The 121,155-nt window shown below is 38.1% G+C and overlaps 3 protein-coding genes across 6 annotated transcripts; 1 reads left to right on the top strand and 2 right to left on the bottom strand.

Moving 5' to 3' along the window:
• Positions 1–3,187: 3,187 nt before the first annotated feature.
• LOC148841196 (uncharacterized) lies at positions 3,188–64,396 on the top strand. The gene is made up of 27 exons (XM_088913594.1): positions 3,188–3,454; positions 8,037–8,131; positions 12,422–12,511; positions 14,661–14,717; positions 21,114–21,233; positions 22,597–22,752; positions 26,006–26,122; positions 27,252–27,374; positions 29,046–29,165; positions 31,989–32,111; positions 33,250–33,375; positions 33,867–35,602; positions 38,537–38,627; positions 39,462–39,544; positions 39,943–40,030; positions 40,443–40,528; positions 41,067–41,184; positions 41,821–41,906; positions 46,810–46,906; positions 47,444–47,526; positions 48,402–48,492; positions 48,589–48,671; positions 48,739–48,829; positions 53,704–53,786; positions 60,097–60,214; positions 61,140–61,613; positions 62,906–64,396. The coding sequence occupies exons 1-27, from the start codon at positions 3,342–3,344 to the stop codon at positions 62,908–62,910; spliced, it is 4,653 nt and encodes a 1,550-aa protein (XP_088769720.1). The 5' UTR covers positions 3,188–3,341; the 3' UTR covers positions 62,911–64,396.
• Positions 64,397–68,688: 4,292 nt separating this feature from the next.
• On the bottom strand, positions 68,689–76,849 carry hopx (HOP homeobox). Of its 2 annotated transcripts, XM_088924365.1 has the most exons (3): positions 76,806–76,849; positions 76,270–76,536; positions 68,689–71,520 (listed from the first exon to the last, which is right to left on the bottom strand). In XM_088924365.1, exons 2-3 carry the CDS (start codon positions 76,432–76,434, stop codon positions 71,443–71,445), a joined length of 243 nt encoding a protein of 80 aa, XP_088780491.1. In that variant the 5' UTR covers positions 76,435–76,536; positions 76,806–76,849; the 3' UTR covers positions 68,689–71,442. The 2 variants fall into 2 exon arrangements, with proteins under 2 accessions (XP_088780491.1, XP_088780499.1); XM_088924373.1 differs by having other exon boundaries at positions 76,270–76,826.
• A 9,953-nt stretch (positions 76,850–86,802) lies between these two features.
• On the bottom strand, positions 86,803–120,624 carry sec24b (SEC24 homolog B, COPII coat complex component). 3 transcript variants are annotated; one of them, XM_088912127.1, is made up of 24 exons: positions 120,255–120,624; positions 112,872–113,537; positions 112,222–112,383; positions 109,337–109,441; positions 105,742–105,822; positions 105,010–105,191; positions 104,131–104,312; positions 103,313–103,415; positions 102,521–102,647; positions 102,080–102,189; positions 101,558–101,670; positions 101,267–101,385; positions 99,435–99,490; positions 98,850–99,056; positions 97,650–97,773; positions 97,124–97,282; positions 96,538–96,711; positions 96,186–96,296; positions 94,866–95,041; positions 93,460–93,597; positions 92,639–92,743; positions 92,282–92,374; positions 88,804–88,907; positions 86,803–87,733 (listed from the first exon to the last, which is right to left on the bottom strand). In XM_088912127.1, exons 1-24 carry the CDS (start codon positions 120,346–120,348, stop codon positions 87,619–87,621), a joined length of 3,606 nt encoding a protein of 1,201 aa, XP_088768253.1. In that variant the 5' UTR covers positions 120,349–120,624; the 3' UTR covers positions 86,803–87,618. The 3 variants fall into 3 exon arrangements, with proteins under 3 accessions (XP_088768253.1, XP_088768261.1, XP_088768270.1); XM_088912135.1 differs by lacking the exon at positions 109,337–109,441 and having other exon boundaries at positions 112,213–112,383; XM_088912144.1 differs by lacking the exon at positions 109,337–109,441.
• Positions 120,625–121,155: the final 531 nt, after the last annotated feature.

The raw sequence follows: 121,155 nt of genomic DNA, 5'->3' as shown, positions 1-121,155 counted from the left end.
CTTACTCAAATTTACACTGGTTTGGATTTAAGAAGGCTATGAGTGTTAGTGTCACTATCATTATGTATCTGTTTCTGTCATTTTGGAGGAAGACAGTTTTCATGACTACCCTGCTATCTCTTCCAGTTATATAGGTCATTTAAACACAGCTTGGCAGTTTGAATGTGGAAGATGCATATTGAAGATACATTTTAACTTTGTCATCTTATAACCTGAGAAAAGTTTTAATTAAGAAAATGCCTGAGATTAAATATTGTAATTGGTTTTATACTTCTTCTTGTGCACTTGTGTGTTTTTCCCCTGGTGCATGTGTCCTCCCTGCAGTGTGTGGCAGCCGCAGTGTGGGGAGCTCAGAAAGCAGACCTTACTGTCCTCACCACTCTATGCCTCTTATCAGTGACTGATTGTTATTAACTGTGTCTGTGTGTTACTGACAGTCTCCCTCTGGGACTCTGTTGTACTCAGGGTCCCAGCAGCATTTTCTTCCTGGAGTGTTCAGGTTTTAATGGTAATGTTGTTTTATGATGTTATAATGATTTTTTAGATTACTTAATTGATTAATTCAGTCAATCAGATATCAACATAATATTCTCTTGGTTTTATATAGAGCTTTTTATCCTGAAGGACCCCAAAGCATGTGTAGGAGGGGATTCACTATATCTCCCACTGAAGTGGAGCCCCCCGAGTGCACACTCTGTGGCAACAGCTCCATTACACAGGTGGCCAGATGGAGAATGTGCTTCACAAATGAAATTAAGTGGGAAATTGTAGGTCAGCAGGTCAGACTGCACAAGCCCAGTGTCCCTGTCACCATTCTGGACTGTTGATTTGGAAATTCTGGTTCAGTGGGCAGAGCACCACCTAGTGGTCCACAAACACCAACAAACAGGTTTCACTCATCTCAGAACAGACCAGGTCCAGCCTTGCTGACAGGTCCAGGCTAGAAGGTAACTTCATGTTTAAATGATTTTTACAATATGTTTTACTACTCTAAAAAGTTGGTTTGACTTTTGAGACTGGGTAATTTATTCTACATTTTAAGTTGTCAGGACAGTAATACATTTTAATTAATGCAGTAATTGATGGGGGGGAGGGTCAACTGGAACCAAACAAAACCAGGGTTTTTTGTAGGGTTACACTGCAATACAGCAGTTCTTAGTGGGACACCTCGGCAGCACTTGGCAGCACACACTGACAAAGGACTGAGTGCCTGGGCACTGGCTGTGAACCGCTGTCAACTTCTAGACAGAGAAGGCTCTCCAGGATCTAGCTGAAGAGCGAACTTCTGTGACACAGGGACTTCTACAGTGACCAGGACAGGGGGTGAGAGACTGACCAGTCAGTGCAGCAAGCCCGTCTGCAGGCCAGAGTGCTTCAGAGATTCCTGGGGACCTGAGGGGATGTCTGTCAGGAAGCAGGATTTGTCACCTCTGACACTGACACCAGTGTCAGATTTCCCATTGGGCACTGTAGGCACAGTGCCTAGGGCCAATGAAATTTTTAGGGCCTATGAAGGAGGGAAACACTAGTGACTAACGAAAAATGAGCTGCAACAATATGCGATCAACTCTAGGTGCTCCAAATCAATAATCATACGCTATCTAGCGGCTGTTCTAGAAACTACAAGTATTGAAGTGATGGTCCCTCGACTCGATCCACCAATCACGTGGTTTAGCATAGTTCAAAGTGCATCATGTCAATCGACGTAAGTCAACTGGCGTTTACCCCTTTTTTTGCACATTTCGGAGTGAAAGTTCCTAGGGCCTACGAACACCAAAATCCAGCCCTGACTGTCCCTAGTGCATAGGCTGCAGAGGATGAAAAGCTGGAAAAAATATTTACATAAATTTCAAAATATACTGAATAACTGCCTACTACGGTAATGTGTAGAACATGTAGCATTAAAACCTACTATGCACCCTACAATGCACAGAGAGAATGAGGAGAAACATTATCTGAGAAGTGATTTCAACTCTCAAAACAACGGTTTGTTGTTAGCAACGCTTCTGAGCCTCCGGCGGAAGAAACAAACATTGAAAAACTATTCAATATCATCTAGAAATGAACTTTATCAATGGTTGTTTAAAAAATGAATCTGGAAACAGTATTGGGAAAAGGCTGAAGTATTGGGAAAAGGAAAGTTGCAAAGAGTCAATCATCTGTAACGTAGAGCCTTGTGTTAGTGAAATGAAATAATGAGTTCTTCTAAAAAATAAGCTCGTTTACCCCGAGTCTGCCTCACAGTCCCTGAAGTCTGAGTGAGCCGTGAGTCCCGCGGCGGAGCGGGTGTCCGCGCTGCGTGTGACCTGAGAGCTGTCTGGGTGACAGCACCGCTCAGGAATGTAAACACTGCAGGGGAATGGCTCCCTCTAGCGGCGCAAGCCTCTGCCTTGACTCCGCTCCCTTCCCTTTACACTAGTATTTCACAGATAGCGAGCCTCAGCCAGCCAGCCAGCACTATGAACAAACCTCACTCACCTCATAGCCCCGACAGATAAGAGCTGAAGCTGACGTGTTAGGAAAGCACATATGAAACGCACAACAAAGTATTTCCAAACAGACTGGGAGCTTCCTACACAACAACAACAACAATACCAATAATCATAAACATTGTCACAAAAGTTACTTCTTGTAAAAAATCTATTTAAAATGACTCAGGAGAGGGATGGAGTCCCGAGGGCTTCAGGAATCCGGCCTCCAGTTACGGGACACTCATGCGGCGAACCAAGGGCCGAGTGCAGGAGTGAGTGAGGCCTTGGGGCAGAGAGGGCAGGAAGGTTGGAGCTGCCGGGGGCAGTGGGCAGGGGGAGTCTGCGGTAGGTCGAGGGAATGTAAACAGCCCGCTGGAGGCAAAGCATTTCCGTCCGAGTCTGCGGCAGAGGAAGCCAGCCCGAGGAGTCCTGTTCTAATCAGATCTGGAGGCTCCAGTTTCCGCAGCGACTGGGGCTGCAGACTGTCCCGCAGCGAGAGCGGGTAAGGAGGCACTGGGCTGTTTGCAGCAACCGCACTGACACTGACAGCTTCTCCTCATACAGACGACCGGTGCACCCCAGTGCACCAGGCAGCCCTTCTGTGGGGTTACAGTCATCACGAAGGAAGTGTAGGATATCGGTGGGGGGAAACGCAGGGACGTGTGTGCTGTGCCCGTAAGGCTGCCGAAGAGGGGATGAGGAAACACAACCGAAGCGCAAAAGGTGTTCTGTTCTGCTCTCCCAAATCGTGTCTGATGGTCGATGGCAAGTCTTCGTTCAGCTGGGACCTCGACTAGAATGACAGCGGGACGGTGATCTGACACAGAGAACAGCACAGGGGCAAGAGAGGACAGGGGCTCCGGCTGCGCTATGCATGCCCTGCGGTGTCTGTGTCTGTGCGTGCTGCTGTCCCGAGCGGACTGTCGAGTCCTGCCCAGTGCGCGGAGGAGAGGACAGAGACCGTACTCTCCGCTGCTGCTCAGGTGAGATAGGCACACTCAGTCGCTCAGCTGTGGTACAGCTCGGCTGCACTGCAGAGGGTCTGTTTTCTGTTAGAAGCAGTAAGTGGCAACACAGTGGGTGCAGAAACAGCCGACTTCATTTACACGGCGTCTGAAATACCCCAGAAAGAAAGGCAATGAAAAAAAACTTTTAAGGGAATTTAAAAAATGCACACTTAATGTGTTTAAAATATCCCGAATGCTTTCTACATGACAACTAACAATTCACGTCTTTACTTTTGAGCGAGTTGCTCAAGGAATAAGCGAATTTGAAAGTCCACATGTCGATTTTCGTTAATCATTTTTTTCCTACACATCACGAAATACTTTTTATTAGTCTAAAGTTGTACATACGATTAGAAGGAATATGAGTGATTTCGTAAGTGATGTGGAATAGAGGTCAGGTTTCTGGCTTTTAGGTTGTGGATTTAATTGTATGTACCTTACAATGAAGATATTACAGTATGTCCTCGGGTACGTCACTCATATTAATTTTAGTAAAATGCACTATGGTACAAATGAGCACAAACGTAAGTTACTTTAAATACAAGTATGTTGTGTTACAGTAAATGTATTATGTATTGTGTTACGTCCTTAATCTGCCTTAAAGCAATTTTCCCATCTGGGACAACAAAGGAAGTACTGTATGTAAGGCAAGTTAACAGCGAAATGATTTTCTGTACCAAACTCTAAAAGGGTGATTTTGGGTGAGAAGTCTTGTGACTCCAGTGGCACCTGAAGTTTAACCTGGAAACCTGTTTGCATTTATTGTTGTCGACTGGATGTTAGCTATATTGTTTTTCCTTTTTTCTGTTGATTTTTTTTGTCTTTAGAGATGTCTTCCAAAGTGCTTTATTAAGTATATTTTACTGTATTAGTAATAATGCAATTAATCCAGCATTGAAAAAGAAGATGTGAAAGACGAGTGTGATATTTGTCCACAATACATTTATCAATATTAATAACTTACAGCGAAATGGTTTAAATGGAAATACATAACACTGACCTAAAAAATGTGAATTTTTCTCAGAAAGGCTTTGGGGTGCTGATTCTCTACAATCCACTGTCATTTTATTGTTAGTAGTTCAAGTAGGTATCTGTGTCAGCATGTGTAGGCTGCAAAGGAAACGTAAACGTTTATTCCATACTGAAAAAAGAAGAAAAGAAACACAACGGCCGTGGAGCCTTTTTTGGGTTTGACACCTGAAGAAGGCTCTATAGCCGGAAGTTTGATTTTTCTTTTCTTCTCTTTTCTGCATGGAATAAACTTTTACTTGTATAATTTTATTATTATGCTGCTTCATGTTTAAAATCAGAATTGGAAAGGAAAATTGAAAAACTTACAGAGAGCCCTAAGGCAGGGCCAGCACTGGAGTAATGATGTTGCTCTTCACTGTGCTGTGGAATAACCAGCAGATGGGTTCTGGACAAGCTACAGATGTGCTGATGCATAATGGAGCAGGCTCCTAAAAAAGAATGAGAGAACTCCCATGTCTTACACTGCTGATAAAAGTCTCCTTGGTAATTTCAAGATTTTTGTCTTGAAATTCAGAATCTTATCTAAGTGATGACATACAGGTACATGTGTTGTTAGAAATTTAACAACTCTAGATGTTTCTGATGATCTGAGAAGAAAACTCTCCTTAAGTTCTCCACAAGTTATCTTAATTCTAAATCCAAACCTAACCTATACTATGAAAGTATTGTAATGCTGTTACCACCTGTATAATTCACCACTTATAGTGAATATACAATAATGTTGCTGTGGAATCAGTCCAGAGAAGAGCAACACTAACATACACTAACAGGCTGAAGATTTTTAGTCTTGAACAGAGTGGACAATGAGGGGACATAATAAAATTACTCAGAATTCTCAAAGGCAAAGACAAAGTCAGCAAAGTGGTTCTTCTGCATGGCTAAAAACAAGAGACCCTCATACCTCATACCCTACAGTGTTTGTGTTATGTATTCGGATTGTATGTTTAATCATGTTATCTTCTTCTTTTCATTAGACTTTCACAAAGATCTAATTATATTTTATTATAACGATTATATTATGTTGTTACAGACTAGGGAGGGTCAAATAGACAAATAGAGCGAGGGGAATAAAATAATTAAAAGAAATTGGAATATTAAAGGTATAACTGAGTGATAAGTTTAATCTGAGGCTCAAGAGTTCTGGTGATAAAGTAATAAATCAAAGGCAGAAGTAAACATTTATTAACAGCTACACAACTAAATGATACAAAATGTTATGCACATTAGCCATTACTCTATTTACAAAAGAGGCCTGCATTCTACAGACACAGAAAACCCGGAAGCTAACACTGTAACCTGACCAAATAAAAGTATACAACCGAGCACTAAATCTTCCTTTCTTAAACATTAATGCCTAAAAGTGATTGGGAATTCTATCTCCCTTTTCTACAGATGCATCACCAAATGAGAGAATGTCTTTAACCTGAGGATTCCACAATAAAGGAAATCAGAATTTCCTAATAATAAATAGAACAGCAAGCTCTCTAAACAAGTTTCAAATTATTATCCAAGACTGATCAGATCAAGGTCCTCTCACCTCGCACAAACGTACAGCAAGAGACAGGTGATGGTATTTCTTCTGTCTATTTCTTGTCTCCTCCCTGTCTTTTTTTATGTTCCAGGACTTCTTTTAGATATAGCTGTCAGGCTGATAACATAACAGTTTCTTTGATTTCCACTTGACTGACAGATAGATACACAAAAGAATACCTTGGCCTGTGAAAAGCTTAGAAAAATGACTAATGGAAAAAAGATGGAAATGTAACATGGAAATATGAATATTTTTTGTACATCACAGATGATATTGATGAATTGTATTTCTGTGTAGACTGTGTGTGAGAGAAAGCCCAGAAAGATGATCCGTTTCAGCATCCCTGTAAATCTCCTCCAAAATTTTAGCAATACTTAGAAGTCTTTTCTTTGTTTGCTAATTTGGATCCTGTATGCCATTTCCTTTGTTTTTCCAAGCAATGGAAGTGAAAAGGTGCCACAAAAGGTGTTACTTTTTTGCTGTGGGCACTGATGTGCGCTCTCTCTGTTGAAGTGCATCTGGGCCGGTTGCACACATCTATAGCTCATTGTTGGATTAAGCTACAGACAACATCAAGATATCATTGGTCAGCTGTATATACAGTAGTACCTCCACTAAAACTTTAATGGTTAGATTTCACTGAGTGAAAGCTAGTTCATCCATTGGAGCAGCAACACAAACAGCTATTTTATCACAGCTTTCGTCAAACTTGCTAGGACTGTGGTCACAGAAAATATAGCTCAACATCAGGATTGTGCATTTTGAAAATTCAGTTTCAATTACAGTTTCACAGTAAGAATGCAGGGTTTTTGATATTTCATCAAGTCTTTGTTTTTTTAATATTTTCACTGTAAAAAGGCAAACACACAGTATCTGTTCATTATGTTGATAACATCGTGTATACTGCCCCATCAGGAAAATGGTTTTATATGTAAGGATCACCTTACCAGATTAGAATTTGTAATACACAGTCTTGAAGTAGAGGTTGTATTGTTTCTTGTGATATATGGTTTTCTGCTGCTCTTTGATTTGGCTGAGAAGACTTAATGAAAGTGAATTCTTGCATTCAGTGCTGTCTCAATAATATGTACATTTTTTAAATTCAAGTTTTTCTGCTGTAAAAAACAAATTCAGCAGATGGAATTAGAGGACATGGGAAATCACTTGCCGTGTGATGCTTTGTGATACTTTGTGTAGTGATTATAAAATACATTTGTATGATGATGTAATACATGAGACAGAATTAGAGGTTATTTACAAGCGGGAAAATATCATCAGTCCCTGGTCAACTACCAATAGGCTGGACGGGCTTTTCTTATGCTCTTATTTAATCTGTAATCAAATTGCATTTTATCAGTACTGTCTATTGCAATATTCCAATTTATTTGGGAAAAACTGAAATCTCTCACTTATAGTATATAGTGTCACCTTTGCTATATACTGTATTTTCTAGTTAGCATCAAACAGTGAGCTACATAGGCCCATATCTGCATTAGGTGGTCTCTGCTTACACTTCCAGGTTACAGATTATTTTTGAGGTGTAGTCTCACCCATTTTGTCCTTTTTGATTTTAATTAATAACATGACTTCTTCACACTGTCTACCTGTAGTCTTGCACTCAGCTGTTGTTGGTTCAAATTGCTCCTGAAGAGACGTAAAACAATGATGAAAATAAACTTTTGTAATTCTTTCAATCCTACAGATGACCAGACATAAGTTCCTGAAGTAATAGTTTAAAAAAGAATTGAGAAAAAAACAAACTAAAAGGGTTTACAAATAATACAATCAGGAAAAAAACCCTCTGCTTAAATTTTAAATGACCATGTTTCAGTCTTCTGTCAGACATTTTATTTCCTTCACAAATGTACATAGGCTGCGTTTAGTGTGTTTACCTCCTGTCTACTTCCCTCTCAGTATCATTCCAATGCCTGCCTTGGTCCCCAATGTCTCTTGCCACCCTCACTCCCACACTCATCTCTCTATTTCTCTCTTCAGGCATCGCTCAGGGCCCCACGTGTGTCACTCTGGAGGGAGCACTGTGTGCTGTCCTGGGTGGGCACCATCGACTGTGAGTGGCCTCTGTGTGAAACGTAAGTAATATTGTCTTCTCTCAATCCTGTCTGTCCATAGTGACAATAAAATCAAGCAGCAATGAGGTGCAAAAGCAGGGTACACAGGCAGTATGGGAGAAAACTGACAAACCAGGGCTGGGCCAAAACCCCTTCATAAGTGCAATGATAACTCATTGAACAGAAGGAAGCTGGCACAAGGTTTAACTGTCACGATCGCTACTCCCCCTCTTAAGGGCGCTCCAGCCCTTCCTCATTTTCCCCCATTGTTTACATCTGTTCCTTTGCCCAGCCCCTCTTTAGTTCCACCTTTAAAGCCAGACGCAGGCGTTTGCCCGAGGCTTCTCATTGAATCCTGCTTCGTGAGAGCCCTGGGTCCTGCCGCGTCTGGCTCCATTATGGTTTTAGTTTCCTGTTCCTGGTTCTGGTTTGGTTCTGGTTTTAACTTCAGATGGATCCCTTGGTCTTGGACTCTACCTCCCGTTTTGGATTCCCCCTCTGGATATACCCTTAAATTGTTCGCCTTGGATTCACTCCCCCTGGACACCTGCACTCCTCGGACACGCCCCCCCCGTCTCTTGACCCTTCTCCTGCATGACTATTTTCCCTATTGTATCCTCACATTCCGGATCGTGTCGTCCGCATAGGGCTTGGAAAGAACTCTTCCTGACATTAACGAAACTTGTGACCTATTGAGTTTTTCACACTAGGGATCAACAAACTAAAGGAAATTTTAAAATATGACGGAACTGCTCTGTAAGGAGGGATATGCTATCCTGCATCACCAGTCAGATGAGGGAGTGAAAAATAATTACAGAAATTGATTTGTATGACAACACAAATGGGACTTGGCAGTTTGACTATGCTCAGCTAGAGTAGATACCTGCAGCAAACAGGTCTGTGATGGAACCTAAGAACATCAGAGTGTCAGTTACTGAGAGTAGGCCCTTTGGCCCATCTAATCTACTGGACTGGTGTTGGCTATAGTCTTCATGATAAAAGCTAGATACTGTATAATCAGAAAAGTATCATATTCCTCTAAAAAATTCTTAAATGTTTTAAAACTTAATTTAAGAAGTATAGAGTTTTGAATTGCTATCTTAGTAGTGTAAGCACCTCTTTAACTATAGTTCTTGGATAGCAGAAGAATGAGTGTCAGTCTCCCAGGTCTCCCCTTGGCTTGCAAGCGTCTGTGCCAGAGTCTGTGGAGAGATCTGCTTGGGCTCTCCTGCTGTACTTCTGGACTGGATCTGCTGTTAACGCTTCTTTGCTGAACTAGATGGGTTAAACCGCCGGGGATGGTTGTGTGGTAGTGTTTTAACTCACATCATTGATGTCTCTGGTCTGTTTGTTATCAGCTTTCTCAGTCCTCTTTGGCAGTCTTGATCTTTCTCGCTCACCGTACAACTGAACAACCTCAATTGTGCATTCCAGGCAGTTATCTCATTTGTAAACCCTAAATCCATCTATTTAAAATGAGGATTTATATAATCACTGCAATACCCATTAAAATATTAAGTTTGAATCAATTATATGCTATATGGAAGTTATTAACTGAAGTTTTGGAGGGATAACAACTCATACAGCTGCACCTAATCACCATCATTACAAAATGAGCTATTTGTACTGAACTGAAATGCCTCCCTTTGCATTAATCTCAAGCATCCCTCCTCCTCCCCACCCCACCTTGCAGCACTCCTTCTGAGTGGGGTTCAAGCCTCCTCTTTCTATGGCCAGGAAGCTACCCATTAACCAGGTGGGTATAACCAAGCTTATTTCACCAGGTATTCCAAACATTCACAAAGATAATAAGTAGAAAATGACCAAACTTTCCAAATACATGAACATACCAATGCATCTGCTGGCTGTGACTTGGTTTCTCCAAGCAGTGGTGTACAAATAGCTTTGTGAACGTTCATAAAAAACCACAAATGGTTCCACACAGAAGAGGTTTTTTCAGTAGCTAAGGAATCCAAAGATCTCATCCAGACAGATACTTAAGGAAGCCGGGGTATCTGCTTCAACAATATGGCTAACAATATTGCCTCTGTTTTCAGTTTTAAATGCATTTCCATGTAGTTTCCACTTGTGTCCTTCATACGTCAGTGTAGTTTCTAAATAAGTCCACTGGATTCATTTTTGGCAACGCTTTTAAGGATTAGGAATACTTGGACCTGGATCCTTTAGCTTGTCAGTGTACTGAATGTTTCAGTAGGTACAGTATATGGTGGTTGGTTCCGTGGTGCATCACATCATCGCTTTTTTATTTTTTCAAATAATCTGTTGCCGGACTGCACTACTCTGTAAAACTACCAGGTGGTGCAGCGAATCCTTAAAGTACCGCAGCTACATGTGGTTATCTGATGGATCAGTACAGTATTAAATGTTTATTAACCAATTTGTGCTTTTCTGCTCTAATCATAATGTATGCATACTAGCAACAAACAATGATTACTTTTTTGAAACAGGATATTGTTATGTAACTACTACACATCCAAATGAGATACAGGATGTCACAATACTGTATAACACTAATAGGATTATCTTTTTTAAATACAGTATATAGAATTATTAGTGATTGTATATAAATAGTAATTAGAAAACATTGTTTTATTTTAGATTTTAATGATAAAATATATTATACATAGCAACTTTAAAAACATATTTGAAAGCAAATAAACAAGTAAAAAACAAAAAATATTTAAATAAAAGTTTGAGTAGTAATTTGTATGACTTTGCATTATAGCTAATAAAAGTCTGCACTATTTTTAGATTAATATATTTAGTTTTTTAATATTGCAATTTGCCAATACATTGTTGAGCTATGATTTAAATGATCTCCTGCAAATCAGTGGTACAAATAATTGCATCTAGATGAAGGCAGTCTGCAAGTTTGATGCTTCTTTTGTTAAAGAATTCTAGGAATTATTTAACATGTAGGAAGTCAGGAAATGTTTTGTCCTTGTCTTCGCCTCACACCAAATTACAGTACAGTACTGTACATGTTTTGAGGGCGAAATGTCCATTTTAAATAGCTCCTATAAAATAAGAAACATATTTTATTAATTTAAAAATATCACTAACAAAATTTAAAAATATTGAACATATTTGCCTTTTGTCTTTGTTCCCTCATGTCAGAGATAGTAGTCAAAATATATAAAAAGGTGGGGCCTGCTTAACTATGGAAACCTATTAGCTCCACACAGGTAAAAGAAATGCATTTAAATGTGATAACATTACATTTAATTATTACAAAAAGTATTTTATTTAAATGAGATAACATTGCATTTAAATGCAATAATTATTGTGTTTAAATGGTATAACTGAGTTTAAATGAGATCATTTAAATGTAATAATTAATGCGGAAATAATTTTGCCGCAGCATATTACAAAGTTCCATTTACATTAACAAAAATATATCCTCACACTCTCCTTTGAGCAAATTAATTAGTATAAAGGAGCATGTTTACTGTCTTTTGTAAACATCAAGTATGGCACACTGTCATTGAGCATTCCTGTAATTTTCACATTTTTGTAAAAAGCAAAAAAGACAGGGCTTTACAAACTTAATTTGTTTTTTATGTGAAACTGCAGAAACATGTATATAGGTTGTTGCCTAATGTTCAAATATGGAAAAGAATACATTTATTGTGACTTAACAGTAAGACATACTTACTGTTGGTGGACAGCTGTTCTACATTTAAGCATAAAAAAGCTTTCAGCCTATGCTTATATCAAATACATGACAGTGGATTGTAACAGCAAATGGTAATAAATACAGTATGTCATGTGAAGAGAGAAGAAACTGACGGTATTCTGTGTTGTTTTTCACAGTCAAGAATGTAATGAAATACAGGAATGCAACCCTCACAATCCAGCATTTTCAAGAGCCAACATCTCTTATTTAAGTTAACAATGGTAAATTTACTTGCTAATTTGGCACCATGTGTTCTTGTGTTCTTATTGAATTATAAAGTGTAAGGTTCATAATTACTTGGTTCAGTTTTGTCCCCCTTTTTACAGATAGTGGGTTGGTATAGTGGCAGTTTTGCAGTCAGTGGGTATTACTGCTGTCCTGAGTGACATTTACACTGTCTTTTTAAAGGTCTATGAATAACACCTTTGGATTGATTGAACTTTATTCAAACAAGTGTGTCAAGCAGTTTTACATGCAGTAACTTAAACAGAGAAGTACCGGATACATTCTGATGAGGTTTAGTAAATGAAATTAGCACATATGGAGCATTAAAAAACAGAAAAGGGGAAAATAGCTGTACCCTCTGATAATAAACATTCTTACTTTCCCTCCAGCGGTGTGTGCACTGGGCTGTGGCAGTGGGCTCTGCGTGGCACCAAATGTTTGTCTCTGTCATGGAGGGAAGAAGGAACTCACATGTGAAGGTATGTTGAGGTATACAGACATTGACCTTTAAAGCAGTAGACATAGAGAGTTCACGAGGAATGACGGCAGCCAAAAGCTTGGGAGAAATTAGAATCGTTTATTGGGATGTGGAGATTTGGCGTAACCCACTTGGCTGAGGGCCAATCTCCCGGCCGTTAAACAGGGAGGATAGGACCCCCATGCGAACAATTGAGCAGCTGCAAAGGTGGAGAGGGGGAGGAGGAGGGATTCAGAAAATGAACGAGGAAGAGGAGAGGGTGACGTTTGATATATATGGAGACCGGTTGCTTACGTAGGGATTAGAGGGGACTATGGAGGAGCTGAGAAGGGGAAAGGGGATGCTACTTACTTTTTGAGTTCCAAACTGAGCACTAGCTGAGATTATCAGACTGTAAGAAACAATAGGCACAAACTGAGGCCCAGGGGCGTCCTGTTGTTTGTGCTTGGAATTATCATCAGTCTCTGTAATTCAGGGACTTTATCTGGTGGAAAAACTGAGTGTTTTATCTCAGTGCAGAGCCTCTGTGCTGTCAGACCTGTACCCGTGGGATGGTCCTGAAGGCTGTCAACAACAGCCAGAGCTCTGAAACCAGCAGACTTGTCCTTCACTGGGGCCTCCTTCCATGTTCTGTACCAGAGAATGTTATAATGGAGGATGGTTAAACATAACGAGTGCTATTATCTTCCCAAAACATCTGTTTGCGCTAAAGAATTTCGGAAATGATCAGAGAGATTATCTCTGATCCCTTACAAATCCCCCAGCTGTCTGAATAAGACGCAGGTAGTGACGACATTGTTGCAGTGGCTTTGAAGATTGTGAAAACTCCGGTTCCATTTATAGTCTGATGCAAAAATCTGTTTTCTACACCAGCAGCATTCTCACCAATGAGACTATGTTATGGACACCGTTATCACCTGGGATTAGCAGCTCCTGTTTAACTCTGATGTTAGAAAATGAGTTCAGTTCATGTGACTGTATTAGCCTATACTAAACATAAAGAACAGAATACACAGTGTGAATTTTGCATACCGTTAAATCTATTTTTGAGCTATTTCCACTACTTTTGGACAAGAATTCTAACCTGTTTTTGTACTTGGTTGTATCTTCAGCACTATAACCAGCTTTCTGGTCATATTTCCTTTAAGAACTGAAACCCCAAAACAAAACAATGATCTGTGTTTGTCTGTCTGATGTCTGATCAGATTCTGTGATCAGTAAGCTATCAGTAGCCACATGAGTAAGATGGATTGAATTAGTAGAGTCTCTCATGTGCAAGTATTTTCTTGGCTCCTGTCAGGGAGCAAGAAGCATATGTAACCAGTCACCAGTGATCATCACACATCTGCAATTGCACTGAAGTAGAAACCAAATGATTTTCTGTCAGTTGAAACCTGTCTTATGTTCTTGTGTATACTGTATAAAGGTGAAATTGACCTAGTACATGTCTCTCTGGAGATGGTTGCTGAGTTCACTGTTCTGAGACAAGGTTTCTCTCCAATATTTCTGTAAACAGTTTACATACTGGTGCAGTACAGGAGTTAGGATATTGCAGGAACATGCCAAGAAGTGGAAGAAGTGTAAACTGTGATGAACTGGGCTGGCATCTGTGCAGTAGTCAATGAGTGTGACAGAGGAGCAGCTGCTGAATCTGCAAGAGCTCTTCTAGCTAGTAAGTTGCTAGAGTATGGTGAGAGATGTTTGCTGGCAGCTGGTTTGGCTATGTGGCTGGAAGAGGGAATTATATCTGGTCAGCTGAGGAGAAGCAGAGGGCAGGAGAGGGAATGGAGCAGTGGATATGAACAAAGATGGCAAGCAGACAGAAGGATTGAAGCAGAGTAGTCACATTGTAAAAATAAAGAATACAATGGAAATCAGCAGAGATTTGATGAGAAGGACACTTTGCAGTATAAGTGATTTCCAGTCTACAGTATGTAGAGCTAGAGCTTGTTAAAGATGATGAGGAGGACAAGTACTGAGAAAGGATGAACTATGCGCAGGGCTTCATATCAGCTCTGGCTCAAACAGAGACAGCCAAAGAATATGTTTATTAAATAGAATTAATTTCCATACAGCTGTCTGTTGTTGAGATAAACACAGGGCACATACTGCATAAGTCTCATATGTGTCCCTCTGTGTCATCATTCCAGGTGAAGGCCTTGCAGGGGACTTCATGTCTGATGACCTTGCAGACAGCTCCCAGGAGGGTGAGTAACACATCATGCTGCACAACAGGAAAGTGCACTTGAAAACATGAACAGGAAGTGTCACGGAGCGTTTTTCAGGACGGCACAATCCAGAAGGGAGTGAAATAAACACAGGGAAAGAAGACTAGGATCGGGGCTGGTAGAAGAACAGGGGGGCGTGTCGGCGGTGCGCTGGTGCTCGGGGGGGCGTGGTCCACGCGACAATCCAGAAGGAGTCAGTAGGGAGATCCAGAATAAGCAAAAGTTCAGAGCCGGGTAATCCATCCAAGACAGACAAAACGAAAGTTAAAAGCCGGAGCGGGATCCAGCAAAAGGTCGGGGGAATAAAGGGGTAACGGGGCCAGGCGCTCCAAGCCCCGGACCCAGATGGTCAGGACGCCGTTGTAAAGCCTATGCCATCGAGCCTCTCCTGGACTCGCTGGTAGGCGCGCTTCCGGGGGTCCATCTTCCAAAGCTGAGCCTGGATTGGTAGGAGCGTCTGGCTTTTAAAGGAAAAGGCTGAGACAGGAGGCAGGTCCAAAAAATCAAGACAAGCCAGAAAGAGCAGGAGCGCCCTTAAGAGGAGGGACTTACGATCGTGACAGGAAGGACTTCTTTACCCATACAGTTGTGGCAGCCTGGAAAACAGGCTGCCTCCCATGTTGCTGAAGGTGGTACCCTGTTGTTTTTCAATGAATCACTGGATGGGACCCTCAAGTCAGTTAGCTACTAGCAACCAATCAAGCTCAATGGGATCCTTTTTGCATGTTAACATGCAAATGTTCTTAAATAGTATTTATAATAGTCTTTCTTTCACACAGCCCTGCTCATCCCAGAGCATCGAACAGTTTTATAGTGGGAGTGGACTCCCTTTCTAGATCTCCGAAGTGCTGCCTCCTCTTGGGTAACACTAAGGCATTGCATAGCTCAGCTGATAAGGCAGACAGAGTAATTACCTAACTAAGTACACCACATACACAAATCACAGGTAGCCCAGACTGAGACTTTAGGCAGGTCAATGGGTCACAATCTCTTCCTTTTGCAAGAATGCCACCATTTGGGGGTGCTTTTGAATTGCTGCAATGGAAAGAACATGTCCCTTCCCTTACTGGTGCACCAGCACCAGTGAACTCTGCAGTCTAGACATTCTCAGTGAAACCCAGACCTGTACACTGCTTAGGGGTTTATAGCAACTCAACGCAAAAAAGAAAAAAATGAACGTCATCCCTCATTTTTCTGTCTCCTCCTTTGTTGATCTGTCCTATTATGACAATTCAGCTTTATCCATACACTGTATTTAGATGCATTTTAATGTTGTAACAAAGTGCGGTTAATTGAACACCTTGTGAAGCAAAGAGACTCCAGGCTTGTCAGCATCATGTCACCCGTTTCCAGGATAGGGCTGTGATTCAGTATGCACACACAATGACAGTTTGTGACTACAGTTAACTTATTACAGGCACCAGCTCCCCTTATTTAGGTTTGCAATGATAAATTTACAAGCGAAATTGGCAGTGCAGCCTCTCCACAACATCAACATCTTTCACAGTGATTCAAGTGCTGAGCACCTAGCCTGAAAAATCCTCGGTGTGCTTTACAACACTCTTTCTATGAGCAGTGATTTACTGCAAATAACGCGAAGGACTCTGTGGCTGCTGCTGCCAGATTGCTTGCCATCTGACATAGTCTAAACATTGGAGCCCCCAACCCTGCCTGGCCCCCCCAGCACCCAGGGAGGAGTATTTATAGAGCCTGGGCCTGCTGCCACTGCAGCCCCCAGAGGGTTCGCTTATTCAAACTATTAATCACAAAGCAAAAATCCACACAACATACCATCAAACCACCATCCTGCCCCAGGAGAGTATTTTCAGGCAGAAAGGAAAACAGAAACATCCCCCACCAGTTTGTGAAGTAGAGACAGCTAGAAAGAGAAGGAGAGAGAAGATGGAGAGGGAAAGAGTGGGGTAGGAGAGGGAGAGAGAAAGAACAAAAGAGATAGGCAATAGAGCAAAGGACAAGAAGAGATGAGAACACCTCATTCACAGATGGTAGAAACAGAGACATTTAAAGTGACAAAGACAGGGCAAAAACACAGAATAGATCATTGAAAGAAAGAGTCAGAGATGATGATGACAGCACAATGGAGGCTTGTTAAAGTATAATTTACAGGAAAGCACAGTAAAAAATCACCTTGACTTGTTAACCTTTCGTGAAGATATCACTGCTCTGGAATCCGTCCAAAGAAGAGCAACCAGATACATTCCAGGGCCTTAGGGAATGTCCTACACTGACAGGCTGAAAGAGCTGAATGTTTTTAGACTTATACAGAGAAGACTACAAGGAAACCTGAAACAATTATTCAAAATCCCTAAAGGCACCGACAAAGTCAAGCCAGCAGATTACTTCCGAATAAACAGTGAAACACGAACCAGAGGACACAAGTGGAAACTATGGGGAACTGCATTTAAAACTGTGAACAGGAGGACATTTTTGCAGTTTTGTGGGATGCTCCAACAAGCTGCCAGGCTATATGGTTGAAACCTGTAGCCTGTTTTTTTTAATCAAACAGCTGGATGATATTCTTGACCTATCTACTTACTATTGACAGGGCCAGAACAAAAGACTGGCTGCATTTGTTAAATAAGGTCTTTCCTCATCTCTTTATGCTCTTATGCTGTGATGATCAGAGTACAGTACTAGGCTGTGGGGCACAAGGCAGTGAGACTGCAATAAGATGTCAGGGTTCTGGAAGCCATTAGCAGCACAACAGGATTAGCAAGCCAAGTCCCACTGACAAGAAACTCTAATAATATGGGATCCTTGGATCAATTAGCCACTAACTACCAAACAGGCTAGATGGGCCAAATGGTCTCCTCTCATTATAATGTTTAAAGGAGTGTATGGATCCATCCCTGCAGCTGCCTCAATTTTATAGCACATTGAAAGCAACTGTCCTGCTACCTGACACAGGGACAGAGCTGAGGTCATTCTTTCCTCCAGTTTTCCTGGAAAACAGCTCAGCTCCATTTTACTGTATGAACATGGCTATGTGAAATATATTTGTTGTACAATTTGTGTTCAGTTGCATACATTTATTTTAGAAACATTAAAAAAATGTTGGACTTTTGGATTATGTACACGAATGCAGGATTAGGAGCAGGAGCCCTCTTAATGAATTCTATGGTTTCTGGGATTTTGGAATAGAACTGTGATGGCTTTTTCCACTTGATGCTTTTATTCAACCAACATTATTCTTTATCACACAGCGTAGTGAACTGAGTCATTTTCCCTTCAGCTCTAAGACGTGGAGCAAATGTCTAGGGCCGCAGTCAGTTGAGCTGAGGCTGGCTATTATAGGTCTGTTGTTTGGCTGGCCTGGACTGATGTCTTCATTAAAATGATCATAATTGCAACACAGAAACAGAGCTGCACTGATTACATTCCCCCACAGCAGCTAGTTAAAAAAGCTCTCCGGGTAGGAAGTGAAATCCCAATTGACTGGCAGTACTAAGACAGTGCTGAGAGACGTTGGAATAATGTGAACAATTAGGGATGAGGACAGAAGAACATGAGGTTCACAATCATGAAAGGCCATTAAGCCATTTGGAAAACTGTTGTGTATTGTGATGATGTGATGGCAAAAACTAAAACACTTTATTCAGCAAATGTTTTTTTTGGTGCTGTGTGCAACAATTTGCTGCTGTTTAAGCAAACAATTAACTGCGTTTGTGTGTATAATGATGTAAGTTGGATGATGTCTTTGTGTATTGCTGATTATTAGTAGTTGTGTCTTTCTCTACAATATAAGAATGTAAGAGAGGTTACAAACAAGAGCATGCCCTTTCATCCATCTGGCTTTTTTAATAGTAGTTAATTGATCTGAAGGAAACCAGGTTATCAGCTTCAATGACTTATATAAGACTTATTTGACTTGGTATAATTACTTTATTTATCTCACCCTTATTGTGTTATTTCTCCTGTTTGTGTAGACAACCCCTGTCTTAAGCAACTGTTCGACAATTGAATAGCTTCTGAATAACATTTCTTGTTTTCTTACGTGCAATTGATTAGATATAATCGGGCCCTGGGGTTTTATTAATTTTGAGTGCCCCCACCTGTTACAAAGGTGACACTGTGAGTAGTGGGAGTGATGAACCCTATGCGGAGGCTTTGTGAACGAGGCATTGTTATTGACTCTAATCGCTTGGAGATTCAGGCGAAGGGAAAGAGTACTTTACCGAAAGAGATTTCAGTGAAGAGCCAAGTACGTGTTCCAGAAATCGTAGTCAGTAGAGAAGCCTTAGTCCAAAAAGCAGGAAGAGTACGTAAGTAATTGGAGAACCAGCGAAGAACCAGAGACATAATCCAGGAACCATGGTCAAAAGGTAAGCCTTAGTCCAAAAACCAGGAAAACATGCACAAGGAAGGTACATGCACGAAACAGGAAGCGAAGGTCATTAGGTAACGCCCAATACTGAGCAAGGTAGCTATTGTGAGCTGGGCTCAAGTACTCTAGTGAGTGGAGGTGTGGTGGTAAACGAGAGGTCTGATTCGTTATCTAATCCTACGTGATCTACGCCTTCTTCTGTAGAAGCTTGCAAGCAAGGTACCCTCTGCTGGCGGGGAGCCAATATCGTAACACCAACACTTTTCCCTCCTCTGTGCTAATACTATCCACTACAGAACTCATTCCTTCCACTGCCAGAGGCATGTTGTTGACTTCTTCCTTCATGAACAGCTAAGTGAAATACAGTAAAAGCTCTGTATTCACAAGAGTTAGGTACATTGAAGGCTCTGTAACTGGCAAACCTGTGAGTGCAGGACATGATGTCTTTTGGAGAAAATAGGGTATGGTTCCAATGCGCACAAAACAAGCATTTCCATACTTATATTTTGGATATCATTGTTTACTATTTTAAAAATAGCATTAGTATTTGTTGGCAATTCTTAATGAAAATGAATACAGGATACTTAAAAAAAATTGTTTTTCAAGTTATTGCATGTGCAAACAAATGCATTAGATCACTCTTTATGATATTTTAGCATACCTTCTATTACAGTTTGTTTTTTTAATTCTTAGCAGTCTTTACATTTTCTTTAATTTTTCTGTCTTGTTTTTATTACTATTATAAATGCAGCACTACCATACTATAATAAAGTTCATTACTTACAGATCAGTAATAAAAGACAAGAAAATAAAGTACACTCACTCTCTTCCAATTAAAAACAACTCACTTTCCTGTTCCTACAGTTTGACTAATTCTCTTCTGATTTCTTTTGTTATCCTTTTCTGTGAGACATGCATGAACTGAGATAATTTAGGGAACCACGGAGGTTTGTTTGTTATTTAAAAGATAAATAAGATAAAGTGTTCCCTTTGCCATGAAATTTGTCCTAATTGATTTGTTAAACTATTTGGGATACTGAATTTTAGCTTTTGGCTTCTACACTTTTGGGATAAATCTGTTCTGGGCTCTAAGCAGAATCTACCGTATTTAAATTGTTTCCATTATTTCTCTACTAATTTAATGTCTACCTTATCCCATTTTATTTAACTTTAACTGTATAGTATTTCATTCCTTCTACGTCTGCTTTCCAGAAATTGTAAACTTTTGGTTTGGATTCAATTTGTACAGTTTTATATTGTACTTCAGAGCCCACAATAATATACGTTCCCTCGTGGTTCTCTCACCTGTTTGCCTCTGTCTTGATTGTTTAAAAGACAAGATATATACAAGCTTTTCCTCTTGTAGGTGTTCTAGCAAACAGGTTAAGAAGTTATTTCAGTTTCTGTAGTTTCTATAAAACTTTCCCAGTCTATTTTGGGGAAGTTGAAGTCTCCCATGCAATTTACTTCTTTAGAATAAAAATATATTTTTAAGTTCATTACATAGTGCTGGCATTTGATTAACATTTGTATTTGGTGGTATAGCATACTCCTATCACTATATATTTGGAATGCAAAGAGTCTGACCCACATAAACTTGGAGACCCCTTATTCCACTGCCTTAGGCTACTAGACTCAAGTACTCATTTGCATAGTACTACACTTCCCTGACATGTTTTTCCTGTTTCTGCAGAACAGTGTGTAAGCCCTTATGAGAATGGTGGTTATATTCTTCCCCTTCATTTTAAGCTAGCCATATGTCAGTGATTCCAATAACATCACAATTGCCTACTAATGTGGTAGCTTCTATTTTATCTAATTTGTTTCTGATTCTCCTAGTGTTTTGGTATAAACACTTAATTACCTGATCATTTATTTTGTCTTTCCCATTGTTTCTCCTTTGTTCTTTGCTCCTTGTGTGACTTTTCATTTTTCTCTGGTTTCTTCGTCTTTCTCTTCCCCTGTAATCCTGTCACAGAATCCTTCTCAGAAAACAATCTCTGTGTGACTGACCATCTTGTGTTGTCCAGGAAGTCACACCTCCTGCCTGTCTGCAGGATGTGAGCACAGCTGTGTTCTGATTGGAGGATTCCCTATTTGCAGCTGTTCTCATGGATACAGCCTGGCAAAGGATGGGCGGAGCTGCCAGGGTGAGTCTCGTCAGAATGTCATTCTGTCTGCAGAATTTTCCTCTGCGTCTCTGTTTCCCCACTTCTCTGCATATTCCTCTGGGTCTGCTGGGTGGCAACAAAAGCCAACAGGTGTCTGGTACTACACAGTCTACTCAAAAAACCCGTGTTCTATACTGTGTACTTCGTTCTATATTGTCAAAGTAGCATGTCTCTACAAAACACTGCCATGGTGATGTTTTTGCAGTTTGCTTACCGAGTAAATAAAAGTAATAGAAAAGAAAAGTTGGGTTGCCAGTATAGGACCTGACACTACAGAGCTTCTGAAACTAGTCAAATCAGACCAGCTCGCCTCAATTCCTCTCTGTGTGTCTCTGTTTCAGAGTTCTGTGCCCATAAGGGCAACTGATCCAGCTGATTTAATAATAATAATAATAATAATAATAATAATAATAATAGTTGCTTACAGTTATGTAGCGCTTTTCTGGACACTCCACTCAAAGCACTTTACAAGTAATGGGGACTCCCCTCCACCACCACCAATGTGCAGCATCCACCTGGATGATGCGACGGCAGCCATAGTGCACCAGAACACTCACCCCACATCAGCTATCAGTGGGGAGGAGAGCAGAGTAATGAAGCCAATTCATAGATGAGGATTATTAGGAGGACATGATTGGTAAGGGCCAATGGGAAATTTGACCATGACGCCAGGGTTACACCCCTACTCTTTTCAAGAAATGCCCTGGGATTTTTAATGACCACAGAGAGTCAGGACCTCAGTTTTACGTCACATCCGAAGGACGGCGCCTGCTTACAGTATAGTGTCCCCATCACTATACTGGGGCATTAGGACCCACATGGACCGCAGGGTGAGCACCCCCTAACACCTCTTCCAGCAGCAACCTTAGTTTTTCCCAGGAGGTCTCCCATCCAGGTACTGACCAGACTCACACCTGCTGCCAGTTGTGAGTTGCAGAGTGATATGGCTGCTGGCAGATTTAAGAAGAAAACTAATATACCATATTATAAATATGTTTAAAATGTTCATAAAGTCCCTTTTAATGGAGTAACATTAGGGATTAAGTTTAGCTGATATTGTGGACTGGACTTTTAAATCCACCTCAAACAATTTAGACATATCTGTTGATCCTGGGGATGACTTGTTTTTCAAAGAATTATATACTGTATTGACTGTTTAAAACAACAATAGGAACATAATAATAAAAACTGCAGTTATGCTGGCTTTTCCAGATTATGTTTGGCAGTTTCATGTTCTCACCTGTTACATTGAGCATTGAACAGCGTTGCAGATACTATATTAACTTGGTAGGTTGTAGTTCACCCCCACTTCTTATTCAACTGCATGTCTCTCCTGTCTCAGATGTGGATGAGTGTTCCCGGTTTGGAGGGGCATCTCTGTGTCAGCAGGTCTGCAGGAACACCATGGGCTCCTTCCGCTGCCACTGTTACCATGGCTACCAGCTGTCTGCGAATGGGCGCTCGTGTGTGACTGTTGCAGTTACCACCAGTCAGGAGGGTGAGTAGGATGCAGTCATACATATTTTACTACAAATTGCCTCTAACCTTAACCGTGTACAGAGACACGCCCACAGTGAAACCTACAAATAAACCCACAAAATATTACACTGAAACTAAAACACACACTAACACAAGTGTGCAGCTGTAGCCTTCTTTCCACTCCCTCATACTCTGATAACATGGTTAGAGTTTCTTGTTAGTGGATATGTGCTTCTATATCCTATTGTGCTGCCAATGACTTCCAGACTCCTGACATCTTATTGGTGACTCACTAGTATGTGCTCCTAATGTTATCTTAATCATTTGGAATGTCATCTGCTGTTTCTGCAGAATTTACCAAGCTTCCTAATTTTGAATCATCTACAAACTAGTTTACCAACTATTCAAGAATCTAGAACATTGATATACAGTAGATTAAGACACAGTGATCTTAGTATAGATACTTGTGGTACCCCACTTAGTATATCACCCAAATTTGAACCTTTTACAACTAGTATTCTTGGTCTTCTAGCCATTTACCAGTTCTCAATCCAAAAATGTATATCTTTAAAAAATGACCTTTCAAGAATATTCATTGCCAGCCCTTACAGAATTCCTAACTGCTGAGGTTTGTTACTCACAATTTAGACAAATCATCTGATTGGTCAGATCACAAAACTTAATTCTAGTGTAGCTTGTACTGTATTTTTTGGTTACAGTAGGATTGAATATGAGCCAAAGAAGCAGCAAGTAATTGTCAGGACATGGCAAACTATACCTAGTCAATATCCACAATGTCCGGCCACAGCCATATTCAATCACATTAGGCATCTCCTGCAAAGCTTGGGTATAACAATCTATCCCCAGCCAGCAATCACAGTCTCAAACTTTTTCGGCTGAATGGTCAAATTCCACATCTTTGTTCAACCACAGAAAGGCAGAGAAATCGTGTGAAGTTAAATCCTTTAAAGATGGAGGTTCTGTTGCTGGGATCAGCAGTGGTAGTTGAGAAACTGGGTGGGAGTTTCTAGTGAAAGTAAATTAAATTACTCTTATGTTATTTTCTAGGATCTGCAACAGTTTTTAAACTTGCTTTATCAGACAGAGGACTGAACTCTTAAGTATTATGCTTGACAAGGGTAACCCTCTAAACTCAGGCCTACCAATGGTCCTCTTAATCTGCTACATACATAACACTTAACATGGCAAGCTATACAAATACAAGAACAAGATACAAAACATTGCAGAATACCGTTTTTTGCACTACTGTACATTACTATAATGTTATGAAAAAGCTACACTGGCTACTGGCTGGAGAAAAAATAGATCGCTCATATTGCCAGCAAGATGATTAAATGCAATAGGTTAACGTCTAGTTTAAGTTCCAGAAAATACCTTTTGGCTACACATATTTCTTCCTTTCTTAGGCTATAGCAGCTCATTAATGCCAAAATTAAGTTAAATTGAAAATTTCAGCTTTTTCAAAGAGCTTTTCTCATCTTTAGGCAAAAGTCTGGATGTTCTTAATTATTTAATATCATAATTGTTTAAGATGATAATTGTCGTAAAGTGTAACTGATTTTATATTAGAACTACAATCTCTACACATTGCATTGTATTTTATTCTATTTCTAATGGAAAGGTTGTTGCATTTTTTATTTTTGTGCTTGCACAGCACTCTAATATAATAACAGGGCAGTGTCATTTTAGAAAATGAACAAATAAGAGTATTAATGTTCAAACCAGGAGACAATAAGCACTTATAAGACAATAATATAATTTGAGGAGGGCATTGATGCTATATAAATTATTAAATAATTTAGTAGTACATCCAGAAATAAACCCAGGGACCCCGTGCTGCAAGGCAGCAATGCTAACCAGAATGCCACTGTGCTGCCCATGTTGGTATTTTTTGTGTGTTAAATTGAACAAGTAAATGTTTATTCTATGATGAAAAGAGAAGAAAAGAAACACAACGTTTTGGCTGTGGAGCCTTCTTCAGGTGTGAGAAAGAGAGGAAAGTCAGCAGCAGATTAGGTGGTCTACAATATGAGATGATGGGGCGGTCAGAAGAAAGGGTACCAGTGGAGGGATCATCCTCTAGGATAATGTGCAGGTTTTGACTTCACACTTCTCTTCCCCTCTCTTGACTTCACACCACCTGAGTGCCCACTCTGCCTCTCTCCTGCTCCCGCCTCCTCTCCACTTCCGGCTCTGCATGTCCCTGATTCTCAGTGGCCTTAACAGACATTGTAATGACGATATTGGAGATGCTGTTATTACTATTTAGCATAGGAGTAGCATGTTTTTTCAAGTGATTGTCTTTCCCTGCCCATGCAGATTATGTGTGTTTATGTGTTTCTTTCACTTATGTTCAGTATTTATCATGCTTTTAACTTTTTTTATCCATGTGCACTTGTTAAGCTCTTTTCAAGACTACACAGATGCTTTCTCTGAGTAGGTATCATCTTCAATAAAGTGCCTAAATAAACTTCTGGAATGTCACTGCTCATTTGTTATGGCTAAATTGTGACTATTGCTGCAATTTAATATTGTTTGTGTTATCATATTTTTAAAATAGTGATATATGTTAATTAATAATAGGCAATCATAGAAGTAGAGGTCAAATAATACTTGAATATTTAGTCAAATGTGTTTAGTTAAACTAATCATCCTGTTTACAGCTGAGTATAAATAATCTATAAAAGGTAAATAATAAAATACTGCCACAGGTCAAGGAGTACTGAGCAAGATCAAGTGCTTCTTTCATTTTCAACAACTAGTTACAGTACAATTGGAATGATTTCATAGAGCTCAATGCATTAAATCCAGCCATCCCCACTAAATCCCTAACATTGCCCTCCTTAATGTACTCATAAGTGGATATACATTTTTGTAAGGGAAAGTAAAACTGATTTAAAAAGCTATCTAAACTGAAGAAAGGAGACAATCTTTAGACCCTAATGAAAATCTAAAGAAGCAAGAGGAAGAAACTAAAGATGTTTGAAGAAAAAAGTTTAAAAATCTAAAAGTTCTTTTAGAACAGCTACTCAGTTCATTCACTACCTAATAAGTAGTATGGGATTGCTTTTAGAAAACAAATTTTTAAGAATTTGTTTTAGAGCTGGTACATTTCCAACTTGACTTTTAACAGTCTCAATCAAATCCCAGTTTAATCATTCTCTCTTTCCAGGAAGCTACCAATAGTGTGCTGGATCTGTCTGTGCAGCCTGACAATGTGATAACCGACCTGTTCTGTGTCTTGGACACAGGCTGTGGGCAGTATGGCTGTGAGCTGAAATGTAATGAGGGAGGATGCGAGCTGGTGTCTCGGGTCTGTCCTGTGGGCTTCTCTATGACCGAGACCGCCAGTGGAGTCACTTGCACAGGTAGACATTTCTTCACTACAGATCTACTCTAACACACCTGTACAAACTCTGCCTTCTCAGGATCAGGAGCAAGTAGAAAGTAATAGAAGTAAAAAGCAAGAACAGAAAAAACACGATGTTTCAATTGTGGAGCCATCTAATACATACCCAAAGATTGTTCTATAGCCAAAACATTGTTTTTTCTTCTTTAATGCAAATACAGTGAATCAGTCATATTTGACTGTAAAGAGAACTTTTCCCTGGTGATATCTGCTTTACAATACTTCATGAGTACGAGTCCCAGAATGGATATGAGTTCCCTGTAGAGAAGACCTTGGAACATCGTAAGAAACAAAGGAGATCATCAGAATTGGTGTTGCAAGGGACTTCTGTCAAAAAGAAGAATTGCAATATGATTTGAAACTCATATTACATATACCGTAATGTTACATATTACAGTTGTTCATTTGTTTCACATTTTTGAGATTCAGATTTAAAGAGCCTTATTGTCATATCGGATTAATTACAATGCTGCCAAAGCAACAAATAATTGAGTAGTTTGGTTAGATCCTATTGAATGCAATAGAGAGATAAATATGTAAGTATTTGGCATGACTTCCCTGGCTGAGGGAATGTCAGTCTATCTGAGATGATAAGCTGCCCAAAGTGGGTTGGAAGTTTGCTGTAAGGGTGTATTTGGGAATGTAGGAGGTGCAAGAGAGATACACGAAGGGAAGATCTGGGTGGGAGCCTGGTATATTGTATGTAGGCAAGTGAAAGTGTGCAAGATTAGGATCTAACCTTCCTCCGGAACTTCTGTTATAAACTCCATTTAATAAAAACATTTACAGACATTTACAATAAAATCCCATTTTATCTTTGTCAGAGCTCTGGCTGTAAATTTTCAATCAGCAGGAGTCATGTGATGGAGACAAAAGAAGACCTGTGAGGAGACCAAGCTTTCTTTGTTGAACTCTTTCTGTTACTGTGTGTTCTGTCCATTTGTCTGAGCAAAATGTGATGTGATTGTATGGCTGGCCTTCGGCATGTTTGTCTGGGCCGATTTTGTTTCTGGATCACTTTTCATCCTAGGGAGGCTGTGTAGGACAATGCCAATCTCACATCTCACTGATGGCATCTGCCTTTCCAGATATTGATGAATGTTCTGAAAGCTGGTCGCCATGCCAACAGCAGTGCTTGAACACTGCAGGAAGCTACCAGTGCTCCTGCCGACCTGGGTTCTACCTTCATCGCAATGGCCGTACTTGTAGAGGTATGGAATGCCCTCCTGGGCAACAAGGTTTTCAACCCAAACCTATCAGCCTCAATATTAAGCACAGTGTATTGAGCTTTCCTTGTGTAAAGTATTCAAAATCCTCATAGTCACTGACAAAGACAACCCAAAAGACTTCTTCAAAATTAACAGTGAAACACAAACCAGTGGGCCCAAGTTAAATCAAAGAGGAAGTGCATTGAAAACTGAGCTAAGGGTAGCTTGTTCCATACTCCCACAACTCTTTGGATAAGTCACCCTTTACACAGGGGGGTTGAGGGAGTATGGAACAAGCTACCCAACCATGTGATTGAAACTAGTACTTTGGTTTCATTCAAGAAACAGCATAAGAGTTATATGTTGGAAACTATCTCTGAACCACAGAAAAAAAGATTAGATAGCACCAGCAAACTGTGATTAGGTTGCTGTTGACCACTTCATGTCTGCCACAGATGTGCTGCCTTCTTTGGGCCAAATTCTTATTTTACTTAAGGTCAGCTCCATAGTTTTTTTGTTTACAGCCACTTTGCTAATTATGTAATTTTTGAACTGAAATCTGTGGCAATTTGAATGTGTAACTGATAGCTGTTGCTTACTTTTTAGCTTTGTTTTCTCTATACCCTACTGTAAATTGTATTGTAAGTATTGCCTTTGGTAGAATAAGTATCAAATCTGAGTAATTCCTTTGTGATTCCTGAGGGTTTATACACACGGTCCAGAAGACTGTGTGTGATGCTGTTATAGACACTTCTCCTTTATCCATCCAAGAAGTTAATGTTTTTATTCCTGGTGAGGGTCACTGTAACCCAGAGCCTGTCCTAAAAACATGGGGCTCAAGGTGTGACCACATCCTGGTGGAGACACCAGTCCATGAGAGGGCACGCACACGCACACAGACAATTTAGAAAAATATGTTGATCTAGAGAACATGTTTCTGTAGTAGTAAGGAACTGGATCATCTGGAAAAGACACACATGAACATGGGAATAACATGCAAATGCTACACAATAACTTAACAACTCCTACAGCAATGCTTATTAATAAACCACAGAATTAAGTGTTCCTGTGGATTCTCAGTGTGGCCCCTCTCTGTGGTCTTAGCCACAGAATAACCTATTGATCTTTGCATGCTGGAATGCAGGGAAGAAGAGACTTTACGATAAGCAGCATCTCTCAGGACAGTGACACAACACACGGCAATGCTTCTTGTGGTGCCTGGATGTTTAGTGGATAGTCATTGGCATATCTGAATGGTGGTCCTAATATAATTTGTTATATCTTGGTAAAAGTCAAGTAAACGACCTGCCAGATTGTTTCATGTATTTACAGTACTTAGATATTGTATGTATAAATACATATCTTCTTTGTCATTTGAATCTGTGTGCAGAATGCTTTTTATTCTGTAGAGTGAGTCCTAATTGCCAAGAAATGCTAATGCAATTTACTGTTACATTTAATAAATTGTGTCAGCAAATTCACACAACTCCTACACACCTCACACCAGTAGAGAATCCGACCCAAGGGCTTTAAAGTACTAACAGCAACTTTTGAACATCATGATTCATTTGATTGAATGTTTTTCCTAGTTGCTTTGGCAGGATTGCAAACTTTATGAATCACTGAGCACTTTCTCTTTTGTCTGTCTCTTTATCTGTCAACTTATCTGTACAGATGTAGATGAATGCTCCAGCTCTACTCGGTGTCATCAGCGCTGCATCAACACTGTTGGCAGCTTCCACTGTGCCTGTCGCCGTGGATACCGCTACAGCACCCAGAGACACACCTGTACAGGTAAAAAAAGCCTACAAAGGTCTCAGGAATGCATTTTCTCCTTTTGTGTTTTTGAATATATAAGTTCAAATGTTTATTTGTATGTGTGCCTATTAAAATAAGAGGTGTCCACAATATGAATAGCTAGAAGAACATTTGAAGAATGGTAATAAAGAAAAGGAGGCCATTAAACCATTTTAGCTTGTTTTATAATTAGTAACTATTAGATCTGTATTACAGATCACATTCTGACATAACACTAGCTTAAACCTCGAACGAGGACAGCATGGTTTTTTAGCACTGTGCCTCACAGCACTAGTTCTTTGGGTTCAATTTCAGGACCTACGGTGCTATCTGCATGGAATTTGTATGTTCTCCCTGTGCTTGTCTGGGTTTCCTCTGGATGGTCTGGTTTCTTCCCGCAGTCCAAAGACATACTGGTAGGTTAGTTGGCTTGTGGGAAAACTGGCCCTGGCATGAGTTTGTGCAATGCTGCGTGTGCCCTGCAATGGACTGGCATCCAATTGGTGGCGTGTCCCACCTTGTACCCTTTGCTTGCTGGGATAGGCTCCAGCTCCCCCATGACCCTGTATTGGATGCAGCAGTTAGAAAATTGAGAGATGGATGGACTGGATGGACTACTTTAAACCAATGGGATGAGAGCAAGATGAGCAGCAATTCACAAATTCCAGGTGGTACATCTCCTTCCACCAGAATGTTGGAAGAGTGTTGTTATGAATGTTGTTGAGAATGTTGTTACCAGAGACCCTTTTGCTGAGCATGCATTATGCAGGGATTCTAACAGGTCTTCACAGTAACCAAAATGGCTCCCGGACTGTAGCAGACCTTCAATACTTCACCCTGTCCTTTAAAATGCTCACATATTAATGTGACCCCTGGGGACTGCACACTATCTGAAATTGGTTCGCTTAGACACATCCTCAGGTGTTATTTCTATCCTTCTGGCTGCTGATGAAGTGTCAATCTGTGTGGTGTTTTGATGAGTCGAATTTACTGAAACAATTAAAAATTGGAACAGGAAACTGAGGGAATATTTGAAGTGTACATGGAAACATTCAATCAGAATAATGGCTAAAGGAATATAGAATAGAATATACAGTTTTATGACCAAAATAACAAAACATGCAAAATAAACCAATTCAGGAGCAAATGTAAATGAATCAAACTGTCGTTGTACAAATGGCTGGGCAAACACTTGGGGATTACACAAGATATTAATCAAAACCATTAAACTACACTTGACTAGAATACATGTTATAAAACACGTGCTTATAATACTCATTCAGTTATTTCAACATTCACACGCAAGAGAGAGAAGTGAATATTAAATTACTTACTTGAATTAATCTTCATAAAACACTGGTTTGGAAAAATAATTTAATTCCCCAGTGTGAACGAGGCTGCAAATCCAGTTGCAGCCGTTCAATCCTTGTCCGCTGGTTTTGTGCCAGATGAAGTCCTGAATGCCAAAGGATGTCCAGTGGGAAACTCTGCTTAGTACTTTGCTGAAGATGACTCCTCAAATGGAGCGTGCATGAAATCGGACTCGGCTCCAGCTGTTAGTGAGACTCAGATAGCATGAAACATAGAAGAATCCTACAGACGGTACGAGGAAACAATAAAAAAGACAAACAAAATATTCAGCTATAAAGTAAAGTGTAATGAATTCAGAACACGATATATCATTTTAAAATTGTATTTATAGTAGTTTGGCCTCATTTAGAATACTGTGTACAATTTTGGTTGCCATGTTACAAAACAGATATAGGTTCTCTGGAACCAGTCCAGAGAGGAGCAATGAGATGCATTCCAGGACTTTAGAGAATGTCTTATATTGACAGGCTGATAGATCTGAACTTTTTTGGTCTTCTAAAGAGAGGACATTAGGAGGACTTAAGACAAGTACTCAGAATTCTCAAAGGCATTGACAAAATGAACCCAGAGCACTTTAAAATGAACATTCATGAAAAATAACCAGAGGACACGGGGAAACCATGTGAAAGTTCATTTAAAGCTAGAAAAGGTGGCACTTCTCTATCCAATGGGTTGTGGGAGTCAGGAACTATACAGCTATGTGGTTGAGGACAATACCTCATTCAAATAATGGCTTCATCAGGTCCTTGGACCATTTAACTACAACTAATTGGGCTAGACTGGGCAAATGGCTTCCCGTCATGTGTAACCTTTCTTATGTTAGTTATGTTATAGTCTTCATATAGTCTTATTGTGTCTGTATAATTACAGATGCCATTCTGTAATGTAAGAGTAAACTTGAATTTAGTCATTTGGCAACATACAGTAGTATAACTGTAGTACATATTGTTAAAATACTGTATATAGTTATAAAGTGAAAGCACAATCCAACCAGATGCCCAGATACCTGTAATCCATGACTATCCCCAACTTTGTTTTATTTTTAGTAAGATTAATATATCATTATTCATATAATAATGGTATATTATATACAAAATAAGTGACACTTATAAAGAGAGAAATTATATTACTTTTTGAATAATGAACTAAGTGTTACTGTAATGGGTCATTACAGATTATAAAGTAGATCCAGTCGAGTTTAAGATGTTATCATTGAACCTGTCATTGACCTGTTAAACACACAACTGGCACTAATGTTCATTGTTTGAATTAATCATGTTTTTCACTTGTCACATGGCTTTTGATAGTCAGAAGGACACAACATTCTCATTCTTGTGCTGTGCATTGTCCATGTGGATGTGATTGCAGCATTCGCCAATGGGGTGGGCGTACAGTAAATGATGTCGGCAGAGCTTTGTAAGCGTGCCCTGACCACCTCTCCGCTTGCAGATATCGACGAGTGCCAGAGGCTGCCCCCGCCCTGCCAGCACCAGTGTCTCAACGTCGTTGGCTCATTCCGCTGCAGCTGTGCGGAGGGCTTCCGCCTGCTGTCTGGCGGGCTGCACTGTGAGGGTGAGCTGTCCCTCTTCCACCTCAACAGCTTTCCTCTCACGTCTGCTGGACTGCAGTCACTCCTTGCCGTTTATTCGGCTGGGTTATTTTGTAAACGTTTACTCAGTCTTTACTGGCTCTAGAATTTTGCGTTGTGTGTTGGAAGGGCATGGCAGAGTGAGAGGAAAAACTATTAAATGGCAGGAGGTGATTTATGAAACCTTGCTCTACTAATAAAAATAAGTCATGGCATTCAGTTAATTATACACCGTATCTTGTTGTAATAAAAATACTTCACAAAATTCTTAAGCAGGCTGATACATCTGGAAGTAATTAATTGTTTAATTAATTGTTTTAAATTGACACTATTTTAAGTTTGTGTTTCTTTGGTATTTTAGATAGCTTCCCCTTTTTACCAAGATGGGCATAATGACAAAGCAACATAAAAATATTTAAGATCAAGTACAGGCCACCAGCTTGGTATATGTAATGCAAATTTTGCATCTTGCACATGTCTACATTAGATTAGATGATACATGTGTCTGCCCAGTTTTGAATCATGTTTTTATACTTGCTACTTCTCCTCTGTTGGCAGCTCTCCTGTTTTCATATAAATATAAAATTTTATATAAATGTTACGGAGAGTCAGCCCAGCGGCCCTGAGGATAAACCTCATTTATGCCGCTTGTATCTGCGATCTCACTCTTTCCGTCATTACCCACAGCTCATGACCATAGGTGAGGACAGGGACGTAGCTCAACCAGTAAACCGAGAGTTTTGTCTTCAAACTCAGCTCCCACTTCACCACCACTGTGCCCGCAAAACAGGATTTTTAAACATTTCTGCATTTTTAATTTCCGCTCCATGAGCTCCTAATCTGAGGAAAACTGAATTCTCCAGTTATTATTCTATTCTATAACTTATAGCACCCTCTTATTGTTAATGCTGAGGGTTGAAACACATTGATTGTCAGTTGTTTATGAGAACTGTTTGGACGCTGTTATTATGTAATAATAGTAATAATATTTATAGGAAACTCATGTATTCTGTTGTCATTTTGAGTTCAATGGGTACGTTTGTGTTTGCTGCTATTCATTGTAACTGATAGCATGCCATTCTTTTTCCAGAGGTGAATTGTGGTATAATTTTGTTGTTCTAGATGTGGATGAATGTACCTTGATTCAGACCAGCCTATGTGATCACATCTGCATCAACACACCTGGGAGTTTTCACTGCAGTTGTTATGAAGGCTACATCCTCAGTGAGGACACAAAGTCCTGCACAGGTAGAAAGTCCAAACTATTAGCATGAAGAGAAAAAGTGGTGGTATCACTGCAACCACAGTTCTGCATTATTGTTATTACTACTACTAAATAACAAATGCCCTTATGCAGGGTTAGCATCTCAACATCCTAATGAGTGACAGACCAGGTTTGTTGTCCTAGTACAGATCCCTGTGGTACTGTACTTCCCTAATTATATCACCCTACTTTGAACCTTTACCCTTTATCTGCGCTCTTTGTTTCTTATTAATTAACAAGTTCTCAGTCCAGTTGCCCACATTTCCCTGAATGCCTTCTGCCTGTAATCCTCTGGTTTAGTTCTAACTTAGATTTATTGATCTATAATTACTTGGGTTGTTTTTTTCACCTTTCCTATAGATGGGCGCTAGACTAACTATTCTGCAGTCCACGGATACTATCCCTGACTTAAGAGACTGTGGGAAGAATTCTCAGTGGAAGGTACTTTGTCTCATTACTGTGCTTTTTGTTTCAGGTCTGCCAGACCCTGTGGGCTCTACAACTATTCAGGAAATACCTAGGCTACTCCTAAAAAAGATTGGTACATCAGCTCCTGAAAGCACAGAGCCTTTGCTAAAATACTCTACCTCAACTTTTCCAGCAACCAAACCCTCTTCATTAATGTCGTATTCAGCTCCTTCCAGTGTACAGACAATGACTTCAAACTTAACATTTTCACAATATCAGCCCTCTGTTAGAACCTTTAAAGACATTCCTAATACAAAGCATGTGCACTTGATAGATTTCACCCCAGAAATGACACTTACTACACTGCAGTCCTTCAGTGTCTCAACACATGGAATGTCATTACCTCATTCTACAGCCTCTCCCACAAGCGAGGCCTATGCAAACTCAAAATCTCTTCTACAAACCCATCCACTATTTCTGTTCTATTCATATATAGCTTCTATATTTCCTCCTATTTCAAACAATCACCATAGAGCTCTGCACTCCACAGAGGCCTCAGACAATATTCTTCCCACATTGCACACTCTCCCTAAAAACTTTTCCTTTCCTGAGGTGCCTCCAGTTACCTCTACATATGTTGTATCTGCTGTGCCATCCACCCTTCAGGTCACACCAGTGCCCTCTTTCACTTTATACACTCCAACCCCTCTCTCTCCTCCCATTGTAACTCCCAAATCATATACCCACCATGAGGACACTGTCAATCCAGTCATACCACCTATGACCTCTCCACTCACACAACCTAGCCTTTTGGCCTTTGTTCCCTCGCATATTCTTTCTAGAGTCCCTTCTCATTCACCAATTACCTCTGCATCTCCTCTCTTCATGATGACTACATCAACTTCCCCTGTCTTTAACTTGCCACCACCCAATGTCCCTTTAAAAAGGTTTACTCCAGATTTCCAACTATACCCCACTTCATGTCCTCTGTACATATATAAAGAAGACATAAATGCTTTTACTCACCTGTCTTATACCCCACTAAAAGAATCTATTTCAGCCCCCTCAAATTTCCTTCCCCATACAGAAAAGAATCTGGCTCAGACATTATTAAACAACCTTGATCAAAGCGATCCTCACCCCAGACACTTCTCCAGCCCAGAAGACTTTAGTGCAATGCACCCCACTCCGCCACTGACTTCACACGACTTCCTCACTCAAAGCCACACAGAATTTGCCTTGCTCTCCGAATGGCTACAATCTGCATGGTCTGTCTCCACAATTCTCTCAATACAGCCTTATCCAGCAACAGCAGTGCCTGTCACAACTCAAACCCTAAGCTACTTCACTCTACAGACTGAGGCACAGCAGATAACTCCATCGACCTCAACCACACAGTGCTCATACTCACAGAGCAGCTCACTCCAGTCCTTTGTATCCATCCCACTCCAGCCTAGTTCACAGAACTCAATTCCATTCATAGGAGGTGACTATGATGCAGAACCTCATATCCATCCATCTGCAGCCACAGGGGAGCAACTAATGAGGGCTGCACCTTTAGACCCCCCTCCTACAGATGTTGCTGCTCCTGCCCTCACCCTTTCCAGCACAGGGGCTCCACTCACACCTCCACTACCTTCACTGTCCCTTTCTCCAGCGCTTACCACACCCCTTGGCTCTGGGATAGCCCTGATCCCTGCTCCCCTCCCAATACTGACTGCAGTACTCTGCCTCCATCAGGGGACACAGTACAGTGAAGGCAGCAGCTGGGTGGACGCAGACTGCAACAACTGCACCTGTCTGGTAGGACACCTTTTCTTATTGTCTCCAGCTGTCTTGACTTACACTTTTCTGCAATGAGCTATATTCTCTGAATGGAATACTCAGAAGTTACCGCAATTCCATGCTGAAAAGTACAAATAAATAAGAAGTTTTATTTATCTTATTTATCAGGGGAGAGAGCAGGAATAGGGGCAAAGGGTTACTGGAATTATAGTGTATTCAATCAACCCAAAGCATAAAGATATTTACTGTACAATAACGGTATTAAAAATAGGGTTTTGCATTTTCTTGTTGGAACTATAGAACACCTTTCATGTCTTTCTGAAGCTGAGAATGTAACCTAATTAAATCTCTCCTGTAGACAAACCATTTAATGTTTGTACAGTAACAAGTTATTTTTATCAATTTTGAAGATAATTGTTGGGACGCAAGAAGACACAGTTAAATAGGTTAGATTGAATGTCCATCTGGAATGCAGAACAAACTCAGTGTCTTTTCTGCTATGAATTAAAGTGACTTTCAGGGACCTTTCATCATCCAAGCACAGCACAGGCTGTATTACCATAAAGGAAAGGACAGGGACGAAACATATACAGTATTTGAAAACAGAATGTAAAATGGCATATAGGAATAGTTTAAATATGAACAGAGAATGCATAATCGGATGACCAGATGTCTGAGAATGTCACGAGTTGTTTTGATTAGTTAAACATCTTACTGCCAGACTCAATCAGAAGGAGTGCTGCCTGCCTTCTTTTGATAATGGAATTGCTTCTAGCTGAATTCTGCAGTATGCAATACCACGATTCTAAGAGAGGGGTCAAATAATGATGGTGTTTTGTTTGGAAGGACACAAGAGACACTATTTGCTGTCTGAGAAAGCAGAATCATGAGCAAGTATTTTCAGAATCACCTGGAAAGCTATGTAATACACTCATTTCTTGATAAAAAGCAATACTATATGTACATACTGTACATATCTACTTTTGTTAGACAAGTGAACTTACACACTGATACAAACGCAAAGCATGTTGCTTGTTCTTCTGTATTTATTTTTTTGTCCTCTTGGATGTTACCTACAAAAGCACATTGCTGCCATCAAGGAAAAAAAATATATATTTATAAATATAATAAATATTATATATTATAATATATATATATAAACATGAAAAAATATTTCATGTGGTATCTCTTACTAACCAGAAAATGATATCTTAATCACAAGATAGTACATTATCTTGTAACTATGAGATAGTAAATTATCTACTAATTCAGAAATTTCAATGACCATTTACGTGTATGAACAAACATTATGAATGAACTTGAAACCATCGATAGCTCAGCTGGTGTCAGTGTTTGTGACAATATGCAGAATGTGCACTGACTTATTTCCGTAATGAAATGTTACAATTTGTACCTAATGTAAACACAATCATTATAACCATAAGGATACTTATACTTATCCTTAAACGAGAAAGAGTATATCTTGCAATTGATTCCACTGCCTAAAACTGAAAGTCAACTAATGGTTATGTGACAGTGTTGCTAGCTTGTAATTAGCACATTACTGTACATGGTAATGTGCATTCTTGTAGATAAGTTACTATCTTGTAATAATGAGATCATGTTCTTGTAATTACAAGATACCACATGAAATATTTTTTTCTTTGATAGCTGCAATGTGCTTCCGTAGTTGTCTTAGGCAAGCATGATGAAATTACATTTTTTTAGAAATTACAACACCCAAGAATTAAGTACACTGATCCCTTCCCATACTAGTGACCACTATAGAAAACTGTTAGTTTTTGTTTATTCATGATATAGTCATTTCTACCAGTTCTTCATTTAAACAGCAGATTTTCGCTTTTAAGAGATGGACTCTCATTGATGTTTTTTTCCAAGAAATTGAGGTTTTTACTTTTTTTATTTTATATATATTTTGAGTGCTTACAGTACAGTGTAGGATAGGACATAATGCTTATGCATTTGCTAAATACTGTGATGTAACTGCTGTTAATGTTTATGCATTGGCTAATGACTAATGAAGCATGTAAGTCATATAATTAATGAGGAATTTTATTGTTTTCATAATAAGACACCAATGTACAGTCTTAATGTCACTAAACATCAAAACTGCTATACAGTCGCTTAAGACTATACAGGAATTGTAAGGATATTATAATAGTTATGATGTAGAATAATATTTTAAATGTATAGTTGTAAAAATAATATTGATTCATGACATTTAACATTTTAATGAAAAAAAAGTTTTATTCTGATTATGTGCTCGATGAACACACATTATCAATATCTCCAAACAGATTGATTCATTTCATATGGTTCATGTGTACTACAAAGATCATACAATTTTTTTATCCACATAACTGCTTCATAATGCAGAATTACAAAAAAGACGTGTTGGTAAATTCTTCTTGTTGTAGCATAAACAGTACATACTGTAAACTAGCCATTTATTATGCCAAACTATTTAATATATCAAAAAACTACCTACACTCAACAGGTTTATACCCATTTATGAACATTTTTGTAGCGAATCCGAGATGTTTTGTAGAGCACAAATTTTGGAACCAATTGTGCTCATATAACAAGGGATGAGTATATAGGTAATAGTGCAAAATATAATTAAAGACTGATTTGTTCTCAGAGAGAAGCTGTCCTTAGGATTGAACTGTCTTCTGGTCTAAACTGTTCTCAGGGCTGAAGTACTCTTGAGGCTGAGTTTACATTTGGATTCAGTACTTGCTGACCTTTTTCCAGCCTCACTGAATGACACTTTATACTTTATTCCTTTTCACTCTCAATAGGGATTCTGTTAATGAGATGAAGTATATTCAGTAATTCATCAAGTAAATCATAAAATACCTTAAAACTGAGCTTGTCCATAAAAAAATGGTGAAAAGAAGACAAACTCTCCTTTGTCCTTGTGTTTGGCAGAAAGGCTCTGTGATTTGCCATGATGTGACTTGCACAGTTTCCTGTACACATCCAGCCTGGGACCCTGACCAGTGTTGCCCCACCTGCAAGCGTGAGTCCCTAACAGACTACTGACTGGGGGACAGGGACATACCAAGACACAGACTGATAAAGCCAGAGAAAACATATGGCTCGCTAGGGACCAAAGGAGTAATTCAGACTGGCAGAGAACGTAGTGATTGATGAACTACAGATAGAGTGTTGACCAGATTATCTGAAGACCAATTGTCTTTCCAGGGACTGAGAAAGGGGGTGATGCAGAGCTGAACGACAGTATGATTGTAGTAAATCATGTTTATGGACTTTGGCATTGAAAAACCTAGTCAATAGTGATGAAGTATATACAGATGCTCAGTAATATTAGGTATTATGTAATTTCCTTTTATAAAGTATGTTCAACATAATTGGAGCATAGTAGTTCAGGTGGGTAGCTGCGTCAGCATACGTAGGCTGCAAAGGAACAAGTAATAGGTTTATTCCATGCTGCAATAAACCCATGTTTCAGCATGGAATAAACCTATTACTTGTTCCATAATTGGAGCATAATACAATATCTAATAAAAGATACATGTAAAAACATTTTACATAATAATTTCTAACCAATACATGGTGTTATTGATCAGCAGTTCAGAAGGAGTTCAAATTCTAATGTTGCACTCCTGCTCCTCCACATATACTGTACATACTGCCTGGCTGACCTTCCAGGAGTGGTTTAGAGTCAACTGTGCTGATAAAGTCTGAGCTCTCAAGACAAATTATATTTGAATGATATGTTAATATATATTAATAATATTTTTGATGCTCATGATCATGTATGTTTATTTTTCTTACTTAACTCACTTCACTTACTTCTTTTTCTCTTGGTGTCTGTTTTTCTGTGGTTCAGGTTGCCTGTACCAAGGTCTAGTTCTGGAGGACGAACATACTTTCTCTCCTGAAAATGATAGCTGCACACTATGTCTCTGTCTGGTAGGTGTGGGCGTCTCAGTGTACATATTTGTGTAAATATGTGTAGAGAGTATGGATTTGTGCTTTTGTTTCTGTTTGTATCAATTTATTTAAGACATCATAGCTCTATTTTATATATATGCTGAAGGAACAGCTGTCCCACTTTCAGATGGAACTTTTATTACATTTTTAAAAAATTGTATTTTAATGTCATTTAAGAAATTTGCATCACATTTAAGGTATTTTCAAACACTTAGAAATTCTGTAATAAAAAATCTGTCAGTCCCTTGGAACTATTCTTGCATGAGGACAGCTGTATTAATGTTTTACAAGTGTCCATCGCATCTCTTGTTAAATGTCATAATGTGGGTATCTACAGGTAAGTTCTGAATATTAGTGATGATGTTTTTTTTCTACAGGCAGGCAATGTGACATGTTTATCTCCAGTCTGTCCTCCTGTCAGCTGTGCCCAGCCTGTGCTCTCTGAGTGCTGCCCACTTTGCCCAGGTCTGCACTGTTATATTGTATTTAAATAGGGTTTGCTATCATCATCAAAGTTGCTTAAGCAGCATAATAAAAGTTGACTAAACAACAGTCCATAATTTTGTCTGCAAATTTAAAAAAACCATGGGGCAGTGGAATTAAGGAATATTGCCTTGGAAGATTAAGGATTATTGATTATGGATTATACAATTGTGTATAGGTTCTGTATCCCATTGTTCTTTGTGGACTGCAATAAGGAATGTATGAGGCATTTACAGTAGTTCCGTGCCAGTCTTCCCTCTTGCGGTATGATCACAGCATAAAAACACAGAACAAATTCACACAACAAATAACTCTTTATTGCATATTACCACTCAGTAGCAGTCTTAGTATTCTGTGAGATTTCATACTGTTTTACAGTCTGTCTGTATTTCAGTCCAGTGCATGTACCTCGGCCAGGAGTACCCAGAAGGTTCAGAGTTCTCTTCACCTGGTGACAGCTGTGCCACTTGTGTCTGCCTGGTACGCTCTCTGACTCTGTCCATCCCTTGGCCAGCCCATCTATTTGACTCTATGCACGTGTACTTTCTTTTCTACTATATCTATGTTGTCTTCAAGCCTCACCTTGTCTTTGCGACTCTCATCTGTTGGCTAGATGACCTTATTTCACTGTGAGTATGTCTGTTTGTTTCACTATTCCATACCTATCTTTTTAATAAATATGATTTAATAACTATTTAACAACTTTTACTAATTTCATCTGGCTGGTGCTTTTATTTAAATTAGATTTACATTTGTAAAGCTGGGTATTTTACTGGAGCAATATGGGTGACATTCCTTACTCAAGGGTACAACAGCAGCTTTTCACCTGGGATTTGAACCCACAACCTTCCAGTTAAAAAAAAGTCCACTGCTTTAAGGCACCAGTGTGCAGCAGGTTTTATGGTTCAGGCTTCCTATTATAGCGGTCTTCAGTTTTTCTTCTCATGCTTGGTGTTGCATGTTGTTATGTGAGTCGTCTCGGCCTGCTATCCCATTGTTTCTGTCTGCTTCTATCCAGAATGGACGGGTTGACTGTTTCTACCCCCCCTGTCCAACACTGGACTGTCCTTTAGAAGACTGGCTGCGGGAAGGAGGGAATTGCTGCCCCACCTGTGCTCAGACACAGAAGAGAGAAGGTGAGAGAGAGGGAAGCAGAGCTGAGGGAAAAAAGACGTGAAAAACACACAAACAGGAGCTGCAGTGTACAGTAGTGGTTAATGCTTCAGCTTTGTGTCTGGAAAGTTGTGTATTCCATTCTTGGGTGTGGCAATTTAAGCTGTTGTACCCTTTAGAAAGCAAATGCCATGCTGTATAAATGGCTGTTTTCCATTTTGTCATTCACAATGATAACTTTTTCTCAATAGCCAAATCTGGACAAATGAATGCTTATTATAGCATACCCTATTGCTTGGCCATACATGCAAATTAACAGCTTCCAGGAAGTCTCATGAGAGGATTTTACTTACTCTATGAGCAGGGAGTAGTAACAATTGAGATTCACTCTGAGACAAATTAATGAGAAAAATAAAAATTTATGTGGCTCTATAAAAATACATAAACAGGTATATTGTACTTCTTCCTGGTATACAAAGTAACTTGTATTCATTTTATGGCCACTGAGTTCTCATTTGTAAGCAATGTAGATGGTTACATATTTTTATTCTTATTGAAGTGAACCACAATAGGAGAGAGTAACAGGGAAACTACAGATCATCTAGAGACAAACTGGATGTATGATTGCAAGGAACAGTGATGCTCTATTTCCTCAGCAGGCTGTTCTGTGGATGACAATGGGTTAGAGTTTCCAGTGGGACAGATCTGGTCTCCTGGAGACCCCTGTGAGACCTGTGTGTGTCAGGTAAGTAAAGAGACGGTGGGTCTGAGTGTGCAGGAATTACATGGAACTAATAATAATTGACCTGATCCAGATTGAAGCAACATGAGAAATAAGGAAACAAGGAGCAATGTCAATAAAGTGACAAATATTTATAGGGTCGGTATTTGACAAAGACCAATTCAACCAATACATAGAGGTAATTAAAGTGGAACTGCAGTCACAGTTTCTCAGCCCAATTATTAGATATCGGTAACAAAATGAACAAAGTGGGGGAATTTGCAAGACTTATAACCGGCCTTTCCTGTTCAACAGTCACTGTAATGACTCATGTAATGCGATGTACTTGCAAATAAGTACAGATTATACAGCAGACACTTCATTGCAGAAATGTTCCAATGTGATCTGCATGCAGAGTTAACAAGTAAGTAGTATTTGTCAGCAAAACTGTCTCAAAGTCAAGCGCAGCATTAAAAGAGATGTATTCATAAGCCTGCTTGTTTACAGTGCTGTGCATACCTTGAAATTTCATCTAGTAATGTAAATTGGAGGTTTTACACATTGAACATTTGAACATTTTACTTTCATGGTGGTGTTGAAATGCATTCATCAATGCTGATTCTTTCTAACCCTTAAACATAAAGATAATGTTCAATTTCCCTTTAATAATGAAGCATTTCCAGACATTTAGTCATAGTGAACAAATTCACATTTAAGAAAATAAAATGCAATCAGTTCTTTCTGAAACAACTCCATACAAGTACTTATTCTGATGATCTCCATCAAAGGGTTATTCCAGTTTACTGAGCTGTCTAATGAAATCCGTGATATAGTTCCCAAAAAAATCCAAATTGGGAAAGTTTGCTTTGTAATCCATATGTGATACTGTCCAAATGCAATAACTCATTCTGTATTGAAATCCCACTGAGAAATACGCTGCCAAAGTTTCCTTAATATTTCTTCAATTTCTGGAATGCCTAGTATCTTCTGATTCTTGGTCCAACCTGAGTATAATTAAACATTAAACTTAATTATTTCCTTATATATACAAATTTATATAAAAACATTTAAAGAATTTTTCTTAATGTCTCTTGTAGGTGATTAGTATAAGAGTAATGCACCTCCATTATAGTTACTTATAAAACTTTTCCAAGACTGGTTAGAAGAATTCACAATTATGCTGTTAATTATATAATTATATCAGCTAAGTAACTAAAGCCAGCGTCACACTACACAACTTTTCCTAGAATTTTCAATTGTAGCCTTCATTTACATAATCGTAAGAAAGTCACAGCGAGTTGTAGAGAGTCAGTTGTGTAGTGTGACATCTCCAGTGACTCACTCATAGCGCTCTTAACAGCCCCTACGACTCTCTGCAACTCGCTACGAAAAAATCAAACTACAGAAACAGCAGCAACTACCTGCTTATTCTCCATGTTGTTTGTTTGCTTGTTTGCTTGTTTGTTTGTTTGTTGTTTGTTCGTGCCGTGCCCCTCTTCTCATTCTGGTGTGCTCCACATTGATTGGCTGCCAAAATGAGGCGACTTCGTGGTACAGTACTTTCGTGGCGCAATACAAGATTTGGAACCGTAATGAAAAGTCATGTAACTAGTCACCCCCTGTGATTCCTAGTCATATAATTTGACACCCTCTAGGACAGAAAAGGCAGCGAGATCCAGCAACTGCAGTCGTTAAATTTGACATGCTCTCTGACTAGAAGTCGTGTCGAGTCATGTAGTGTGACGCCGGCATAAGAGCACAGAAGTAGCTAAAATTCAGAAAACACTGGCTCCTCCAGAAGTTTGATCTCGACACCGCTGATACAAATCTTTACCAAACGAAAGGTAATACAATCACAACATAATGACCTGGTGGGCAGGGAATGATACTAGAAAAAACAAAAAGAATGCTACTAACGAGCTGTAAGGAACTTCTTTAATGAATTGATACTGGAGCTTTACAGGTTCTGTCCCAGAACACTGAAACAGATGTTTTGGCTGAACTCTTAAGATGAACTCCCTGCCAGTCCTCAAGAGTTATTTTGCAGAAAAAACTCTTGCAAAAAAGCTGACAAATTCTCTTAATGAGTCAGCAAAATATACCAATCATTTGCTTCGAACACCAGCTCATTAAAGAAATACAGTATTAACCAACCTTAACTCCCAAGAGAAGAGCATATTAATTAGCAAATAGTCAAGCCTACAACAGGACAGTTATATCTTGCCAAACATATTGTTACAGCTTTAGGTGACTGAGAAGTGTTTCTTAGATTTTAGATAGTTTGTGACACTGGGAAGAGTAAACACTTCTAACTTCAAATCCGAGAGGGTGTTTACTGAGGTCTGGGGGGGTCCCTTGAGCAGAAACAATTGTAAAGTTTACCTTAGTACACCTAGGTAAATTGTGGATTAATGATTGTCAAGGAGCAGTACAGACACACAATATACGGTAAGAAAAACAGAGCACACAAAAGGAAGAGAAGAAGCAGAGAAGAAAGGAATCCAGAGGAATTGGGAGTTGAAGCTTGTGCCAGGCAAGAGTCCCTATGTCATGATCATCCAAATCAAACCTGACTGGAGCTAAGTATTTAAAACTTGTTAGAGAGCGTGCTATTCTGTGTTTTTAAGGAACCTGGGTTTCCTTGGTAAAAAATACCTCAGTTAGAAACATCTTTCCTGCTTAGGGTGCATTTTATGGATAGGGATATAGGCTCCCATTTATTTTGTGGCATCTGGGTTGCAGAAAGAGAGATTTAACTGCACGTTGCATTGTATTTAGTTAGAAGGCAGCTCATCTCTTGTGTGGCCTCTGTAAGCACATTAAGAGTTTAGTGCTTAGTAGCAGTCTGGGGTTTTCTGGGTGACCAGAATGTCACTCTGAAATGCCTTTTTTGTAAATACTGTACATAAAGTAACTTGTGTGTTGAATGTTGTGTGTAGTGTAGTTTGTGTTTTGTCCTGGATTGTTACTCCTCTCAACAAAGCTGTGCTAGAGAACAAAGAATTTACGTGCCTCTAAAGGACAAACCACAAACTAAACAACATAAACATACAACATACAGTTAGTTACACTATTTACAAAGAAGGCAGTTCAAAGGCCTACACTACAACCAGACCAATTAAAAAAACCCAGACTGCTACCAGGTATTCTAATACTATATAACACCTAACAGGCCCAAACATATACTGTACATAAACCTGCCTTTTGCACCAAAGAGGGTGGATTGGTAGCACTGTGGCTAAGGATCTGTGCCTGTGCCTGTTGCTGGTTCAAATCCCATGGCTGGCAGAGGAATCCTACTCCGTTGGGCTCCTGAGTAAGGCCCTTAACTCCAGCTGCTCCAGGGGCTCTGTACAATGGCTGTCCATGTACTCTGACCCCATGCTTCTCTCTCCCTGTCTGCGTCTCATGGAGAGCAAGCTGGGGTGCGCAAAAAGATGAATTCCTAATGCGATAAATTAATATGACTAATAAAGTGATCTTATCTTAAACAGAATTCTACCTTAAGTTAAACCTCTCTTGCTATAAACCTGGATACTACAAAATGCATTCACAAACCAGGAGAAGCCATTTTTAACCTAGGGATTCTCTATACAGGAAATCAGGATTTCTTTAAAAGAACAGAATGTCAAGCTCTCTTAACAAGATTCAAAAACATAACTCAAATCTGGACTTAAAAGCTTTTTGGAATGAGGACCTTCTGCCTGACACTGTCTCCTCTCCTCTTCTCTTGTGTCTTGCTGTATGTCCTCTCATATTAATCCTTCCCTCTCTCCATTCCTTCTTTTCTCTGTATACCTGACTGTTTTTATCCCCTGTTCCTCAGCTGTTGATGATTCTTAATCATTTACTGAGAAACTAGTTAATAAAGGTAAACCAGGCAATTCCTATGATCAGTGTGTCTCAGATCCAAGTCGACCCTTCATTTCCTTTCTTTCTTTGAAGCTCCTGAGAACTACAATATTAACATCAACCTCAACAGCCACTTCCAATAATCCTAACAATATGTATGTGGCAATTACTACAATAAAGTTGTAACAACAGAGGTAATAAGGATACCTATATGAATTAGTGTACAGGTTCTGTCTAGAACCAGCAGTGGGTTTTGAGTCGGGCCTAGACAGGAGAAGTGGAAGTGCTGGAACAGTAGGTTGCATGCACTAAACCTACAGATAGCCCTTTCAGTTCTTCGACTGGGAGGAATGAATATTTGCAGTTATTCAATTAGCAGACACGTTTATCCCAAACTTACTTAACTTACAATCAATGTTTATTGTGTGTTTATTATATCATATACTTACTTTCTGTAATGTAAGAATTACTTTTTTCTGTGAAACATTAAAAAAAAGTTTTGAAAATCTAAATCCACCACATCATATGTCCTGTAAACTATGTTGCTTGTTCAAATAACACTTAAAGTATAATTGAATTATATATAATTGTTTATGCCATAAAGTGTGCGCATTCTTCAAGGAGAGTCTCTCAATCCAAGAAAGTTAATGGCAGATATTTCTGTACTGTGGTCTTTTTCAATTCACATAGCTTGAACTGTGAGAAACTTGATCATCATTTACCTTTTACAATTCTGAATGTTTTGTTACTATCACATCATTTATTCTTAAAGAACATGGATAGGGACCAGTTGTTTATTCTTTACCATATTTCCAGGCAGTCATCAAACAAACCAAGTGGAAGACCATGAACACATTGTGACTTATTATTCACTGCATAATAACTCCATAAGTAATCGTGCGTTGTTTTAATTAAATTAAAAACATAGACACTTTACAAAATGTTACCTGTCCAACTTACAACTCTGCAACTGAAACAGGATATCATAGACCAGCCACTGAGGGCCGGGGAGAGTGTGAATGAGGGGAACACAGAGGGCCTGGACAAGAGTTGTGAGACATTCTGTGTGCTGCAGGCTGCTGGCAAGGTGGTGTGTCACTGGACGGAATGCATCGAGAGCTGTTCTCATCCAATCAGGGTCCCAGGACAGTGCTGCCCTGACTGCTCCATGGGTAAGAACTCCACAATATACTAAGCACTTTATCAATAAGTAATAACTAATAAAGCAGATTTAGAAGATAAAATTCTATATATATATAGGCAATATGGTGCTACTCATACCTGAAAATTTAGTGTATTTTGTGATGTGAATTGGAGGCTTTACAAGTTACCATGTACTTTCTACTTTGTGATTTGAAAAGCACTCATGAATGCCAATTCTTTATAACCCCAAAATGTATATATAACATTGCAGTTCCTTAAACATTCATGTTCAGCCTGACACTTGATACCATTTTAACACAGGAAGCTGTGTTCTTATAATAATAATAATCATTTTGTTGTGTGCTTCATTGGGTCACAGTTAATAGTTCAATTAAAGTATAAGCATTTTTATGTATCAGTAGTATACACCTTTTTTCTATGTTCTTACAGTTTCTCAGTAAGGTTTCTGATCTGCATCTAATAGACTGGAGCTATGGCATGGGTTTATTATGCTGTACATCCAGTAATGCTGATGCAGAGAAAATTAACTTTAGTGTCATTTTTAGGATGCAGCTACAGAGGTGTGGTGTATGAGATCAACGAGAGCTTTCTTTCACAATCAAACCCCTGTCTCACCTGCATCTGTCTGGTTAGTCTCAGCATTTCCTGGACTGTATAGAATTCTATTTTAACAAAATTTTAAAAAAATGATGATGCCATAGATATTTTTTTTTAATGTTGGATGTCAAAACCAGCACAGTGGTGCTGTGATTAGCATTGCTGCCTCATTGCACACTGAGCCAAATGTTCAATTCCTGACCTAGGGTGCTATCTAGGGGCGTTGCGGTGGCTCTGTGGCTAATGATCTGCGTCTTTGACTAGAAGGTTGCCAGTTCGTATCCCGCGGCTGGCGGGGGAAACCTACTCCATTGGGCCCCTGAGCAAGGCCCTTAACCCCAGCTACTCCAGGGGCGGTGTATAAATGGCTGACCCTGCACTCTTACCCCAAGCTCCTTTCCCTGTCTGTGTGTCTCATGGAGAGCAAGTTGGGGTATGTGAAAAGGCAAATATGAGAAATATGTATAGTAAAAATTGTATATGGCCAATAATGTGCTTGCTTGCCATGATAGGCTCTAGCTTACCCACGACCCTGAACTGGATGAGGTGGTTAGAAAAAGGATGGAATGAGCAGTCCAAAAATCTTAATATGAAGAAATTGCTTTCCTGTTTCCAGACAATCAATTAATTGAATTATTAAAATGACAAATTATGTAGGTCATACACTTCTTGTCATGAAAAGTTTAATTTTCTCTGAACTCTTATCAATCAAATTGACATTTTTTTTAATTTAGCCCTTTACACTAAGGCTTTCTATAATAAAGGTAACACTCGGTTATTTATTTTTTAATGTCTGTTGTTGTACAGTACTTTTACTAAGATTCTCCCCTCTTGAATGAGATCTTTATTTTTTTTAATAATGACACTATGTACTGGGCTATTAACTCTGTATCTCCCTGCTCTCAGGCTGGTTCTGTAGCCTGCTCTCCAGTGCACTGCCAGCCCAATTGCACCTACCCATTCCACCAGGAGGGTCAATGCTGCCCTTTGTGCCAGGGTAAGTCACAGTCCACGTCAAGGGTACATTGATGGGAGTCAGGCAATCAAGTCTGTCTGTACTCTGACACGGTTTATCACCTCTTGCCTGTTCCAGACTGCAACTATGAGGGACGGAAGGTGGGGAATGGGCAGACATTTTCCTTGGAGAACCAGCCCTGCATCCACTGCATCTGTCAGGTGAGACATTTGATTTGTTTATGTCCTAGTTTGATATAAAACTGAGGGTGTGTTATATCTCCCTCAGTTTGGAGAAGTGACCTGTGAAGAGGTGAGCTGTACTGTTACCTGCTCTCACCCCTATCCCCTACTGGGAGAGTGCTGTCCTACTTGCACAGGTAAGAAAATATCATATAATCATCACCAGAGCACATGAGAACCTTACTCATAGGGCTCCATCATTGCACATATTCACACATGCATCAAATATTCAATACTTTATGTTAAGATAGTTAAAGTTAATAATATGATACATAGTTCTGATTAAGTGTTTGTGAACCATTTTGTCCATATTCGTGTGTATTTTGAATCTTCATGAAAGTCTTAATAACAGACAGAGGTAATCTCACTAATCATATAACATGCAGACAAAATGAACAAAGTGATCCAACAGTAACTCTCATGCGAATAAGTGTGTGAACCCTTTTATTCAATAACTGGTGGTACCTCCTTGAGCAGCAGTGACGACAACTAGCAGTTTCCTGTACTTCCTCATTTGCCCGTTTTGTTTTCACATTTGGCGTCTGCACTTACCAGAGACAGAGCTGACCGTGTTATTCTCTGTGGTGCCTCTTTTTCTTTCACCTGCTTGAGGAAATCCAAGCTCCAGTGCTTCTGACACAGTAAGTCATGGAACTCTGATTTGAAACTGAAGGTGTTACTTTCGTGTCACAGACTCACTGGTCTGATCACACCGACTTCCATCTCTTCCTATCCCTCTCCTGCAGTCTGCTCCCAACCTTTTGAGAAGCAGAATTTGCCTTCAGTCCTGCATTTCTTCAAAAAGTGCGTCCTTTTCCAAGCAAATCTAATCTTTTAGGGTTGATTCTGACTTAGAGGCTTGCAGTCATAATCCCACAGGTAGTGGCTTTGCACCATTGGCTCCTCAGTCTGATCTCCAGGAAACAAGCCACTTGCCCTGTCCACTCAAGTCGTTAAGGTCGCTCTCCACCTCACCCTCTATGCCCATCCTTTCTTTCTCGTGTCCTTCCCATTGTTCACAGAGAATGAGATGAGTAAAGGAGGATAAAAGACAATAGTAGTTCAGGTGGGTAGCTGCAAAGGAGCAAGTAATAGGTTTATTCCATGCTGAAAAGAGAAGAAAAAAAACAATGTTGTGTTTTATTTCTTCTCTTTTCAGCATGGAATATTTTTTACTTGTTATTACTTGTTCCTTAAAAGACAATATTCAGTGTTACAGTATTCTGGATTTGCTCTCACCTGATACAAACCTTACTGTTCAACAATGTGTGGCTGCTTTCCCTTCTAAGAAGAAATTAGGAAAACAAAATCCTAATATTAGGGACTTCCCACATCCCCAGAGCCCTCTGAAGGAGTGTGGAGTCCACTTTCATTTTGCCAACTGAAAGAAGAACTTCAGAGTCTTTTCTCCATGTTTCAGGGAAAACAGCAGACTCGCCAGAGTCACCATGATATCTTCCATTCTATTCCGGTTCCACCTTATATCATGCCTTCAATGCATCCATGACCCTGGGACACCAGCTCATTGTCCTCTCCTCTACTTCTTCCTCACAGTCTGCAGTCCCCACCTGGTCTCTGTTCTATTTTATATTTTCTTCTCTTTCAGCCCTCATTACATTATTGGATTTGCAAACCACTGCGCCTTTAGCCCCAGAAATATATGTTGTTTTTGTATCTTTCCTTTCCAAAGTCCTCTCTCTCCTCTGTCCCCATTGGAGCCCTCCAAACAACTTCAGACTGCATCAAGTCTAGCCTATTAGTTCACAGCCCGTAGCTCAGACCGTCTTCCTTAGTGCTCTAGATGACTCTAAAGAGGTTCATAGATGGAATCATCACACTCTGCATTGTTACCCTCAGCTTGGGCTGCTGCCCACATGTTGAATCATTGTGCAGTTCTCTCCTGCTCCACAGAAGCCTGTCTGGCTGCTGATGCATCCTTTCTCCCCCCCCACCATTTTCCATTACGAGCTTTCTCAGTAGCCCTCTACAGACAGTAAAGCCACCAGCACATTTACTGGTTAAACATGCCTCATCATTTATGTCTTTCCACTTCATAACTTCCCTGCTCCCAGCACTAATAAATCTCTAGTTCCGCCTTTACTCAGTATGACACAATTATTGACCATGCTATACCTGATCCAAGCCGTAGGATGAAATACTTAGTGACACTGTGACAACCGTGACCACAAATGCATTTCTAAAACCTCAAGCACCTTTTAGAATGCACCATAAAGATAATTATTAGATTAGTCTAATTTCACAGTCCATCTCTCTTTCAACTGCCACACCAGTCCAAAGGTTTACTACACAAGGGGAAGCCTAAGACATAATATTTTGTATCTCCTTGCTACAAGCCAAGCTTGGCTGCATTAAGATTCTCATCTTTTCCCTTTGCTTTTACATTACATGAGTTCTTAAACTTTCTCATTCACATAAATAGTCTCACATACATAGACATAGTCTCTTATCTTCTCCACCTCACTTCCCATGTAACATCCCTGCATTAGCATGTCAAACTGGATGCCAACTCAGATAGAATTAAGGCTGTAGCTCCTGCCCCTTGGTGATTTTTTATGGTGATTTATCTATGTCTCCTGATCTTTAACTTCTCATCAGTACTGTGCTGTTCATAGACTTTCTTTACAAAGGAATCTGTCTTGTGGCCCTGTGGCCTCATGAAGCTGAGAATCTTGGATTTCTCTGTTGAGCTTTGTGAAAAGAACCCTATTGCTAAAGGTGCTCGTCTGTGGGCTTACTTTTCTTTTTCATCCACTCAGTAATATTTCTTTTTCTGTATGGTGTGGTGGTTAACTGTCTAGGAAACAGTTCTATACACAATGACTTGTTGGTATCTGAGACAGACTTAGTCAGGTGAGATGTACTGTACTTAGCTATTACAACTACCAAAAATGCAAGATGGGCTGAATGTCCTTTTCTTAAGTTCTCCTCTTTATATTCTTATGACACACAAATAAGGCCAGTTAGCTGCTCCATTAACTGCTGAGGAAAAGGAACAGTATGACAGAACTCCCTTTGCCAAGTGGTCTTAATGGAACCTAGTGGATAATTAAAGCCAGATTGAGAAGTACAGTTACAAATGTGCATGTTTATTTACTGTAAGCTCACAAACAGTGCACATTTAAACAGTGTAGGAAAGCAAATTCAAGCACCACAGGTAAGATTCACTCTGTAACATCCATTTCCTAACAAGGTCTGTGTTTAGACTATTAAGTCTGGAATGGCCAGTCTCAGATATGGGTCAAAGTAAAAGTGTGTCTGTTCTGACCTCTGCAAAAAAATCTGAACTTCTTTTTGCCCAGGGTCTTCCTTTTATCTGAGACACTCCATCCCATTTCACGGGCAATGTAATTACCTTCTAATCTCAAACATAAGCTGTAAAAAGTTCACATTACAATCCATAAACATTTTTCAAGAACCTTATTATAATTTTGTGGGAGGGTGTAAGGCATTATAGGGGAAATGAATATGACACTGGTGTGAAAGATGGATAAGTCCAGCAGCTTCCCTCCAAACCACAAGATGGCACAGTGGTACAAGACTTCACTGAAAGAAGACAAGTGACCAGACAGTATTGTGCTTCTAATCTAGCTGCAGTCTAGTTCTTCTCTAGCTTTTTCAGGTCACATAGAGGATAGAAGTAAAAGCTCAATAATATGGACAAAAACAGCATGTCCAGTTATTCACAAGCTCTTCCCTTTTCTTTCTATTGTCTGAATGCTGCTGTTATTTTTTGTGGAAAATATATTCATTGGAAAAGGTAAGTGCATTTATTAACATATATAAGGAAAATAAACTATTAACAATTATCCTGACTGCACATACTCTACATTATCTAAACTGTTCTACTTTTAAGATTTTTATCCATGTAATGAAGATATTTACAATTATAAATCACACTAAGCACAACTTCAGAGGCATTAAAAATATTTCCATGGGCAATCTTCAAATGGACACAATTCATGTAAGTTATGTAGCAATTCATACAGAATTACCGAATACCTAAAACATATGTAGACAAATAAGGATACAATAATACAATAATCATGTAAACAATTACGTATACAATAATCACTCTTACCATTTCACCATTCTTGCCATTAGTTGAAGCATTTAATTATTTAAATCTGTTGTAACATCCCAGTGGCTGGGATATCTGAGCCATTGTTACAGGTGTAAGCACTTAAACCACCAATAACTTACAACAGTCAAATCGTTCTTTGCTCCTTTACACTGTAAAGGGTTTTGCTCTCAAAATAAAATGTGAATCGAGACATTGCTCTTATTTTAACTCTACAGTTGTATTTTTCCTTTATAAAAGCTGAGCGGAGCTCCCTCTTGTTCTCAGTTTCTTTGCTAAACCTCTAGCTCCCAGTGGCAGACCTGGACTTTCTCAGTCCTTTGAGCCAGTCTTTACTTCATAAAGGCTCTGTAGAGTGATAGCTTAATTTTTCATGCTTTATATGACAGGACTGACCTTTCACCCTAATCTAGTAGACAGCGGAGGACTATAAGTTTCAATGAGTTGCTGGCTCATTTGACAAAACAGTGAAGAAGCAAGATCAATCTCTGTCTTCACTACCCTCCCTCACATAGTGGTTTTTCATAGGTTGAAATGATCATATTTTTTATTATCGTACTTTTTTTAAATCAACAGTGTTTAGCTTGGTACTGTCATGAGTGTAACTTTTTTTTAATATTCACTGCCCTTTTATACTCAGAACAGTAATGGGTGAAAAAGAATGTATTGAAATGTTTTAAAAGCGCTTAGGACTTTTTAGCAAAATGCTACATATTTATTCCAACATAGCACAGTGTTTTATTCCATAAAGCAGAAGCAGTTAAAATACTTCTTATGTTTTTGTTATCTGCATCAGTTATTCCACGAACAGAGATCAACTTCTATCCTTGATAAATAATTCTGAATATCGGGCATGCTTGGAATAATTTTATAAGGTTTTTCTTTCTTTCTAACTGTCCATGATATTTTCAGTGTGTCTGTACGAGGGTCAGGTCCTGGAGGATGGAGGCTATTACATCTCTGAGACAGAGCCTTGCACTGTGTGCCTCTGTGCTGTAGGTACTACATAATCTGTCTCTGTACTGCAGATATTAAGTATGGATTTACTACCGTATGAGTTAAACAGCTGTAAATTTCAGTGACAGTCCATAAATAGACTTCCATAGTCAGATATATAGTTTTAAGTATTAAATTATTCATTAGAATAATGATCTAGAAGCTTTTACCAAAGCTGAAGACATAATACACAACGGTACTTACAGGGTGACTGTGGCATGAATAAACAGGAACTTGTCAAGTTTTAAAAAAGGGTCAAATTGACAGCACAAAGATGTAAAGGATAAAATTCAAAGTATAAAGGAATAAAGGAATATTCATTTTGTGTTTATTTTTTTCAAAAATTATAAGAAGCTAAAAGATCAAAATCACCTCAAATATCACATTTAGAGCAGGGGCGTCATTTTGCAAATGGTTTTGGGAGGTCAAGAAAGCATTTAGATTCTCCCTCTTAGAAATGTAATTCCACCAAAACTACGCTGAAATGGCAATGGATAAACCTAGCGACGTAAAAGATGTCATCTTGCATTTATTTTTACAAAATTGCCATTTAAAACATCAAATTCAAGATTTTTTTTTTCAAAAGCTTTTACAGATGCCATTAGAAGGAGATTTTTCAGGCAAAGATTTATTAAGACCATAATTGTAAAATGTTGTGTTGATTTCAAATGACTCATTCCAGCCTATACAAAGACACTATAGTCTATTTTCTTATAAGGTTTAAAATCTAGAGAATAAAACTACTGTGCTACTTTTTAAATTGAATAAATGTTTATCTGCACGATAACCACAGATAATGTTTTGTGAGATGAACTGATAAGACTTTAGCCTCAGATTGGTGTTGCATAGTTCCATATCTGAAAGACTGAAAGTCACTAGACTATCATTATAATGTAGCAGAGACCAGAAGTACTGGCTGAGGAGGATTTATTTTCCACCATCAATTTTTTTCCTGGTGTTTTTTTTTTTGCCTCCTCAGGAACAATCCGAATCAACAGTTTTGCAGGTACGCAGTCAGCATAACAATATTTTAACAATATCTGTAGCAGGATGTTAGAAAAAAAAAGTGTTCTAGATGTGAAAGCTTATTTGTGTATCACAAGTCCTTTCTTTTATCTTGCGTGCAGTGCACATGAGTGATAATCAGTCTCATACAATATGCTGATTGCCTGGAGCAAACCAGGTTGTAAATGTCCTGGCTGGAGTGCATCCAGTTATCATGGTTCATGTGGAAACAAATGAGATAGGAAAGAACAGGCTGATGATTCTGCAAGACAAAATTAAGGATTCAGCTTGTAAACTAAGGACATAAGTCTACAGTGGTCTTCTCTACAGATGTAGCACACAGACAGGGAGCCAATAAGAATATTAACATTTGGTATTTGGCTTAAGGATTGGTGCAGAGAAGAGAGGGATTAGATCTATGAGGCATTGGGGATCCCTCTGTAACAAATGAGACCTGTACTGTAGTGTGCTACATCGCCCCAGAAATAGAGGGGTACCATATATGAGGAAGCACATGCATCAAGAATTTGAGGAGTATTTGAATTGGGGAGCAAGGAGTTCACAACTGGCTAATTGTGTTGGGAACATAAAAGCCCTGGGTAATATTAAGAAAATACTAATAGCACATACATTCTTTAATGCTTGCACCTCAATGCTAGAAACACAATCAAATGTAAGCTATCAAGGCAATTATATTATGAGGAAACTTTAATGTTATAGACATTGCTGAAACATGGCCAGGAGTGGTTGATATGGATAAACGATAGGTGGTATAGGACTCCATCCATCTGTCTTCAAGCACCCTGTGCTTAGTTCTGTACAGGGTCATGGTTATCTGGAGCCCAACTCAGCAGAAAACATGTGCAAGTGAGGAGATTGTCTGGATGGCTCACAGGGCTCCATGCACAGGCAGGAATTTAGGGACGCCAATTGACCTCAACCGTACGTGTTTGTAGTATGAGAGAAAACCAGAGAAATTGGCAAAAACGTCTACATCTAAAATAAGATTTTATCATGTTTGTAAAGCAGGTTTTATTATTTTCATAAAGCACACTATGAAGGAAAGTGGTAAGATTGGAATAGGAGGGAATATAGGCTGAAAACAAATTAATCCTTAAAACAATTATGTTCAAGTACACCTACATGGTTTCATCTTTTAAAAAATCAGAAAATAGATTTCATATGAGAGGACTCAAGACTGAAAGATATAAAAAAGTATATTGAGCTACTGAGGTTATACTACAATGAGTGGCAAAAGAAAACGTACTCCAAATAAGACAAAAATCATACATAAACAATAATACCAGCTTGTGCTGTTGTAGTACCTAAAATGTACTAATGATATCTGATCTTTACTATATAATAAGAATTCTGAATGTATATTTTACGGATATCTTTACAAGTAAGTGATCTTTACTAACTGGAATTCTTTGACCAATCAGCAAAGTCAGTAAATAAAAGGTCCATGGTGGATTTTGAGAAAACTTTTGATATGGTCCCTAATACAAGTTTTCAAAGTAGAAGCAACAGAAATCTGAGATAATGTATGCAAATTGATTACAAACTGCTTAGTGAACAGGAAATAGTGTATCATCTTAAGGGGCTTAACCTCTTTTGGTTGGGTAGTGTGATACCGCTGGAGTGTGTGGTCATCAAACCAGTCGTGTTAAAGGTGAGTATTAAGACAAACCTCACCACAATTGAGGAATATATTTAAACAGGATAACTTTATCTTTCAAGTCCATGTGGCTTTGCTTTTCCTTTCTCAGTCAACACAGTTCAGCAATCATGGTTTGGCAGCTTCCACTACAGTTCACAGTGTTTCCAATTCGGAGGAGTATATCTCTCAACTTGTATTGTGTGGAACTAGGAATACTCCTGTGTCCTGTTCCAGGTATTACATCACGCTACCATTTTGTATGTGGTTTCTTTTCATGGCCATCTTGGTACTGTCAGAAGCATAAAAGAATCCATGACATGCATAGGAAAATACCACCCATTGAGTATACTACCCCTAGCAGCATTACAATAGATATGAGAGATGGTATGCTGCAGGGATCTGTAGGCCCATTGCCTTTTCTTATCAGTTTCAATACTTAGATTATAATAAGATAACATACTACAAATGAGAGGAGGCCACTCAACCCATCTAGTTTTGGGAGTGTCTTGCTATTTGACGTAAATATCTCAGCCAACAATTTCTTGAAGGAAGCCAGGTTATTGGCTTCAACAACATGGCTTAATAGCTTGTTTCAGACTCCCACACAACTTTGTGTATAATTGTGCCTCCTCTTCTCTTTTTTAAGTGCATGTAGTTTCCAATTGTTTCTTCTGGTTTCACTGCTGATTCTAAATAAGTCCATTGTGTTTACTTTTTGATTCCTTTGATGATTTTGAATATTTACAGTAAATAAGTTTCTCTCATATTTTTCTCTGTAAACTGAGAAAGTGACAGTTTATTGCTTCTACATGTTTTCTAAACATGAATGTAACGTACTGACAATTAGCTATTGTTTTCATATGCAGTTTCTTCAAACTCAGAGTCATGTGTGTGTATTATTATTTAAGAGTATGCACTTGTCTACAATAAACTTGATTGACCACGTTTGCCTACTAATCAATTATGTTTGAATACACAAGCACTCAGGGACAATTTAGAGACACAAATTCACCTATCCAGCATGTCTTTCAAAAAGGTGACGGCACCTAAAGTAATTTATGTTCTTCAGCATTAGACACATATACAGTAGACACGAGTAGAAACTGCTACTGTATATCACATTTCTGTTGAGAAGCTCAACAGTTCACAAGCTAGCTGAGTCAGTATTCAGTCAAATAAGAAATGTTTTAAGCCACCTCATCAAACAAGAAAATAAGAATTAAGGACTCTGGATAATTTGCTTTTCTGGGGTTAACAAGCAAGTTTAATAGAAAGGGGATTGACTTGGCAGTATAGTTTACATTGTAATATCTAATAGACTATACAGACCCCATTATACACAGTAATCTTAGGTAGAGTACAACACATATAATAAATACACATTAACATAATAAAAATTAAGTTAAATTGAATTATAAATAAAAGTAATAAAGTTTAACTATTAAGTTATTTTAACTAAATAGTTAAGTATTAACTATTATCTTTAAGACCCGATACTCTGATAGAACCGAGAAACTGTGGAAATAAGTTGTACATGGAATGAGGATCATACAGTATGTGGTTGTCCACATGCCTATTTATGAGACAGGGCTCCTCTGTTGTTTTGCAGTCATGGTTGCTCCCACACAGAATCTCCTGAGAAGGTGCACAGCTGTGCAGCCACCAAAGCCCATGACTGCATGAAGTGGTAATGTGTTTTTTTCAGATATGGTCAAGCAGAAGGTGAATGTGGATAGGTTTTCAACAGAATGTAGGCAGATTCTATATAGACGTAGTAAAGTCTGTGTTTATCAATGTAACCTTTTTAGACAGAATCATTTTAAAATAGTGACTCTGCATCTAGAGGCATAGAAAACAAAGGGTTTCATTCTTTATCATTACATTAACATGCCAGTTTGCACTTTCCATGTCCCCAAAGCAATTGTACAAGTGTCTCTTAAATTCTCAAACCCTTTCACTTGGGAGCCCCACTGGCAAGCTTGTGCCTCTCACAGTACCCTGCCAAATGACGCCCCTGGTTTAAAGTCTAAATTAGAAGCTAACGTCTTCAGAATTAACATACTGTACACAGTGCCTTGCAAAATAATTCACTGCTTCTAATGATGTCTCATTTTGCTGAATTACAAATATACTGTATATACATTATATACATATATACATATACAAGTAAATAGTTTTCATCAAAACATGAATTCTCAAACTAAAAGCTTTCATGGGTGAAATAAGATAAACAGCAAAGCAAAAACTGCAAAAACATCTAAAATATATTAATTGTATAAATATTCACCAACACAAATCAAAACGTTTGGAAGCCTTTTGGGTGGCTACCAACATTGCACACTACGATAATGCAATTCTTATCCAACTTTATCAGGTTTTGTAAGATGCCTGGGGATTGGTGATGGAATGATTTTCTGTTGATGCCTGCATTTTGTTTGGGCCACTCAAAGATATGCTTGTTAAGCCACTCCAATGTAGTTTTAGCCTTGTGTTGAAAGGTGAATTCCCAATCCAGTGTAAAGCCTGTTGAAGATGGGTTTTCCCTGTTATAAAGTACCTGTACTTTGTTCCATCTATTTTCCCCTCAATCTTTACAAGCTTCCCAAACCCGGCTGATGAGAACACTCCATAACAATGCTGGCACCACCATGCTTGACAGGTGGGATGGTGTTCACTTGGTAAAGCACTGTGTTGGGATTGTACCAGACACATCCTTTGCATTTAGACCAGAGACTTCTAAAGTTCTCATGTCACTGCAAAACCTTTTGCCACATATTTGCAGTATCACATAAATGCTCTGTTGAAAACTCCATTCAGGATTTAAGAAAGGCGTAACTCTGCAATACAAGCCAGCTTTGTGGAATGACTCAACAGTTTCTCATCTCAGCCTTTGAATTCTGTCGCTCATTCCACACTGACTAGCTGCTCAGTCGGGATGGACAGGTAATGGTAATGATAATCTAGGTAATGTCATAGTGGTATGATACAACTTCCACTCTTTAATAATTGATTTCATGATGTTCAAAAGGATAATTAGTGTTTCTGAAATTTTTTAAACTCATTTCCTGATCTGTGCCTTTCTGTGCAACTTTATTTCAGAGTTGTTTTTAAAGTTAATTGGTTAAAAAACATCATGATTAAATCTTTGCTTGAAATAGAGACCTTACATGGATAGGTGTATTTATTCTGAATTCAGGTGAATCACTATTGTGGAATACTGATAGAGGCCGTTCAAGAAAACGTGACTTGTCAAAATAATTTTGTGCACTTGAACTAATTTAGGTTTGCTATAGCATGGGGGTGAAATGCTTGTTTAGAAAATTGAATGCTTGTGCAAACAATATATTTTATGTTTTTTTTTATTTAGCTTTGCAGTTAGCGATGACATTTAACTTATCTTGCCCATTAAAGTATTCACTTTGATCATTCACATTTTGATGAAAAATGCTCGCTTTAAAAACTGTCTATACATTTTCTACTTCAACAAAATAAGACATGATTGGAAGAGGGAAAATACTATTTTAATGACTATGTCCATCTATATCCAACATCAGATCAATACAGTTAGATGCGTATATTGTGCTGTCTTGATGACTTTGTTGGAGCTAGTGGTGTCTGACAATGCTGACCCTTCCCCAACCCAGACAGGGAGTGTGAGCTGTGAGTGGAGAGGAGGTTCCTGCCCAGACCTGCCCTGTGCTGGGCTGCTGCTGCACCTCCCAGGACAGTGTTGCCCCATTTGCACGGGACAGCTCTTTGCAGGTCTGTTAGTATAAATTCATTTAAATTACATTATTATAATTAGAAAAGCATTCATATATCTTTCTCTGACTCTGATTCTGTTGTCCCGTGTGCATCATGAATTCCATTTCCCTTCAATTTGTACCATCGATTTAATCTGTTAATCAATAAAAATGTGCATCCCAATATAGACCAGTGCTGACAGACAAAATTGAAAGAAACATTGCCACCTTACCAGCCTTTGTGAATTAACATTTTCACAGGAATTATGGGTTCTATAAATATATTTATTGAAAATACATTCATTTTCTTTAGAGCCTTCATACGTAAAATTATCCTATATCCATCTGGATAGCTCAGAAAACACCAAAGCAAAGGTGTTGAGAACTGCAAATATCAACCTCTATGATAATTGTTTCTATTTCCTAACACACTTAAATAGTCACTTCAATGGCTATAACAATACTATTTAAAATACAAGTAATAGGTTTATTCCATGCTGAAAAAAAGAAGAAAGAAAACACATTTCGGCCATGGAGCCTTCTTGGGGTTTGTTCTTTCTTCTTTTTTTCAGCATGGAATAAACCTATCACTTGTTCCTTTTCAGCCTTCGCATGCTGACGCAGCTATCCACCTGAACTATTTAAAATACATCAATGACTACATTTGTATTTTAAAAAATTGCATATATTTTCACTTTTTTATGTTGTTTACAGTAGATAATTTGAATAGCCCTTACAGTACTTGCCAAATTGTATCGAGAATATTTGATCAGACCCTGCAGATGCTACTCATTAATTACAATTTTTAGGACTCCAATACAGATTTTGTACCAGTATTGGCTTGCATATCCACGAACCTTGAATGTGAACTTTACCCATGAAATATGTGAGTGACATGCATGCAGTATGTTACCTTTTTTTAACTGTGTGTTTTCCATTTTCAGACAATAAATACTCTACAGACATGACTCAGGACTCTGTGTTCCCCACGTCCTCAACTCAGCCTAAGATTTCAACCTCCCACAAACTGCTCTGTCTCCCTGGAATCAGTGGAACACCTTTAGATGACACACTGACTGGCCACACTGACCATGGCTCCACAGCATCACCAACAGGGTATTCCACTGTTCAGCTGGTTACTCCCTCTGCACAGAACACTGGCTTCCCATTGAAACCTGTTTTCCATACAGTCTCAAATTCTCACCCTGCTCACAATGCCTCACCTTCATCTACAGTACGTTTTACAATTCAGTCTTTACCTCCTACACTGGATAGCCCTTCTCTGCAGGCCACCCCCCTACTACCATCATCAACCACTAGTGTGGAAACAGGACCTGCTGTCAGACAGACAGTACAGAAGTCAGCAGGCAGTGAGGGAGCAGCGATAAAGGGCAAAGCTCTTCAAGAGCAGATACTAGGTAAGTTAATATTATTTTTTGTGCCTCTTAATGTAAACGCCTTTTGTGTACTGTATATCTTGTTGTTCTTCTCTGGACTGATTTCACAGCAGCAATATCTTTTTTGACCAAAATTGTACACACTAGGATCTGAATGCAGCCTTTTACATAACACCACATGATTTGAATTCTACACTTTTGAACTATATAACCTAAATTTTGTTTGCCTTTTGTATCACTTTTCCACATTGTCTTGAAGAGATAACAAATGTCAACAAAATACCCCAACAAGTTATATATTTTTACTACCTGTCTGCAAAACCCTACACTTGTCTACATTAAATGCCAGGAGTTTGGTATTTTTGAGAAATGTGAAAAGGGACATTTGTCAAAAAGTGCTGGTCTAAGGCTATCATCCCTAAGTTACAAAAAAGAAAAAATTGCAGACCAGTCTGCTTGTTGAATCTTAATATGGAGTTTAAGCTTTAAAGTTTTGACTTTAAGAACAAAATTGGTTTTGGGGTAATAGTCAACCCAGGTCAAACTTGTTTAGTGCCAAAAAGGAGGATAATGGACATTTATCTTTACTAGTGAGGCTGTATTCGGTGATCATACCTGCCTGGTGGTAGGAAGAGATAGATAGGTGTTACATTAAGTAGAAAAACTATGAAAGGTAAATAAAATAACATGTGTTACAAACATGGATGGATCATGAATACATGGATCTGCTTTTCCATGTAACATGAAAGCTAAAACATATGTTTCTATAACATCTTGGAGCAGTAGTTAAACAATTCAGACTACTTACCTGCTTTGTAAGAAAACTCCTGTTCCTGACAAGGCAAAAGAAATATCCTCATAAAGCAAGCAGAAAAATTCCAGGAATCATTTCAATTTAATTTTTAACCACAACTGAGAAAAAATCACAAATCTAAACTGGTTTAAACATGATCAAAACATACTCTTCTATCATGCTGTTATTTCCTGTCAGTGCTACTCTAAGTGTACTGCATGTCTGCTGAAGTGGAATAAGCAGGCATATCATAAGAGAGGCCATCCTGGTATGAGAAACTACAGGAAAGTGTACTGTATGTCGAACACTGAGAGCAGGAGGCACTTCTTTGCATAAAGAGTTCTGAGAGCCTGGAAAAAGACAGTAGGTAGCAGGGATTCTTTCAAGAAATTAGTGGATGAGAGCCTTGCATAAATTATCTGCTAAATATCAAGTGAGCCAGATGAGCTAAGTGGCCTCCTCTAGTTTGTAATCGCCTTTGCTCATGTACATTCCACTGTGTTTTCCTTTTCTCCTGCAGATTAAACATTGCTGCTTCAAAACCATGGAAGAAGAGTCTGCTGCATCCCTTCAATACATTCTGTGGTCTAATAATGAGAGAAAGCTGTCAGTGAGAGTATTCACCACAAAAAATGGAAATTTATCATTTTAAACAAGAATATTCTTTTAACAACTATAATTTTAAAGAAATTGAAGAAAGAGAAAAGGGAAAGCTGTAGAGATTTCGAAATGTTTTGTGTTTTTAAAAAACAGTTGCTTTTCCGTTACCTGTTACTTCCAGTGCCTACTGGCCACTAACGTATTCATCTTTCTCATGATTGTGAGAAAGTTCAGTGTAGAAGCCTGTTAGATTTAGAGCTCAAACAAAAGGTTTTACTATTTTTAGTGAAAGGGTATTTATCTACAGTATATCAGAAATTTGAACTATGAACTATGTAACTATGAAATTTAGTTGATTTTCCACCTGCCTTCCAATTTGTTGAGGAGCCCATTCTGCAACTCAAAAAGTGGGTGAAAAGGGTAGAAACCTGTAAGGGATCAAAACATTAAATGTTTTGTGCTTTATTTTACATTTCATTGACTAAAGGTTTAGTTTAAATGTTTGAAAAGCTACGAGCAAATCAATTTTTAAACTGAATAGTGTAAAATAGTGTGTATAAAACCAAAGAATAAACAGCAATGTTGACACACAAATTAAAAAGGAAACACTTTTCTATAACATTATAGTTGTTTCCCTGTCAGCTTTTAGAATTTTAGGTTGTTTCCTAGAGAGAGAACCTTTACCTTGAAATACAAATGAAATCATTAAAACAAAGTCAGTTATCTGTTTTGTGTAAGCAGTTGTCAGCATGCTGAGGTTTTATTATAGGTTGTATTTCAACCTCCAAAATTTCAGAACAGATTTCCAACTGAAGTATCACACCTTGTTGTGTTATGTTATGTGTTGATTTTGGGCAGCGAGGTGGCAAAGTGGTAAGCATTGCTGCCTTGCTGGGGCCCTGGGTTCAGTTCTGTACCTGTGGTACTATGTGTGTGAGGTTTGTATGTTTTCCCTCTGTGTGGGTTTCCTCCAGGTTCCTCCCACAGTCCAAAGACATACTGGTAGGTTTACTGGCTTCCGGCAGGGAAAACTGGTCCTAGTGTGAGTGTGTGTATGCCTGTGAGAGCCCTGTGATGGATTGGTGTCCCATCCAGTGTGTATCCTGCCTTGCACACCTTGTATTAGATAAAGCAGTTAGAAAATGTATGGATGTGTTGATTTTCATTTGGTTAATTTGACTATTTTCTGGGTTTATATGTTTAAAAATTATTGTATTTTTCAAATAATTCATATAAACAAAGACAATGTATTTACTTATTTAGTACTTTATACAGACCAATAACTATTTTTATATTTTAAGTTAAGAAAATTATTTTACATAAAATAATGTAACTATGCATAATTGTTACTTGTCACTGGGTGGTTTTGTGTCAGAGTAAAATAAATACTTATATTTTAAGTATTTAAAAAGACTTAGGACTTCTTTTGTTGCTGTTTGTCATACAGGACAAAAATGAACACAACTGCCAAATATAATGACTTGGGGTTTGTAAAAGGCTTATTATTCATATTTGTGCTCAGAACTGTCCTCCGTGATGTAATAGGAGTGTCAGTATGCAGTGCACGCTGAACCACACGTGGACAAGGAATACCTAGAAATGCCTGAAGATATGTTTTGCACTAATTTTCAACCAAAAAATTCCTCTCTGAGTTTAGAAATGAAAGGACCCTGACCAAACATAAATCTATAGCTAGTACTAGCTAGAACAGTACTATATATGGATCCATCTAGAAAGTGTGAGGTGTCAGTAGTTATAATACAGTATATTGGCTGCAGCATAACATTGCTTTTTTATTTGTTTGAATAATACGATCCAGGGCTGCACTGTCCTGTAAAACTGCCAAGTGCCTCAGTGGATCCTTAAAGTAATACAGCTGCAAATGGTTGAAAGACAAATCGTCACAGTATTAAATGTTTATTAACCTTTAATGCTTCCTGTGCTAATTATACTGTATGCCTACTAATGGCTATTTAATTAAATACATTGATAACATTGTTAAAACAGGAAGTTGTTACAACGTTGCTACCACAACTCCAAATGAGATATGTCACAATACTGTGTAACACTAATATAAAAAATATTTTTAATTACAGGATATAGGATTATTAATTGTGTGTAATCTGTCAGCTGTTCTCTTCAGAACACTCACTACTCCATCAGAACCCCTATGACTTGAAAAACGTTCAAGTTCCTGCAGTCAAGGGATACAGAAATACAATATAACATAATATAGTTAAGCTTTCATTTTGGAATTATATATAGCAATTGCAAAATAAAATAAGAACAATAATCTCTTGATTTGCAGCAAACTAGAGGAGTCTAGGCTGTAATCAACACACAATGCTCAAATTTGTGACAGATAACATTTGTGATAAGGCTGAAAAAGTAGGATCGACAAACAGGAGTTATGCTAGTAATTTTGTCCTCACATATTTACATTCATTTCAGTATATAATTAATAAAATTACTTACATAATTTATAACTAGCATAGTTAAAAACTCTGCCATGGCATTTCTAATTTTTTCAAGCTTCTAAAAACAAAAAGTAAAACCCAAATCTAGATGGCCCAGTGTCTGTCTGTAAAAACTATACCTCTTAGAAATCCAGTCTGCTTTCTTGGTCTTGCAGGTCCCATTCAGCCTTTGTGGTTTATAAGTACTTACAGTTATGTTTCTTCAGTCACATGTTTATTGTTTTTAATTTAAACCTTGCAAGTGTTAATGGGAAATGTAGTTAAAACAAGCATGTCAAAAATAACAACAGCAGGTGATTGAGTTAAATTAAAATGTTTATTAAGAAGGTGGAATAATCTTTTCTACCTTATTTTTTATTTTCAGCTACCCCAACCAGCTTATTTAATGTATTAAATTTTATATTGATAAATTAATATTGTTAATAACATTTGGAAATGTTATGAAATTTCAGTTATTTTTATTTTCAGCTACCAAAATGTGCCGTTAGTTAGATGATTCCATATTAAGTTGATCTAAAGAAGTCGATTTCCAGTATGAATGTTACAGAACTGTACTTCTAAGTACCATATAGTGATCTAATGCAAGAGCTTTCAATCTAAGAGCCCAGGTTCCATTCATGAAATACATTCCTCTTTTCAGAAAAAAAAATGGGCATATTAAATTTTAAAAGGGTAGGTAGGCTATTTTATATATTTTATATATTTGCAGTATGTAACATATACAATATCTTTTCAAGAAATATGATTATTGCACTAAGAAAAAACAGATTAAATGAAGCTACTGTTTCAGTAACATCTAACACAACACCCGTGACACCTATCAATCTGCTCTGAGCAGTGAAATACTTAAAGCAGCATGCTGAACAGAAGAGTATTAAAGCTTAGTATGCTATTTGCTGGTGTGAATTTTGATGCTTATTATATATTTCTGCATCTGCAAGTTGGTATCTGTTTTTGCTACCAGTCTTTCAGTTGCTCGCCAGGAAGCAAAGGATCCAATAGTCACTCCACTGGGGGAGCAGGGTGGGAACGGGGAGAGCACTGACTCTAATCCCTAAATTCTAGATTGCCAGTTTAGCCATTTTGTCCTTTGTATCGGGATTAACCCTGAACCCTGGTAATTTAGAGTCTGATTTTTGTCTGCTTTTTAGGGCCATCATAATCTCAGTTTATGTTCTTTTTTATTATTGCAATAGAAAAAAAATTAAAAAGCTGGATTTATTTTTTTATCATCATGGTTGTTTTACTTCATTTTTTTACATTACTAAATGACATTTTTACCTTACATGAGTGTTAGCATTAAGAACCAGATTATTGAGATACTGAAGCAAACCCTTATCTAGGGTTAGGGTTAGCTTTCCAAGACTACTTAGAGATTTCTTCTCCACATGGCTTTGTTTGAGGATGAATGTTAAGTATAGAGTGAGTGACACTTTACTCTTATTTTTAACTTTTTATTTCTATGTATTGGTGTGTTTACATTGCAATACCCCTAGCTAACTATAGTATGTAATGCAGTCAAATCAAATGTTTTAAGAAACATCAAACATTCTGAATTCTTTGTTGACCTGCAGGGAAAACAATCAAATGTTTGAATAAACACTTAACTCTGTCATTTCTTGCATTTAAATTAAAAGATAGGTTTGACCAAACTGACATCCTCAGATCAGCACCTTGAAGGTGGTGATGAAGGAATCCGAAACTCCTCAGTTTATCAGTGCAAGTTCAGAGACAATTCACTCCTTCTCCTTCCATCCAGCATCGGGACCAGGGCATGATGGCTCCATCTTCCTAGGTTGTGCTTCTCTCAATCAGTTGGTTCAGATCCCAGCCACTCCTACATCATTGATAAAGCCTCCTTCAGAGGTTTATAGCTGTTATTATCATTTACAGTATAATTATAATGCATTTGGTGTGAGTGTTAGGTTGATGCAGTGTATTTAGTTATTTCTTTTAGGTTACATCCCTTTGTGTTTGTCCAGCTTTGTAATCTATGAAGCAGAATGATCGGGAATGAATCTGCTGGCTTTCTGTTCTGAAGGTCTGTGAAGCTCCAGTTTGCTTAAATCATTTATACTTGAACAGTATGTAAAACACTTGTGGCTGCCATTGAAACTTCTCAAAATATCTATTTTTACAAAATTTATAGCATAGTATGCTCTTAAATCAAAGACTAAGTGCCGAGACTGAGTGCTCTACAACTCTAGAAATCAACAACATTAATAATAATAATAATAATAATATAAACTACAGTACATGTAATATTACTGGCTTTCAAGCAAGGTCCAATACCATGAAGTACTGTAATACCAGAGCAAAAGGACAGTCAAGTGCTCATCTTCATTTGTGCAGAAACACTATTTTGCAAAACAGCAGCCAGAGTAGCATAAAAAGTATCATGGCAACTTGTAAGGACAGTGTGTTATGTGAGTTCTGTCCCATGATTTTAGCAGTTTTAGTCAACATGGCCAGAAAGGGTGACAGATTCCACAGGTATTTGTTGAGTCATCTTAGCAACAGGCAACACCACACTATTTTTAAATTCTACACACATACACATACTGTTGGTTTTAATAGCATCGTAACCTTTTTGTTTTATTTTTACTGTAACTTTCCCAGATTTAAATTGTTGTAACCAAGGGACTTCCATGAAACCCATGAATAATCACTAAAGATGAATTCACATAAACAACAAAAAGTTTTTTGTTTGCTTTATGCAAGAAAAAATAACCTTCTTCTTTTTCACAGCTATTACATTTCTAAGATGATTTTGAAGTGCTGGTTATCTTTCTTGGGACAACAAAATGAGAATGTATTGCACTGGAAGTGTTGACACTGTAGTTCAATTTTTTACTGCTTTTACATTAAAAAAAATGTAAAAATGTTACAATGTAAAAATACTCAAATGTAATTATTTGAAAAAAGTAAAACATTAATAGCAGATTTAGTTGAAAACTTAAATTTGTTGAGCCCAGCTTGTTTGTTTCCTATATCCTACCTCCTGTGAGATACTCCACCGAGGTTCAACAAATCTTCCATCATATAACACAAGAACAAGCCATGAAATAGAGCTACTGTGGGTGTTCAGGGTGACAGGGCTCCATTTGCAAACAGTGTATAACAAATGAAAAAAGGAAAATAAACAGGATGTATTAAAACTGGTGAAACTGAACTCATTGAACTGGTATCAATAAAAGCTTGAATTGAATAAAGAGAGAAACAGTGATTTGATTAAAACATTTTATTCCAGTTTTGCCCACCACATTGCAGATTATGTCATTACATGACATTACTGTGCTAGAAAAAAATGCAAAGAAAGGAAACAATCTGAATCCTGAAACAAAGCAATATAAAAACAATTTGTATAACCTTAATCTTAATATATAATCTTCTTAATCTTAATCTATTATCTTAAATATGTGATAAATTCATTTCTCTTTTCTCTTTTTTGTGACTCTGATCTTTTTGAACATCAACTGCCTTTCCAAGGTATTCACGCCTACAGTATATTGTCCGTCTGTGAAAATACAAAATGATTGTACACAACATGTTGATTGAAGTATTCAGACCCTTAGATAAAATAAATTCACTTTTTTGGCCATATACAGTTTCACACATTAGGAATTTGTCTTTTCACATACCCCAACTTGCACTCCCTGAGACACACAGACAGGGATAGAAGCTTGGAGTCAGAGCACAGGGTCCACCATTGTACAGCACCCCTCAAGCAGTTGCAGTTAAGTGCCTTGCTCAGGGGCCCAAGGGAGTAGGATTCCTCTGCTAGCTGGAGGATTTGAACCGGCAACCTTCCAGCCATAGGTACAGATCCTCAGCCACAGAGCCACCACTCCTGTCTTTTTGGGCAAGTCTCTACCAACTTTGTACACTATCTTGGTGTCATTTGTGCTTGTTCTTCTGTGCAGTTAAGTTATATGAAGTTGTTTGGGGACAGGAACAGTAGTTTTCCAGCCCTTCCACAGATTCTCAATAGTATTCACATTAGGACTTTGACTGGGCCACTCAAGGATATTCACTTTCTTATTAACCACTCTGGTGTAGCTTTGACCATGTGTTGAAAGATGAATTTCTGCACCAGTTATTAGTCTTCAGAAGACCGAAAACAGGTTTTTCTTTAGTATTTGCCTGCACTTTGCACCTTCCATTCTTCCTTCAATCCTAACAAATTTTCCAGTCCCTGCTGTGAAGAAGAATCCCATAGTAGGGATAGTTTTGATGAATTGAAAAGGTGTGTTTTATTTCCATCAGATATAAGGTTCTGCTCATTAACCACAAAATCTTTTTCCATGTTTGTAGTATCACTAAGATGCTTTGTTGCAAACTACATGTAGGATTCAAGATGGATTTGCCACCCTTCCATAAAGGTCAGCTTGTGGAGTGACCAGGATATTGATGACTGATGCATATTGATGCATCTCCCATTCTTTCAAAGTTGTCACTGGCCTCTAGTGGCATCCCTATTTATCACTATTTTCCTCTGTAACCAGCTGTTCAGTTTGGAGAGACGACCTGACCTAGACAGGTGGCACAATGCACCTTCCATTTCTTAATGCACATGGGGATAATCAGAGACTTTGATAGTTTTTATACCCTTCCTCCTGATCTGTGCTTTTCGATTAATTTATCCCTAATTTGCTGTGAAAACTCATTAGTTTTCATATATGACTATGGGCTTGTAATTCACTATGTGATCCAAGAACCTTGGGAGTATTTTTATTCCTAAATATTGAGAATTTGGATATTGTAATATTGAAAATATGTATATTAAAAATGGATATTGTAGACAGACAGAGACCACAAAACTGTGTGGCTCATTAAAGCAATTTTGTACACCTATGTTAATTTAGGTTCACCCTAGAAAAGGATTTGAATGCTTGTGCAATAATAATTTATACCTTTTTCTTTCATATTCATTAAAATCAAATTACCTCTTTGGTTTTGCTTTGCGTGGAGAAGGTTCTGTATAAAACAAGTGCTACTTCAAAGTGTAATGACTACAATCGTTATTATTTGAAATGTGCAGGTGTATGAATACATTTTTAAAGCACTGTACTTAGAGCCTCATGGAGACTTGTCATCTCTTTCAGAGACCCAGAGGTTTCCTCCTTTTTTAAAGAAAAGGCACTGTCAGCATTATCACTGTGTGAAGCCATTAAGGAGAAATGCTTGAATAATAAGAAAATAATTGTGGGCTATCAAGATGTACAATCTGTCAATGTATATCTACTGTAAATGTACCAGCAAAATCCTGATCTTCTCAGGTTGAATAATAAGTGAAGGATCCCCCCAATCTTATCACATTTACCAAACATGCACAACAGTGATATCATTTTCAACAGAAAACAAGTTAACAAGTTAGTTTTTGTCATAAAGCAGCTGTTAACAAATTCAAAAAGGTGATGTCATAAGATATACAAGATGAAGTAATGCATATTACGTTTTATTCCAAAAACACAGCCCACATTTCCACAGTCTGTCAGACTGTGAAGATACAGAGCTGGCACTGTTAATGGGTGAAGGCAATTACAGTGTCTGCTTTAATCAGGGTAATTTAAGAAGCTTTATACATGTTTTATAGAGTCATGAAAGAGCAGTTTTTGTTCTCAAGCCCTCTACGAGCACTCACAGACTATCCTGATTGCTAACTGAAAAGGATTGTACACAGCACTTTTAAATTAAATACCTCTTCAATGCATTTATATAAAGCCTTTTGTAACAAATAGAACTATGTAATAAATTATATTATTTATACATATAATGACACAATTGTTACCAGAAAAACATAATTAAATAAAATTCACATTAAGGAAATGAATACAGCTAGGATGTAAAAACAAAAATAGAAAGTAACAAGCAGCATATAACTTACATTAGCTTTTCTCAGCTGCAGTTAAAAGAGCTGGTTAGAGCAGTGGTGGAATTTAATATTCACTGTTTAATAGTTTAATATTCATTGCTGCATTTAGTCCTTCACAGATCCTAGTTCTGCCGGCAGACCTTCAGACTGTCTCCACTTGGCATTGCGTAGCTGAAACCATTTCTGAAACAAAAGACACACATTGCCGGGACTTAGAAACAGGTCTAAAGAAGTTTTTAAATGCTGTACATATGACCAGTACAAATCTTTTTCATTTTAACTAACAATCACCACCACATCACTTTTAATAACTGATTATCCAATTCAGGCTTGTGATGGCCTGGAGCCTATTCTGGGAAGGCTTGATACACCCTGGATGAGTGGCATCACAGGGCACACAGACACAAACACACACACTCACACCAGGGCCAAATTTTACATAAGTCAATTAACCTACCAGTATGTGTTTGAACTGTGGGAGGAAAACCACATACACATGGGAAGATCATGCAAACGGCATGCAAATAGCACCCCAGGCATTAAATGTCTGCGAAGCAGCAATGCTAACCACTGTGCCACCATACCGCCCCTACGAAATGACTTATTGGTCACAAAACACTAGAATTGGAGAGAAGACTCCTATATTAAAATACATACAAACCTAAAAGATTGGTTGATCTTTTAGATGGTTCTGGGTAATAGAAACAATATTATAGCATGCTTAAATCATTTTTTCCTACAAACTAATGGCAAAAACAATGCTTAAAACATGTATATATTTAGAAAAAGAAGTCCACATGTTTTATTAAGGAAACTGAGATAATTATGAAGTAACAGGTGGCTGTTTCAAATAATAAGCTGTAAAGAAAAGCGCTATATAAGTGTAAGCAATTATTATTATTATTATTATTATTATTATTAATTACTTACCTGTATTTTTCTGCTTTTATGCATAGGCCCAAGTTGCTTTGTCAATACAACAAAAGGATTACTAGAAATATTCCATAACACTTATTTCTAAGTGTAATAATATGCCTTTCAAACTACCTGTGTAATATAGAATGTTGAAGAAAACTGCATTCATGTCAAAGTAATTTTTGAAAAAGTACAGGGTAAGTGTTCAAACGGAAAACAACAGCTTCTGGGAGCACTGACCTGGACATGACTCAAAAACTACTTTACATGTCAATTTGAATAAAAAAAGACTTCTGAATGTACCATTTAAGGATGTGAACAGCGAGGTGTATCTGTCATTTAAAAAGACCTGTCGGAATATTTGTTTTTCTCAACCATCAGATACCACCCAGAAACTATTGAAATTCACACTAGCTATTGAAGACTGAGAGCAAGCCAAACCCTTTACCTCATGTTAAAAGAAGCTACCCGGTCAAGATGCTGTTTCTTCTTAATAATCGTTCACCTTTGTATCTGAACAAAAGAAATCAGCTTTATCTACCGTCTAAGAAAGACAAGCAAGTGGAACCAGTTTGATCTTGAAAAACAAATTACACAGCATCTTTTTTTCTGACAAAAATAATAACTTCTAATTCTAAAAATAACTGCCTGACCACAAATACTGCCTCAAGAGCATACAGTATATGGATAATAATGAATACCAAGTATTAAACACACAGGAAACATGGTAAAACATTACAATTTAGATAAAAGAGTAATTACAGGTAAATAACTATAGACCTGATTCAGTTTATGGACAGGTTTATGGACATTTTTCAATCTAATGTATCAAATTTACATCAGCAAAATGGTGTCAAGATCAGTTACCCTTAGAGCTGCATGCTTTCTATATGATCTGTTCCTATTTGCTAAAAAACAATAATGTGCTGTATAACTCCTCAAAGTACAAATGTATTATAGCTATTTGAAAATGTAATTAAACTTTATTTAATTATTTTGTTGCTACCATGAATTTAATAATAATAATTCCTTACATTTCTGCAGAGATTTTCATGAAGGAGCATCCTAAAGCTCTTCACCTACTGTATAGCAGGGGTCCCACTTCAGCCACTGTGGAAGTGAGGGATGCTCTTGTGTGCACGGGCTAGCTATTGTGTACTAGCAATGCCAAAAATGTGTTCTGGAAGCAAGTGTAGGATATACTATATAACAATGAATAGTCATTAGGAAAAGCTACATGAGCAGTGTATTGTATTATGTATTATAACCCTTTTCTTTTTGGGGTTTTATTTCTAGTAGTGTTCACAAACTTTAATACCACTTTTTGAAATATTTTTCACTGCACGTTATGAATAACAACAAGAGATAAGAATTTAAAAAGTATTATTCAGGCATGTAGTCATGACAAAACAATACTTTGTGAATAACAGCAGATTCACAATCCATTAAAATCATATTGTCAAACCTGGGTATATTTTTGTACTTTATTTTTTTTATATATTGTAGTGCTCCACAGCCTGGCAGTGGACTGGCCCATGAGCTCTCCTCTTTCCCCTTTATCAGGCTCACTCTTTCCTCTTCCCCTCCTATAAAAACAGAGGCCAAGTCTCTGTTCAATTCAGTTCAATTTAAGAAGCTTTACTGGCATGACCAATGAATTTCAGTGTTGCCAAAGTGTAAACAATTAACATAACATCTACAGACATTTACAATACAGGCACATCATAATTCATTTAAATATAAACATATGGAGCATTGTTGAGAGATAAGATCACTGTTCCTCAGGCTGTGACAGGAGATCACATACTCGGCTACCAGTTCAACTGAGTTCCTTCCTCCCTCTCCCAGTAGGATTGGGAGCTGTTCTGATTCTGGTTGGTGTGGGAATTCTGGGATTAGATTAATTTGGGTAAGAATGTTTGTCTAATCCCAGAATATTTGTCACAGTGCAGTAGGAACTGTATCTTTGTCTCTGTTTTTTCCTGCTGGCAGTGGGAGCACTCTGTACAGCCAGATCTGCCTGAGTCACCCATGCATGATTGTGGTCACTGAGTCTGTACTTCAGAGAAGTACTTCGTTCTACCTCTTAGTCCTCATATCTGTCCAGAGGATGCTCTACCTCTATCTCAGACCTTTGCAGCTTTCTCCCTGCAGTGACTAGCACACCCTTTTGTAAACACCAGAGCAATAAACCTGCTGGAGCCTGATTCACCTTCTCCAGCCTGTTTTTCCACATCGCCTTGACTAGTAGTATCGCCTACACATCGCCTAGGAAACACTGCGACTGTACATCATTTTTGTTGTGAAAACTTTACAGTATGAAAATGGATGTTGTTGTCTTGTAACAGAGGTGTTGAGTTAGCAAGTACAGCAGTGGCTGTGACTGTGGAATAGGAAGACACTTTTCATCTTGTGAGTTGAAACTACATGTAATGAAAAAAACCTGCAACCTACTTCGATAAAATCAAAGTACCTGTTTTCCATTTCCTTTTTATGTATTGAGCATGATGAAAAAATAATTTTGGTATGTGAAAAATGCTCTACAGCCCCGTCTATGCAGTACTCCATCTATCTAAATACAGGGTTAATATTATAATTACACTGTGCAGCCCATATTTTAAGCACTGTAGAGATTGATTTAGACTTTTCCTGCTGCTTCAACAGCCATGGATAAACTTTGATCTAATTTTTATCAGGATGTGAGGGCCTCAGTCAATGTGCCCTTTTTACTGTAAATCTGGTTTTAATTCTGTAACTTTGTACAGATGTTACATGATATGATTATGTTAGGGGGCTGGTTTAAATTATACTTGGATTTAAACTTAATGGTATAACGAGTCAAACGTTTAATCTTTCCTCCACTTTGTTTCTGTACTTTGAAATTTACTGCACTAAGCAGCCAGAGTACAATTAGTATGCTTTTGTTAATGAGCACCAAAGCCATACTGAAGGATCGTAATTTGTGTCTATTACATTTGGTAACTGGTAAATTTTCAGCATATTCATAACAGATGAATAACACTCATTGAAAGCAAGCAGGACAAAAAGAGCGGAGGGAAAAACTTGCACACTCAAACTTCCTCAGCTTCATTTTGCCACTCCCCAATAAAGAAATGAATATTAATTACCTAATAGTATAGTTGAGAAATTTAATGCATATATACTAATGCATATAAACATGCAATGGACATACAAAGTGAAATATTATAAAACCTACAGTTACATAACTTAAATAGCCCATAATTTTAAAAAATTGATCATTTAAAAATAATACAGTACATTTCGAGCAGCTGTTCATCCCTTAAAATTGCTGCCTAAATAGAGCATCATACAATTACTGTCGTCAACGAAGAAAACCAAGGTTAAGCAAGCCTTTAGGAGCGCTAGCACACTTTGATCGCTAAAGATCCTGGTGGAAAATCTTATCATGTGAAAAGGGGACAAAACAGTATAAAACATTGTCAGCACTGAAAATCCACGAGTTAGAATTCAGATTTTAAAGAAAACGTGGCCTTATAATGCATCAGTGCATCAGCGATAAAGCCATTAAACATCAAATGTTATTTTTTCAGCCTAAAGTATACCACGTACCGTATGTAAATGAAAAAGGTTTAAAGTTATCTTTTGTGTCGCTTTCCAATACACCACATAGAAAATAACCTAAAGGTTTTTAAGGAAATATCCGAATTCTCTACAGAAAGGTTTTCCATAGACGTATGGTCCTCTTCTATAGAAACCTATAGGTAATCCATTGGTTAAATTACCACGTGTTTATTCAAACAAAATTCAAAAAAGGCTGTGAAGTATCTATTTAAAGTGATATTTTACCTTTATTGTTTCTTTGACACGCGTCGGAAGGAAAACTGAGCTTTCCATTAATATTTATACAGACTGAAAACATATGGTTCACCCCACGAACTGTTCTTTTACTCTTTAAATATCCTTACGAACACCTGCGTATTAAAATGTTTTCAGTTTAAACACAATTATGACATGATGCAGGACTCAGATACTCACTGCAGTTTCTTCTTCAGACAGCCCGCATTCAGCGGCGATCAGCATAAGTGTAGTTTGATCTGGATGCTTGCTTACTTTCAAAAAATTTTCTTCTAGAGATTTGATCTGGTCCTCCGATAACCCCAAGCTCTCTATTCCGTCATCGTTTCTCTTCGAAGAAGCCATTTCTCTTTCAAAAATACGATTTCCAAGAAGAGTCTTTTATGAAAACTGAGGCTGATGTTCGCATGCAAATAATGCTCGAGCCAAGCAAGTCAACAGCAGCAGCTGTAACGCAAATAAGAACAAACAAATCCCTCTTAAATCTGACGGTCACCAAATCAGGCTTCATTTTAAGGCTGGGCTCAGTGAATAGCCACAGAGAAAACAGAAGAGGCGGACAAAATCATATTTTAAAATAAAAGCTTTGCAAAAAATCAATTTATTATTTAAACACGAATTCGATTTAAGTTTAATGTGACCTAATGCTAAATTGAGACAAACACTTTTAAACCCACAATTGCATATGCAATAATATATAATGGTGTTTAATGTACCTGCGTCCAGTCGTGACACGTGTCTTAGGATGTTTTGAGTCTCTGAAAAAATACCGTAGCTTTCCATATGGAAATACTGGTCGAATGACGTCAGCTTAGTGCTGCGCAAGTTTCTGTCGTGAGAGCAGGCACCTGCAGAACCTGTTTACCAAGGTGGGCAAGAACATCATTCCATTAACAAATAAGAATACCAACATTAAACTTGTCTTTACCTTGTCTGAACGTATGTATGGACAAACACGTTTTTCATACTAATCTTTTGCAACTGAACACTCGACAAGCATTTTTTAAATGGGGCACTTTAAGACTGAATACCCCCTAGAATCTAGATTTTACTTGTACGTCTTATCGAATAGTTTAAATTGGAGTCAAACCTTCCGCTAAAAATATGTATGTGTAAATTACCCCTCCAAACACGTGTAGATAACTGCAATATAGACAACGATTAAAATATCTCTTGATCCAATAATTAGCTTTAAATAATGTAAGGAACGCTCCCGTTTCGGCAACGGCAACGTTAGGAACAACAGGCTGGTGAAAACTCACAGGATACCTGACAGTTTTATTGCTCTTTTAATCACAGCGGGGCGTGCTAGTCACGGAGCAAATTAAGTTAGGAAGAGAGAGAGAAAGCAGACATCCTCTGGACTCAGAGGAGGGAAAAGACAGCGGGGATCGCTCCCTGGTTTTATAGAGAGAAACGGCAGGAAAGGGTGAACCTGCGGTAAAAGATGAGGGGTCGTGCGACAGTCCAGAGTCGGGGAGTGTCGATCTCTCCACAACCCCCCCTTTGTCTTTGAAATCCCAGTGTGGGACTGACTGTCTTCCGAGTAGAGGGAAGGAGAAAACAGTTGTCTTGTCCAGCAGGACGCTGGGTAGCCTGCACCCTCTCTTAGACTGTTTTGAGCCTGGCTTTGTGTTTCGAAGTGTCTTTCAGGACCCTATGCAGACAGCACAATCCGGAAGGGAGTGAACAGACACTGGGAGGAGACGAGGAACTGGGATAGTCGACGAACAGGGGGGCGTGATGAGTGTGCACTGGTGCTTGGGGGGGCGTGGTCCAGGCGAACAGATTCGAAGGAGTCCAGGGGAAAACCGAAGTGAAGTCCAAAAGTCCAAAAACCAGGAAATCCAAATGACAACATGACAAAGTTGAGCAAAGCTAAAAACCGGAGTGGGATCCGGAGAAGGGTCAGAAAGAAAAAGGGGGAACGGGACCAGGCGCTCCAAGTCCCACACTCGGCTGGTTCGGGACACCGATAGGAGGCGAATGCTCCCTGAGCCGCGGACGTAGGGGGACTTGGTGGTAGGCGGGCCTCCGGGCGTCTGTGTTCCAATGCAAAACCTGGAACAGAGTGAGCGGCTGGCTTTTGTAGGGAGGCTGGAACAGGGAGCAGGTGCACAAAATCAACTAAAATGTGAATGAGCTGGAGTGCCCTTAAGGAGGAGGGATTACAATCATGACACTTTGGTTCTCTTGCTGCCCTCTCTGGAGGGCAACAGGGTCCAACAGCTCACATCTGGTGAGGGGCAATAGCAGGTCAAAAAGGCGCGCTGGTTTAGAGGCTGGATGGCAGCCTCGGTGGAGCTCTGGCAGCAGGGTCCCACAGCTCACAGCATTTGCAGGTCTGCAACCACTCTCTGATTGTCTGGAACCTGGATTCAGCACTCCTGCTATCCTCTGTGGAGGACACATTTTTTTGGCTGCATGGTCCAGCACTCATGGGGCCACATGGTGTACCCGCGATTATGCCGGACAGCGTTCTCTCTGGCAGCATGGTCCTGTGGCCTGTGGTCAGTGGGGGAGCCTTGTCCCAGTGCAGATGTGTAAGGCACTATTGGACAGCACTCTCTGTCGGTTCGGGAGCTCTGTGTTGTCTCTGACTTCTGTGGGTTGAGAACAGTGTTAAGCTTGACCTGCAGGGCACAGAACACAAGGGAACTGTCGCATAAATGCCACCTTCAGCGTGCCAGTCCATCACTCCCCCAGCTGCTCTGCTTTGGCTCTGTTGTTCTGCTGTGTTCGAGGTTTCTACAGCCCGAGGCAGAGCATCCCACTATTTACACCAATGCAACAAAAGCTCTTTGGCAGCAACAATATTAGAAAGGACAATCTGGAGACGACTGTCAGTCTCATTGTCCTTCTCATAACCAAGGGGCATGCAAGTCATGGAACAGGTCAAGGTAGAAGGCAGAGATGAAGCAGACATCCTCTCCGGTTTTATAGAAACAGCAAGAAAGTGTGAACCTGGGTTAAAAGGACAGAAGTTATGGTGACAGTCTAGATAAGGAGGGTGCGGACTGCTACAGAAGCATTTTAACATTTCAATTGCTTCAGTCAATATATACAATGCAGTATTCAAAAACTACTAAAGGGTTTTATGGGTTAATTGTCAAAACCACAATGGTATCTGTGATGCATGTTTCTCTTTTTTTTTAAATAAAGCAGTAAGGATTAAGGTGTAATGAGTGAAAATTACTCAATACAGTTTGTATGTGTACCTTTTTGCCACATGTCTTCCTGCATGTGGAAGTGTTGCCCAGTAGGCTTGGAAGCATTTTCTTCTATGTAAGCAGAGTAAAAGTTATATGCAAAATTCAAAATTCATTCTAGTGCTGCTAACATAAGGAACAGGTTCGGAAAACAGTGGTCTAGGGCACACAGGCACTTTATTTCTCTCATTTTTCACTTTTCTCTCTTTTCTCTGGAACTTGGATTTTTAAATAGATTGAATAATAACAAATGTAACATTCTTGATAGGCATGAAAATATTTCCCCTAAAAAATATACTATGTTGTTATCTGTTTTCTTTCCACAGAAGGTTGGATTTGCCATCTTCTAACCTCAGGAATCATAGCTAGCTTCTGCTTTGTTTCCATTAGAACTGTTGTCTTGCAATGTAACTGAAAGCCTTGAAAAGGCTGGTGATCACATGGAAATTACACAGATGTTGGCTTGGCTTTTGGGAAGCTGAAACATCTGGAAATAAAAATTACATTCTTACAGTATGATAATAAAGGAAGAAATTAAAGTACTATGTATTATTAGTAGTAATAGTAGTAGTATCATCACAGACCTTCAGAACAGAAAGCCAGCAGATTTGTTTCTGATCATTCTGCTTCATAGATTACAAAGCTGGACAAACACAAAGGGATGTAAACTAAAGGAAAGAACTAAATACACTGCATCAACCTAACACTCACACCCAATGCAATATAATTATACTGTAAATGATGATAATAGCTGTAAACTTTCGGAGCGGTGGCTCTGTGGCAGTGGATCTGTGCCGGTGGCTGGAAGGTTGCTGGTTGAAATCCCACAGCTGGCAGACGAATTGTATTTCGTTGGGCCCCTGAGCAAGGCCCTTAACCCCAACTGCTCCAGGGGTGCTGTACAATGGCTGACCCTGCGCTCTGACCCCAGGCTCTCTCCCTGTCTGTGTGTCTGTGTGTCTCATGGAGAGCAAGCTGGGGTATGCGAAAAGACAAATTCCTAATGCAAGAAATTGTATAGGGTTAATAAAGTGATGTTATAAACTTCTGAAGGAGGCTTTATCAATGATGTAGGAGTGGCTGGGATCTGAACCAACTGATTGAGAGAAGCACAACCTAGGAAGATGGAGCCATCGTGCCCTGGTCCTGATGCTGGATGGAAGGAGAAGGAGTGAATTGTCTCTGAACTTGCACTGATAAACTGAGGAGTTTCGGATTCCTTCATCAGCACCTTCAAGGTTTGGTGATCTGAGGATGTCAGTTTGGTCAAACCTACCTTTTAATTTAGATGCAAGAAATGACAGAGTTTCGTGTTTATTCAAACATTTGATTGTTTTCCCTGCAGGTCAACAAACAATTCAGAATGTTTGATGTTTCTTTAAACATTTGATATGACTGCATTACATACTATAGTTAGCTAGGGGTATCACAATGTAAACACACCAATACATAGAAATAAAAAGTTAAAAATAAGAGTAGTCACTCACCCTATACTTAACATTCATCCTCGAACAAAGCCATGAGGAGAAGAAATCTCTAAGTAGTCTTGGAAAGCTAACCCTAACCCTAGATAAAGGTTTGCTTCAGTATCTCAATAATCTGGTTCTTAACACTAACACTCATCTAAGGTAATATTTAATCATTTAAAAAAATATATTATTATTGAACCAGGGCTTTTTCAAGATGAAGAAAAGAAAAGCAGAAGCTGACCAATCTCAAGCAACATTTAGCAATGTTATTGTTAAATATTTTTGTCTGTGTGTTTTGTTGCTTAAAAAAAAGTGTTGAAGGGCTGACATATGACAGTCCACTGAGTGCCTGATTAGCCAATGGTCACTGGACACTACTAAAGTAAAGTGAAACACAGATACTTTCGAAAAGGTCATGAGAAAAGATTGGTGTTGCACGGAAAGACTAGATAACCCTTTTCTGAGGAGGAGACATGCTGAATGTAGGGGAGAATGACACTGAGGTTATTGTCAGAACAAGAGTGGAAACAGATCTGAGGAAGAGAGAGGGATGAACAAGATGACTTATTTTGAAATGTGGAGTGGGAGCAGATATTATTGATGTTGAGGTTTGAGGTGCATCAAGGAGAAGGCTGATGCAGTTAGTGTCACAGTAAGAGATGAGAGGCTATTCTGTACCTCTGTAATTTGAGCTATATTGGCTGAATTACCTTGCTTGCAAACCTTATGTTGTAGCTCTGTAGAATCTGCACAAAAGTTGTACAAATATAAGGCTTTATAGTTCTATAGTAGGCTAGCTTGTTTAGTGAAATAAGATAATTTTTAAAAATAAGAACACTTATTTTTTTAAAATAACAACACTTTTTTAAATAAAGAGAATACCTGGTTTAACTCACTTATGAGATGAAGATCCACAATAGTTACATTTACAGTGTTATGACAAACCCTACCCTGAGCTATAGTTATCCCAAGGATCTGCACACACACAAAGGCCACGAAAAAAGGGGCCAGAAGGCTTTTTTTTTTTGCCTTTCCATGGTTTACAACAATCAGCACTCAATGATCACTCAACCACAGTGACGCATGCAGGTGCTTTATACATGCCAAACAAGGGCTTGATTAGACCCATATGAAAATGTGAATGTTTCACCCCTTTACCAGTACCCAGTAATCAAGTAAATCACCCCCAGTGTGGCGATTTACAGAAATTTGAGCCCTTATGGACAGCATGGTAGTGCGGAGGTTAGCATTTCTTTCATGCCCTGGGTTCAATGCCTGGTTTGCTGTCTGCATGGAGTTTGTCCCAGTTTCTCCCAGCATTCATATGGGTTTCCTCAGTGTGCTCCAGTTGCCTTCCACAGTCAAAGGACATACTGGAATATTAATTCACCTTTGGGAAAATTGGCCTTGGTGTGAGCATGTGTTTGTGCATGTTTGTGTCTCCGTGTATTCTGTGATGGACTGGCACCGTTGCTTGCCGAGGTAGGCATTGGTTAAAGCGGACACCTTCAAGACTAATCTTGTCAGATATCAGAAACTGTGAAAGCCTGCTCTGGCTAGTATTGACTGGTTCTGAGTTTTGAAGAATCACTCTTTTTTAAAACACAAACAAAATTGGAAAGTTCAACTAAAAAAAAAGGAAGCATCCTACAAGTGACAGATGGAACTTTGAGTTAAAGGTTTCGGAGACAGAGGCTTTACTTTGGATCCAGTAAGTGGCTTAGCTGCCCAGCTGAATGTAAAGAGAGGACTTATGAAGTCTTGTTAGAAACTCAAAGAGGAGCTTAAGCTTGAGTATTTTCCCTTGCACTGTAAAAGAGAACCTTATCTTTTTCTTTTGGCTGTCTTTGCATGCCTACATAGAGCAACACTGTTGCTATTTATGACACCCCACTCCGGGGTGTGTCACAGATAGCCTTAAAATGAATAAGCATGCATAAACTGAAAAATAGCATTGAAGAAGATTAACGTAAGCTTAAATGTATGCTTTGCTTTTATGTTTTTTTACATTAAAAGATCTTAGTGCAAAAGGTGTAGAAGCTACTGTAATACAAAAGGCCATCATTTCTCTGTAGTTTCTCACTTTGTTTTCTAAACAACGGGCAGCTAATAAAGGAAAAAGGTATCATTCTGTTGCTCTTCTGATAAAAGAGAACTTGCTTGTATTGAAAGAGCCATTGTTCAGTCTTATGTAAATACTGAATGTTGTAAAAACAAGGAGGGGTTTTTGTGTAGTGCTACAGCAGATGTTGGAGGGAATGGCATACAGTCTCAAAAGAAAAAAAAAAGAGGGAGTTCAGGATGGGAAAATGCAGTCATCCAATTAAGGAAAGGAGAAGAAACACATGACCTAATGGCCATGAAAAACTACCAAAATCACACTGTTTTTCAGGGAAAACACATCTGCCACGTGTACAGTACTCAGTGTTTAAATGTAAATAGTCACATAATCAAACACAGCCATTTGTTACAGCATTCTTATATAACAGACATTTACTGTTCTGTCAGGTAATTAAGGCCCTGGATTTGAAAAGTACAGAGCTGCTGAAATACTGTTTTGAAGACCCTAATTTTGAAGAAAGTAGTATGGTCTACTGTCTTTCAACAGTCATAAAGAAAGATGAAACATCTGTAACAAATTTGATTCTATTTCCTTTCCACATGCTGAGTTTCAATGCAAAGAGAAAGTATTTTTATTCAAATGTCTTAAACTTTACAAAGCATGTACTCTGCTTCCAACACTTTGAACCAGCATTTTTAACTGTTTTATCCAATTACAGGGCCGTGGGGGAGCTGGAGGCTATCTCAGCAAACAAGAGACAGAGGGCAAGATCTATCCTGCAAAAGACACCAGTCCATCACAGGACAGATGACCAGACACAAACACACCAGGGCAAAGTTTTCCCAGAACCTAATTACTCATGTGTCTTTGGACTGTGGAAAGAAACCAGAGCACCCAGAGGAAACAAATGCAAACACAGAAAGAAAGTAGAAACACAAACAGAAACCACCCAGGAGAGGAATTGAACCTAATGCCCTAGCACTACAATACAGCAATGCTAGCCACTGTGCCACTGTGCCACAATTAAACCAGTGTACTTTACAGAATTATATTAATGAAGTATTATGGGGAAGATGTGAAAAGAATAAAAGCATTTCATAATATTTATTCCAGCATGGTGCTCATGTTTTCAAGTGAATAGTTAATACCTAACCAACCTGTTGGTTTGCCAGTGGGTTTCCATAGGAAGGACTGGTGAACACAACAAAACAAATAAAGCAAAGCTTGAGCTGTTCGCATTCAGCCAGGTAAAGATCAGATTAAAAACACTGGCACGGAAGAACTTGAGATTCAATATTTAATGGTTTGTCAGCTTGTTTTTCTTCAATTATGCTGGTGTAACTTCTTATACTAAATAAAAATACTGTTATCAACTGAATGGGATCAAATAATACAAGAAGTGATCCAAATTGAGAGTAGCACATTAACTGTCTCCCCCTACTGTAACACTTTTGTAAAGACTTTGTCCTACCATTTCATACTTGTTTTTTATTGATCATGGTACGGTTGATAAAGCTTTCACATATTAATCAAACTGAAAAGTTCTAATATGCATGCTATTATCATTTCTTGAAATCATGTGCAAAGTAAATATAATCATACAGATTGAGGTTTTATATGTGCAAAACAAGGCATGCACAGTGGCACAGTGGCTAGCATTGCTGATTTTCATTACTGGGGTCCTTGGTTCAATTCCTCTAGTACTATCTGTGTGAAGGACAGACAAGGAAGTTCTGGAAGCTTTCAAGTGAGCCTTGGTGTTAAAAAATACTAGAACTCTAGTAAAAAAGCAATGTGACTTTATGTTTAGACAGTCGCAGTTTGCAGCACCAGTACTGACAACAGTTGAAAAAGTAAGTCACATGTCCATCTTGGTGTGTGCATAAACCCCATTTCACCATACTTGCAATGTATTGCCAATAGAAAGACATCTATCGACGTCTAATCAATTAGTCAAACAGCTTGTGTAACGGACTGTTTCGATAAGAACCTGTCATCCAGTGTGGGCACAAAAATGATTGCTGCAACCTGTGAGGTGCAAATCTCAGATACGTCTAAATGTGATCAAAATTACAAGGTTTCATGTCAATCAGTGCAGCAGTTCCCAGGACAATCATTTATTTGAATTTTATTTTAAATTAAAAAATCAGAAGCAGCTCTATTTTTCTGTGGAATCTGAAAAGTTTCTATTCAATTGGTGCAGCAGTTCCCAAAAGAAAGGCATATTTGAAGAACAAAATACCTTTCCATCTTGGTACAGTATATGCAGGAACACAAGCACATCAGTGTTTATCAAGAAGTTAGTTTTTAGACCGCATATTGACAACAAAGAAAAAGAAATAATCAGGTGGCCACCCTGGTTTAATCTGTACATTATACATCATAAAATATATGCCAAATACATTTATCTTGTTGGCAATATACTATAATCTTATTTCTAAAGTTTGATGTGTACTAGCCAAATATTTTTTGAGCATGAGCCGTCTGCATGACAGGCCATTTTCTCAAAAGGGGTTCTATTACCCACTGAGGGGGCAAAAATTATTGTAACTTCAGGTAGGATTTGTGTAATTTGGAATGTAATCGTACGTGGAATAATGGGCTTATTCCACGCTGAAAAGAAGAAAGAAAACACAACATTTTGGCTGTGGAGCCTTCTTCAGGTGTGAAGAAGAAGTGTGAGGAAGACTCACACCTGAAGAATGCCTTTAAGCATGATCAGTTTAAAAAATGTGATAATATCAAGGAACAGGTTTCAGATTCAGATTCTGTTTGATTAGATTTTACGCCCAACTGTTTGTATTTTTTTTTCATAATCACAAAAGAATAAGAAAAATGCCATGACCCTCAGCAGGAAACTGAAATTGGATGAATAAATAAGTAAAATTCTAATTTTGTATATTCTGCTCATGCTAATTAATCGCTTAAAATTAAAAGAACACTGCATAGGAATCTTTTAAAAATTTTATCAGTGGTCTTTATTCAGGGCGTCCAGTTTTGAAGAGAATTTTGGCACAAGCTGATGTCTAAAAGTAAAACCAAAAAAAGCTCACAACTGGAAGAAATTAATTTAAATTAGTTTGGTAAGTTTTGCCAAAAAAATAACATACTTTTTTACTCTCAAACTACATTGAAAATTATAGGCACGTTATATAAAGTTTTGCAAAAATCTTATTCAAAAAGTCTCTGCTGAAAAATATATGGGTTAAATGGAATGAAGACCTGGGAAGGAGTAATGTAGCAGAATCATAGATTCTGGGTATGACATATATTATTACTATTAATTTGATACGAAATCATGACACAAATGTATTATACTAGAGATAAAATCAACCATATTGATGTTAAAACATCAGATATACTGTATGGATTAAATTTAAAATAAAAAGTGATTTACTAATTGATTCCTTTTGGGAATGCTGGAACCTAATGCCGAAAATGCTGGAAAGTTCTTATAGTATAGGACTAATAGACAGTTGGCTATCCTCCACTGTAATTATTGTTTTAAGTCAATCACTATGTTCACTACAAGATACAGTGCATGATCATTCTTTGAGAATTAGGTTGAATTATGATACTCTGCTATAATTTTAAAGTTACATCTGTTGCACCAAGTTTGCAAGAATGTTAATCTTATTTATGGTTTTAAGAATTGAAAAGATGCAGAACCACACAATTTCAAAGAATATGAGGAGATGCAATCCAAACTTTGGAAGACATTTGAATTCACTGTATAAATTAGAGAAGGAGCAAGAGGACATTAATAATTGTATCGTGGTTATTATTGTTATTATTCTATTACATAATAAGTGGTTATTTATATTACATTTTTAATATATTTTGTCATGTTATTTCTTTAAGTTCTTATAAAAAAAGAAGAGATTTGAAACTGCAAAAAGGTAGGTCATGCAGAAGAAGAAAAGTGCAGGGCTTAAAACAAATCTAAATGGTATTAAGCAAAACTAAATGGTATCAAGCAAAATAGTTTTATTCAATAAGCAGATCATAAATAATTTCACATAAAATATTTGCAAGGGAATTACAAAGAGGAACAATTTCTGTTATTGCCAGAAAAACAAACTGTGAGTTGTACAGAAACTAACATCTCATCCGGACAGACTGGACCTGCTTTGCAATGTTAGGAAGTCACTACTTTTGAGCGACTTCCTTGTAAATCCAGTGCACAGTCCAGACTTCTTCCCATTAGACAAATGTCACACATGGCTTTACAATATACATCAAAACTTGTTTCCAATTTCCTACAATTCTTGTAAAAATGAGAAGGCGATGATCATTTTTATATGAAAACTTAAGAGATTTTTAAAAAATGGGTTAAACAAAAAAAACATGCATATCTTTTTCTCTTCCCTTTTCTATAGTTTCTGTGTTAAATGTATGAAGTAGCACTCATGTCTGCTTACATTCCACATAGACTGTCTCAGTGAATGGCTACATACATAATTCTGACAGCGGTTAGCAACTATGAAACAATATGCATGTTCTTCTTTTTCTATAAAAGAAGCACGTAACAAGCCTGTTGGGTGTACTATTTTGTCTGGTGTTGATACCTTTCCTTTAGAATTGCTGTGTCCATTATCAAATACTTCACTGGTTTCAGGTCATGTATATCTGGCTCAATCATTATCATCTTACCATTTTTTTAGGATTCCTGCATTCTGCATGGACCTACCCCACAAAGTCAGGTGGAGGCCTTGTAAAGATTTACCACTTTGCAGGTATTGTAAAACACGACTACCTTTACAGCATGAGCTAGTGTTGGGTGTGTTATCTACTTGGACAACTGCTGCTGAATGTGGAGCAAAAACTCATAATAGGACAGGGCTGCTTCTGTTCGGTCTTCAATTAAATGCTGGAAGAAGCTGGTCTTGGCAGAAGCGTCGTCTCTGAAAATGAAAGTAAATGCAAAACTGAATAACTTGCAGAGGAAGTCTGCACAGAAACATTCAATTTCTTAATAGTATAAAGTAAGATAGGAATCAGAAGCTACAGTATTTGACCTGCTGTCCATCAATGCTGTTCCTACCTTTTCACAGTATTCTCTAAACCTAGGATACTCTACACACAGATCCTCCTCTATTAAATCACACAGTTTTGCAACAACCATGTTCTTAATTATTTAATTAATAATTAGAAGGCTCAAGATATTAAAGGTAGAGGTGTGCCAATTGAAAGCAATGGAGTGGAAGGGGGTTTTAATCTCAGTATCACCGTTTTGAACAGTCCCACATATCAAAGATCCCCGAGTCAGTTCCACATGCTTAGAAGAAGCTTACTGCACTACTTTTTTTGAGGAAAACTGTGCAACTATAGTACCCCATTGCACTAGCTGTCTATGATTTTAACACTTCCAAACTTTTGCCTTGCATTTTACTCTGTGAAGTGGAAAGAGCTCTCTGCTGAGCACACACCTTAAACGACATTTTACCTGTCTTTTCAGTGTATATAGTGGCCTAGACTATAAAAAATAATTCCACTGGAAATATGGCTTTGCCAGACATCTTTTTAGGTTTTTATCTCCTGAAAGTCACAACTTATTATCTTGCAGTCACAACCATATAGACACTATAGTATCAATGGTTTTGTATATTGCTTTGGCATTATGTACCACAAATTGATGAAACAGGTTTCCACCGTACAGTTGTTACAGACCATTAGGAACGTACATTAAAATATCAATATTTTCTGCACATAAAGAAAAAAGACAAAGCAGGGTTGAAACAAAGTCTAAAACAGCTAGAATGTTAAACTTATTATGGATTTTTATTAGTCTATATTATTCCAAACCATGTTCAAGTCTTTCCATCAGCAAGGTCTGGGACATGAATGTATGACCGTTTATCACTATCAGTCATGAACATTTAGATGAATGTTCATGTGGGTTTATGTCATACCTGATGCACCTAAAAAAGAGCCTAAATGCATATACAGAGTTTGAAAAGCCTAAAGTACTTACTTCACAACGTAAAGGGTATGGCTAAATGATCTGTTCTCTTGAAGCCAATTAATAAAAGCTCTTGTTCTTTCAGAAGAAGGTGTTTCCAATTCTGGAATCTGAGTCTGTGCATTAAAAAAACAAAATATCAACAATACAAAAAGATATCCAGTCCAACTTGTAACACAATAAAAAGTATAACAATAATATCAAAGGTGGTGAATTTACTCCCAGTTCTTACTTCCCCTTTCCTTTTATCCGTGCTAAAAGTATACCTGGCTGAAACAAAGATTAACATTTCTGAAAGAAGGTCGCACAATGAGATCAGATTAACCAGGCAGGGGAAGGGAAGCCTGGTCTTGCAGTGCTGCATTTGTTTGTGTTTTTAATTTTACCTTAGACTCTAATAACTTAATTAAGCCTACAACAGAATGAAGCTCATAGTTCTTCCACTTCCATTTTGAAACCAAAATTATCTTGAAACTAGGCTCACACCTTCCCCCTTCTCTCATCGACAGACTCGTTTCCTTCTAATCCTCTCTATTCATTTGCAGGTTTCGACTTCACACCACTTGATTGGCCACTCTGCCTCTCCCCTGCTCCCGCCTCCTCTCCACTCCCAGCTTTTGTTCTCCTATGCCAGTGGTTCTCAAACTTTTTGGACCAAGTACCACCCCTAATCCAACCAAAGCATCCAAGTACCACCTACAAGTCATCATCTCATAAGAATCCCAGAAATTCTCAATGACCAACATGAGTGCGCGTGCACACACACTCACACATACATATAATAAATATTATAATTATAAACTTTATTTCATATAGCGCCTTTAAAGGTGGCTTCTCAAAGTGTTTTACAGAAAAAAAAACAGTAACAACAACTAATAAAAAAGCACCATTTCAGTGAGAGGGGTGAGCCTGTTTAGTCGAGCAAAGCAGATGTGAATTAATTTTTCGAGCCTTGATACAATTCACAACAGAGTCTAACAGATTTTAAATCGTCAGGCATTTTCTTGACGGCAAAGGTTTTGCGGTGGATGTTGTGATGCGTCCATTAATTTCTGGAGCAACCTCTCTAATTCGTGCAACTACACCGTTATGTCGGCTTGTCATTGCTCTAGCACAAACTCCGACACATTTTATCCAGTCGAGGCCATTCTCTTCGATAAATTTATTCAGAAGCTGAAATATGTGCTCTCCTGTAGTTCCTGTTGGTAGCGACTTACAGAACAGAAAGTCCTCATGGGACGTACCCTCAAACTCGTATCTAACGTAAAAGAGCAAATTGGCCAAATCGACTACAGACTCATCTAATTTCAGTGAAAAACATCTGCTCATCTTAAGTCGCTCTATCAGTGTACTTTTGATATAATCCTTCATTTCAATAATTCTATGAGTGACTGTGTCTTTCAGGGGGAGGGGGGCAGCAGGTCGAGCTGTTTAGCAGCTTTTTCTCCACACATAATACGTGTCAGCTCTTTTGCCAACGGTAAATATGGTTCTTCAAAAATAGTGTGGCTTACCTGCTTCAGCAATCCGCAAGCTTGCATTTTTCCGCATTTCCGTTTTTATTTCCGTATTTATGTAAAGTTTTTATTTCATGCGCATGGGAGCGAAACACAGAGACGCTCGGTGTATTTTTCTCAAATTAACTTAGAACAGTTCTTAAATATTTTTCTGTTATCTATCACGCTTTCTTGTGCTCACAAGATTACCAGCGTTCGTAGCACGCATTTCTATGCATTCCTGTGTTTACAACTTGGCATTGTTCCAAAATCACGCACATTCTCCTTCCTCCCTATTTGCTGGAGATACAGTAGCTTTTTTAAATACAATTGGTCACTTGCATCCGTAGCACGCATTCCTATAGAGTGGTATAGAATTACAGAGTATCTCTTGTGTCCACTGAAGTATTAGCGCGCACTGTATCGCAGTACGTAGGCTGCGTATTCGACACGTTTAAAATACAAAATACAAAATACGAAAACCCGTCCCGATTTTTCAGCGCACACCACACAGTTCCAGGGTCTTTTGGCGTACCACCTGGCGGCACTCCACGTACCACTGCCGGTACGCGTACCACAGTTTGAGAACCACTGTCCTATGCTATATAATCTCTGCTGACTTCCCTGCCTTTCTCACACCCAAAGAAGGCTCCACAGTTGAAACATTGCATCTCCTTTCTTCTCTTTTCAGCATGGAATAAACCTTTACTTGTACCTTTGCAGTCTATGCATGCCGTTCTTTGACTTTACCCATTAATGCCACAGATGTAAAAAACAACTTAAGTATTTGATAGTGATTTGAGTTTGTTGTAAAGGGCTCATATATAACTGTATAATTATTATGACATTAATATGGCTAAGGTGATTTCACAAAAAAAGTTACCTAGGTACCTAGGAATAGGTACTGTGTTGTAACAACTGTATGGTCTGTTAATAACCCATAAAACTTAACACTAGGCATCAGTTTAAAAATGGCTAACCTTGTGTAAATGCAATAAACACTGAGTTGGTAGTTTTATTTATTCAGTTTATTTAATGGCAACTCATGGAAATGTCCTAACCCTATGCAATGACATGGAAACAAATGCAATGTTTTCAATAAGAGATAAGATAAGATCACTTTATTGGCCATATACAATTTCTTGTATTAGGAATGATTCTTTTTTCACATACACCAACTTGCTCTCCATGACACACACACAGACAGGGAGAGAAGCTTGGGGACAGCCATTTATACGGCACCCCTGGAGCAGTTGGGGTTAAGGGCCTTGCTCAGGGTCCCAATGGATTCCTCTGCCGGCTGCGGGATATGAACCGGCAACTTTCCAGCCACAAGCGCAGATCCTTAGCCACAGAGCCACCACACCGCGGTGGACAAATAGAAGGACAAATATTCATGAAGTGCAATGCCCTGGGTGCTTTCTCACAATCACCACTGAAATGAAAATTTCCTGTGCTTAAGGACTGATTAGAGAAGAAAGATGTTGTGAAGCCTGTGGTCATGGGTAAACAAACTCAGGAGTTCCCTGGGAAATATGCATAACTGCTTCTGCTGGAGCACCACAGTGTGTGCCTGCTGAGTGCCAAAGCAAATCATATTAAAAAAATCTGGCTCTGCTACATTTGATACATCAGTTCTGGCTGCATGATAATGCCAGGTCACATACTGCTAACAGCACTGTGTTTATGGGGTTATGGGTAGGACTTGCTGACCCATCGGCCTCATAGACCTGGCTTGGCATCCAGCCTTTTAATTTCTGAAAGTAGCAAATGCCCAGTAGTCAAAACAGAACTGAGACCAACATGCAGGATTTCATCAACACTAGATTTGATTATAGATGTCAGGGAAAATAGAATGTGTTATTGGTTATATTGTGCATGCGCCTATGTATAAATGCATTATAATGCGAACTGTGGTTACTTCCACATTTCATGGTACTATAACATCTGTACTGACTGCCACCAACTGCTACAAGTGAAAACAATCCACTTACCATATTCTGTGGGATTAAAGCATGGTTCTGACAACCCAACACATCTCTAATAAAGGACTCGTCACAGCATTTACCCACCCATAAGTAAAGAACCTAGAGGAAAAAAATATTCAGGCTTACTGTAATTAATTCAACATGTAATACTCTACATGACAAGACTGTCCATTGTGAAACTATTAAAAATCATAGTAAAACATTAAGTGACCTAACGGGTAAAAGAAAAAATGGGCCGGACATAGCCTAAAAGTAAATACATTTTTATTTAATGGACTAACAAGATCAAATTTATGAAGAGAACACTGAGTAAATTAAGAACACAGCAGATTTGTTGAAAATCAAGAAGAGTCCAGTACTCACTGTGCTACAATCCATGAGGAAAGCCCCTTCTCTTGTCAGCTTCTCTGCAGTGAGTTGGAGAATAGAAGGCTGGGGCACAATGCTGTCATTAACATGAAGTGCGCCCTGTGAACAAGTTGACAATTGGTCAACAAACGTTTAATTTCCAAGTATCCTAAGCTGATTATGTACAGCATACATACTGTGCCCTCCACATTTATACATAACACCTAAAAATAACAAAAACATCATTTCATTAATAAACTATAGATTGCTTAAAGAGTATTATAAGTATTATTACAAGTTTATCTTGTAATTTTAATAGCATTGCACAGGGCAAAGTCCTACTTGTCATAAATAATTAAATCTACAAAATATAAGGATCACATCGATTCATGTCTATAAGTAGTCAAATAATATGGTAGCCTCTGGAACTATACAAGGTTTTTTGTTTTCCCCCCAGTATATATCATTCCCTACTGTACCGCATTCCTACATAAAAGAGGAGAAGGCAAGTATTAAACCCTTATAATACAAAACATTCACACTGATATTTTTTGTAGCATAGAGTGTATATTCCGGTATAGTCAAATATTGGTTATCTAGAGAGAAGAGTCAGCAATATTTGTAATCTTGCCCACAGGCCAAATGTACATCACCTGATCTCTCTATACTATACCTTTGACCTATGGTGTACAAACATTTGTACAGTATGTAAGGTAAATATCTATTTATATCAAGTCTAGCCATTAGACATAAAATGTCTAAATCACATCTAAATGCCCTCTTCATGTTTAATAATGTCACATACATGAATATATTGATCCCCCATGTCACATTACCTCATCAGACAGATTGTCTATTCTGTACAGGTTAGGATGAATCATGCGCATTATTTGCTGCAGGGGCTGACTTTTGAATTCGCACATAGCAAAGACCCGGTCATCCAGCCGTGTGCTAGTGCCTGTCCTCAGGGCTTTCTGCAGAACAGAATGAAAACTGATAGGTCAGTTAGCTCTACAGTACAGCAAACATGCGAAACTAATACAAAAGGGAATATTTAAAAACCAACCTATCCGATAAATATATGAAGGACAGTACATAACACACCAATACTTAACGGATTACGATTGACAGCCATCTTTAGTTTTATCTAGGGTTCTGCTGTTATCAACTGGAAACCACTGCTCTTGAAAGTGCAGTAGGCTGCTTTTAGAATATTTTTAAATACCCAGGTTATGAATGTTCCTGTCTTGAGCCCACTCTCTGGCTCACCATAACCCTATATTAGACTCAGCAGCTATTAAAAATGAGTGGATATACAGTATATTCTTAATGCTGCATTACCTGGATCAGCCAAGACACAGCACTTGGGTTTATAATACTTTAACAATTAATTAGGTATATACACTAATAAGCAGGTAGGCCTCCTCTCATTTATTACATTTTTCACTTCTCATATGAATGAGAGTTGCATTTTAGATTTTAGTCAGGCAGTGGTTACATCATTAGTGACAAATGTACTTCTTTATTTCAAAACAATGATAAATATCAACACAGCAGACATATAATAATATTTGCTTACACTTATATAGCGCTTTTCTGGATACTCCACTCAAAGCGCTTTACAGGTAATGGGGACTCCCCTCCACCACAACCAATGTGCAGCATCCACCTGGATGATGTGACGGCAGCCATAGTGCGCCAGAACGCTCACCACACATCAGCTATTAGTGGGGAGGAGAGCAGAGTAATGTAGCCAATTCGTAGAGGGGGATTATTAGGAGGCCATGATTGGTAAGGGCCAATGGGAAATTTGGCCAGGACGCCGGGGTTACACCCCTACTCTTTTCAAGAAACGCCCTGGGATTTTTAATGACCACAGAGAGTCAGGACCTCGGTTTTACGTCTCATCCGAAGGACGGCGCCTGTTTACAGTATAGTGTCCCTGTCACTATACTGGGGCATTAGGACCCACATGGACCACAGGGTGAGCGCCCCCTGCTGGCCCCACTAACACCTCTTCCAGCAGCAACCTTAGTTTTTCCCAGGAGGTCTCCCATCCAGGTACTGACCACGCTCACACCTGCTTAACTTCAGTGGGCTGCCAGTTGTGAGTTGCAGGGTGATATGGCTACAAGTGATTAGGCAGTTTGCATTTTCTTCATTTTTCCTTATGACATATGAATGCATCCTTAATGGATTGAGGGTCTCCCTACTTGGGACTACAGAATGTTACCCACTTCACCTGTTTGAGCAGTGCTAAGACATAGAGGGGGAAGAGTCGCAGTGAGGCAGGAGCAATGAGGCTGTTCTGCTGGAGGTTGGAGGTAGTTGACCGGTATGCAGCCAGAGAATCCACCACTGCATTTACCAGTGCATCCCGTGCGTCCGACAGATTGGAAGACACAGATCGGTCGATAGCTTGAAAGACACACAAAAAAATCCCATAAACATTTTCCACACAACAAATTCATCTAACCATGATAAAACGTAGAGTGAGAGGCGATTTTATTAAGTACATAAAACCTTAGATGGTCAACCCAAGGGACTACACAGAACACAAAATCATAGCTGGGAAGTCACGTGGGAATTCATTTAGGGGAAAAAATGGTAAAGTCTGCTTTTATACAAAGGATCTGGATGTTTTGATCAGACTTCCTAGCCAGATGGTTGAGACCCAGATTTCTTTTTCCCCAGACTTTTTTAAGAACTGATTGAATTAAATTTTAGACTTGCTTAGCTACTAAACAACAGGCCTTGATATTATGGATGGAAGCAAGATGGAATATAGCAGTTTTCTTTTAAGAAAGAGAAAGAAGTGAAATATGCATATTTTCAAAACACACTCTCAGCCAGAGCCATAAGTAAAGCAGTACTTTCAAATGCAGTGCTTTAGGGTGCATACTTTTTTTGCCAAAGATATACTCCACATATCACATTAGTTTTTACTTCTGCCTTTCCCTTGTACCTAATGCACATGAACTTCTTATCTTGACATAAAGCCCAAATTAATGGTGTTCAAAATATATCTGGTGAGGCAGCTGGAGCAAAACAAAGACGCAGCCAGTAGTAATGTGGATTTGAAGGATAGTAGAAGACACATGCATTAACAATGACAGAGGTTTAAAACTGTAATCCAGAATACATCAAAACTTTAATTTTGACTGTTCCACTTGCCAACCTCAAATCATAAATCTTCCGCTTTATTAATGGAGGTTTCTGCACCTACTCAAAGTCTTCTTTAATTTTCACATATTCCTGATGGGCAAGGTACTTATTCTCATGGGAATATAATATTATTTACTTTGTTAATAACCATAAAAGCTACAACACGTACTTTTTTTATAATTAAACATTTCCTTAAAAACTGACAGCATTATCTGTCATTTAATTTTGAAAAAGACTGAACATCTTATTGAATAAATTGACATCTGGGTAACGTGATTCCAATTAACTGTGAACCACAAATTACTACACATCAGTTGTCCCATTTAATAACTGAAAGGTACTTTTTTCATTATTAAAAGTCTAAGAAAGCAGGGTCTGGCTGTGATGTAGTACTCACCCATATTTGCCAAAAGGCACGTGATGGCTTGAACATCAGCCCCAGCAAAGACATCATTCAGCGAATTCACAACAGGCAAACACAATGTGTGCACCCGAATTCTTCTCTTGCCTGAAAAAAGGAAAGTTTGTGGGGTTCTGTACAACAGTCTGATGTCAACTCAAATAAACCTTCAATGGCTTCTACAAGGAAATTTACAGGTGTAAATGTAAAGGAAGGGAAACCTAAAAAATCACTTTCAGTACAAAGCCTTAAGAGAACAAAAAACACTCATCTTGACTCAGCTGTTTTGCGATTTCCAATGTGGGATGTTGTTGAGACACGTTTTACTAGAAACCAATTATTTTATTACCTTTGCTGGAAGTGTACAGAAGGGCTGCCTGAAAGCAAACTAAGGATGTGTCGGCTAGGCTTTCTTCAATTGACATTTGCACAGCAAAGCCGGAGTCTGGATTAACATTTGCCAGGGACAGCAGATCAGTAGAACGGACAAAGAAATTCCCATGAAATGTGTGGATAGATAGTCCTGGAAAAAAATAAATACTTTAAACACTTTAACACATAGATTTTCCATACTGTAGTCATCTTGTTAAAGAATGCATCATAAGGTTAAAGATATGAGTTCCTGAAGTGAATAAGTGGAATGGGCTCCAACAAAAACAGTGTTATAAATACATTAATCAAAACTATCATTTCTGTCTTATGTCCTTGTGTATCCTGTATAGAATTTGAGACCAGCTATCAGTAATAAAATTCAAGGTTACTTTGAATTACAATTTTTTTAAATCCTGCATTAATTTTTTAATTCACTGTAAATCTGCTGTAATTAAATAGAAACATAACTAAAAACTCAAAGAATACCAGAGATTAGCAAGAAAACTCAACATACAGGAACTAAAGTTGAAAGCAAATGCAGAATTAATGAGTGTAGAGCTTACCTTTGGTACATCTGATTCTCATTACTGCCTCAAAGCCAATCTTTCTGGTTAAGTATCTCTGGATGTCTTTCTGAAATTTCTCTGTTTGGGCAGGATTGTGTATGTGATGGAAGGATGGATAGTAAAAGATGCTTCCAGCTGAATATTTAGATACACAAGCTGAGAAAAGAAACATTTTGTGTTAATTACCTCATGAAACAAATTTTTCGAGGCACATTTAAATAATGCCACATGGGGGAAAGTATTATTTTTTATTACACAAGGTATACATTTTAGATATTTTAACTATGCGAACTATTAAATTAATCAATCAATCATCTTTAGCTTGTAATGGTTTAATACTAAATTGATTATTTTTTTATCAGAACTCCAAGGGATAGATTTTGGGAAAATCAATAATTACTTTTACATAAAGTCTACAGAGTACATATAGAATCTTTTAATGTTTCTTATAATAATCTGCAGCATTCATCTGTGCAAAACAAAAAAATAACATTCGTAAATTAATACTCCACTGAATTCATACCTAATGATGCCAGATCAGAATACTGTGAGCTCAAAAGGAAAAGGTCCACTGCAATCTGTTGTCCAGAGCAGTCTAATGCTAATTTCTTGTAAAAGTCTGTTGCTGGTCCTAAGTGTTGCACAACCTTTAATCGGAGAGAGATGAAAACTTTTATTGGCATTTAATGTGGAAAAATCAATAGATACAATTATGTTATTTCACACCTATGTCAAAAGAAATAAAAATTGCAATTTCATATCTTGGAACTACAACCAAGACCACAACATAGTTAACTTTATACAGAAGCTGTCTTATAAATCACAGAAAATGCAACAGCTATGAACTATGAAAACAGCGATGTGATCCATCCTGGCAAGTTTTTGAACCCAGTCCCTGACAGAGGTGTACATGGTGTTTGAAACTGAATCAAACCAATATCTTTAACTGCCACTGTTTACAGACCAAGTACTAATGTTTCAGTATACCTTACCTACATTTTTCCATTTATTTAACACCTAGTTAATATGTTTGGTTTCCTTTTAATAAAACAGTGTCCCCTTCGATGCAAACATATAATGTCTGTCAATTATCAATTGTATGAATAACAAAACTCCACGTTTTTGACAAAGGAGATTTTCTTTCATGTGTTTTTGTCATTGTTTGGTTATTGCCTTTGGGAAAAAAAGCATTTAAACGAGATAATATTGTGTTAAAGTACAATAATGAATTTGTGAACAATACAGCCCATATTAATATCATGCAATATATACGCAATAATAGTCCCATGCAAAGCAGTTTTGTCTTTAACAGAAGAATATCGTCACATTCATCTTTGTTCAAATAAATTAATCTAAAAGAACTGTGTACTGTCTTCTGTATACACAAAGTAGAAAACGCCGTGATTGAGCATTCCAAGGTTAAACGCGTGTCTTTTTCATCATTTTTGTTAAAAGCAGAAAGAGCAGAAGAATTAATTCTTCAAGTGAACCTGCAGAAACACAATGTATATAATGTGTTTTATATACATTGTACACAATGTTTTGCCTAATCTTTCAAAATTTTTTAAATGACTCAAGTTGTATCATAGTGCACTGGATAATTGACTCAGATCTATACATATACTTTAGGCCATTTCAAGCCTAAAAGGGGACAAACGTTCAAATATGGAAAAAGAACTGCAGAAGTCATTTTTCAGAACTAAAAGCTGCATGTCTACTGTACCTTGGTACTAGATCTTTGGTTGGGGTCTTCTCTGGAGTGTAACTGTCCAGCCCCTAAAGAAGGCAGCTGTGTTTGGAATACAGAGACCCGTCCTCCTGTTGGGGACATGAGCTTGAAGGCAGCCTGCAAAGCAGGACCCAAAGCACTGTGCGTCTCTCTGGTGTGGGTGAACATGTTGGGCAGAGCATTAAGCAAGTCCTTCACCAGCTACATCAAGAAAAGAAAAGAAATTCAGACAAAGAGCCAAAAGATTTCACCTGCTGATGACTAAAAAGCTGTTGATAAAGCTATAGAACCAGATGTACTACTAAGTTCCACAAAATACATTTAAAAAAATGTTTATATTAAAGTAAAATTAAATCACATCTTTTAGGAATGGACATGTTTAAGTGAACTTTACTGTATTTTCAAGACCCTTAGTCTAGACCGAACACACATATAAACTGGTAGCAGTATCTCAAGAAGTATAAAAATTAAAAAGAATAGCCTACATAATTTGTTCAGTATTACAACTGACTGTGCAATATTTAAGAAAAAACGCAAGTGATTTGTGCAATATAAAGATTGTTTTTGTAGAACCCATACCTCTTTACTATCCTTGAGATTTACTAATAAACTGTCAGGTGTCGGTAAAAAGATATCTGAAAAATACAGACAAACATCGACATGTACAAGTTAATGACTAACAAATTGTGATTTTTGCTTCACAGAAGGGTCATTCCATGTCACATTACACATCATGACACCCAACATCTCAGATTGCTCTGAAATGATTTGTATAGTTAGAGACAGAAAACATAAGCATCCATGTAACTATTTTGTAAAAATATAGTTTAGTCAGTGGAAAACAAAGCTAATTGATAGCATCCAGAATTGGTCTTATTAATTTAGCACCAAGCTTTACCTTCAAGAGATAATGTTTTGGAAATGTAAAGTTAAGAATAAGATCAGGAATTTTATTTGGTCATCTAGCAATGTAAAAGTTGAAAGAAAATTAAAGCAAAATTGAAACTTTTGTACATGACTACACTTTTTAATTTTTTTGTCTTCAGGGCATCTTCTATTGCAGTAAGAAGACTAGACATGGACAAAGGTTTCCGGTTTGCTTTAATTTTCTATTAAATCCTGATTCACTTGAACGTAAAGCTTAAAAAACATTGAGGACATTCTTCTCACTTAAGAACAGCGGCACCTGGTGGCTAGAAATTGGAATTACCACAATATCATGCGGCATTATTGCCCATGGGTGAAGTTTACCATTTATTTGGATTCTTCAGATTCTAATCATTTTTAGGCTTTGGTACTAATCTGGATGCTGGAAATCCAGCTGGCTTTTTCACACAATATTTCCAAAGTGATCAAAGACTCCATTTTGTGTGTTATCAATTTGCTTAATTTTTCACAAACCAAAACATACAAAACAATGTTACAGAGATGCTTATCATAGCTTTCTATAATTATACAAATCATTTCAGAGCAATCTTAGATGTTGGGTGTCGAAATCCACTTTTTTGAGTGTTTTCAGATAGAATGACCCAGAATGATAACTCAATTATTCAATTAGTGACGTTTCACTTAAAAAGAAACAGGAACATTCTGGTACCAAATTCACTTTTTTGGAATAAAATGACAGTGCTGAAAATAAATGCATTAACCAAATGAAAATATATCTCATAAGAACACATCTTTCCAAGTCTCAAGTGATTTATCACACTTTCAGGCTTGTCATTTCTATTTTTTATACTGTAATTTCAGAATTAAAATGGATTTTTTTTAAAATGCAACGCTTTGTGCCATTTATTTTAAGAAGCATTACGAATTGCCTTTTCGTAGCAAAGAGTCCAAAGTTATTATGAATGTTCAGGCAAATCTAAACAACTAAAAAAAACATTCTTCCAAGATTGGGAGGAGACTGAGAAAGCCATAGACTGCACTTCATTGCACTTTGTTTTAATAAAAAAGGAGGGCTAGGCTACCTTTTGCCAGTGTAGAAACTGTGACAACAGGGACAGACGCCCTTTATGATCTTTGTTATCTTAGCATTGTTTAATTGCCCCCTTTCACCTTTTTGGGGACTGTGAGCTCCCATCCTTTGTATTTTTATTATTTGTGGAGCTCTAATTTGAAACATAATTGCTAAAGAGTTAAGACATACAACCCAATGGAGCCTTATTATTAACAGCTATTAGTAAAGTAATTTTCTTTCCCCATTCCTCCAAATGACTTTCAAGACAAAGTTGGGACCTAACTTAACATGGGATGTTGACACAAAGCAGCATTCTCATCTCAAAAGAAGATAATCCTTTCCTTTACTGGCAGAGACACACAATAGTTACAAATAAAAATAAAACTACAGTGGCACAAAAATCATAAAATATAATTGATCTGTAAGAATATGAGAATAAAATAGCTTGTACCTTCAATATCTGAAACCACAAGCATCTGAGGCTGTGACAGGCCCTCCTGCAGGTTATAAAAGTGAATAGTGCTGTCAAATGTTATAAACCCCACTCTTGTCCGGGTATCACCAGGCAGCCTTAAAAAGACAAGCACCGAAAACTTTAAAATTGTAAAAATTAAATGACATTTAAGAAAAACCCAATTCAGGGAATGTCTTAATGCTGCACTGAACACGTTGTAAGCAAATATTTTGTACAATGCTCATGTACTAACAGAATGCATTATCAAGGCTTTTTACAATTACTCACTTGTCCAGGTTTTCAAGCAGTGATTGACACAGTACTTTCACATAGCCAGCTTCCACTGCATTATGCGACACGTCTAAGACAAACAGGTAAACGGCAGGCTGAGGAGGACGCAGCTGTTGAAAGACGTGCATGGATTTTACTCATCACTCCCTTTACATAGCATTTCTCCTGAAAGCTACAACTGACCAGAACAAAGCTGACTAAAGTTGAGTTTAACAAAAACAGATCTTTCACTTGGACAGTAGTATATTGTCATCCTACTTTAAAAGTAGGAGACAGCTGAGGGTTAGGAAAAGGTGTGCAAAATAAGATTACACATACGCATAAACTTACATAGACTGACATTGACCAGCAAATAACTAATGATGGGGCTATGTCACAATGTACATTTTTTGTTTAGTCAAAGAACTGGCTATGTAAATTATGTCGACAGGAAAAAGGAATAGTTATAACATTGCAAAATAATATTTGATGCCTATTGCATTTGCAAACAGCAAAAACAATTTAAATTAGAACACATACCATATAATCTGAAGATGCTATGAACTCTACAGTTGAGTTCTGTACCTCTGGTCGTTTGTGAGGTTCACCATATGACCGAGTCAGGGGATTATACATAAACTCATCTGGAACTGTAAGGAAAATTAAAATCTTCTGACAATCCCACTAAGACAAAAAAAACTGGCACACAAACAATTCTCAGAACTATTAAATACAATCACAGCTTATAGTAATGATAAAATTTAAATGTCCCATTACATTCATTTTTTAACTTGGTTTCTACCAGTGGAACCTCTGAAACTACATATAATATGAATTAGTTGCACTTAATTTGCAAACTTAAATAAAAGCATTATTTTGCATCTTTATCAAGCAATCCTTGAAGAGTGCAAATTAACACAATCCATCTTATTTATACTGTAGTGAAAACGAGAATGGGAATTCTGATAAGTTTCCACTTACCATCATTGACTCTGTAGCACAGGTTGCATTTCCACCTCCTTTGGTCAAGGAAGGTCACAAAAGGGTTAATGTATGTGCGGCAAGACCGACACCTCACAATCGTGTTGGACGTTATGACAGGTAATTGCTACAGAACAATAACAAAACAGAGATTAAGGGTCATTAGTTCTGGAGTCACAAAAAAAGTAAAAAAATAGAAAAATGAAAATAGGTTTGGCAAATAAAAACATCTATCCCAAGCACACAGTATAACAATTCCATCTACCAGGGGTCATCCAATATGGCCACAGATTTCAGTAGTTTCTTCCAAGTTCTGGAGGACAATGATTTGGTTAATGGATTACAAAGCTGCATGCTCCATTTCTGAAGGCAATGTCTGGACAGGTGCAAACCTGTTTGGAATCACACAAAACGGTACAAACCTTTCCAGCTCTATAAAGGTCCGTTAAAATTATATAAAGAAACATTCCGGCATGGGTCTGATATCAACAACAGAAGGATTTAAACCCAGTAAGAGACAGAGAGGCACAGCAATGTAATCTCTACTGTCAACAGCTTGCGATACATCTTTCACAGACCCCCAAGCCTGAACAAGCAAGATTACTATCAAAAAACAAGATTACATTTATAATAGGAGGCTATTATAAATGTCTCATTATGGTATTAAATCCTTTTTTTGTCCTGTTGGTCTTTCAATAACACCATCTTTTTAACTGGTGTGAATACAAGATGAAACAAAATCTAAAATCACTGAAAATACTAAAGGAGCAGAAAAACTGAAAGATTAGTCACCGTTAGATCTCTGAAGGGATGAAGAAGCAATCCCAGAGGCAGTTTGGCTTTGTTTAACAGCGCTTGGGTCTGAGGGATATTTGTCAGTGTACATCTGAAGGTGCTGAAAAAAAGAGCAAAAAAAGGGCCAATAAATTTAATTTCTAAGGAAAGCTAAAATATTCTACATTTAAAATGTAATAATGAACACAAAAATTACAAGATGAATTTGGTTCCTGCTGCCCTCATAGACAAATTACATACATCCATTTGAAGAATATTTGGCCTTTAGTTTGTGATGTCTTCCTAAATTTCAAGCTAACTTTTCAGCATACAAATCTAGCAAAGAGAAAAAACAGGAACATTAAGACAGGGTTTCTTAAAAAAAAATTCCTAACATTAACTGAAAGGACATTAGGAATACTAACATACTATATGCGATTTCAGATGTGTACTGATTTCAGTATACATGAATGGTCTGATGGTCTCTTGGCAGTTTTTCTTCACAATAAACTGGCAGTTGAATAAACCATGGTCCACTGAAGTTCAGCTACACCAGTGGGACATCTGCAGCAGCAGTTTTACACTAGTTTATAACAAATAGCTGAAGAAAATTGTGAAAGCCAGGAAAGGGACTTTAATAAAAATGAAGGTAGAAGGAATTCTGCAATGTGTTATACTTACCATTAAGAGAGTTTATACTACTTACCACTGTAAGGCAAAAGGGATATGAAGGTACTATACTGCATATCATAAATCTAACTGGTTTTAGGCTTAATATCTTAAAAAACACTGTTGTAAAAAACACAGGCTAGCTCTAACCTGTGTTGTGCACTTACTTTGCACTGCAGTTTTTTTTCTTCAAGTCTGCACTGAGGTTTGGCAAAGGAGCTTGTACAGGTCCACTGGGCAGAACATTCCTCTCCTGCAGCAGGTTCACCGGCCTCAGCCCTTCCAGCTGCTGTTCTGGCAGACTCAGTCCCCCAAGAGCTGCTGAAAGCTGGTTCATTGTGGGACATGGCTGCAAGATACCAATGTAAGAGTATGTGGGCTTGTATGTACAGAGGCAGTCCATTTTCAACTCAGTTTTGCTAGAAACTTGTAATGCTAAAAAAAAAAACTTAATACCTAAAATACATTTAAATACATAAATAAAAACCAGGAGAACTCTTTTGTTTATTCTGATTCACATCTACATATTTTAAAGATATATGCTTTGGATTATTTCAAATATACATCTTTTACAATATACATCTGAAATCTTTTATTTTACCAGGTATTTTTGCTATCAATGGGACATTTGTGGACTCATAAAGGTACGGGAACCTTTCCACATTCCAGAAGTCTTCTCCTCAGACAAACTGAGGTATCGACTTGGTCAATAAAGATCCCATAGTAATGTTTGTAAGAGTTCAGGGTATTAACCCCAGTATGCTGACTAAATTGCACCCTGAGCTTGCACACACTGTTCTACCTAACTTCCTCCCCCAACAACTAATGAAGCAATTTCTCCATTGTCTTACTGGCATGTCACCCAGCTGGATGCTGCACTTCAGTAGTGGATGAAGTGTGTGCCTTCTGTATGTTAAGGACCTTGGGATCCTACTTTTCATCCAATAATAAATGCAATTATTTTACAAATAAAGTAAAATAATTGAAACACTGAAGCAGTTTTTACAGGTTTTACAGTACAAGACAAAGACAAAGAGATGCTCTACCTGTGAAAACTGCTGGTATCCAGGTGGACACAAGCCAGTTGTCTGAGAGGGAATGGAGTCTGATCTGGACATTAGGCTCTGCTGGTAGCCTGGCTGTAGTGTGGGATAGCCATAGCCAAAGGGCTTAGCAGCCTTGGAAGCATGGGAGACAAGTGGGTTGTGGGCTGACATAGAAGACGAGTCTATAAAGGGACAGAATAATCATTGGAACCATTTCAGCAATGGATGATATTGCCATGGGCAAGTGCTGAACAACTCTATTTCATTACAGGATACAGTACCAGCTACTACGCCACACTTGGTCAAGAAAAAAAAAACAGTCAATAGAAGCCAAAGCAGTAAGTAGTAACGTATAAGTAATAATATCAATAAATAACAAAACTGGCATGTAAAAGATAGTTAATGATGTTCTGCGACATCCTCTCAATCGTGTTTATACAGTAATTTATACAGTATGCTGAAATCAAATGTTAAAAAATCTCCCACTATGTGTGGAAATGCATCTTATTTTTGTATCTATTATCAAGTTTTAATGGAACTGATGAATAACATTGTGGAAACTGACAAAATCAGAAACTTTTAAGGAACAGGCTTGCCCCTGGCTACATCTAAATGGTAAACCCACATTTACTGCACAGTAGATCAAACATTTTTGTAATCTGCTGCATATAACCTTTTAAATAACATTAAACATGTTTTGTCATTGTGATTGCATGTGCTTAAGAAGCATACCTGGGTAGCTCCCCCCCTCCAAGGCCTCATAGTTATTTGGAACTGGAGATGCGCTGCTGGTGGTTGAGGAGCTATCTGCACCTGAGACGGAAAATGACAACATGCTGGAGAAGCCAGACACACTGCTTTCACCAATCAATCACCAGGCTGTGTGCCTACCAGAGCAACAACCTAAAAGGCATGAGGTACTGAAGAACTACTCAAAATAAACAAAGCAATAAGAACAGAAAGAAAAGCTACAAACAAGCTTATTCATAGGGTGAATTATGAGCCTGGCAAATTGAAAAAGACAAAGCCTAGTAATCCTATTACCTTGCTAAATTATCCATCTCTTTACAAAGCATACTATAGGAATCATACACAGTGAACGAGTGAAGGCTCCATGTTGGCAAGGATCCCGGAGAGAGGTAAAAACTGGCTCTTGCTTTCCCAATGTGTAAGGGGGTAAATATTACCTGATGTTTGATCTAACTATGCTACTGTGACTACAACACAGAGCATGTACAAACAGATTTCCCAGGCCAAGATCTATTGTCCTCGGTTAACTCTGCATTATCTTCATGCGTAATAAAAAGCATAAACTAGTCAGAAACTGCCCAAAGACAAAAGATTTATCTTCTTTGAAAATGCCAAAGAAATAAACTTGTTTTACTAACATAATCAATAACAGAATCAGCACCTCTGAGTTTATTTATCCACAGAGGACTCAGAAGACTTTGGACAAAGACCGTCATTCAACCTTAATTTTTATTTCAATGTGTAATTATTTTAACACAGTCATGTATCCAGTTGTGTACCACTGGGATCACAGTTGAAACCGATGTTCTTGGGGTGAAGCAGCACTCGGTAGTCTAAGGGTCAGGGGGGTTGGTTGGAGAGGCAGCACTGTGCTTTGCAGTAGCAAAGAAAATCCAAGGGGTTTGGACAGGGACTGGGGAAATTCAACCCAGTGTAAATCAATGCAAAGTATAACATGCAGATAACATGAATTCACCTAGGTATTTTTGATAATCATCAACAAATAAATTCAATAGGGAAGAAAATTTAAAAGACAACACAAAAAAAAACATTTAAAATATGGGTAGGGTATGTTAAAGCTGAAGCAGAAAGATTCCAGTGAAAGCAACCAGAAAAGATTGACCACTTTGATGGGCTAAAGGGTAGTAAATTCTAGGATTTCAGAATACTTCTCAAAGCTCTCCTGGATTTTCCCAGAAGCAGCCTGCTAATGTGTGGCAATAAAACCATCAGCCTGCGAATTCGTCTCCAGCTTGTCATTCCCCGTGCTGCCGACACAGAATCCAGAGTATTTGTCACAATATAAACAGGACCGAGTTGAGCTGCGGACGGTTGGTAGTAGATACTTGGGCAGGCAGCAGGGAGAGACTACCTCACTAGCTAGATTCGTCTCATGATCCTAGTCTGTTGCGCTGCTAATTTGAAAGCTGCAGTTAACAACCTTCAGCTCGGTTCCATCCTGCTCGGCTCTTCTTCCATGCAATTCCATCAGCCAGACCGAATCTCAAATAAGTGAATTAGCAGATGTCGAGCGCCTACTATATATATGAGCTTAAGCAATAAAGATTCAGCGAAAAATTCTATCTCATAAGAAGATGACAAAGAATGAAAAAATCTCCTGTTAATTAAGGCATAATGCTCATATAAGAAAAAAGGCTGGGCATCACATTCTGGAATTGTCTGTTTGAAATCAGCCCAATGAAAATTGTTTGCTCTGAAGAACACAGTTCATTAGAAAGAGCTGTTAAATGCATAAAAATCATCACAACTAATTATAATAAATATCTACAGACAACTTAGGCTAAATGTTATTATAGAGCTACGTATACATCCATTATCAGAAAGCTGCTTGTTCCTGGAAGGATTGTGGTAATCCAAAGCCTGTCCACAGGACTACAGCCTAAACAAGTAGCCAGTCCACGTCAGGGCACACTTACAGGGATAATTCACAAAAATCAATGAGCATAGCCATCATGTCTTTGAAAACTGGGTTGAAAAACTAGAACACCTTGAAAAATGTCACATAAAAACATGTAGAAAAAGCTAGCTGCACCTCAGTCTATAAACAAACCCAGTTAGCAAGAGTTGTGAGGCATCGGTGCTAACTGTTAGTAAATAAACTGAATACAATTTTTTCTTCAAATCTGTTGGATACCAACCTAGTTATTAAAGCCACTTAAGAGTGGCTTGAATCTGCAGATTGTGTCGTGAATGCCACTGTGATTCTGGTCAGAGGCAAGCCTAAACTGACCTGTGTTTTTAACAGGAGGACTCCAAACAGCTAGAAGACTAGTGTCAAAAGGGCTGGAAAACTTTTAAAATAAGTGACCCACCCCTCAACCCTGAGATGGAAGAACTGGTTAGAAACTGGATGGATGCTTTCCCCCCCAATCAACAATCTTATTTAGAATATTTACAATAATTTAAAAAATAAGAGTTGTATTCAAATAAGTAGTGTTTAATGATGTATTTCTTGCCTGATTAATTATTTTTCCAATTTCATCTAGGTACATTTAGATTAAAATGTCCCTGTGTACACAGCTCTAAAAGTGTAATTTACAATTGCTATTGTTACCGGGGATCACTCATATTAAGCAAGTTGTGCGTTTTTTTTTGTGACACACAGATTCAAACACTAAGTATATCTGCAATACCCATCCATCCCTCTACCAGTCACTGGGGAGCTGGAGCCTACTGTGGAAAGTAGTAGGCCTGGGCCCATTTTTCCAAAAGCCAATTAACCTACTAGCATGTTTCTGGACTGTGGGAGGAAAACAGAGCATCCGGAGTAAACCCAGGGGAACATGGGGAGAACATAAACTCCAGTGCTGCAAGGCTGCAATTCTAACTACTATGCCACTGCGCAACCCCCACTAGTATATATTCAACTTCAACAGGCTTTAAAATATTTCTGTACATCTATAGATAGACTTTGATTGAATTCAATGTTGATTCAATGATGTGCTCTGAACATCTCCAGGAATACACACAGTTCTATACAGTCCCTTTATAGACAAGCCAGACATCTTGTTTTTTCAATTTCGCATCATGTCTCATCTTACTGTACACCAATTAGGATGGTGTCTTCTCTTGACAAATTAATTTCTGCAGTTACATTTATGTCAGCTCATCTGATCGTACTATATAAATCAAAGTACAAAGGTTTTGTTAATATGGAGTAAAGCGAACAAATATACAGTATCTACAAAGTTCAACTGCAATAATGCAACTCTTAGGTGCTTCATATGTGCTAAGAATGATGGGACAGTAAATTAAAGTTATGTACATCTTTAGATAACTGACGTCCTTGCACATGCTCCCAATAACTTCTACAATACAAGGGACATTTGTGTACTTTACAAACTCATGTAGCTAGTGAATGCAAAAAGGCACAGAGATAAAGCTTAGCCCAAACAAAAGGATCAAAGGATTGTACTGTGTAGGTCTGCACTGTGATTTTAAAAGGTGAGGAAAACGAATGGAAATGTAACACATAATACGAGGTGGGCAAGGGAGAGGATGGGGATGGAGGTGTTTGAGTATGCTGAATAGGTGGAGGGATTAAAAGCTAGCAGACCTGCTTCCTCATCCTCCTCCTCCTCATCATCATCATCAGAGCTCGATGACAAGGGCGCTGCAGCAGAGCTAACTTGACTATTACCAACATATCCGTAGTGCATGCCTGTGGAGTGGAGAGCACAAACAACTGTCAGCAAAGAGAAAGAATGCCCAAAAGTCAAATAACAGAGCACTCAGGACTGTCCTTGAACTTGCTTATTGTCACTTGGCAGTGATCAAATCATTACTTGGTGATGTACTTTAGCTTAGGATAACAAGCAAATATGTGTTAGTGCCTACTGTAATTATAACAAATATTTTCTGTATTACTGCACCTGAGTTAGAACATTCTTGTTACAGTTTAAAGGGCAAAATTACCATGAGTTTATTTTTAACATGCTTATGTGCTGGATTTTTTGTGACATATCTCAACCTGTCTAACACAGGAATCTGGAAACAGGATCTTTGTTCTGCACCACCATTGTGTTGGGTTATCAACTACTACAGAAAATACTTTCCTTATTGGCCACATGAAAACTAATGCACACAGCTGAAGTCCCTGTTGAAGAATGCATCTGTAATGAGTAAAGAATTTAGCTGGAATAGCTCATCCAGCCATGCAACATGAAAATCATAATTCCCAGGTCCATAAATCTTTGCTGTGGTCTGGCCAATAACTAGATATACCTAGTGATAAAGTACAAATGAGCTTGAGCCCTGTACAAGCATTACAGCACAATCAGGAACTGTACCAGGAAAGGTGTGTAAATTACAAATGTCCGGTTGCTAGTTTTGTCTACACAATGCATGAGCACCTTGCCTTGCCACAAGAGCACATATCATGATGCGATTTCAATAAGCTGACATATGCCCTTCCTATCAAAGCTGAGTTTCTAATGACACAGTTTTGTTAAACTAATCTCAAATTTTCCAGATCCAATGTTCAAAGCACAAACATTCAATAAATCTAGAAACAGAATATAATCTTTTCTCTCAATACTAATGTGTGCCCCTCACATTTTTTCCAAAATGACCTATGTCCTAATGACCAATAAATAAGGCTGCAATAGTATAGGTTACTAACTTGAATTTTATTTGATCAGTATAGACAGATAAAATTGAAATGCATTTTTATGTGGAAAGGATTTCAGTCAAGGACGTTGTCTGGGAACCTTTGTCTGAACCAGAAGGGTCAATGAGTGGAATAAGCTGCAAAGACATCCTTTACCATGAAACAGTACACTGGCTGAACTAAACAACTAGTGAAATTGTCTTCCTCTCTGGATATTAAATATAAATAAGTTATATTTAATATCCAAGCTGCAGTTACTCTAAGATAATATGAATAAACCATAGCAAAGGTATAAAGCAACAATAATTTCTGTTTTAACCACAGCCATAATGTGTGTACTCTTCCCCAAATATGTTTTTTATATTTAGGCTTATATGTTACAGCTACCAAATAAAACAAAGCAAATGCCTTTTCTATCTGTAATGTAGCATCACCTATGCATCAGATAGTGGTAAAAGAAAAAAAACGCTCTATTTACCAGGACAGTAGGGCAAAACAGCCCTTCTCACTAAATTCACTGCTCACAATCCAGAAGTAGATCAGCATCAGAGATGTCAGTGAGATCTAACAAGTCATCTTGAAATATCAAGCAACATACACATATGTAGCACATATGCACTACAAAGACAATACAAAATCAGGTGTTAGCACTGAATTTACTGTAGCTAGTTAAGCAGTTAAAGTTCCACACAACCTTATGTAAGCAGAAATGTATGTAACCCATTTGCACTTACAATTGCTATTATTACAATTAATACAGTACTATAATAATACAAAATCACACTATTACAATGTTATTACAGTGTACTGTACAGTAATTTAATAATAAAAGTGTACACTTAGAGGAGTTATTTTATGGCACTTTTTCACACCACCAGCACCTTTAACATCACTAATGTTTTTCAACCATTACTACGGTAACACTGCAAACACAGTGGAACTTATTATAGGCAAGACTGAGGCCACATGCAACTTTTTCTGTAAAACTGAAATGATGTAAATTTGGAGTTTTGTAAATTGGGAAATATCAGTATAATCTAAGTAACAATACAAAGTTAAAATTATTAGCCTACAGCAAGTTTAGTGAGCTTCACTATATGAAAGGCAGGATGCTCAGAAAACTCAACTGAATTCAGCTTGTAACCTAATATTTGCAAATCTCCCTGTTCAAATATGACTGCTGAACATAGAGATACAGAGCTTGGGATCTGTACACAGGACCTTAGGGGCATTCTTCAGGTATTGGTTAATAAGCTTAAACAAGTCAAAGAACTAAGCCTAAACTGTGAAAAGCCATTTAGATCCACATGTTAAATGAGCTTTCAGTGGGGGTCTGCGTCAGCATTTGTGCTGCAAAGGAACAAGTAGAGGTTAGCTCCACACTGACAAGTAGGAAGAATAACAATTTTGGATGCTGAGCCTTCTTCTGGTGCACAGGACATCAGGTGTGCAAATTCTAACTGACTGACCCTTTCCCCCACACGAACATTCAATGCACTATGGAATAAAACAAAAAAATAAAAAAATAAAAAATATAAAGATAAGACATCCAGGACAGCTGTCCTAATAAAGATTTGCATTAGGAAATGACATGTCACTTCTTCTTCAGCCCCTTTAGAACTTGCACATACCAGGGCTGGTTGACTCTGTGTATCAACTACAGTGCACCTGAGGTCAAAGTTCAACATGGTGAGTTTATCAGATGAAACAAACTTCCTGTATCTGACCACAGGTCATTCATTCTTCTAATCTGAGTATAACTATGTATTGCATGTCACAACTAGGTAAAAACTCTAACGAGCCAAGGCTTCCTGCAGACTTGCCTTTCTTACTTGGTTGGTGGGCTGGAGAAGAGCCCATGGGTGTAGAGGGCGTTCCAGAGCCTGGCCTGTCTGTGGCCGGGCTGTCAGCATTGGGATGAGTTCTTCCAAACGCATGGATCCCAGCTGGGTGATGGCTTTGGTCATTCTGCTGTGCAACAGGAGGAACTGGTGCTAAAGAAGTACCATAATATACATGAGTGTTCAAAGTAAAACAAACAGCTTCTATTTGTCAATACACAGTAAATAAGCATGTCAATGGTGCTAAAAAGGGTAAGTGTCTAAAGATTAGTTACAAATTAGCAAGTGACTAACAGTGGTATTTTATACTTATCAGGTTATTAATAGTGTTAATTATGTGATAAGCTCAGGGAGAGTGAAACCTAGAAGATAGACCTCCAGAACATTGCCTTAATATTACTGTTGTCAGTTAATTCCAATATTTTCACTCTGTTTTCCATTAAGTTTCCAGTACAGAAATTTAGTTTTGAATATTCTAAGATTTACAAGACACAACGGAATGCTGTGTCTGACCGGCACCTTAAAACTAAAGCAAAAACTACAAAGTTATGCTGCAAAGACAATAATTTTACAAATGTGGTGGATGACTATCAGGCAGCAAAAAGTACATTTATTCTGTTGCAATACAAACTGAATTTTACCTGCATTTGCCTGGCCATTGACAGCGGATTTGGTGGCAGGAAATGTGGCGCTGTAGCCAGCAGATACAGATCCAACAGGGACAGGGGAAGCATTGTTTCTCAAAGGGCCCTGTTGCGTAGATATCTGGGGGGCAGCCTGCATGCTGTGAGAAGGTGTGGCATTGGGCTGGCAAGAAGAGGAGTGTATTGTGCCATACTGACTGCTCCCTGGTGCAGCAGGATACGAGACACCAGGGTACGAGGTGGCATGTGCAGTGTTGGGCACAGTCACCACCCCTGATTGTGGTGGAAGTCCCTGAGATGAGGTGGTGTATGGTCTGTAGTATGAGGTTGGGTAAACGGCAGGCTGGTAGTACGGAGCGGGATTCATGGAGGCAGAAGAGGAAATGGAGGCATGAGGAGAGGCAGAAGGAGGAGGCCTAGCACTGCTGTAGGGTTGAGGAGGACCCTGAGGTACTCCATATACAGATGTTTGCTGGCCTGGGGTGGCAGTGGGCTGCAGAGGTTGCTGGTGGCTGTTGTGGTAATAGTTAGTGCCATACTGATTGTTCATCGCTGGGGCTTTGTTGGGTATCTGGACGTAGTGTCCCGGGACGGAGGTATAGTTCTGCTGAGGCACACTATAAGTCGTCGGTGGAAACATTGAAGAGTAAGTCTGGGCTGGTCCTGAAGAGAGAAAAAAAAGGAGGTAATCCCAAGTTTTCAGGGATTCAATGAAAATAAAAGATGTATCTGTTATTAAAAATGTCTATGTAAGTTTGCCATTTAATGGTATACTGTAATTATTAAAAGTCACTTAAAAACTTAAAGCAATAAACACACTATTTTCTGGAAGGGGGTAATGAAGAAGAGAGGCAAAGTGCAAATATGCAGAAAAGGAAAAAAAATACTCTAAACCTCATTTGCCTTCCATAAACTCAACTTTTATTTCATTACTGCTATCTCAATCATTGTGATCCCAATGATGAAACCCCTGGAAACTAGAACAGAAAAGACAGGGTTATACCATGCACCTTTTTTAAAGCAGCCTTAGGAAAACAACATAAGAAAGGTTATAGGCCAGTTAGCCCATCTGGTCTGCTTGGCTACTAATAGTTAATTGATCCAAGGATCCCATCTAGATGTTTCTTGAAAGATGTCCGAGTAACAGCTTCATTCATTTATTTGGTTCCTTGTTCCATACTACCACAAATCCTAATTTATTTAATTAACCAAATTAAGCAAAACAAATATAAATCAGGATTAGTCATATGAAATGAGCCATATGTACAATTTTACATAAAATGATCAAATTTGGAAGTAAATGTAAGAACATGACACAAATCCATCTGCTGCCTCATGCATAAGAAGACTCCTGCATCATTTGTCATACCATCACCGGATGATAAGTAACAAGATTAAGTCCAGTACGTGTACACGTCATGCCTCCCATCTCCATATTATAAAATACAATCTGGATCCTGCAATATGGATTAACAGAAAATCCCACACTATTATTGTGAACTTCCACAGAGTGGTTCACAATAAAAAGTTTTTTAATCCATTTTACTAATCAGTAGACAGAAAAAACACATCCTAGCTAGCTAATCACCATGTGATGAAAATAAGTGAGGCCTGGAAAAAAATAAAACCAGAAACTTATAGATGAATGCAGAAAGAAGTCATCTACCCTACATTTCAATAAAGTAGATACAAGTTAAAGACAGAATACAATTAATTTACACTTTAAGATATTATGGACCAAACCTGCATTTTCATTTTAAAGCTATCCTTGTTCCTAAAAATTCTACATCAGTATAATAAAATATGCATATATACTATAACACAACTATCTAAGTAAATAGAGGCAATGACAGAGCCTTAAATCCTTGGATTAACCATATCACATGTAAGGATGAGGCCAGCCTGTGTCACAACTCTAAAAGCTGAAATAGCTGAATCAGCATTTACTCAGTAGTGAGGGAATATCTTGCTTATTGGATAATTGGGCAGCATTTTAATTTAAAGATCATAACATAATGAAGAAAATCTTCAAAAACATTTTCTCATCTTTAAATAAGCTAAAAAAAAGTTAAGAAAAATAAATCCAGATAAAATCTTGGCTTGTAAATTATTTTTAACATTTTTAAACATGAATGCAGAAACTGACTCAGAAAATAGGCCCTGACATCTTTAGACCATCTAGCAAATCTGGCCATGAAGTACAATTTAAGTTTGCAATAACTGGGCCAAGTGCAGAAAACTCCAAATGCAAGGGTAAGGAAATTTAATTTTGTAATAGTTATTTACCAAGATCTTTAAACATGTTACTGAACTCTGTGGCTTAAAAGCCACAATACTGGAGATTTTACAGATTTTTGTTACTCTTTTCCTGCTGTACACCTGGAGAGTTACAGTGTTATACGTTGGTTCAATAAAGTGAACAAGTAAGAGCTTGGGGAGAGAAAGAAAATCAGAACACTGACCCACAGGTACTGAACAAAAGCCATCACAGCTCAAAACCTTTTCATTATTAAAAAATTGCAAGGTATGAAAAAGTTGACATGGAGCGGCAACCATGCTTACTAACTGGACTGAATAAACTACTGCACTTAATATGAAATACTAATTTCACACCAGTGTTTATAAAAATACATTTGTGAGAAAAAGTTTGTGAACCCTATATTCATCTATATTCCTGCATTAATTGCTCCTAAAGTATGATCTAATCTTCATCTAAGTCATAATAATAGATAAACACAATCTGATCAAACAAACAACACCCAAACAAACATTGTTTTCATGTCTATGTTGAGCACATTGTTAAAACATTCACTGTCTATGCTGGAAAAAGCATGTGAACCTCTAGGATAATGAGCTCTATTAAAGGGGGTAATTAGAGTCAGGAGTTCCAATCAATTAGATCAGGTGTGAGTTTGAGGTGCCCTGTCTTACAAACCCAAAAGATTGTTACTAACAGAATCCGCTCTTCATAACACACATTTGTCCAAGTGAAACACTGGGTATCAGAGGACATTAGAAGAAGAATTGTTGACACTCATAAGACTGCAAAGGGTTACAAAAGCATTTTTAAAGACTTAGGCCGCCATAAATACACAGTCAGACAGACAGTGCACAAATGCATTTTCATATTTACAAGAAAAAAACCCACTGCATACGAACACAAAAACCTCATCTTAACTGTGCAGCATGGTGGAGGGAGCACCATGGTTTGGGGCTGCTTTGCTGTGCCTCAGGGCCTCGGGCAGCTTGCGATCACTGAGGGAACAATGAATTCCATATTGTATCAGCAAATTCTCCTCAAGAATGTCAGGGTATCCGTCCTGATAGAAGTTGGCTCATACAGCATAATGATCCTAATCACAGGAGTAAATCTACAACAGAACGGCTTAAACAGAGGACATTTCGCATTTTGGGATGGCTAGGCTAGACACCTGACCTTAACCCAATTGAAATGCTGTGGTATGACCTGAAGCAAGCCATTCATGCAAGTCATCCCAAAATTATCAATGAATTGAAAGAAGATCCAAAATACCTCCAAATCTCCATCTTGATGTGCAGTACTGATCAGCAGCTAAAGGAAACATTTGATTGAGGTGATTGCTGCTAAAGGAGGTTCCACCAGGAACTGAATCTAAAGGTTCACTTACTTTTTCCAGCATAGAAAACAATCTATAGAAGACATTAAAAAGTACAATTGTTTGTGTGTTATTTGTGATCTGATATCCAATTAAACACTAAGAGCAATTACTGCAGGAATACAGATAATTGGAAAGGGTTCAGAAAACTTTCTCACCACTACCATTAATATTTACTTAACCTCAGAACTCAGAACTAAAATACAGGGCAATCCAAATGAAGCCAAACCAAGGTTATGACAACAAACCACACCTCTTTTATCTACTGGTAAGGATTTGATTTATATTTTCAAATAATTGATTCTTCCATACAGAAACATAGCAGAAGCAAATATTATTTAAATGATTTAACAGTTTGCAAAACATTACACTAAAGGATTTTATTGTTTGATTTGTTTATGTAAGTAGTGGCTTGATGTTAGGAATAAATATAGTTAAGAGATTATGAAACTCTTCACTGGACAATGAACATCTTCTCAACTTGATAGACAACTTTACTAGGGAACAAGTAAAGGTTTATTACATGCTGAAAAGAGAAGAATAGAACCTACGTTTCGGCACACTCGGAGAAGGCTCCACAGCCGAAACATTGTGTTTGGAATGGAATAAACCTTTACTTGTTCATTTACTTGTTTAATCAATTTCCCTACGGGATTAATAAAGTCTTATCTATCTATCTTGTTCCTTTGCAGCCTATGCATGCTGATGTATCTACCTACTTGAACAACTTTACTAGGGATTGACAATTTATTTAATCAACACATTTTAAACTTGCGCGGCAAAAATGGTATAAGCGTAAACCGCAGTTCTTTAGTCACGCGGTATGTACCGTGGTACATTTTAGACCGTACCGGTACATTTGGTCATTTGCGGCAATTTCCGTCAGTCAGCGGTTTTATTTTTTTCGATTTTACAATACTGTTTACATTAATAAAGTCAAATTTGATTCAAAGAACAAAATGACTGTGATAAAAATGTCATTAATTTTAAAAGGGTGGGTACAAAAAGTCACACTAAAGGTATTTCATGCATATCATTGGCTAGTAAGTTAAGAAATATGACGTGATTTCGGAAATGACGCGGAAATTATCTGAATCAGGGAGTATTTGATGATAACACCAGGATTATTTTTTTCATTTTTCCTAAAAAACATATGGTTACTCCTTAGAGTTGTCCTGCTGAGACCATTCTAATTTCTAAGAATATCCATATATTTTTACGGAGAATCTGAGAAAATTATCATCAAATATTCCTTTACAAATCCATGGGGTACGGCTGTTGTAATATTAAGGGTTGTTTACCATTGACGCTGTTTATGGTACATGTTACATACTTATTTTCAATGACCCATTGAACATGTGCTGTTTTTTCTAGTTTTTCTGATTCTACTGTAGCTGTTGTCGGGAAGGAAGTCTAGTATTTATCATGTTTTTAATTCCATTACTACCGTTAGACATACTTTGAACTTTTTCAGTCAATACACAGTAGAATGTCTTGTCTCAGCAATGTTTTAAGCAAGTATTGAGGATTCTTTGAAGTTTGAGATGAAATAGCCAAGGGCAATCGAACATGCTAAACATGTTTCATAAAGTTGTAAATGTCAAATTTACTCACTGTAAAGAACAAAATGTTATACCTTTCAAGCACCTGTCATATTTTGAATTTTACATTGTCTTGCTAAGCAAAATTAACCTCCAATACCCAGTAGAAAAAAAATAATGTAATGATTGACAAAAATCTGCATATTGTTAAATTGTTCTGTTACACTGTATAGTGTTATTTCAAGTTCTTTGGTTCCAGTAAAATAAGAGAACATCAATTTTCATTACTTTATTTTGTATACAACTCAATATACTTAACTAATCAGGAGAGTCTATGAGAGAGTCTCCATATATAAACATGCAAAATAGTTTGCAGTATGGTATGTTTTCCAGTGGTGGTACCCAACCCTATTAAATTGTCTATTCCATCAATGGTGGGCATGACACATCTCCCAGTAGCCTAGATGATTCATTTGACATAATTTAATCCAAGGAAGACAATTAGGCAGTTAAATGAAGATTATAAAATATTAAAGGTAAAAAAGTTGAAAAACAAAGCTTTTTGAGATGACAAACTCTGTTGAGAAAATGTGGTAATAAATAATTTAAACAGTCCCCCTTCAAATTAACAAAGAGCATCTTTCCACATGGAAACCCCAGGGGGTCAGTGTCATAAATAAGATTCTCAGTGAAGTATGGCAGCTCTGCAGCTCTAGCCTGCAATCAAGACTCCTAAACCTGTTAAAGCTCATACAGTACATAATGCACTAGAATGAGGAACTCAGCCATCATCACTCACTGTCCATGCAGTGTTAAAATTAAAGATACCCTCCTTCAACATAACTATCAACATCAAAATTAAACTATCAGGGAGCTTTATAAATGGAACACTTCATCCTAGTTACTAAAAAATATTAAAAACCTGATTAAATTCCCTTGCAAGCACCATCATTCAGCACCTTACCATACAATTGCGTGTACTACCACTAAGGACACGGCATCAAGACTTTGTCTTCAAAAAGTCTTAAATTGTATAACACACTCTGAGGTTTTAGCAGAAGACGTTTGCAGATGAGATGGAGAGGGAGGCATGTTTTTATTCTCAGATTTGTGTAATGAAAACAACACGGTCCTATCTCCCCACAAGTACTGCTTCCATAGGAAAATGTAATAAAACATGTAGGGGTGTTTTTATATGACTAAGAATGACTCTCATTGCAGTAAATCTTTTAACACATTTTAAAACATGCTTGTTATTATGTTAATTTGAGCAACATTACTTAGTAAAAAAGTGCTCTGACTGAGGAAAACTAAATAAATTCGCCACCCCCACTGCTATTGTACATCATGTACTGTTTCTACACATTTGCCAATTTTTAAGCACGTCTCAGATCAAGAATATATTTCAACTTTATTTTTTTAAAGGTTATTTCCTAGCGATATGCCTTTATTTTTTGATGTTTACAAATTAATAAAATACTTAGCTCACCAAGCACAAACAGAATATACAAGTCACTGATTTAATAAATTTAACATATGAAAACGTTCAACCGGTCACAATCATTTAAAGTTAATACATTTGTTGTGCCAATGCACAATAATCCAGAGACAAACTACATCTCACGTCAGGTCACTTAAAAAAACACTTCTTCATACTAAACATGAATAATATGCCGACATCATTTAACAGGTCATTGCAATCAGTTTTTATACAATAATTACGACTGTATCATTGTAAACAAAATAATATGTTTAACTGAAGCTGAGCTGCTAGGTTCTGCTCATAATGAACAAATAAATCCCCGGTGATGTGTAGTGCTGCGAAGCTTAATTATGTCATCGCGCTCACGGTTTTCATCAACAACTTTTGTCTTCCGACTTGAAAAATAATTAATGCCTTCTTTTCATACGGACGGTGTTTTGTTTTTTTAATCCCTGTACAAACAATGGAGGTATTTTTGAATACATAAACAGGCCCTTTATCTTCATGTCACACGCTAAATGCCGTTTCCTTACACATGCTACATTTAATGTAACATAAAAAATAAATATTAACACATAAACCGTTATATAAGTCTAGAGCGGCACCGAACACAAACACACTTTACAACACATCTTTTCCTTAGGTGCTCAAAAGCCCACCACATCCCTATTTTCTTCAACCGGTTAAACGAAGGCCTCTTAATCTCCTCGGCCTAACTTACCATTCTGATACGGGGAAGCAGCTCCTCCATTCGGTGTCGGGTTTGAGCAGTAGCCGGCAGAAGAGTTCAGATTAGTGAACCCCGAAGCTGACATCTCTCAAGTCACGATTCAGTTTACGGAGAAATTAATACATAAGAGGAAAACACTTGTCAGTAGAATCCACGAGCCAGGAAGCAGAGTTTTGAATTTCCCCTAACAGATAATAGTGATGACTGACTTTGAAGACCCGTCCTTACCGCTTTGTATTTGGGGTGAGATCAGATTTGTTTCTTACTGAGACGATTAACAAAGCTGAATAGAAAGCAGCGCCACCTGTCCATGCAACATAAAAAATACTCGAGGCAGTGGAGCATACGAGCTTCCTTCTCGCCTCTTGCACTCCACTCCTTCTGTTCGTGCTGACACGAAATTCTTCAACTGGTTCCAGAGTAATAATTTCAGGCATTTTCTGAGACTATGTTGAGAGCATGCTTCTTGCGTCTTGTTTTAAAAGTACTACGGGTCAATTTATGTACAAGTTACCAGGGAACTTTATCTTTGCCTAAACTTGACATTTAATACTAAAATAATAAACATGGTAGTACATGTCTGGCCTATAAACATCTGGCAGTTTCCCTCAGTTCAGAAAATCGCACTTCTAGCCCTGAGTCTGGCCAATGCGTGTTCATTTTTGTCATTAACAAACCACAGCAGAGCACATCTCTATGTGTATTTAAATGGGTGATGTATGGTGAAGGAAAAGGTAAAGGTTTATTCCATGCTGAAAAGAAAAGAACAGAGACACACTGTTCAGGCTGTGAAGCCTTCTTCAGGTGTGTGGTGAAGAAAACAACAACAAGCCTTTTTGTTAATCAGCAAATATGACAATTTGGTTGGATTTATAGCCAAAGTAATCAAGAA

This window comes from Atractosteus spatula, chromosome 1, assembly GCF_055471065.1.
Source record: "Atractosteus spatula isolate fAtrSpa1 chromosome 1, fAtrSpa1.hap1, whole genome shotgun sequence".
Taxonomy (NCBI): Eukaryota; Metazoa; Chordata; class Actinopteri; order Semionotiformes; family Lepisosteidae; genus Atractosteus; species Atractosteus spatula.
This window is presented reverse-complemented; position numbering and strand designations above follow the sequence as displayed.

Coding starts and splice junctions, on each gene's coding strand:
- LOC148841196 (XM_088913594.1), top strand. CDS start 3,342: ATGCATGCCCTGCGGTGTCTGTGTCTGTGCGTGCTGCTGTCCCGAGCG. Junction 22,753..26,005: donor AGTTACCACCAGTCAGGAGG/GTGAGTAGGATG, acceptor TCTTGGACACAG/GCTGTGGGCAGTATGGCTGT. Junction 40,529..41,066: donor GTGCCACTTGTGTCTGCCTG/GTACGCTCTCTG, acceptor GCTTCTATCCAG/AATGGACGGGTTGACTGTTT.
- sec24b (XM_088912127.1), bottom strand. CDS start 120,348: ATGTCAGCTTCGGGGTTCACTAATCTGAACTCTTCTGCCGGCTACTGC. Junction 113,538..120,254: donor TGCTTCCCCGTATCAGAATG/GTAAGTTAGGCC, acceptor TTCTCTCTTCAG/GACCAGCCCAGACTTACTCT. Junction 99,057..99,434: donor ATCTCAAGGATAGTAAAGAG/GTATGGGTTCTA, acceptor TTCTTGATGTAG/CTGGTGAAGGACTTGCTTAA.
- hopx (XM_088924365.1), bottom strand. CDS start 76,434: ATGGCTTCTTCGAAGAGAAACGATGACGGAATAGAGAGCTTGGGGTTA. Junction 71,521..76,269: donor TGTCTGAAGAAGAAACTGCA/GTGAGTATCTGA, acceptor CTTTTGTTTCAG/AAATGGTTTCAGCTACGCAA.